General features: G+C 38.0%; 5 protein-coding genes across 12 annotated transcripts in view; 4 read left to right on the top strand and 1 right to left on the bottom strand.

Annotated features, from left to right (window-relative positions):
• Positions 1 to 9,635: 9,635 nt before the first annotated feature.
• LOC307140464 (uncharacterized protein) lies at positions 9,636 to 28,523 on the top strand (the record flags this gene model as incomplete). The annotated part of the gene is made up of 7 exons (XM_079840021.1): positions 9,636 to 9,778; positions 18,362 to 18,692; positions 18,885 to 19,025; positions 26,741 to 26,842; positions 26,929 to 27,467; positions 27,606 to 27,766; positions 28,367 to 28,523. The coding sequence occupies exons 2-7, from the start codon at positions 18,365 to 18,367 to the stop codon at positions 28,521 to 28,523; spliced, it is 1,428 nt and encodes a 475-aa protein (XP_079696147.1). The 5' UTR covers positions 9,636 to 9,778; positions 18,362 to 18,364.
• Positions 28,524 to 28,660: 137 nt separating this feature from the next.
• LOC307140435 (ephexin-1-like) lies at positions 28,661 to 37,526 on the top strand. The gene is made up of 8 exons (XM_079839988.1): positions 28,661 to 28,784; positions 28,891 to 28,965; positions 29,073 to 29,162; positions 29,277 to 29,428; positions 35,758 to 35,931; positions 36,116 to 36,189; positions 36,880 to 36,980; positions 37,081 to 37,526. Exons 1-8 carry the CDS (start codon positions 28,779 to 28,781, stop codon positions 37,144 to 37,146), a joined length of 738 nt encoding a protein of 245 aa, XP_079696114.1. The 5' UTR covers positions 28,661 to 28,778; the 3' UTR covers positions 37,147 to 37,526.
• A 425-nt stretch (positions 37,527 to 37,951) lies between these two features.
• farp2 (FERM, RhoGEF and pleckstrin domain protein 2) lies at positions 37,952 to 105,684 on the top strand (the record flags this gene model as incomplete). Of its 5 annotated transcripts, XM_079841155.1 has the most annotated exons (28): positions 37,952 to 38,050; positions 43,684 to 43,937; positions 65,802 to 65,906; positions 69,471 to 69,513; positions 69,602 to 69,680; positions 69,762 to 69,859; positions 72,316 to 72,430; positions 76,626 to 76,773; positions 77,001 to 77,096; positions 77,582 to 77,745; positions 79,082 to 79,150; positions 79,294 to 79,351; positions 79,465 to 79,675; positions 89,187 to 89,374; positions 90,692 to 90,781; positions 90,979 to 91,112; positions 91,216 to 91,297; positions 91,432 to 91,669; positions 91,758 to 91,888; positions 93,509 to 93,577; positions 93,657 to 93,746; positions 95,697 to 95,717; positions 95,973 to 96,055; positions 97,086 to 97,204; positions 99,012 to 99,151; positions 100,646 to 100,753; positions 100,880 to 101,031; positions 103,430 to 105,684. In XM_079841155.1, exons 2-28 carry the CDS (start codon positions 43,734 to 43,736, stop codon positions 103,521 to 103,523), a joined length of 3,129 nt encoding a protein of 1,042 aa, XP_079697281.1. In that variant the 5' UTR covers positions 37,952 to 38,050; positions 43,684 to 43,733. The 5 variants fall into 5 exon arrangements, 4 of the variants coding, with proteins under 4 accessions (XP_079697281.1, XP_079697282.1, XP_079697280.1 ...); XM_079841156.1 differs by lacking the exons at positions 95,697 to 95,717; positions 99,012 to 99,151 and adding an exon at positions 97,402 to 97,556; XM_079841154.1 differs by lacking the exons at positions 95,697 to 95,717; positions 99,012 to 99,151 and adding an exon at positions 97,393 to 97,556.
• Positions 105,685 to 105,886: 202 nt separating this feature from the next.
• stk25a (serine/threonine kinase 25a) lies at positions 105,887 to 117,423 on the bottom strand. Of its 2 annotated transcripts, none has more exons than XM_079841159.1 (11): positions 117,095 to 117,408; positions 114,938 to 115,168; positions 111,131 to 111,187; positions 110,921 to 111,029; positions 110,677 to 110,834; positions 110,302 to 110,487; positions 109,288 to 109,433; positions 109,088 to 109,196; positions 107,898 to 107,969; positions 107,649 to 107,785; positions 105,887 to 107,567 (listed from the first exon to the last, which is right to left on the bottom strand). In XM_079841159.1, exons 1-11 carry the CDS (start codon positions 117,122 to 117,124, stop codon positions 107,537 to 107,539), a joined length of 1,266 nt encoding a protein of 421 aa, XP_079697285.1. In that variant the 5' UTR covers positions 117,125 to 117,408; the 3' UTR covers positions 105,887 to 107,536. The 2 variants fall into 2 exon arrangements, with proteins under 2 accessions (XP_079697285.1, XP_079697284.1); XM_079841158.1 differs by having other exon boundaries at positions 105,889 to 107,448; positions 117,095 to 117,423.
• A 5,242-nt stretch (positions 117,424 to 122,665) lies between these two features.
• boka (BCL2 family apoptosis regulator BOK a) overlaps positions 122,666 to 123,270 on the top strand; it is a 14,334-nt gene continuing 13,729 nt past the window's right edge. For 2 of the 3 annotated variants that reach the window (XM_079840648.1, XM_079840647.1), the window contains exon 1: positions 122,674 to 123,270. This exon is cut by the window's right edge and continues 51 nt beyond it. In XM_079840648.1, the coding sequence (XP_079696774.1) occupies positions 123,102 to 123,270 (169 nt within the window). In that variant the 5' untranslated portion in view covers positions 122,674 to 123,101. The other variant, XM_079840649.1, reaches the window with a different exon arrangement.

Genomic DNA, 123,270 nt, shown 5'->3' with positions numbered 1-123,270 from the left:
CGTTCCAAACCCGTAAACACAAATTAAGATATTTTTAATGAAATCCGAGAGCTGACCCCTCCATACACAGCAATGTAATTAATACTTTCAAGGCCCAGAAAGGTAAGAAAGACTTTGTTAAAATAGTCCATGTGACTCCAGTGGTTCAACCTTAATTTTATAAAGCTACAAGAATACTTTTTGTGCGCAAAAAAACCGACTTTATTCAACAATGTATTCTCTGTGCTAGTCTCCTGCAGTTTACATGCAGTGCAGAATCAGATGCTGTTCACCTGAGACACATGCATGTGATGCTGGCAGGAGCTAGCCAATGGTGAGCCGCCGTTCTGCAGTAGAACTGTGTATAACCTTTTACAGTCTATATGGCATAGAACTCAGAAGCTGCATTGTATTTACAACGTAAACAGCGTGGCACAAACTAAATTATTTAAGAAATTCGTTATTTTATCGCCGCTTCTTAAAGTTAAAGTTGAACCACAGAATTTTAATCCTTTAATAAACATGGACCGAAGGCAAAACAACTCATAGGCCTAATGTTTTTTTATTAAAACGCATGTACACAAATATCAAAAATACTTTTGCTACGCAACTGAAATGAATTGGGATTTTGATTCATTATAGTATAGTAACTCAAGTCTTGAGTCACTAGCTCTGTTTCCATCCAAAGTTGCGAATATAATTTATGCGCAAAAATTGCAATATCGCATAAAACATTTGCGAATAAAGCACCGTTTCCATCCAGTGAGTCGAAGAGAACATAATCGTCACTTCCTGATAAACTACCACAAAAAATCACTAAGAAACATAGGAAAAGCCACCATATATAATAATTTTCGTATATAATAAATGATTTGTGTAAGGTGGAAAATAATCAAAGATATTTGAAATATGACAAAATCATCTGCTTTGCTGTTAGCAGCCATCGTCGTGATCAAGATATTGAAATTGACTCAACCCCCACCACCTTAACGCCATCAGAGGGGCCAGTTGGGGTTTGAAGAACAAAAGGCTGGCTGGTCAAAAGGTTTTCGCACCTGTGATACAATGGGGGAAGGTTTGGTCTGATTGGTTATTTTCAAATGTCTCACGGTTTGGTCTGATTGGTCAGTTTTACAAGAGTCAGGTTTGAATTTGGTGACATCAGGAAAGAGGATAAAAGAGAATTTCAACTGTAGCTCGCTCTCTTTGGATTCTCTGGCTTTCTCTGGAGAGAGCTGTTCTTTAGCTCTCTCTCTTCTCTCTCTCTCTCTCTCTCTCTCTCTTTCTCTCTCTCTCTTTCTTTCTCTCTCTCTCTCTCACAGGTAACATTCTAGGCAGAGGCCTACAGAGCATAATTAATGGTTTATGTTTACATCTATTTGAAACTATTTAGAGTGTAACCATAACTAGAATTTGTGTTTCCTTTTAGAAGAGATTTATGTCTATGATGTAATTGACATTTTACATTTACTTGATTGTTAATAAATTGTTACATTTTTGATCCTTTCTGAATTAATCTGTAATTATTAACTATCTCCAATGTGGAACGGTATAATTGCAACAAAGGGTTAAAACGGAACGATTAAATGTATGATTAACTATCAAATATAGATGACCAAACAACCGGTTGGGATTCTCTTCTAAATGCGACAACTAAATGAAATGGAGTCAGATAAAGAATATTATAATCAAATCCATTCTTCCAGCTGAGACACTGAACGCGTGCGGCCTTCACCGCGGTTCGCTGCCGATCCTTGGAGCGAATTCATGCGGTCTTACAATTTGCGTCTCAGAGAAACTCGTGTGTCTCAATAAACGTGTTGTCATGCTTTCAGAGGCAGATGTTCTGTTGGAAACGCAGTCGTGTAAGACCGTTCTAGGAGGGAAATATACCGAGCATCTTTGACAACAGACTTCAGATTTTTCCGCTGGTTAGTACAGTTAAGGCCTGTACACACTGGGACGAATATCGTGTGCGCTTATCGGCAGCGTTTTTCGTGACGTTTTTCGGTGCGTCTTGAGTGTTCACACCCAAGCGATTTTCACTGGCGATGCGCCGAGTGAACGTGCATATTCAGTAGATGCGCTCCCGGAACACGGAAGGTGGTGCTGCGGCACTTTACGCTTCTGACACTCGCTTTTCACACAGAAGAAGAAGAGAGACAGTATTTACGTGCTTGCCAAAACCATAGATATATTATGTCTAAGGCCAAAACCATTCACACACTTTTTGCTAACTGGCAGGCAGTTTTTTTTAAATTACGCTTTTACGCCTGCCGTTTTGCGCGTCGGTGCGATTAGCAGCTCATCATCTTCTTCTTTGTCTACTTACTACTTCTTCGTCGTATCAATGTGTGCTTAACAAGACCGTTTTGTGCTTGAGCGCCACCAAGTCGTGTTTTACTGTCACTTCAGCAGCTCCAGGCACGTGAACAAAAGCGCTGATCTCATTGGTCGGCCAGTTTTTAACGCGCCGCGTCAAAATAATAAAACGAACCCAAGGCATTTTTTTTAAATGACCCTTTTTTACGCCTGCCGTTTTGCGCGTCGGTGTGCACACTTTCATTGGCGCCCTTTGTTTAGTCATGAGGCGTTAAACGTCGCCGATAAACGTGCGCGAAAATCGTCCCGGTGTGAACAGGCCTTTATACTGTTACATTGCGAAAGTCACTTTATGCGCATCAAGGAATTTATTCGGTAAATGCGTTTCCATCGTAGTTTATGCGCATGTTTTCGTATCGGATAGAAAATGTATCCGACTCAAACAAGGGTGTAAGTTTTTAATGCGCATTTTTAGAATTTATGCGCATCTTGGCGTTCCATTCAGCATTTTTTGATGCGATATCCCAAAATGCGCATAAAAATAGGTGGATGGAAACATAGCTAGTGATTCGTTCATCAGCAGTAGGTGGCAATAAGTGAGTGCATTTTTAGGGGCCAAGCACTGAAGGTGCGGAGGCACATATTGAAATCGTTAGATTTCTTATTATTCCACCATTGGAGTCAATGGCAGCCCATAGAACCGCTTGCGGAAAAGTTGTGAAATTTGGTACACTGATAGAGGTCAGTACCAATAGTAACCACACCAAATTTGGAGTCTCTAACTCATTCCCTCTAGCGCCATCACCTGTCCAAATTTTCACTCATATTTATGCTAATAACTAGAGCTACAAACTAAATTCTATTTTTCTCTGATTCCTGAGCTCATAACGATTCGATCCCACCCATGACGTCATTAAAAATTCCCGCCATTTTGAATAAAAAAAAAACTACTTTTGCGAACTTGTCCTAGACGGTTTGTCCGATTTGCCCGAAAATTGAACCAGATCAACTTCCGGCGGTGCCAACAAAAATGTATGGAATTCAAGTTGATTCATCAAATCGTTTTCGATAAATGCGTGGACAAATTTTACGTAGCGGTTACGAAAATACACATAAGGCTATATCTCCACAACGCTTTATTGTATTGAAACCAAACTTGGTACATGTCATCACAAGCATGACCTGTGGCAACCTGCAGCGTTTCGCCGCAGCGCCATCCACTGGTCCGGAGATACGAAAAATATTTTTTTTTGCTAATAACTTCTGAACCGTTTGTCAAAAAATCATAATCATGGCTGTCGGCCATTTTTAATTTAGATAAAATGCTGTATTTTATGAACACATGAACGGATTGTTACGAAACTTGGTATGGGTCATCACCACGATGCCCTGAAGGAGCCTGATAAGTTTTGAAACAGCGGCACCTAGTTTTCCAAATGCTTATAACTTTGGGTGTGGTTGACTTATTTTCATGGGAGTAACTTTTTTTGTCTCCTGAATCCTTGCCGAGTCCAACGATACCATACTTGCCAGGTTTTGGCATATGGTTTGTGCAGCGTGGTAATTTAGTGCTTAAAAAACGTTATCTAGTATCTCCGAAACCGCTAGTCCGATCGAGACGAAACCAGCGTCAGAAGTTCGGAAACATAGGTCGATAGCCATATGTTTATGCCCAAATGTCAAAATATTGATAGTAAGGGGTAGTAAATCCAATCAAAGTCAGGTGTCAAGTCATTTTTTAAGTGTTTTTTCATATAAATGTCTATAACTCCAAAACGAAATGAGATATTTTCACCAACATTGACGCACATGAATGGGCTCACTCAGAGGACACATTAAAAAATGGTAGGATTGTGCCTCTTGGTGGCGCTATAATAGAACAAAACATGAAATTCCCATAGACTACAATGCATTTTTCAGCCTTTTTGCCTAAAATCATCTTAAAATGTGTTTAATTGTTCATTGCTGCAGTTGATCTGACACTCCCAGCCATTTTGGCATGTCTTGTCTTCTTCTTTGTTCCTTAAAAACTGATTCGTTTACGAAATAAACATCACTAAGCATGTAGTTTTCTATAGCTTATCAACACACACACAGCATGTATAAAGCATAAACAGTGATAACATATAAGCATAGGTAATGCTTAATTACCTAAAATCAAATAATATAGATAATATAATACTTTTTGTTTGTTTTTAAAATGTATTTTCTTACATACCCCTGCACCCATGAGTAAGTTAAGCCATAGAGGACCTTAGTGAGCTTCTCTTGCATGGCCAAGACAACAAATTGTCTTAAGGCTAATTACATCAATTTGTATTGGAGATATTTTTGTATTAAGACTGAGATCTTCCCTTAATGCAATCATGATATCGGACACTGCTAAGATAAAAAATAATGTGTTGGCTATGTGTTGTTGTTGTTGTTTTTTTATCTCCACTGGTCTTCTGTTATACATTCTCTCAATTTAACCTGAGTTCAGGATAAGTGATTGTCAGTTGATCACAGGTTTGTTCTGATAGACAGGAAGGAAAAAAACATAGCTAAATGCTAACAAATAACAATGCCACATTACGCTAGATGTAAATAAATAGGTTTATCAACTTTTAAAAGTGTGTACTTCACAAATATTTTGTTATTGACATCAAAGGTTGTGCGTTTAGTCAAAACTTATTTTTTGGTGCAGATATTTATCACTTGATAGAAGCTAGCCAAATCAGATACGCTTATCCTCTAAAACTATAAACTATATTTACCCATATATAAATGTTAAATGACATAACTGTATTTTTGAAAATATACAGAATGATACATTGTGTTAATATATTACAATATATTGAATAATACATAAGGAATTGCCGCTTTTCATATATTGAAAAATATGTGACAAATACTAATGTATCATAATGGATGTAATTTTATATTCAGTAATAGACTTGAACTTTAATGACATCCCATTCTTAATCCGTAGGGTTTAATATGGAGTTGGGCCACCCTTTGCAGCTATAACAGCTTCAACTCTTTTGGGAAGGCTTTCCATAAGGCTTAGGAGTGTGTTTATGGTAATTTTTGACTATTCTTCTAGAAGTGCATTTGTGAGGTCAGGCATTGATGTTGGACTGGGCCTGGCTCGCAGTCTCAGCTCTAATTCATCCTAAATGTGTTCTATCGGGTTGAGGTCAGGACTCTGTGCAGGCCAGTAAAGTCCCTCCACACCAAACTCGCTCATCCATGTCTTTGTGGACCTTGCTTTGTGCACTGGTGCACAGTCATGTTGGAACAGGAAGGGGCCATCCCCAAACAGTTCCCACAAAGTTGGGAGCATGAAATTGTCCAAAATGTCTTGTAATGCTGAAGCATTAAGATTTCCTTTCACTGGAACTAAGGAGCCAACACCAACCCCTGAAAAACAACCCCACACCAAAAATGCACCAGTGACTTAGGCCCATCAGTCCACAGCAGGATCTTAAATAGCACAATTGTGGCACTAACCACAGCAAACATACAGATTAAATATGAGGGAAGAGCAAAACACTACATTTGGTTAAGGTATTTATTTGACAAAATTATTAAATGTAAACTACAGATACAGGTTTTATTTCACCATGCAAAAAATAAGAAAGAAATGCAAAACAAAAAGCTCAAAGGATAAAGCATACATTGACTACAACGTAATCAGTTATTAATATTTTGTTGGTTCTCTCTCGTTTTTGCATGTGTGTATGACAGACAAATAAAACAATTGACTCAATGCAAATTTGTTAAAGAATATTACGTAGTTATGCTTTAAGATTTGAATAAAGGGTGAAGATGTCCATTTTCCTTGACGGGAAACTCCTTTTGACAAATACTGTATGGCAGTTCATTGACCTTGAATGCAAAGCAATTTTTAAAAATACATTTAAATATTAAAATAAATGTTTCATTATCTTAATTAGATGATTTTATTATAATTACATGAAATGATGTGGTCATGCTGCCATACCCTTCCAGGCTCACCATTGCCTGATTCAGACGTGGAGGGTGGCCATTTTTGGGTTGACATTATTGTTGTCCTTTGTGCCACCTCAGTTAGCATCTAAGAGTTCATATTTTCTTTGCATAATTTGGCATGTTTTATTGTGTTATCACAAATAAAACAATTGACTGCAAGCACATGCAATATGCTCATAAAATCGTTAACACATTTTTAAAAAATAATATTTGGATAAACGGTGAACATGTACATTTTCGTATAGGCCAGACATCACTTTTGGCCACTACTGTACAGCAGTTCATTGACATTCTAAATGATCTCCAAACCATGTGGCAGAAGCAAGACACTTTTATGAGGATAGCAAGTTTCAAGAGTTGTTGGATTGTTGAAAACCGTTAATGAAATTATGTTTGCATCATTTCTCCAACTGTAAATGAGACATATGCTATATCAATAAAAAAGGATTCCAAGTAAGACACTGATTAGTGGTTCATGTGTTTTAATTGGGGTTGGAGCTAAACTCTGCAGGACAGTGGCCCTCCAGGACCGAGTTTGGAGACCCCTGGTTTAGGGCTACTGTGAAAACATGCCGGAGCAAAATGGTGACTTCACTGTAAGGGAACCCGCAGTGTATGTAGATATAAATGGCTCATTCTAAGGTAATAAAAACATAACGGTACATTATGTAAGGTCTTTATACAACTCTGAAAATATAGTTATGTATATTATATTGCATTTCTAGATCCTCATAAATACTACACACTGCACTTTAAATGATTGGTGTCATACTGCTGTGACTTGTCACCATTGGCTGATAAAGTGTTTGAGGGCGGCCATTTTGGGTTGACATCACTGTAGTCCTTAGTTTGCAACACTTAAAGGCAGGGTAGGTGATTTGCTCCAGAAACATTTTTTGTAATGCTGGTTGAAAGTTTCTTCACATCCTGATAGCAATCACTAAGTTAAGTGGTCTAAAGTATTTATATTTATCATCTGTGGAAAGCGAAGGACCATAAAATGTTCGCCCAATCATTGCATTCGGACCGATCCTACCTGCCTGTCAACATAATGTATTTCCATTCCTCCGCGCACCTGCTCACACAGACATCACACGTCATCAGCGCATTCACGTTCAAGTTCAATTTATTTATATAGCACGTTTACAACAGCCACTAGGTTGACCAAAGTGCTTTACTGATGAACAAGATAAAGAAAAAATATAACATGCATAAAAGCAAATAAAACTAAATATAAGAACAACATAGTTGAGTTATCATAAAACAGGAAGACCACAAACATAAATCAAAACTCAGATATAAATTAATAAACCAACCGAGAGAAAAACAAATGCTAGAGTTAGACATACGTCAGTCACGAGCACCGTAACCAAAACAGCAGCCAGCTTTTACAGTTCCTCCTGAACCAAAACAACAAGCTTATGCGTTTGTGCCATAACCACTGTCATTTGAAAGAGATGGAAACCCGTGATATTATACTCATAGCGTTTTGTTACTCGAATGTATGCATTTTAATGGCAACACTATCAACAGCGAAATGCTTTCAAAGCTAGCTTGCTATTTACTCTGAAAATTGCCTACCCTATACCTTTAAGTGACATAAAGGGATAGTTCACCCAAAAATGAAAATTCTGTCATCATTTACTCACCCTCAAGTTGTTCCAAACCTGTATGAATTCTTTGTTGACTAACATAGTATTTTTTTCCCTATATGGTAGTCAATGGTTGCTCTATTTGCTTTGTTACAAAACATTTTTCTAAATATCTTAAATAGAATTTTAAATAATAAATAGAATTTTCCTTTTTGGGTGAACTATCCCTTTAAGAATCAGTCTTACACTTTGCTGAATGTTTCTTTTAGCTTCTTTATAGTCTATTACTCTCAAGCCATTTCTGAGAAGTTTTATACATACAGGCCCTGATCTTTTGTTGTATTTGTGGTATTCATTTGAGATTGTAGTCATGTTTTTGCCCATATGATTTTTTAGTTATTTAAGGTCAATATTTTGTTTCAGATTTACAATGTGAAGAAGTTCAAGTTGCAGTAGTGCAACGTTATCCACAATATTGTCCACAAGATGGAGACAGATCCTTCTCATTGAACCGATGATAAAGAAAACAAGCTACTGTTGTAATTCTTTGGGCCACAATTGGGATGATATGATGAGAACCTCTTTCTCAGAGTATCAAAAGCCAAACATCTACCATACAGTGCCAGATCATAGTGCACTACCACGGATAAGACCAACTAAAAAGACATAACAAAAACATCATTCTACCTGATAACAATTTTGTTACATCACTTACTTTGCCATACTTTATATTCAATAGTAATAACTGTATATTTATTCACGACTTACAAATCATTTATATCACATTTATACATTACCTACAATCCTGTTTTTACTGTGTTTCATGTAGTACTATTGTTTACTGTTGCCTTTTGCTCCTCGTGACTGTCTACTACTCACAGTGCCACTGTTGTTTCCTGAATTAACTGTTTAATTTTCATCCATTGACATGCAATGTTGACTTTAAAGATATAACATGTGAATGATGTATACACATAGCAAAAGGCATAGGCCTAAATATTTTGCAATAGGGCATTTAAATTTTTTTTTAAAAACAGTCCTTGCCACAAACGCCTTTGCTTGCTTATTGGGGTTTACACAAAAATAATATTAAGGCATATTTCTTTAATTAAACTACTACATGAAATATAAGATATTATTGCTGCAACATTTTTCTGTTAAACTACTAATTTAAACAATGTTGAATTTGAATTGTGAAAAGTGCTGTATAAATACATTTGAGTCGACTTAATATTTCGTTCAACAATCAAAACAAGTAGTTCATCCTGTTTTTGTTGATGTTGTGTGTAATTTTATTTGCTGCTCTCGTGGTTACAGCAATTAAGCAAAAATTGTAGTGCTACATAGTGAGACAAAATACTGTTGTGAACTTTTCTCTGCTATTCTGTATGTTTTAATGACTTCTGGGTTGTTTGCACTGTTAGAATCATAAATAAGTAATTCCAAAGCTTCATCACAAATGACATCAGCAAACTTCTCTGCAGTCTAAGCGAGTATGGGTTGATGTCACAGTTTGAGAAGAACATAATGTGTGTAATATCCTTATGTGATACTGCTCTGTTTTATTTTGTATCAAATAACAAAATGTGAATTTTGTTCCAGTAATCTATGTATAAGTTACACTAAGGATACATGTGGATGCCGCCTGTCTTCTTAACTGATTGACTTTACACATGGCATGTCAGGACCAATCCTCTTTTTTCCCCTCCCCTCTCAGTGCATTTGAAGTTGAGACTAAATTCAACAATTATAGGGAGAGAGTTGTGTGATGGATCTACTTGGCAGCCCTACTCTTGGGTAGAACCAGTTAGTGTGGGCTGAGGATATCATTCTGCTAATTGTCAAGAGGTGGACAAAATTCCAGAATTAAAAGCAGGGAATACAAAACTGAGGTGAGTGCTAGTTGTTTGCTTACTTGTCCTGTGATGTGCATTGTTTTGATTTGCTCTGACGAAACAAGTTGCATGGAATACAATCCAGGCTTTTTTTCTTACTTTCTTTTTTTTAAAATTATGTATACACAGTAAAAGCACACAAAAATTAAAATCCAGATATGTACACAGAATGTATGTAAAAGCTTCAATTTCAGCAAATAAGTTATATTTTAGTATATTATTGCTATATATTACCTTATTGCAAGTGCAAAACAAACTTAAACTTAGTGCTACTGTTCATTTTCACTGTGTCTGAACTTCCTTGTCATACAAATGTGTCTCAGACATTTTCAACAGTAAATGTCTGCACTGTAAATGGGATGTATTTGTATTGTTTATAAAAATGAAACATGTATTTGTGTTACACTCTCAGAAAAAAGGTACAGTGGAGGTACAATTTTATTCCTTGGGGAACAAAACGTATAACTGTACTTTTAAAGGAACACGATTGGTCCTTAGGGTACAATTATACCATTGTTTTCCTCTACTTAGAGGGGTAGGCAAGTTCAGTCCTAGAGAGCCGCTGTCGTGCAGAGTTTGGCTCCAACCCTGAAAGACATCTATAAAAACTCTTATTGAGAATTAATAGAGGTTTAGATGTTGAAGTTTTATTGAAAATGTTTTGTCATTATGGTGATCAGTGTTTCCTTTAATTGGGCAGTTTGACTCTTGGCTTTTTATGTGAGTTTGTGGTTTAAACACATAATCTATTCAAATCAAAAGAGGCCATAAACAAAAATTATCATGAAGAAAAATGTTTGACTAAACTCATCAATGACTTAAAAATATTAATACAAAAATACTTTCTTGCCACATATCAGACATTCTGAATTCTGATTTTAAATACATTCTAGGGGGAAAAACATACGCACACAGATATCAAGAATCGGCATATGAATCTCAACAATGGTGACATACTTAATCCTTAATGCATGCTGGGAGCCATGAGTTTTATACTATGGTGGCTTAGTATGGTTGTAGCTAAACTCTGCAGGACATCAGCTCTCTAGGACCGAACTTGCCTACCCCTGACTTAGAGGTACAAAAATGTACCCTTAAGGGTACCACCCCAGTGACGGCCACTTGTACCTTAAAAGGTACAATTTTGTACTCTTTTTTTTTTTTTGAGAATGTATAGAATCTGGCCCTTCATTCCCCATGTTCACATATTCAAGATGTATCTCTCTTATCTTCCATCTGTTGTGTCTTTAAACTGTTGAAAAAGAGTTTTGACTTGGATTGCTATGGGCTTTGGGCACACTGACTGCATTGTTTTCTCAGGATCATTTCATAGGAGAAAGTGGACTAAAGTGCTCACCTTAAGGTGCTTGTACCTCAGTTGTTATCTTAAGAATGAATGCTTTGGAATACAGATACGTAGGTCTCTTTTTTTAAAGAAGACTACTTAAACAAGTTATAGTTATAGTTTAAGTTTACCAAGCAAATGTACTAAACTAAACATTAGTTTGATTAAGATATATATAATTTGGACTCTAAAATTGCTAGAAAATCAAAGCCATATATGTCTAATCAAGTTGTGTTCCAAATTTGAAGTTGATATCACAAAAAAAAAAAAAGTGGAACATTTCAAAACGATTTTAACAGGATTAATTAAGAGTGTTTAAGCTTTCGAATGGACCTAATTTATGATGATTTCTAAAATATGTGATGGGAATAAAAGGCAATAAAATGTGTGCCAGGTGTCCCGCTTGACACTGACCGTTAGCAGGCTATCTTAATAAAACACTTAAAAAAATTTGCAGTGTTCTTGATTCAGGTGGTGCCTTAAAGAGATAGTCCACCCAAAAATGAAAATTCTGTCATCATTTACCCTCAAGTTGTTCCAAACCTGTATGAGTTTCTTTGTTCTACTGAACACAAAAGAAGATATTTTGAAGAATGTTTGTAACAAAGCAGATAGAGCAACCATTGACTACCATAGTAGGGAAAAATTACTATGGTAGTCAAAGGTTGCTCTATCTGCTTTGTTACAAACTTTCTTCAAAATATCTTCTTTTGTGTTCAGCAGAACAAAGAAACTCATACAGGCTTGGAACAAACATACAGGGAGACTCATTTTTGGGTGAACTATCCCTTTAACTTAACCCACAAGCTCATCTTCCCTTTCCATGAAAACAGTTACTATGTTTGTACTGTATACTTTTTCAGTCATTCGTAGATTTATGGAAAGTGGGAAATTTCCAAATTCCATAACAAAGGTGACTTAGTAGAAAGCCTCAGGATACATTATTACCTGCTTGACATAATTTAATAGGAATGTCTTAGATGATTTAGCTGAGTTGACAGCAAGCGGAGACGTGTGATCAGACTTACCAAGGTGGGAAATCCCGGAAACGGCTCTTTTTATGCGTGATCCAGCGGTTCCCACAAAAAGGAAATTGTCGGTGGGTTTGCATGTGTGTGTGAGCTGGGTTGTGGGTTTGCAGAAAATGTAGCCATTGAGTATAGCTAAAAGAATATTATTAGTGCACAGATAATGTTTAAATATATGAGAACTTATACTAGATGTATATTAGCACCAATGGCGTACCGTGGGGTTTCAGTCAGGGCCTTCACAAACCATCACCACACCCCACGCCGTTGCCATAACAACACCACACACACCGATACAAAATACAAGCATGCACTGTATGCATTACTGTTACGATCCCCGCTTTCAAAGTGCTCGTTGAAGGTCGCAAACAACATAAAAGGACACGCGAGAATAAAAGGCAATTTAACTATTTATTGATACCACTGCACTCGCGCGTCATCGTTTAGACAACTAGTGAAATTAATCAAAATCAACTCACTCACTGATACAAATACTCTAAAACAAACAAACAAACAAAAAACACAGACCAACAAGAGCATCAAGAAACACAGATAAACACAGCTTGTCTGCGAACGTTACCGGTTTGACATCAGGATGCACACGAAGCTCGCGCAGCCCGTCATCCGCAGCGGCCATAGCTCATTTAACATAGATCGCTCACAACCCGCAAACAGTTCAAACGGCTGATGACATCAGCGGGGGGTAGCGCTGACTCATCGCTGGGCCTCTGGGGCGTTCTATCACTACACATTAAAATTTGATTGGCTGATGACCCACGTCAGTCAAAGTTCGAAGAGCAGACGAAGTTGTTTTCATCACTTATCAGCAGAGAGAGGACGACGATCAAACACATCCTGCCCCGGCGGCCCGCTGCTGCCTCCACCCCGCCGCCGGCCGCAGCGCCTCCGGCTGCTGTCACCGAGGACGTCCACCCGCAGCCGCCTCCGCTCCCGCCAAAGCCCACCCGGGCGTCGGCGTGGAGCCGGCCGTGGGAAGGACGTCCAGCCCGCTCAGGCCGCTGCCAAGCCAGGTGGCAAGTGCCGTCGCAAGCGAGCCCGAGACAGGCCACCCAGAGATGGAGGAAACTGCTCTACAGGAGATGGCCGCAGCTCCACTCCTTCCCCCGGAGGAGGGCCGGGGAAGAATCCTGAGTTCTTGTTTAATTTCTGTTCCGCCGCTGGCCCCAATGCCAGCGATGTGTTTGATTGCCTCCGTCTGCTTCTGGGCGGCCGAGAACTGCTGGGCAAAGCTCTCAACCGTGTCGCCGAACAGCCCGGCCGTGGAGATGGGGGAGTCCAGGAACCGATATTTATCGGTCTCCCTCATGTCGACCAGGTTGAGCCAGAGATGGCGCTCCTGGACCACGAGCGTGGACATCGCCTGACCAAGGGAACGGGCGGTGACTTTCGTCGCCCATAGGGCGAGGTCCGTCGCCGTCCGGAGCTCCCGGAGGAGCTCTGGGTCAGGCCTCATGAGTGCTTGGGCTTGATGCACCTGAAGCAGTGACATGGAATGCAAGGCAGACGCGGCCTGTCCACAAGACCTGTAAGCCTTCGCGGTCAGACCGGAAGAGAACTTTCAGGCCCTGGACGGGAGACACGGGTCACCACGCCAGTTGGAAGCGGTCGCAGGACACAGTTGCATCGCGACAGCCCGCTCAACTCAGCCCCCCAAATTCTCAATAAAAGAGCAGTTTCCAATATCTCTGGGTCCCAAGAGAGCGCACTTGGCGGTGTTCGACGCTCCCATGCCTTGTCACCCTCAAGCGCCTCTCCAATCGCCAGCAGGGGATGCCGGCTGTGGGGACGCACACAAGCGGCCTTCCCACACTAGCACATCCCCTCAACGGAAGCAGGGCAGTGTTGCACGGCACACTCAGACCCCACTTCGGGTCGCTCCTATGCCGTCCGAGTCGGGTCCCTGCGTGCCGCTACGCTGCCCCGCCCCGGTTGACATGACATGGTAGACGCCCCGCTTGCGCGGTCTCTGGGGGCCTGGCTAGCGCTCCCCAGCCCGCCTCGCTGGCTCATCCGTACCATCAGACTCGGCTATGCGATTCAGTTCACCCGGCGTCCCCCTAAGTTCAGAGGCATTCACTTCACCTCCGTGGCGAAGGCGGATGCCCCTGTCCTACGGGCGGAGAAGGGTACTCAGCCGCTTCAAGGAGCCGCTCAGAGGCAATCACGTTCTGGTCCATACGGACAACACTGCGGCCGCTGCGTACATCAACAAACAGGGTGGTCAACGCTCCCGTCGCATGTCACAACTCGCCCGCCATCTCCTCTTATGGAGTCAGAAGCATCTGAGGTCGCTTCGAGCCATTCACATTCCGGGCCTGCTCAACCGTGCGGCCGACGAGCTGTCCCGATTACCAGTGCTCCCGGGAGAGTGGAGACTCCATCCCCAGGCGGTCCAGCTGATCTGGAGTCACTTCGGGGCCCCACAGGTAGACCTGTGAGTTTACCTCCGCGGGCCCCTGAACCCTAACAAGTGCTGCAACCGGTAGAGTTTCCGGGAAAACCCGCTGGCCCCTCCCATGGGCGTCCAGCGGTGACTTTCAGGGCTCACTTCTCACTGAGAAGACCCCCGGAGATGCTCGATCGGTTCAGTGCTTTCCTTCCTACAAGACGGGTTGGAGCGAAGGCTGTCTCCCTCCACCCTCAAAGTTTATGTTGCCGCTATCGCCACAAACCATGACATGGTAGATGGTAAGTCTGTTGGGAAGCACGATCTGATCGTCAGGTTCCTGAGGGGGGCGAGGAGATTAAATCCGCCTCGCCCTCCCTCTATACCCTCTTGGGACTTAACTCTGGTGCTAACCGCACTACAGAGGGCGCCCTTTGAGCCTTTGCAGTCGGCAGAGTTAAAAATCATGTCCCTAGAGACAGTACTCCTGATTGCATTGGCATCTATCAAGAGGGTAGGGGACCTGCAGGCATTTTCGGTCGATGAATCGTGCCTGGAATTCGGGCTGGGTAACTCTCATGTAATCCTGAGACCCCGGCCTGGATGTGTGCCCAAGGTTCCCACCACTCCCTTCCGGGACCAGGTGGTGAGCCTGCAAGCGCTACCTTCGGAGGAGGCAGACCCAGCCCTGGCTTTTCTCTGTCCCGTCCGCGCGCTGCGGACATACGTGGACAGAACGCAAAGCTTCAGAACCTCAGAGCAGCTCTTCGTCTGTTACGGAGGACAGCAGAAGGGAAAGGCTGTCTCCAAGCAGAGGATGGCCCACTGGATAGTGGATGCCATCGTCTTGGTGTATGAAACGCAGGACGTGCCCTGCCCACTCAGGTTAAGAGCCCACTCCACTAGGGGTGTTGCTTCTTCCTGGGCGTTGGCTCGTGGCGCCTCGCTGACAGATATTTGTAGAGCTGCGGGCTGGGCGACACCTAACACGTTCGCTAGATTCTATAGCCTGCGTGTAGAGCCGGTAGCTTCCCGTGTGCTCACTTCCCATAGTCAGTAACACTGGAGTGCCCGTTCTAGTGTCGGCTTGCTGCGCCATTCCCTTCCCCATGGAACGGATACGTGTGCTTATCTGCTCCAGTCGAGTTCCCCTAAAAGTTAGGCGAACCCTGTCGAGTCCTCCGCAACCCACGGCAGTCGGATGTGGCATCCGACGCCAGGCTTAACACTCGTATGCATTGGTGGAACTTGTGTTAGGCTGGGTTCCATGTGTTGTGACCCCCACGGCGGTCCCATATGTGTATTCTTCCACGGTATGGCTCCCTACGGCGAGCCCGTGTCTTTCCCTAGGCAGAGTTCTTCTGCCGTCCCAGTACGGTGTTGTTACCCCGCCGACTTGGCCGGGGCCACCCTTGGGACTGCCGTATGTTGTACTGCCCAAGGCCAGTCCATATGTGTATTCTCCACATGTTAACTCCCTTCGGGCAGGATGTGGCTTCCGCAGCGGCCCTTCCGGGTACGCTTTCCCAGCATTATCCAATAAAGGTCTGCTGAATGGGTCTTGCGGAACAGCAGTGTGACTCTCCCTGCATGAGTTTTCCCGCCCGGTACAGACGGGGTCTGAGGGGCTCTTCGCTGGGCGCTGGAAGTGGTAGTAACTGTGGCGTTTTCCAAATGGATCCCAATTCGTCGGTACCTCCGACGTACATCGAACGTGACCGACTGAAAGGGAACGTCTCGGTTATGTATGGTAACCCTCGTTCCCTGAAGGAGGGATCGGAGACGTACGTCCCGTCGCCACAGTTGCTGTACCATCACTGCATGGCCGAGTCACTAAGTTCGGCTCCTCAGTGAAAAACAACTGCGTGTGGCTCTCGCTTCCGCTTTATACCCGCAGTGCGGGGCGGAGCGCGAGATGCAAATCTCGAAAGCCAATGGCCATTGGCCTGTTCTCCATATCTCGAAGCTGATAGGGGCTCTCTGAAGTGATCCCAATTCGTCGGTACGTCCGACGTACGTCTCCATTCCCTCCTTCAGGGAACAAGGGTTACCATACGTAACCGAGACGTTATTTTTAATGCCCCATATGTAAATAATTACAAAAGAAAAGCCACATAAATTAGAAATCATTTCCCACAGAAATCAAGGTTTGTCAATAAGCTCTTACTAAAATATATTAAAATTGTGAAAAATTATGCATTATTTTCTGTTTGTAACCTTACAAGAAGTTGGACAGGCAATGCCTATAGCAAATAGTCGTGAAATACAGTTACCTTCCCTTGAAAATAAACATTGGCTACTTAAATAATATACTATAAAAAAATATGCTTAAGTGTGAACTGAATGTAATGTTTTCGGACACTTAATTGCATGTATTTACAATTAAATGAAAATATAGTTTAAATGTAGTTAGTTTAACTTGAGTGCTTTATTGGCCCACTTAAAGGAACACTCCACTTTTTTTGAAAATAGGCTCATTTTACAAGTCCCCTAGAGTTAAATAGTCAAGTTTTACCATTTTTTAATCCATTCAGCCGTATCTTTGTATCTGGCAGTAGCACTTTTAGCATAGCTTAGCATACATCATTGATTCTAATCAGTCCATTAGCATCTCATTCAAAAAATGACCAAAGACACTTTCAATATTTTTCCTATTTAAAACTTGACACTTCTACAGTTACATCGTGTGCTAAGACCAACTGAAAATTAAAAGTTGCGATTTTCTACACCTATATGGCTAAGAACTACTTTCTCATTCCTGCGTAATAGTCGCGGATCTTCGTGGCCGTACCATGGCTGCAGTAAATTGGGAGATTTAGTAGTGTTTAATGTTTTTTTATGCTAGTTTAGAAGAGTTTCATCATGTTGTTTTTTTTGTTTTTTTGGGGGGGTTACCATCATGGTGACAAGTGGAACAAGAGCTTAGTTTGAGATATATGTTAAATGTTTAATGTTGCTGTAATCATTCAGCAAGTGTCTTGCTATGCTAATGCTATCAAAGCATTGTGTTACCAATTAGCAAGGTAACATTTACTGAATTAGCTAGTTAAAGCTAGCCAAGATTCCACTACAAAAAAATTTTAAAATTGAGATTACATGATAATTTTAAATTAAAGGATTAGTTCACTTTTAAATAAACTTTTGCTGATAATTTACTCACCTCCATGTCATCCAAGATGTCCATGTCTTATTTTCTAAAGTCGTAAAGAAGGTTTTTGATGAAAACATTCCAGGATTTTTCTCCATATAATGGACTTCAATGGGCTCCAAACGGTTCAAGGTCCAAATGACAGTTTCAGTACAGCTTTAAAGGGCTTTAAACGATACCGGATGATGAATAAGGGTCTTATCTAGCGAAACGAGCAGTATTTATGCTATTTATCAGACGAACGTGATCATCTCTGAGCTCCGCCATAACTTCCGCTAAGTGAGGTCAAAATACGAGCGTGGTCATAGATGTATAAGATGCCTTATTAGCACCTGCGCGGATCAGTAGAATGAGGCAACTACGATCGATATATATTTACAGTACAGTATTTTTAAATGATATTTTTAAGGCTTTAAGTACACATTCAACACAATTGAGCATGCTTCTTTTTTCACAAGGATTACCACTACAGCATTTGACTAAACAGGTTTACTCCTGTAGATTCTGCCCAATGAACAATTTCAAGATTCTGTCGAGTCAATGAACAGATCTTTTATTTCCAGTTTATATAGAGACATTTTAGAGTCATCTGTCAAAATTCACACTGGCAAATAATAAGTAGTGTTCTGCTCCCATCTGCTCCTCCTTACAGGCCATGCCAGGGCCAGATGGATACAAAGAACTGCGTTCTTGCCAAAACTTTCCTGCGTCTAAAACTAAACCTCCGCTTAAGGGTGAGAAGTGGCGCAGAGCAACAGACTTTATTTTGAGGAGTGATGCCCAGGAGAAGGACCAGCACTCCACCCCAGCAGTACAAAACCCACACCAAGGAATTGCTACTCAAGGTCTCGTCACTCCTCCAAGGATAAAACCGAACCCAAAACCTTGTCTACTGAAAGCACAGTTACATGCTGACCATCCTCAGTCTGTCAATAATAGCAATGTGGATTATGTTGTATCTGCATCGGACCCAACTTGTTCAGGTACACCACACAGAATTTTTAAATCTTCCCACATTGCACATTTTTTTGTGAATGCCTAATTTCAATTTATGAACCAACTCCCAGTAGTTGAGAAGATCCAGTCCTGCAGGGACTGCATCTTATACTGTCATAATCGCAGATGTGAGTAAATCTGTGAACCACTGGCAAACATTCACCAATCTGTTTCCACAGATGGAAAGAATAATGACACCCATTTGGAAAACTGGCACATTCATCCAAAAACGACCTCACATAAATCAAAACGAGTCCCTTCGAGCATACCTGTGCCTGCCAGACCCCTTCCCAAAGAGCCCGAGCAACTGATCTTGATGTGTGAGTGTTAATTTACCTTTGCCATAATGATTTTAGTTTATTTCTCATTACCTTTGTGACTGACAGGCATATCCAGAGCTAAAAATGCAACATCTTGCAGATTCTCAGCCTTTTTTAACCCTCAAGTATCAGGTTAATGGCTTTTCATAATCTAATAAAAATTAAACAAAATTTTAAATTAACAGCACTGATGATTAGTTGTGATCGTGATTTAGTTAATACAACTTGTGTACAATACATATTTGGTTCTGACTCCCTGTCTGCAAATAAATTGTCACTTAAATTATCGATTTTGTTACACGCTCTAAGCACTGTAAAGGCTAAGGAATAATTGTTTTTCTGTGGCTATAAAAAATACCCATTTCTTAGAATTAATAAAAAATCAATACTGAGGGTTCACAGGATGAACTGATTGATTGATTGATTGATTGATTGATTGATTGATTGATTGATTGGTTGGTTGATTGATTGATTGATTGTAATGTTAATGGAGCTACATCAAGTTAATCTCATTAACTGATTCAAATATTCATAATTAATCATAATGAGTTATGAATAATTATTAATATTTCCCCTTTGAGCTAAAGCTCTACACTTAAACTCTGTTCTCTCATTCGGTTCCAATAACAAGTACAAACGGAGCGTTTTTTTGGCACTTAATTGCAAGTTACCTTCAAGGGGTGGTAAAACATTGTTTTGAAGGCTTGATTGTGTTTGTGGGGTGCACTGTAACATGTGTTCATGCTTCGTTTTAAAAAAGAATGCATTATTTTTCATATATTTGACCTTTATTCTACACTGCTCTGTCCCTCCTTGTAAAACGGTCTGATGCTTTCCGGGTTGTATGAAGCCAGTCCCTCAAAAATAAGCAATGGGCTCAGATTGGTTAGCTGGCCTAGTGTGTTGTGATTCGCTAACCGCAGTGCACGTTTGTCGGAAACGTCACGCCCCTTACCTTTACCGGTAGACTGTGCTTTGGTCAGTATTAGAAACGATGGCGTCAATAAAACCACACCAATCTGAGCCCGAATCAGACCCAGAACATTTTAGTGAAGATGATCGAGCAGAACCTGTTCATTCCTCAAGAGTAAAGACTGCGGATCTATAGTGATCGCTACTGAATGGCACTGTTACTTTTGTATTTTTAGAACGATTATAGCCAAATATCTGTCGCAAGAACTATTAACCCAAAGCACTAAACACTGGTTTTACTAGTAAGTTAGCCAAATCACACACAGAACCATGTTTAGCAAGCCTGTAGATAAATAATACATAAAAGCTCTAATCAAAGAATCATTTACACTAATGCCAAGTTCGCTGTTGAGATTTTAATGTTAGGTGTTTGTAACGATAGGTGTTCGTCGGATAACATTAAGTATGAATGAGCATTTAACAGACTGGTTTGCAGAACAGCGTTGTCATCTGTTTACTTCCTTGCTACAATGTACAACCTATTACAGGAAAACACATCGATGAAAAATAAATCAGACTTACAGGTTGTGGCCCGTAAACAGCTTCTGTTTGTAAATCCAGCTTTCAGGACAAGCCGTTGTGCATATCCTGTATTGAACTCGCGAACATTGTGGAAGTTTTCCTCCGTGAAATGTGCTGCGGGAGGGAGCCCCGCGCGCGTCGTGCATTCACACACTGGCCGCGTTTGTCTCACGCAGCTGACGTTGTGCATATCCTGTATTGAACTCGCAAACATTGTGGAAGTTTTCCTCCGTGAGATGTGCTGCGGGAGCCCCGCACGCGCCTGTTCCCTTCTGTCTCATACACACGTGCATATAACATGTTGTATGTTAAACGCTCTGCAGCGCACCCCTGTCCCTATGAAGGCTGAACAAAGCAAGTATACCCAGACCTGCAATCCGGATGAATATAACAGCGTTTCCTCGGCATCGCGGGAACAACACTCCAGCCTAACTATACCACAACAGCGCCGCGATACAAAATGGCGCCCCCGCCCCCCCCTATTTAATATTCTCGGAGGAGGGGTTTATGTAAATATTAAGCCTGGTGATGTCACCAACCCTGGAGGAATGTGTGTAGTCGCCTACTGGCCGTTTGCTATAGTTCTTAGAAATGGATTTCTTTAAAAGCAAATACCTCCCTTTGCTTTAAACTTTGAACGTTGTAACTTTGCAGATGTTGTTTATGCTCAAGCAGCAACATTACACGCTAGCTAAAGTTAGAATAGTGAAATCGTGGTTTACCACCCCTTTCAATTAAATGAAAATGTATTTTAGTTTAAAGGTCCCATGGCATGGCATTTTTCTATTATTTTATAATGTTTCCTGAGGTGTACTTGAGGTGCCCTGTGGCTGAATGCCCTTGTTTCAAGAGGCGTGTCTGCTGTGAGACTTCAGTAAAAACGCCCACTGTTGTGATTGGCTGACATCTTTGCATTTGAAATGAGCGGAGGGGGCGTGGTTTAACGAGGTCTATGAGGCACAAGCAGGCACGAGCTGCTGCCAGAGAGACGGATGGACCGGAGTAGAGCCCTGCGCGGGACTGTTTTCTTCATCCCGCTCCCGCCCGCACCCGCCGAATTTCTGACCATTACCGCCCGCTCCCGCAACGTATGTGTTACACTCCCGCCCGCTCCCGCAATATGTATGTCCACTCCCACCCGCACCCGCAAAACTCTGAGAATTTATTCCCGCACAATAATAGAGATGCATTGATTTTGTGTCTTCTCCAGTCCCGCAGGAAAAAAAAACACGTATTTGTATTGATATTATTAAAGAGATTCATGGGGTTGTTTGTTTCGTTTCCCTGAAAAAAAGACAAATACATTCAAATATAATTTCGTTTTTATCAAAAACTTTGCACATAAAAATAGACTGCTTTGCACAACAGAAAAACAGATTGAGAAACAAAAAACAGATCCCAATTCGTCGGTCAGTTCAGACGTACGTCGAACGTGACCGACTGAAAGGAAACCCGAGAAAACATGCTTCAACAGAACGTAATGTGAACACAAAATAGCAAATGGACATTTAGAAACAATCCATTTCCACTCACTAAACTTCTATGTATTGTTTGTCAAAAACACCAAACAGTCAACTTGACCTGCAGGGAGTGCTGAGCGTTTTTGGTTAGGTATGATCAAGTAGCTATGTATTTGCCAGCTGCGCAATATGTGGATACATATAACGTTATACCGCATGATTTTGCCTACCAAAACAATTGAGAAACTTCTCCAAATGTCAGGCTTTCCTTGCTTAGCTTTTGTGCTGTAAATACCTCGTTTGAGGTTCTTTTCTAAATCATCTATTGACATCTTCTCCATCATGTCGTTAGGCAACCTCCCTATCCCGCCGATTCCCGCTGTGTTTTTTTTAGCCGCCCATTCCCGCCCGCAGCAAAATTCAAACCGCCCGCTCCCGCGAGATTTGCGTTGGGTCCCGCGGGACCCGGAGGGACTCAATCCCAATGCAGCCCTCTAGACCGGAGTTCACTTCACATCAGTTCTGTCAGTCTCAGTTCAGTGAACTGTTGTACTTACAGCATATACTACAGGTTATTAGTCTATTTCTAGTCGGAGGGAATGTCACTCATGTCAGAAAGTTAGTAACTTTAGTAAATTATGGATCAGCGCTGACTGGAGACGCGAACCGTTTAGAACGATTCAGTCCGATTTGGTGAACTGATTCGGTTCACTAAAAAGAAACGGTTCAAAAGAAAGATTCGTTCGCGAACCGGACATCACGGACCAGAGACTGAGCGATTGCTAACAAAGTTATTTATAGTAACTACTGAGTGAGTTATGAGAGCGCTGTCAGTCAGTCCGAGTTTATTGTGTTTGTATCTGACGAGTTCTGAATAAACATGAGTCCCAGTCACGCCGAGTCCGTCTTCATCATTGTTACCAACTTTGTTACACATGCAAAGTTCCATTACAGCTGTCGTGATGAACGAGTTACGAGTAAGTGTTGATAATAGCATTATTTTTAGATATGTTCCTATCATATGAAAAGCGTCAGTTACGCGCATTGAGTACACAGCGCAAACAAAGACACAACAGCAGTAATCGAATGTAATCCAGTTTATTGTGGGGAAAGCTGCCTAGCCCGGATATGCTCACGCTTACCCCCCTTCTGCTTAATCTCGCGCCGCGTTTGGTGCCTCCGCTGTGGGCCAGATGCAGTACTGGGGGTCGGGGATGTTGAAGGCCGACCGGCCAGTGCAGCCCGAGCTTCGGCGTGCGTGAGGTTTATCTCTAAAGATGTTACTCTGCTGATGAGCAGAAACAACTGTATGCACATTTTAGAACAGATAGACGCGACGAGGACGTACAAAAACACTGACTCACAAGATAGAAAACACGAAAACACCGTTCTGTCTGGAGAGAGAGAAGCCGCTGCGTGTGCACGAATAATGAATAATTAGCTACACATCAAAAATCACTGATCACAGATCAGAAGGAACTGAAAAAAGACTTCTGTTTTCATTTGTACATCCAAACACTGAGAAACTGCCAGCAGTCACTCGTTCACAAGCAATGTGTTTGCATGGGTGTGCCAGATTCTCTGGGCGGAGGAAAGGGAGGTAACCGTTCCTGCTTGGACTTCAAACCAGGAGACTTCAGGATTGGCTCGTCTGGCCTGTCATTTTCTCAAAGGCAGAGAAAGACAGCCAGAACTCGGGTTTACACCGATCAACATTTCTATCCACTTGGGGACAATATTCAGGCTAGGGGAACTCATATTAATGTTGAAAAACCTCATAAAATGAAAATTTCATGCCATGGGACCTTTAAATTTATATTAAACACAAATTAGATAAAATTGAGTGCCTTTTTGACCCATTTAAGTAGAACTTAAATACATTTTTAAATGTAATTTTAACATTTCAGTCCAATGATGATGTAGAAATGCCAAAAGGATCAAATTATAAAACGTTTATTAAATAACTCAAAAGCAGGTAATCCAAAAAACGAGCAAACACAACAAAACAGTGCTAGGCACAAACAAAATGGTCAATGAACATGAGAAACAGAGGAAGGCGGCTCCTGACACCACAAAGGAAGAGAGTAAACAGTCAATTTAGGAAGGATTGACATAGTAGGTAGCTGAAGACAGTACCAGGATGGATTAAATGGTGGAAGGGGGAGGGAGGAGGTGATGGCAGGATGACGCAGGTGGAAGCCCAGAGCACAGGTGAAGGCCCACGGCGGAATCTGACTGCCAACAATAGAGCTGAGAGGTCTGGAGACCCGGGCGGTGGAGCCAGGGTACAGGAGGACTGAGGCGACTCCGGTGTGACTGAGGACCAATGCAAAGCCAGAGGGAAGGCGGAGCCAAAGGGGTTGAGGGATGAAGCACATCGAAAGGCCCAGAAGTTCGTGGTGCAGGCAAAGTAACCTCTGACCCAAGAGAAGCCAGAGGGGCGAGGGAGCCTGGTGGAGCCGTGAGGTTGATGGTCCCAGGTGGAGCCGAGGGGGTGAGAAGCCAAGGTGAAGCCGACTAGTCGATGGACCATGGTGGAGTTAACTCAGGAGCATGAGAGAACATAGCAGCATCACACATGTAAAAACAAGACTGGACACTGAACAGAACCTGTTATGATTCATATCTCGTTTTCCCCTGTCTGGTGTTTAAGGACTCTTATTTTGAAGTATAGTTTTCGTTCCTATTGTTCCTGTTTTCTCACTTCATGGTTTTATTCCTGTTTGCTTTATCTATTGTTTCCTGTGTTAGGTTTTGTGTTCCTTTTGATGTAAAGACGTGAAATCAGGATGTGACGTGTAATGTCTCTGCAGCATCTTAAGTTTGCTTATGATCTGCAATTTCTCTCTCGAGAAACCTTGCTCTTTTTTTCTGATTCGATCATAAACTAGCGCATCGTGTACCATTCCACTAAGCTGGCGAACGATTCAGCATCATCACACACCCCTTACGGCATTGGTTCTGCCTTTTGTTCACACAGGCCGCATTCTGGGACTGATCCCAGCAATGTTACTAGGTCCCCATCCCAGGACATGTTTGTGTTCACACAGAAGGCACTCTATGGCAATTTTCTGGGATCAACCCTCTGTGTGAAAGGGGTTAAAGTGTTACCCAGCATTACAGAACCAAACACAAGGCTTAAATAATTCAAGGCTAAGCAAGGGGCAGGTGAACATAATCAGTAACCAAGGGAACAAACTAGACATGGGGCAATAACGGAATAGGCAAACTAAAAATCCAAAAACTAAACTTTTAATTTTATTACAGAGAAACATGAAAAGATTTTCATATTATTAAAATAATGTTTCAATAATATAAAAAATCCAAACAGTAGAGCATGGAGCTAGCAATGTCAAGATCGTGGGTTCAATTCCTTGAAAATGCATGAATGAGTTTGAAAAAAAAACTTACTATTGAAATGTCTATTATTATTGTTACACATAAATCACTCCTGGAATCCAAACCAGTATACAGTGGCATGAAAAAGTATGTGAACTGCTTGCAGAATCTGTGAAAATAATAACTAAATAAGAGGGATCATATAAAATGCATGTTATTTTGTATTTAGTACTGTCCTGAATAAGATATTTTACATAAAAAATTTTACCTATAGTCCACAAGACAAAAAAATAGCTGAATTGATTAAAATAACCCTGATAAAAAGTTTCTGAACCATTGAGTGTGTCGTTCCCTGGATGATCCACGGCTGTTTTTTTGTTTTGTGGTGGTTGTTCACAAGTCCCTTGTTTGTCCTGAGCAGTTAAACTGCCCAATGTTCTTCAGAAAAATCCTCCATTTTCCAGCCTCTTTTTCATATTTGAACCCTCTCCAGCAATGACTGTATGATTTTAAGATCCATCTTTTCACACTGAGGACAATTGAGGGAGTCAAACACAACTACTAAAAAAGGTTCAAATATTCACTGATGCTCCAGAAGGAAACACAATGCATTAAGAGCCGGGGGGTGAAAACTTTTGAACAGGATGAAGATGTCCAAATTTTTCTAATTTTGTTTAAATATCTTTTTTTTTTCATTTAGTACTGCCCTTCAGAAGCAACAGAAGATACTTGCATGTTTCCCGGAAGACAAATTAAGTACAATTTTCCTTGATTTTCAAATTCAATAGGTTTTAATCCCCCGGCTCTTAATGCATTGTGTTTCCTTCTGGAGCATCAGTGAATGTTTGAACCTTTTTTAGTAGTTGTGTTTGAGTCCCTCAATTGTCCTCAGTGTGAAAAGATGGGTCTTAAAATCATACAGTCATTGCTGGAGAGGGTTCAAATATGAAAAAGAGGCTGGAAAACTGAAGAATGTGCAGGACCTGGAGGATTTTTCTGAAGAACATTGGGCAGTTTAACTGATCAGGACAAACAAGGGACTCGTGAACAACCATCACAAAACAAAAAAACAGCCGTGGATCATCCAGGGAACTACACACAGCACTGAGAATCAATGGTTCAGAAACATTTTATCAGGGTTATTTTAATCAATTCAGCTATTTTTTTGTCTTGTGGACTATATGTAAACATTTTTATGTACAATATCTTATTCAGGACAGTACTAAATAAAAAATAACATGCATTTTATATGATCCCTCTTATTTAGTTAAAATGATTCCCATTTTCACAGATTCTGTAGCGGTTCACATACTTTTTCATGCCACTGTATACATATGCACTTTCAAGTTTCTTACTGTATGAGAATCACTTTGTCAGCAATCTGACTGAACGGTCTTGTGTTATTCGTTTTTGTCGAAAAAGCATCTAAAAATGATATTGATGAGGATATTTATATGGATATACCCACAAAACCATTCCAATCTGACTGCTTCAGCTCACCAGTGCTGCACCACAGACAATCAGGTACTTGAAATCCACCATTATTATCACTGTGTAGTACTATTTAATCTTTGATTCTAACCTTGCAGTGACTCTCCTGTTCTCTCCAGGTTCTGACATTTGTCCAAGTGACAGACTTCATCCACATCTCTCTCTGTCAAAATCAATTCCTGCTCTCAGGATCCAAGATAAAAACAAAGTAACCCTTGAGCACAACAATGAAGTTGGATCGGTCAGCATCATTGTCAGGGAAAGTTTGGTTTCCAAGCTACACAAAATGTTCTCAGGAGCAATCAAAGAGAGACATTTTAGCACCAAAATGTCAAAGGTAGATAGACCATACGAAGATATAGCCATCTCAAGTGTTTCCAATGGAGAGAATCCAGCAGATGTTCCTTCTGTGATAAAATACCAAGAAACAGAGAATCTCTCTGAGCACTTGCTTGAAACTTCTCAGAGAACACAGACAATGCTGCCTCTTCCTGGTTTGGTGGACAAACTGATAGACAGCCCCTCTAAGAGAGACTCCAATTGCATGTGTGTTGATACTAAGAAAAAGACACTAGAGAACGTATGGCAGGATCGAAACATTGTAAGAGACAGTGGAATTCTGAACCGGCTCAGTAAAGAACAGCTAAAGCTTCAAGAGGTACCCTAAAGTTTATAAAGGCTATGGTAATGCCTGTTTTTAATTTACATGACCTCTTTTTTTATGACCTCTACTCTATGTTCTCTGATGTTCTCCCAACATTCTTTGCTCTTGCCCATCTTCACACCCCTTCACCAGCATCTGTATGAGGTTGTCACATCCGAGCAGACCTATCTTCAGAGCTTGACAGTGGTTGTGGAACATTTTCAGGAATCTTCAGTGCTGAAAGATGCTCTGGCACCAAGAGACAGGAAGTCATTGTTTTCCAGCATTGCAAAGATCAAAGAGATCAGTCAAAGGTAAGAACCAGGGCTAGTGAGTATAGTCTGTTGAACAAGAATGTACATTGAATAAACTTTAGAGGAGAAAACCTTCAGATCTGATTCTTTCCCGTGTTCATTGTCATGTTCAGGAAATAATAATGTTTGACCTGCATATAATGAAATGATTTATTACCGTTCAAACAAAGTTTGGGTCCTGTAAGATAAAAAAAAGAAGAAAAAAAAAGAAAAAAATGTATACTATTATAATGCATTAAAAAACTGGGCAAATGGGACGATAAAGACTTTTACATTGTTTAATTCCCCCAACCCCCCCGGGAACTTTCTATTTATTAAATATTTCTGAAAAAAATGTATTACAGTTTCCACAAAAGTATAAGAAAATAGAACAGTTTTATTTTAAATTGTAACAATTTTTCACAATATTACTATTTTACTGAATCAAATAAATGCAGCCTTAGTGAGCATAAAATGCTTTTTTTCAACAACAAAAAATCATTTTGAAAAATCTTACAGACCCCAAGCTTTTAAATGGTAGTGTATATTTCTCAAATATACATAAATTAAATAATTACATTTTTCCTTCTAAGAATGTATTTATTCAAACTCTTTTCTTAGCTTCATGGATGCAATGCTGTTGAGGCTGGCTTCACGTGTGTTCTGTGATGTAATCTGTGATGTTATTCAGCAATTTGCTCTTGGACCCTTTGGAGCTTATATGAATTACATCCGTAATATGCCCTATCAGGAGCAGACATTGCACAACCTTGGGTAAAAGAGGAGCACTTGATGTTTATTTATCATGGATATTAGCATAAAACCTTGCACTTTATAGTATTATAGAGATGTTCTTTAGAGACAAGGATAATATGAATGTGTCTGCTGTTTACTAACGTAATTTTTCAGTAAAGAGAGTCCTCAGATTGTGGAGATCTTGCATAAACTACAGGAAGACCCTCGATGCAACCGACTACCCCTCAAATCTTTCCTTTCACTGCCATTTCAAAGAATCACACGGCTTAAAATTCTAATGCAAGTGAGTGATGAAGAGCATTTGCAAAATCATTTTCAATTGTTTTTAAATGGTACATCATTTATCAAATGCTACATCATCATTCAATATGTCAAACATTTTGATGCAGAATATCCAGAAGAAGGCCGTTCCGGGATCAGATTGTGAGGCCACAGCACTGAGCGCTCTGACAGAGATCTCCAGAGTATGAATGCTAAGCAGCTCAGCAAATTGTCAATGAGTGCTATTGCTATTGTATAAACACAAGTTTGCTGCACTATATTGTATGATTTGTGTTGTCTTCATCTACAGCTACTAGAGGCTTGCAACTGGCAGGTGGGCAGAATGAAACAGATGGAAGAAATCGTGCAGATTGCTAACAAGATTGAGTTCGCAGGCAAGGTAGTTGCAGGTGGTTGTCACCCAATCACCTTCACATTTTGTATAGTGTAATAATTCAATATATCCTATTCCTTAATGTCTTCTCTGTTTGTTGGGTCTCTCTCGCTCTCTCAGGCCCTGGCTATTGTGTCTTCCTCCCGCTGGCTTGTGAAACAGGGAGATCTGGTTCAAATCTCTTCGAAGGAAAACATGTTTGGCCAGAGAAAACTGTGTCATGTATTTCTTTTCCTCTTTAATGATCTGCTGCTGGTGGCCACCAGGAAAGGGTAGGAGAGCCAAATCAATTAGTCAAACTGTTTACTTAGTGAGATTTTTTTAATCTGGTTTCTAGGGATGCACTGATATTTAAATGTCTCAATACTGAATATCATTTTCAATAACCAATAAATGCCCAATAGTACTATTTTATCCAAACGAATAAATTAATTGTTTTAAATCCACCTGCCCAGTCATCTAAACAGAAACTACATTTCCCAGCATCCCTCCTGTCCCTTTCCTGCACTCACTTGGCAGTCACCTGCACCTTTTTTTCATCAGCACTCAAATCTGCACCAGGATAAGAACACACACCTTCGGCCAAGTTCATACGGCACGATTGTAGCCCCGATTTTCATTCGGCGACAGGTTTTGTGAAATCGCTAACAAATGGCCGAAATCATAGGCAAATCGGTGCTCGTTCATGTGAGATCAAAGATGCGATCTGAGAGAATTGCAGATGAGTTGCAGACACCCGTGAAATATTTGACATGCTAAATATCTGGACCTGTCGGCGATTCAAAATCCTGCTGTGTGAAATGTGTTCTGACTGAAAATTACATCAGTGATGACCTACAGCCAATGAGAGAGCAAGATACAGGGCAGTGTTCGAGGAGGAGTTATAGACCACAAGATTAGTATTTAATTAGATATTTACATTTACATTTATGCTTTTGTCGAAAGTGACTTACATTGCATTCTAGGTACACATATTATATTTAGTCAGTTCTTGCTTTCCCTGGGAATCAAACCCATATGACACGCTCTATTGTTTGAGCTACAGCGATATTTAAAGATATATTTACAAAATATAAACAGAAACAGCACAAACATTTGCTTGACCAGTCGCAACAGCAGCACATTACAAAATTATTTATTTACCTCCAACTCTCTTTGCAAAACACAATCCTTGCTCCCTGTGTCTCCCAACAATTTCCTCCTCCATAATACATTTTTTCTTTTTCTTCTTTTCGCTTCAAATCATCACACAGACAATCTGGATCGCAAGCTTATTGCGGGCTATCATTTTTAAAAACAATTCCAGTTTTACGCGAGAACTCTGGTCTCACGCACACGGGAACTCGTGTTATTTTCTTGTCACTTATCATGTTTGCAGACCAGAGTTGTCTCCGTTTCTTCCTATTGTAAAGTCATGCAAAGTGAAACCTCCTGTCGCAAATCCATCGTGCAATGTGAACACAGCAGCAACTGAATGCAACCCAATATAGTCATGCAGTGTGAAAAGAACAGTGATCTGACTACTTTGAAAATTGTGCAGTGTGAACTCTGCATTACAGTCAGTCATGGTTGGGTCTCAACTACCGATAACAGACTATTTACCAACTCAAACTTACCTATTGGATCTCCTTGTGAATCTCCAGCTCTCTCCCTGTGATACTCCAGCAATCTCCTGTAAACTATTCTTTGAAATATTATATGTACCTGTCTACTCTCCACAATCCCATGAAGAGGTGTGTGCTCTCTCCATTAGTTCATATTCATCTGGTCATCGTTATTCTGACTCACCTGCTTTCGGTTTAATTCATCACTTTCAATAAATATACTTTTTGGGTTTAACATGTCAGGACTCCTGGGTGATCGTGTGTGTATGTATGTCTTACCTGTTGGTGGTGGTTCCTCACGGGTTCATTGGCTCCTCCCGCTCGTTTCAGTAATTGTTCACCTGTTGTGTCTCATCAGCTGTTCTCTTTTTATAGCACTCTGTCCTGTCTCCCGTCGCGTGCTCATTGTCTTGGTTGGTCTCAGTCTCGCTGTCCTAGTCCAGTCGGTAGTTCTTGCTGTTTCTTCAGGTTCGGTCGCAGGCATCTGGAGGCTCGTCTTAGCCCAGAGTTTACCCGCCTGTGGACATCGTGAACTTGACCTCGAGTGAACTGTGCTCTGTTTTCTGGTATTACTGGTGCGTTTTGTTTTCAGGCGAGATCCAGTATCATCCAGGTTCCTGTGAGCTGCCTTATTCTGTCGGACGTTGTTTTGCCTTCTGTCCAGTGTTCTGAGGTTATCGTCAGTCTCTTGCCGTGTGAGGATTTCTTCCCGGTCACCGACCAGAGTGGATTACTTCGTGGGACGCCGCGGGTGGTCTCTGTGCCGTGGACTGTGACTGTTGTGCTTCATCTGACCCTCTCTTTACTCCTCTAAAATAAACATTGTGAACTTGCATCTGGCTCCGAGACTTATTCTGACATAACCTAAGCTCTGTCTCAGAGTCTGGTGTTCCCGAACAGAAGACCAGACCCCAAAAGTGTATTCACTCGTCCACCCTGCTGACCTGCTCCTATCCCTCTCACAAGATGACCTCCCTCTAGAAGATTATGTGGAAGAGTTCCTCGAGCTGTTCCACCTGGTGTCCTGGAGTGATGACACTCTGAAGAGTGGTTGGATGATCATCTCTTCAAACAGATACCAGTGGGAACTGCCACCTGTACTCTGGAATGATTTGTAGAATATGCACTGTGGCTGAGTAGCTCAAAGTAGGCGAAGTGGATGAAGACATCTTCGCCCCTCAGTTGCAGCCTTCCCAGCCCACATGGTCAGTGTTTATGGACTCTCTAGTTCCCTCTTATACCCAAACAGAGTGTGCTTCTCAATAGTCAAATTTCCTCGCTCCTCCGTCCTCCAGCCTGTGACACAGAAACTGATCAAAGTTAGCCATCTTGAAGGACATCTCAATTCTCTAATTGCGGCACGAGGAGATCGAGAATGAGGAGGAGGCCTCCAGAGAAGCTACGAGGATACACAGGTGTTTATTGTCAAGGAACCTGACGCACATTCTCCTCCCCCTTCACATCTGTCACAATCATTTTAATGTATGATTTAACTTTGTAGTTAAAATAAACCATATATCACACATATTTCAACAGGGGGTCTTGTTTGATTATTATTACTTATGGATTTTAATAACTTTAATAACCAAACTTTAACAGCATAAGGGCAGATCCTCTGAGCGCAGCTGATGATGCTTTGAAGTGACGCTCAAGTGATCAAGAATATTCCAATATACAAATAAGCTTTCCATCAATTCCTCCGTCCTCATTTTCATTCTTTGCAGCCTTCCCTCGCATCTTATGGGGGATGGAGCTGAGATGCGGGGAAAGGAAACGAGGATGCACAAATTAGAAATGAAAGCACCCCAAGTCTCCTGCATCTCCATTGGTCTTGCTCAGCGTAGTCCAGAGTAGTCACATTTGCCTACAATCTTCCCAGTCAGAAACTACCATCTCTCACCTGCACTTACTCGGCCATCACCCTCACCAGATTCTCATCAGCATTCCAATCTGTTCCAGGATAAGAGTGCACAGTCACTCTTGTCACTCTTGTCACTCTTGTCACAGTCACTCTTGTTCTGGTCTCAACTACAGATAACACTACTTATTGGATCTCCTATACCCCTTTTCCACCAAGGCAGTTTTAGTGCTGGTTCGGAGCCAGAGCTGAGTTTCAAATTGGTTCTTTGTCTTTCGACACCCAAAGCACCAGCTCTGAACCAGGAAAAGTGGTTCTTATGTATCACCAAAACATTGCTGGTCTAGAAGTAAGAACCGCTTGCGTCAGGGACTGGGACCGTGACCAACAAGACGAATACAAACTTGAGACCGGCTCTGTGGTGGCTCTCTAGCCTGTGGAAAGGCAAACCGGTTCTTAGAAAGCTCGTCAGTTGAACCAACTCCGAACCGGTACTAGCACTAGCTCTGAACTAGCACCCGGTTCATGCTGGTGGAAAAGGGGTACTAGTGATTCTTCAGTGATCTCCTTGTGAATCTCCAGCTATCTCCCCGTGATACTCCAGCCATCTCCTGTAAACTACTCTTTGGAATATATGTACTGTACCCAGAGGTGGACAGTAACGAAGTACATTTACTTAAGTACTGCACTTAAGTAGACTTTTTGAGTATCTGTACTTTACTGAAGTATTATTTTTTAGGGAAACTTTTACTTTAACTTCACTACATTTGAAAGACAAATATCGTACTTTTTACTCCACTACATTTCTATCAAGGTCCTCGAAGTCAAAAGTCGTTTCTGTAGCAGCTTTGCAAGTCAGTGAAGGATTTTTTTTTTTCTTCTTTAACAGTTTTTTTTTTTTTGTTGCAAAATGTAAATGTCTGGGAGAAAGAGAAGCGCAGACATATGGATGAATCTGAAAAAGCCTGATGAAGGAGCTCAGTTTAGTCTGTTTTTTGTGCCTCTGAGATGACAGAGCACGAGAACTGAATAGAGCTTTCTTTTGTGTTTTTTCCGCACTTAAACAGACCAATACACACAAAATGTCAAAATTTTCATTTTGGAAAGTATTCACGTAAACAAAGTTGATTATGTCTTAAGTGAACGTAAACAGTTGGGGGAATATCGGATGTGTATCAGTGTGTAGGATTTGTGGATTCTGCGTTAAAGTGACAGCAGCTTTGTAAAGAGCTTTGTAACTTTTAAGTATTTAAATTAGTTCAAGGTGGTCGTATGCTAGCATGTCGGATGGAGCATCACTGAAGGGCTTAAACCACCGTGCATTTATACAACAATGCAACAATAATAAATAATGCATTGACAAAAAAAAGGAAATTTACTTCTGATACTTAAGTACTTTTAAAAGCGAGTACTTCTGTACTTTTACTTAAGTAAAAATAGTTTCTAACAACTTTCACTTGTAACGGAGTAATATTTGACCAGTAGTACTTTTACTTTCACTCGAGTAATGGAGTTGTGTACTTTGTCCACCTCTGACTGTACCTGTCTACTCACCATAATCCTATGAAGCGGTGTCTGCTGTCTCTACTATCACGCTCCAGTCATCATTGTTCCGCTGTCACCCTAAAGGAATAGAGTTCTAATTCATCTGATCATCATTATTCTGACTGAGCCATCACTCACCTGCTTTCTGTTTAATTCATCACTGTCAATAAGTACCCTGTCTTAACCTAATTTCTGTCTCTGTGTCCGGTGTTCCCTGACAATAGATCAATTTAAACATCACCCAAATAATTTGCAGTATGAAAATTGATATTTATTTTGAGATGTTAACAAGGGGTCAGGGACAGAAACATGAAGAAGATGATGAAGGTCAAGTCAAGTCAACTTTATTTATATAGCCCTTTTTACAATGCAGATTGTTTCAAAGCAGCTTCACGGTGTTAAACAGGAAAATAATGCAACAGAATTTTATTCGGCCGTACAGCCGCTGCAGAGAAAATGGTGATGTCATCTAGCTCATTTAAATTATCATACAGTGACAATGTGGGCATTAGATTAGTAATTAGATCAGTAATTTAGTTTATATGGTTAATTTAGTTTACTAATTAGTTTTATTTGGATATTTAGTTGAAAAATGTATTGTCCCCAACTGAGCAAGTCAAGCCAAAGGCGACAGTGGTAAGGAAACCAAAACCCCATCAAATAGAGGTAAATTGAATAATTGCTAACATAATGCAGACTGAACACCTGACAACTGAAACAACAGTGACAAATATACTGAAGCAAATGGGGTGAACACAGCTGAAACAAGTGACAAATAAAATGAGTGTCCATGACAACAAACAAGGAGCGGGAAACTGGGACAAAGGAACACAGGAACTATACCGAATACAAACTAAAAGACCATGAAAGTGAAACTAATGCTGCGTTCCAGGCAACCCGTAACAGTGTTTTTCCAACCTTCTTGAAAGTGCACTGGAACAGCAGTCAAACCAGTGACTTCCCACCTGTGAACTCGTACTAGATCGATGTACTTCCAGTTATACGAGCTCTGACATCACATAGCCCGCGGAACAACAATGGCAGCCCCTACAGATGCGGTGGGAATATACAAATAACGTAAAATAAAAGGTATAACAGCAACTCTTGCCTTATGCTCCTTTTTTTCTCCTTTGTTTCCATCAAATAAGCAAGGAGTAAGCACCTTTGGCGATAGAAATGATTGGAAATGAGCATAAGCCCCGGGTCCGCCATGCTTTGTTTACATCTAGCTACCACAATTCCTTGCGCTCAGGCAGTTTGTCATGACTTTGCCTGGAACTCTATAAGTCGTGAGTCGTGGTTTGAAGTCGTAACTTACGGGCTCAAAAACCTGCCTGGAACGCAGCATTAGAACGAACAGAACCAAATATCCCTTACATGAGATTTGGTAAATAGTGTTTTCAAAAAGGTACTTTAATGAGCATTATATGATGGAAAAGGTCATCTAAATGTTCAAATAGGGGATGTGTGTGCACAATAAATATCCAATATTGACAGACATCGATAAATTAAGAAACCTCTAAAATTTGGATATATATATTGACTACCATTCAAAGGTACTTTAGCTGAACAAAGAATCTGTTTGCCTGTTCAGGTTGGACCGGTTTGTAGTGCAGGACTACGTGCACCGCTCTCTGATAGAAGTGAACGAGGGGAAAGACCTCGAGGAGGAGCTGGAGGGATGTGAGTTGAACCGGATATTTCGGCTGGCCCTTTTGCATAATCACCGGAGCACAACCTCTCAACTTCTTCTGCAAACAAATTCAGAGTCAGTACCCACAATGACTGTCCATATACCACCAGTTAAACAGTGAACTGTCAATTTGAAAATGTCAAACTGTCTTTAAAGCACACAAGAAGGCTTTCATAACAAGATCAAAACATTTAACAGTATAAAATATGACGTTCCTCTTAATATAATAACAAAGATATGTCTTTGTTTGTTATCTTAGAGCTGAGAAGGACTTATGGGTGGATCTTCTGGGTGGGCGGAGAGATGGACAGGACAGAGTGTATGAAGAGTGGGGTAAGAATGCATCACTGAGTGCAATACTAGTCCAAGTGTGCTTGTTTGGGTTCAACAGAACTAAATTCTTATAATAATATTAATTTACATTTTGAGACTATCTTTGATCTTTTTGAATCATTTGAATGTTTTTGACGATTTCGCTATAATTGAACAATGTAATGGGATTTTTTTAATATTTTTTATATATTTTATTAAATAATTAATGATTTAATCCACAGAAGCCTATAAACTAGTCCCATGTGTGATATATTATAATAAGGTTTTGTAATACTTATCCTCTCTATATTTTTATATTGTTTCACTTATTATAGGTGTTATTTCAAATTGAGATGTTATTTCAAGGATTCAATGACAGTAAAATATTTTAACATTGGCAGTTCTATAATAATACATAGAAGCCTATATTATAATAGCTTTATACACCGTGTTCTGTTCACAGAAATTTTTTTTGTCCATTTTTGAGTGAACTACTCAAATCTTCCTAAAACCTGTGCAGCTACACATTGGCCACTAGGGGGCAAAAGTGTCAATGGCTTCAATATTGTTTCTCCATAAAATGGAAAACATCTGTTCTTAATCAGAGCAGACAATAAACTGCTGTACAGATGTATGTGCTTTAGAATTATAAAACATTTGTGAATAAATAAATAATGTTCAAATTGTAATCAAAAAGGAACTGTGTCTTAGACTGTCCTCAGGTGCGTTGTATTGAAGTGTACAGTGGACAGCAACGAGGGGAGCTTAGTCTGCAGCTAGGAGACATGATCAACATCATGCAGAAGACTACCGTTTTGCAACACAACCATGCTATTCCAGATTAAATTAGTCTAAAATGAATGAAAGTTTTGAGAACTTGCATGCTCATTCTCTACTCTGCTGTTTTTTTAGGATTCCTGGAGGGCCGTAGGGTACAGGATGGACAGCGGGGCTGGTTCTCTGCTGCATGTGTGGTAGAGATCACCAATGAACATGTGCAGAGACGTCACCTTCGTCAGCGGTATCATGTCCTACAGACAGCCACACGCCTGCTGAAACAACGCAGTGGAGGCCTTGAACAACGAACCACAACATGCTTTAAATGAGAGACTGCTTAGACAGTCTATATTTAGAGACTTTGAGTGCATTTTTTTCTCTTACTGACTTGAATATGAATATAAATGTGTTCCTTATATGTGTTTTTAGAAATACTGAAGCTACTTTCTACGGTTAATGACAAATGCAAATGTGGGGTTGCTGTTTTTGTTTCTTTTTTCAATGTAATGTACTGTGTAGGTTATGCTTAGCCTGTTCTGTTCTGTTCCCTCTTATTCTGTTGAAATACATTTTGTAATGATAATCTATATCTGAATGATTCCTCAATGATGCTCACTGTTTTGGTTGTCACCTTACATACAAAGCTTGAAGCTTGTTTATTTAGCATGGGATCAGCCAGTATGGCATTATTTGGCATTTCTACAATTCTTGGAAATAGGATATAATGCGCAGACACAACTAAGGTTTTTTTTCCGTTGCTGTAACTAAATTAGACATTGTTTATACAACTGAACACAAATCAGTAGTTTGACTTTTCTTGTTTAGCCTATTGAAAACTGTTCCATGTAAATGTTTTCATACTTATTATAGTAGGCCTATATCATCAACAAACGACATGGCATTTCGAAACCAATCAAATGAATCTCCAGGTACACCTCTCAGCCAATAGCTGCCGACGAGTTTAGTACGAACCTGAACCAATAGAAGGCAAGATCTCTCTGAAGTCGTCCAATCAGAACGCAGCTTTGGCCGCAGCTCGCCTACAACGACGGTCGGACGTGTAACTCATATAGATTTGAAGAAATACCAGGCGAAAAATAAAAAGGTATGTCGATTTATCACAAAATAGAGATTTAAAGCAAAGGCGAACCGGTAATATTGGCAAAAGTTTATTTAAACGTGTCTCGGTGAAGCATACGGTAGAGTTTTATGATCTCTTCGCATGTTTGTGTGGTTTGACTAAACTTTCTCAGTCTTTGTTTCATCTCTGTAATGACAAACAGCAAAATGTGTGCTTTTATTTGTCGCTACAGTTGAGGATATTTGTGTCGGTGTTTGTGAAATACTCTCAAACGCGAAGTAAAATGAGTTTGTCGTGAGAGGTGAAGATATTGCAGAGATTTTTATCTTGGGTGTATTGGGTGCATGCAGCTTTCTCATTACATTACACAACTCTATCATTTATTTCTACTTTTCATTTCAAAGTTTTTAAAAAAATTTGCATCATCAAGTGCAGCCTGCAATGAGAATTATATTCATTGCTAAAACAAAACGACAAATGGTCGCTGACCATTGTTTAACAGCGGTATGAATTGCTCAAACTCTTGGATAAAGTATTCCATTTCAGCCTCAAATATGTTCACTTCATTGCTAAGAGGGGAAATGGGCAAATTTGGCACACAGTTTGTAAGTGAGCCTGTGCTTTGAAGGGTTTCCAGTCAAATTATTAAAAACAACCTGTTGCATTAAAGAGCCAGAAACAAGCAGAATGATGTTGGATTTCATGTAGAGTGAATGTGATTCCCAGTTGTTCCTGTTGCAGAGACCAAAAGAGTGGAGCTGGTTTATTTAGGATATTTTAGTTGGTCGTGTTACAGTGATACTGTAATGACTCCATTGTTCATCAGACCTCTTTCAAAGTCACTGTGGTAAATTTGACAACACATTAGTGTTTTGTAAGGACTCATGTGAGCTTGTCTTGTGTTCATGTCACTGCTGTTGTGCTGGCCAGTTGTGACAGGAACTGTGTGAAGTGCCATGTGAAAGAAAGGGAGCTGGGTCACAATGAATTGTGTGATATTTTGAATGTGTAGGGCAGTCAGAAATGTGACAATTTGTCAATCTAGGCTGACAATAAATGCATGAACTCTGATTGGCTCATGCCTATCATTTAAAGTTGGCATTAAAGGCACAGTATGTAAGATTTGTGGATTAAAATATCCCAAATCCACTAGAACAATGTTATATATTTTGTTGACGTTTGTGCTTCCATTATCCAAAATTTTTCCAAGAATGTTTAAATCCAGAGCAATTTTCACCAGGGGCACGTTCAAGCTCAAACCGGTGTGCAGCGGGTTTGAGATACGTTTTCTCTTGTTTGGTGGGTGTCAAAAATGTCAGCCCAATCAGCAGCAGCATAAACCATGCGATTTTAAAGAGACCGCTCGCACAATGGGTCCATAAAAATACTGTACATATTTTGCTCCTGTATTGTGGAGTGACACTTTCATAAACTTTTCTATACTCCTCTGATTATATAATGGTAAATATTACAATATCATAGCACAACAGTGATCAGCAATAGCGATAAGCCTAATACTCACAATAAAAATGGATCATAAACACAGTCTCGGAGGTAGGAAGTGGATTATCCTTAACCTGAAATCTTTGTCTTTTCATCCTGAAATGCGAGGCAAATGTTGGATCACAATTATTAGGGATCACAGTTTCCACAAATCCCTTCACTCGATTGGGATGTCCTCTTTTATTCTGGACGGCAAGTGCAGGGACTGTAATATCGAGCGTATTTTGCAGTATTAAACACATATTTATACCGATTTCATCAGGCTCCGAAAATTCTTCTAAAAGAACACAAAACATTTCCTCAACTGCCATAGTTGCAACTCTTGCGTCATCAGAACAGGGTGTTCAACACACCACCGTTTCCACTTAAAAAAAAGTTTTGCAACGTTTTGTCGGGGCTGAACGCAGCCCAGGACACGGACCGTGTCCGTGCATCGCCTATCAATGACATACCCGTGTTACCCTCGTTTTCCGGTTTTATTTTGTAGAAACCATGGAAACACCAAAGACTCTTTAATATATTATGTGTTTTATTAGACAGGTGAGAAACTGTCGCATGACCGGAAAAAGCAGAAGCGGTCGTCTGCAGCATAATAAAAGTTCCGCGAAATCCAGGCATCATCAAGCTACGCCTTTGTTTTGAATAAGCGACCTCCAGCTGCGAAAAATTACATATTGGGGCTTTAAATTAAATTCTTCTGTTTTCTAAGTGCATCTTTTCAATCTTATTTTTGAACTATTCATCCATGTTATGTATCATGTTATGTCCGTAACTTTTTGCGCTCTAGCGTTTAATAAACAGAACTGCATGCGTCTTGTGGAAGAACATTGCATTATGTCTGTGGCGAGTCACGCAGGGACTGTGCTCCTCTGCAGCGGTTCCTACCAGTCCGGTCTGAAATAGTCCCAATATAAACACTTATTATAAGTGTACCATAATGATTCAGGGGAAGACAAAAACACGGTTTGGAAAATGGATTCATGTTGTACATTCTCATTATATAATTTTTTGTAAATCTTGAACACTAAAAAAGTTACAGACAGCACAGCAGCTTTAAGCTCATAATTTTTATCAAAATGCCTTAATATCTGCTGGACTTCTCCATACATTTAATCTTTTTAAAACCTGCTCCTTTCTTAAAATCAATCTCAAGCTTGCATCCAGATCTGCTTCCATCCAATCAACAGCTGATAGATAGAACTAAGTCCCTGCCATGTTTTGTTTTTTTCTTTTTCAATAATCCATTTCACTCAGATGTACGCCATAATACAGAAGAAAAGACCTGACGCTACATTGAGACTTTACATAATAACAGAATAGTGTGCTTGTTTAACACATTTAGATAGTTATACTTGTTTGTTTTATATTGAGTTTACTAGTTAGAAACCAGCCAAAACAAAGATGAATTTGCCAGGTGGAAAGTGTACAAAGTATTTTCATTTTAAAATTGTTGTTGAATGACTTCAGATGTTTAATGAATGATTTAGGTTAACATCATGTTCAGTGGTGGGAAATGGGAATAATCATTTCTTTCTTTCACTCTTTCTTTCTTACTTTACTCTCTTTCCTTTTTTCTTACTCTTTCTTTTCTTACTATTTATTTCTTTCTTACTTACTTACTTACTTTCTTTCTTTCTTTCTCTCTCTTTCTTTCTTTCTTACTCTTTCTTTCTTTCTTTCTTTCTTACTCTCTTTCTTACTCTTTCTTTCTTTTTCTTCCTTACTCTTTCTTTCTTCCTTACTCTTTCTTTCTTACTCTTTCTTTCTTTCGAATATTCCTATTTAATAATTGTTTAACCGACATGTTATCCTCGATAAACCCATCTCCGGCATGATGACTCCGATCTTTTGAATACTCCGATCTAATATGACCTCTGATCTAAAATTACCAGAATAATAATCATACACTGTTTGTTAAAGGGAAAGTTCACCCAAAAACGAAAATGTGATGTTTTCCTGCTTACCCCCAGGGCATCCAAGATGTAGATGTCTTTGTTTCTTCAGTAGAACACAAATGAAGATTTTTAATGTCGTATAATGCATGTGAATGGGGTATAATTCTATTAGAGTAAAAAAACATGCACAGACAACTTCAAATTAAACCCTGCGGCTCGTGACGACACATTGATGTCTTAAGACACGAAACAATTGGTTTCTGCGAGAAACCGAACGGTATTTATGCTATTATTTCACCTCATATCAGACGAATGTCATCAGCTCTCCAGACCGCCATAACTTCCTGCGAGTAAGGTCAAAATACCAGCGCTGTCATAGAAATAAATAAATAGATTTCTCATTCAACCGATCCGCGCAGGCACTAATTAGGCATCTATGTATTAGGGATGGGCGATATCTTATCGTTTGCGATATACCGGTAAAAATTCTCCCCACGATAAGAATTTGTCTTCCCGCGATAATAACGATAAAGCCTTGTTGATGGCGTGATCCATCCGCACAGTGCCGCCGCCTGCCGTCTCTTGATGCCCTAAGCGTTATTACTTTATGATGGCCGCGGTGGCTGCGTTCATCACTCAGTATAGCCGAACTATGAATTTTCGTGTGGTGCCCCCCGCAGCACTTGGTGTCCTACGCGCAGCGTGTGATGGGACGGCACTGAATCCGCATCTCACGTGCAGAGCGAAAACAACTATGGTGGAAGCTGCGGAAGAGTTAATAGCTAAACGAGGGGCTACCTGAGGGCAATCTGAACCATACAGATGTATTTTCACTCGCTGAGCACTTGGACTGAGCGCTTAAGATATTCGCTCTTTCTCAATCGATCGGTAAAGCATACTATTTCAGTTCATCTCAATGAATGCGCAGTGTATTTGACGCACATTAAACACTAGTGTGAGGCGCGCGACTGAGAGCGCTCAGTGTTTCACACACACACTCAAAGAGAGAGCGAGAGAGTCTTATACCACACAGAATTGACGTGCTACATGTAAACAATATCCTTTGTTGTATTTGCCTGTAAAATAATGGCGTTTATTTGGAATTATTCAGCCTTTCATGAACAGGAAGAAACGAATGCACAAACGGGAATCTCATTGGCTGGCGTGCACCTATTACTGTGTTTTGATTTCAGCAAATCAGTTTGAATGAGCGATGACAACGTGATTAATATTCATGAACCCAGAAGCTCATTATTCCTTAGTCCAGTTTATTTTTATTAGTATAATTATTCGTGGTATTATTAAGTCAAATTACTGAAGTTCTATCATTAAATCATTATTTTCAACTTTTTTGTAATCTGAAGACATTTTTGGGATAATTACTTTTGCTGTTTCTGCTATTTTTACCACTGTTTGCACCATGAGTGCATGAATAAATACAGAATCGGTTTACATTTAAAACTTGTCATTGATTTTAATTATTATTGTTTGTATTGTGTGATGATTTTCAGCACAGTTGCACTATTTAAACATTACCTGCACTTTTACAGAAGACAATTATTATATCTGCAACTTTTCCATTTCTGAAAAGGCTGGTGTGGAATTTTACTTTAAAAAAAAAAAAAAAAAAAAAAAAAAAAAAAAAAAAAATATATATATATATATATATATATATATATATATATATATATATATGTATATATATATGTGTATATAATGTATTATAGGAGCCTATTTGATGACAGGTACGTTTTACTAGATCATTGTTTGTTTTTCTGAGTCTCTCAAGAATGCATGCAGCTCTCACTTGTATCCAAAAACATGGGGAATGATACTACATTTATCGTCATTGATATCGTTATCGCAATAAATACTAGAAAATATCGGGATACATTTTTAAGTCCATATCGCCCATCCCTACTATGTATATATCTATGACCGCGCAGGTATTTTAGTATCCGGCTGTACGGCCGAATCAAATTCTGTTGCATTATTTTCCTGTTTAACACTGTGAAGCTGCTTTGAAACTATCTGCATTGTAAAAGGCGCTATATAAATAAAGTTGACATGACTTGACTTTTTGCTCATTGGTGGACTCTATCTTTGTAGATCCATTTTCATCTGTTTTGATAACAGTATCGTATTTGAATCCTGGAGTAGTCCTTTTATATCTTGCCATGATATCTATTCCTGTATAACTGGTGTGAGATTTAATTTCATTGTGTCATTTTTTTGATTTGTTCTCTTGTCTCCGGGCAGGGGTGTTTGTATGTGTGTGAGAAAGGGGGTCGGCTGCATTGGGAGCAGCTATGGGTGAGATCGAGGGCACCTACCGCTCCTTGCAGACCCCTGCAGGGACACGGCTCGGAGCTCAGTACAACACCGGCATCAGCACCCTGGAGCCCGGGCAGAGCCTTAGTTCGGCTATGGGAGCAGGAGGGAAAGGCCACAACAAGGGCCTTCAGATCCGCGTCCAGAGCCTGGATGATGCTCAGGAGTTCTATGAGCTTGAGGTGAGTCACTTCCCTTCAATTTCGTTATTTTTCTGTATCTGTTAATTTCCATATCGGCCTGGGTGAGTCTTCCTGAATTTATGTATTTGTAATATTATAATTTTTTTCACCCATATAAAATTGTTGTTTAATGCGCTTTTAATTTGACCATGGACCCTTTTCACAGACTGTGATGACGTGTTTTAACGGTCACCAATATTGTAAATCCGGCAACGTTTTTTGTATTTTCATTAAAAAAAATGTATTACATTTATAACACTAATAATTTGTATTATATTACTTTTTCATTAAATTACAAAAAAACAAGTTGCTGCTGTGAGGGTGTTCCTTATACAGCGTCAATGGGAGTGACGGCAAAATTAACATCTTCTCTCTTTTGATTGCCATCATCAATCTTACTCTATTTTTCCCCTCTTTTTGAAAGTTGTGAAAACACTATTGTGGAGTTTTTGTTTTGCTATTTGAGCAAATGGGGACACAAAAATATATTTATTGTATTCTCTCATTCACTGCTATAAAAGTTAACCCAACAATGACAACTTCCACTTCTGAGAAACCCGGAAATGTGAAAAGGGTCTATTCAAAAAGCCATTACTCCAGTTTTCAGTGTCACATGATCCTTCAGAAATCATTCAAATTTGCTGATTTGTGCTCAAACATTTCTTAACATTATTAATGTTAAAAACAGTGATTCATTTTATTTTTATGGAAACCATGATGCATATTTTCACGATTTCAGTAGAATAGCATTTATTTGTCACTTTTGGTCAATTTGATGAATCTTGGCTGAGTAGGATTAATAAAAAAAAAAGATAAAGAGCTTACTAACCCCACACTTTTGAATCAGTCAAAAAATGTTACACTTCCACATGGCATTTTTCATGTGCTGAAATGTTTTCATTCGAATATTATATATAATTGTATCGTTTACACCATGATCATACACTCATAGTTGTCTGGTTAATTGTTTGCCTGCTTGTTTTGTTTGTTTGTTTCCACTGTACAAATATTGTACGTTTGCTGTTATGTTTGCAATAGCTACCCAACGTTTATTTAAAAATAAGCGCACTGTAGCAAGCACACTGTGTTTGGTTTTGTCTATTTGCGGCTGTGCTGGAGAATGTAAACGACCGTCTCTCCGGAGACCTCTGGCAGTCTTGCTTTTGCGTGCCGGTTGTGGTGGGTGACAGCTGCCACATGGCTTTAGCTCTTAAATCCTGAGTCTTTAAGTCTGTTTTACACCCAAGGCCTGAAGTCACTTTCTAAATGCTAGCCTGGGTGTAGTTACCCATCTAACAAATGCATTTTCTCCCTTGATGTTGTGTTTATTCATCACAATGGGTGAAATGATCTGAAAAAGCAAAGGTTTTTAGTGGAAATGCATTGCTTGAATTTCCTACAATATGACCAGCTTTTGAGTGTAAAATTACATGGACGGGGCGAGAACTAAGACCTTGTTTGTGCGCTGTTGCGATTAGCAGTGTGGCTTTTAAAACACTTTTACTATTGCCAGCTGCTCAAGGACTTGAAACATTTCACTGGCTTTACTGTAGAAACACCTGAATTGATCTTAACCTCTCCTTCATATTTTGCCGGGCTGACATGGAAGATTATCTAAATGATGTTATATGTGGTGTTGTAAGACAGTCTAAGTGTTTTAGTGGAGGATGAGAACTTCCCATAATTAGATCAGATAACAGTATGCTTTGAATTCCCCTGTTACAAAGATCAAACACGGGAGAGTGGAAAATGGTCATTATCCAGCTTTATTAGGCTACAGGACTGCGGAATGCGGTGGTGCCACCAAACATGCTGTACTGAAGCAGAGAGACCCTGCTGGAGGTAAATGACTGTTCATATTATGTCTAGATAATGGAAGAACAATGGGGTCAGCTCTGGTTCAAAGATTTATTACTCTTTCTAGTGTTCCCCAGGAGTGCATTTGGACTTGTTTTCCATTACTCTTTATTTAGCTCTGCCAAGTGCGTATAAATTGCGATATTGATTGATCTGTTGTTAGATGATGTGGATGTTTTATTAGGCAGATTGTGTTTAATGATTCATAAGGCAACATGGCTTTGTGATCTGTTCCATGATGCACTAAACCGGCGGTAACGCAGTCTGGTGTTACTCATGAAAGGGTTTTGTTTATTCTCAGCAGGAGTGTGTGTGTGTGTGTGTGTGTGCGCACGTGCACTTGTGTGCTCACTGCATTGTGGGTCTGATGTCATGTTGCCACATCTGTTTCCAAGATGGGACTGTGTTCTCGTGAGCACACCCAGGTAAACGAGTGTGAGAGCTGTGGGAAAATATCCCAAATTGACCCTCAGGTTTAAACTACCAGACCAAAGAAATAAAGACAGATGTGCTCAACTACTGTTTCTGTTAGTCTAAACATAAACAAAAGTATGCATTGTCTGATGATGGTTGTAATGAGACCGTTTTTGATTTACTTTTCCAAATGTACAGTTTTGAAGCCCCAGGTTTGTTTTAGGGCTGCACAATATATATCACTTCAGCATCAACATCGCAAGATGTGCAAGGTCAAGTAAGTAGGGATCGTAGTTGATCGTGATCTGTACGGACCAGGCTCCAAGGTTCTGAATTAGTGCTGGGCGGTATGACCAAAAATTTATATCACAGTATTTTTCGGATCTGCGTAATATTCTCGCGCGTGCATCGTGGAGGCACACACGGAAGACAAGAACAAGTTGGATAAAGGCGTTATTTTGTGATGATCGTGGCGGGATCAGGAGGAACTGTGGCTGCTGTTTTGGTTGCGGTGCTTGGGGACTTACGTCTGTCTAACTCTAGCATAGCATGTGCGCTGAGGTATGAAAATGCATACGTTGATAGGTAGGCAGGACATCGTACCTTTTGCATTCGGAACAAATGCAATGATTGGATGGATATTTTATATTACTATATTACCTTCAGCATATGACTTTCAACCAGCACAACAAAAAAATGTGTCTGGAACAAATCGCCTACCCTGCCTTTAAATTAAATGTAAAGTGGCTTAAAACTCACAGCTGTTTGATTTTTAGGAACTAGCAGGTCTACACAGTCTTTAATGATTTGTCATGAGGGAATGAATGCGTGTGCATATTGGGCACCAGTCTGTTTATTCTGACTCTAACCTCATTTCCAGTTCACCCGGAAACCCACTGACCTGCTCTCCTCGTCTGTGAGCCGCTCCTCTGCATCACCAACTTGTAATTTGTGTTGCCATCTAAAAGCTGAAGGCCTGCAGCAATCCCAGCCTCAGCATGTATTTATGGATATGGGTTTTCTTTCCTCCACAGCGTCTGCCTGAGTTATAATTTTCTCCAACTTTGAAATCAAGGAATATTTATTTATGGACTTTTACCCCTTAGCCTGATTCTGTGGATGTTACCTTTAGCTTTCTTTGGTGATTTGTAGCCAATTTGTCAATATTTGGGCCTATTTGCCAGTCGTAAATGAAATGCATTCAAGACTGATTGATATTTGATCAGTGAAAATTGTCTATATTGTCTAAATTGCACTGTATTTTCTCACCAGTGCTGACACTGCTCTTGCTCGCTCTCCTATTGGGTTTTTGATCTTGTGAAGGATCCTGTGAAAGGACAAAAAGAAACAAAAGAACAAAATTGCTCCCATTGTCAATTGCACCCTACAGTAGAAGTGTCCGTTATGGCATGTGGTGATGCATCAACAGTTGTCACAACACCTTATTTCTATTTTTGACACGTTTTCCTATTTTTCTGAACTACAGTGTTTTTTTTACTGGAAATATACAGCTCTTAATCACTTTTTACATTTAATTTAAACATACCTGTGACTATAACAATCAAATACAGATTGTTTCTTGTTTTTGGTCTACTAATTTAAATCTCATTACTGTTCAAAACTTTGGTTTTGGTAACTTGGTAGGGTTTCTTTTTTCTTTTGCACACCAAGTTTGCATTTATTTGATCCAGTAAATTATTAGTATATTAAATTAGTATTATTATTACAATTTATAATAATGTGCTGTAATTTATTTCTGTTATGGCAAAGCTGAATTTTCTGTAGTCATTTCTTTCTTATGGTACTGAAGAAACATTTCTTCTTATTAATGTTGAAATCAGTTGTTCTGCTTAATATTTTTTGTAGAAACTGTGCTACTTTTTTCAGGATTGTTTAGAAAGGTTAAAAAAAAAGTTTATTTGAAATAAAGTCTTTTGTAAAATGTATAATGTTTTTAGTGTCACTTTATAACAATTTAATGCATCCTTGCTAAATAAAAGTATGACTTTTTACAAGTCTTACTGACACCAAACTTTTGAAAGGTAATGCATGTAGTTCTAGTAGTATTAAAATGATCATAGTAAATTTTTATATGATGGATTTCTGTTGAAAATAAAATACGATAGATAAGCTATGTCCAAAATTACATTGGTAGAGTATGCTAAGAAGAACTTCTTTAGGTATGGGCTGTAAATTACATTCCAGGACATACCGCATCTGCCATTTTGGCATTATCCTTTGACCTGTGTTCTTTGATCTGTGACATATTTAAAACAGCCACAAAAACTAATTTACTTGGCTGTTGTTAAAGTACAGTAACCACAAGGAACAGCTTTCTTCGTACCTATAGCGCTTGCACTTGAAAATAGTCACTAACATTCTGTTCTTTTAGTTTTTTACATTTCGAATTTCGTGGCACTTCAGCTCCCATTGCATAAGGGGATAGTAAAGTGTCCACTGGCTTCACATTTCAGAATCTCTGGTTATTGTTCGCCTACTGTATCATGAATACTGTATATTCTGAAATACTAATAATTTAACATAAGTTTTTGCATACTACATACTAGGGAAATGTGCATATTTGGAAGCAGGGGATGGTCAGTCATGCGTTTTTGCTGAAGTCTATTTTCAAGCTTAGAGCTGAGTGCTCTGTGTCGGTGCATATTCTGAGATGATTTGTTGCCTTGACATTTCCAGTATAAACCGGCACGAGACACTCTGACTGTCAGACGTCTGGCTCTCCGTGGGTTTTTGTTCACTAGGCCAATAGGAAGTGATGAGGAAGCTGCTACAACAGCCCAAACTTCCTGTTCCATCCACACCCCTGGGACGACAGGCCTCCGCTCGCTCTCCCAAATAATCCCCAAAGCTGTCAGTCAAAGTCACGGACAGACCTGTTGCCTTAATTTATGTGTGTGAGTGTGAGAGCGAGAGAGTTTTTGTGCATATTTGTTCTACACTGTTATTTTAGTCTAATTTAGATACTAGTAGTTTTTAAAAAATTGCTTCGAATTAGTTTTCATTTTAATTTTAGTTAAAAGATTTTTGTAATGTTGTTTATTTTTTATCATTATTCTTATTATTTTTTAAGTATGTCTATAGTTTAAATAATTTTTATTTTAGTACATGAAGTTAAACCAATTGAAAATAAGATATGTTGCTTTGGCAACTAGCTGAAATGTATATATTAATCACTTAAGTTAACTTTTAAGTGGATTTAGTTAACTATAAAAACTCTATTCAATACATTGCCATTTGAGTGTATACAAAACTCCCCTAAATTTGTAGTCATAACAATGACTCTGGCAAATGTGATGGTGTGGGCTCATGTGAACATCGGTTTTTATAATTTAGTTCGCCATATGTTTTCTCAGCGCTCGAAACAAAGAGAGAACATGCACGCATGCACATTTGCATGGAATTTGACCATTGCACGCTGCACGCCATTCTAGCCCTACTGTGACCTTCTGAGGAATCTACTGGAGAGCTGGGGCTCTGCGGGGGGAACAGCAGAATAGGACAACATTAAACGGAGACTGCAGAGACCTCTCGCACAACCCAGGGCCAGAGCAAGCTGCATTTTAGGAGATCCCCTGCTTTCAGTCCCGAGGAGAGTCAAAAGAGGTTGTGTGTGTGTGGTAGCATGTCTCACAAGTTCTCTTACTGAGCTGACTTTGTGCCAGGACCAGAACCCTTGCCAAATACTCTCCAATGAGGGTCTGTTCACAGCTGCTTGCTGAGAGAGAGAGAGAGAGAGAGATAGAGAGAGAGATAGAGAGAGAGAGAGAGAGAGTAGAGAGTCCCCTTTATCTGCTCAATAACACTATGCAACAGATATAAATACACCTCAGCCATGTAATAATGTCCTCTTTGTCTGGACAAATACTTTTTGTCCAACTCTACAAATTTATCGCTGGGCTGCGAGTTTTGGTGATGATGCATCAAAATGTTTCATTTATAATTGCAACAATGACTTTTGGGTCAATGACATTCTATTTTTTTTTAGAATTGTTACAGACATTGTTATTTATTATTTTATCCAAACATTACAACATTACAAATGGAATTCATGCATACACACCGCTTGAATAAACCTATTGAATGAATTAACTTTATGTTTTTAATTTAATTAAAAGTATTGATATTTTTGGGTGGGCATTAGGTCAACTGTATCACTGTCCTGATATTTTAAACAAAAAATGTTTTGTTTAGTCTGATTTAATAATTATTTCTTAGAAAAAACAGTGAAGCGGCTTTTGAAAATAGTGTGAAATAAACAAAACAGGAACTGACACCATAGAGAGGACCCGTGAAGACCCTCATAACTGTCATGGTAAAAAAATAAAATAATAATCTGTTAATTTCTCCTAATTTTAGTTCAGGTAGCAAAATATGTGGTGTAACTCTCCATAAAAATTTTTTTGTCCTTTTTAAAAACATTGATTTAAAATGTGTACAAACATGTATTCAAGGTGGAAGGACATATTTTTATTAATGAATAATAATTATGAATAAACGTTTTTAATTCAAGTTATTTAAAGCTTGATAGTAGAGCTGCACGATTAATTTTTAAAGGATTGCAATCTCGATTTAAACACCCACACAATCTTATTTCTTAATGACAATAGCCTGACGTCGTCATACTCAATTCAGTCAGAAAATGAGTCTGATACTGCTCCGTTGGGCTGTGATTATGGGGCGTGTTTCAACCGAACCAGGAAAGATCTCAATTGGATAGACCTACAACCAATCAGAGCAACGGAGCGACGCATAACGTTAGTTGTCAAATGTCAACAGAACTCAACTGCACTGTGTTGCCATGTCCGCGGGTTGAAGCGACCCCAATTATGTGATATACAGACCCAGGAATGCGAATTTTAGCAGGCATCCCTGCCAAAATAACACATATTTTACCCCTCAAATGCCTTTTTCCCCCGGAGAACCCCCCTGGAAAGCTGTTAGGCTTGTTTTTAGCTAGTTTTGCAGAATGTTAGCAATTGGGCGGGTTTTGTTGTAAAGACTTGGCAACCCTGTCTGCACGCACGCTGGAATAAGTTAGAAGAAAAAGATGAGTGTAAACGATCTTTGCCGGTGTTGTAAAATAAGGATACACAGAGTACTTACCAACACCATCATTTCTGAGAGAAATAGTAAAGGTGAGCGCATATAGGAACAAGTTCTCCGTTTAGGATTAGAACAAATTCAACCCAAGCGCCTTTGATGACGTGGATGATTACGTTACTGTTTATCATCTGTCCATCATCGTCTAAAGCCCGCCCTGACAATTTCATTGGTCCGAACAGAATCTGTTCGGGCATAATTTCTTCTCTACCGATCAAGTCCAGACCGAACTGCCCGTGTAAAAATGTTGTGGGCGGGGCTAAGTTCGGCTGGCATCCAGGCTAAAATGACAATGATTCCGCTATGTCTATTAAACTTTTGCATTAGTAGCATATGATCACAGCGGAACAATCAAATTTGTAAAAATACAAACATTTTACCAATTATATTGTTACACCAGTAGGTGGCAACAAGTGACTGTTAAAAATGTATTTGTCTTTGAATCATTCTAGAGATCTGTTTAATAAAACGCTGATTCATCCAGTAGTGAAACAGTGAAGTCTTTGAGTCATTGAATAATTCAATAGATAAATGTTTTAATTAATTAAATATTTTAAAATATTTTAAAATGGACTGCACTTAACATTTTGTCAGAACCTAATAAATTACATTTTGTTTAGTTTAGTTGTCTTTTCAGAATCGTGGGAAAATCGTGATCTCTATTTTAAACACAATTTTTTTCACTCCAAAAATGAAAATTCTGTCATTAATGACTTCCCCTCATGTCGTTGGACACCCGCCGTTCATCTTCGGAACACAAATGAAGATATTTTAGTTGATATCCACTTAGACTTAGAAAGGCCTCCATTGGCACAATGCACTGTACACTCTCAAGACCCATAAAAGGCACTAAAGACGAAGTCTTTACAAAAGTCCATCTCACTACAGTGAAGCGACGAGAATAGTTTGAATGACTGGTCATGACTGAGAATGACCGATTTAAAAAAACAGCATCATGAAGCAGCGAGTCGAATCATGACTCGGATCGCGTGTCAAACTGCTGAAATACGTTGGCATTTCTCAATGTCAAGGAAGGATCCTCGGAAGCCAGAATTCCGAGGATGCTACGTCATCGACATCCGTCGAAGGACTGTTCCAATGTCGAGGATCCTCGGAATTTCAACCAAGGTCTGAGTCTTTCGTTCGAAAAATATGCCATATACAGGAAAGGATGCATACGAGTAGCCTTCGCGCTCTTAGCGCTCTCAAATCACCCACAATCCTATACGCGCCGCTTTGCTATCTTGTTAAAAAAATACAAAATATCGGACGTTGGCGGAGTCGGAGCGTTAACGGGGCAATATGCTTTCAAGTGTAAGTATTTACGTTACCAAACATTTGTTATAACCGTAGTAAATATAAGTAAAGTTTAACGTTTAAATGCCAGTACAAATTACTACCGTATTGATATAATACAAATTACGTTATTGATGGCTAACGGACCTTTTCACTGATGTAATGACGCAATTACGTGCACTTGCTAGCCTGTTTCATTTACGTGTTCTCCGAATGCTAAAGAGGAGCCTCGCCTAGCCTCTGAAGGAAGTGACTTGGAAGGACCAGTCCTGCAGAGGAAGTACGTGACTTTGGCGATCCAAACGGCTGAATCGACTTGCTGATTCATAACGCTTCGAAGCTTTGTGATGCTGTTTTTGAAATCGGTCAACACACCGGGAAACTGCTTTGCGCGGTCTTTTGCTGTTATTTTTGTTGGCAAATGGGAATTTGCGTGCTTCATCATGGTTTCACCGATATCTATGGTTTCACCACGGGGTTTGCAGCTTTTCGATGACGTTCACGTTGGGTAATTACGTCACTTCAAAACTTTCCCATGGCAATACAATAGGGGGAAATGGCGGCTCTTGTGTGAAGTAAACGGAAATTTTTCAACTTTCTGCTAATATATATGACTTTTTTGCAACGAAAATGCGGGTATTATGAAATCATGCTAGCCCCGCATATTTTGCACGCAGAAATAGTCAATTTACGCGGCGAAAGTGCGGCGTATTTGAAAAAAATGCGGCCCCCGCATAAATATGCGGACTTTGGCTGATTATGCATTAAATCATACGATCGCATAATCGCGTTTTTCTGGAGGGACTGTTTGCTGAGTTTTGTTGGTGGCCATGATGTTGTGGCCCTCCTCCCCATGGGGTTCAGGAAAAGTTTGATTTTTCCAGCTCGCTCCGTTAGTGGTGAAGGAGTTGCTCTGGGCAGATCCAATAGTTTTAAACTTCAACAAGAGTACTCGCCATCAAGGAAGTTAACACTTGTCAATGGAGAGTGGCCAGACTCTCTGTACAAATGAAATGTACGAGAGTCTGGTAGGATTTTTGGGAAAAAAAATTGGTATAAAAGTTTTTTGAAACCAACATGAAGAATATGACACATTTTAAACTATAAAGGATTTTCATTTTCTTTATTTTGCACATTCTTTTTCATTTACACTTTTTATCGTTTGCTTTGTGAATATTCACAAGAACTTGTGTTAAACATTACTGCATGATTCATGTAAGTCATAAAACGAATCTGTCCTGACTTTACACACTTGTAATTCAATCTTGGGCTTGCTCTCCATTGATGTTCAAGTAAAAATAGACAGTAATTGCTGCATTGGATGTTTGAACTGGCTCAGGCCTTGAAAAAACAGCCCATCCTTTAAAAGCTGAGAATGTCCAGTGGCCAGAAACGTTTTTTGAACCTACACAGACCCAGAAACAATCACATTAATAAACATTTCCTGTTCGTCAATGACTTTAATGGCACAACAAAAAGGTAAAACATGCCTTTCAAGAGCTGCCTCTGTGTGCCGTATTGGCAAAATTCCTTCCTTATAATGTCTGTGTTTTCCTTTTTAATAAAACAATGTGTGTTGTGTAAGACTGTGCAGAGACCCAAAGTAGACATTCCCTCTGTGTTTATGTAGACGTTGTACCCAGATTCCTTCCTTTGTTAATGTTGGAGTCTTTTTTGAAAGTGCTTTCAGACTCAAAACAACTGCAACTGACATTGAGGGAGCAGCAGTGACTCCAGGTAAATGGGCGGCTCTGCAAAGAGGGGGTTGAATGGGATTGGTCAGTAGACTCGGGGCTCCGCCCACACCTCACAGCTCCAGGAGGCTCAAGAACACTGGGCCTTTTTATTCAACTCATAACAACAGAGGGAAAAAAGCACTGGCATTCACTCCCTGCTTTGTGTTTGAGAGACCTGCAGAGCGATGAAAATTTGTGTGTGTGTTTTTAATGAATATATATGAATGTGTTTTGTTTGTGTGAGGCACAGATGAGTCTTTGTGGAGGGGTCAGTGCAGTGAGGGGGCTGCTTCGATCATTGGGAATGCGGAACAGTGGAGACAGAGGGGCTGGCTGATGGGATTTTGGAGGAGGGAGTGGAGCAGGACTTGTCCAGCATGAGCAAACAAGCTCATAAATAGTTTGGTTGACAGGCTAAAGAGGGTGGGGGGGGGGAGTAGGCAGTTGTGTATTGGGCAGATTGTGTTGGTGTGGCATGACTAGTATTGCAGTAGATTAAGCAGTACAACCTTAGTCCAGCCTAAGTCTTTTTATTCTTTAAGGACTCTGGTTGTGAGTTTGTTTGTGTCAGATAACTTTAAATTGAGAATCATCAATAATAATAATGGCATGTTTGTACATGTTTGTACCCTTTAAGCACACCCCTGTTGCCATTTAAAGTCACAACATGTTTTTTGGGGGGAAAATTCTAGTTTATTGTAAACAACATTTTTAAAGAATAATTTTATAATGATTAACTTGAAGTGACAACCATCAGTTAATATTTAACATCTGTTTATGAAGTATTTACATAGATGTTCAATGTGGATGAGCTTAAAGGGAGCACACTGAGCTTAATTGGAACAGCTAAAAACTTTTTTATTAATAAATATTATGAAATAAAATTTAAAAGGACAATTTTGCTAAATGAATAATCTAGATCATGTATTAAGTTCATACATATTTTAACATGATCAGCTATTATTGAAAATATCGATGAAATTATACTATTTCTTATTTATGTCACATTGAAGCTGTGATTTTCATAGTAGTGCACCCTTTAAGCTCATCTTACAATAATATGAAGTCTTTAAAAATTACAGCAGTATAAAACCACAGAACATCAATAAACTGTAAAGTTATAATATAATGGATTTAAAAGTACCAGTAATGCCTGTGAAGTGATATATACGTGTAGCACACAATCTTATACAGCTAGTAAGCTAACAATGTTCTGTAGCTAGCACCTGCGCTATGTTGCTAAAACTATCTTTTGGATCGGAGTGTAATTTTTTTTCCCACATCCAGGTTCCAGGTTATAATATGCAAAAGTCTAAACATTAATTAACACTTAATTTTTTCAGTAAGAAGTTATACAATCCAAAATAAAGGCTTAAACATCTAAAAAAAAAAATGCAGTTTTCAGACAGCTTTTAAAATGTCAGCCAGACAGTGTGAACACATGAATACCCATATCTCAGTGTGCAATGGTCTGATTAGCTTGAAATTACAGGAGGTATATAGTAACAAACACATAAATAGGTTTTCGAGGTTTCAAGGGGGTTACGTTTTTGTCTGCGTTGTGCGCATGCGTTGTAGAATGAGTGGCACAGAACTAGTAAAGTGGTTATCCGTTCAGCCATGTGTGCTTCATGTTCATGCAACTAACTGAACTACTTCAACATAACAGTACTATATATCAGTGCCGTATTGGTTATATAATATTGGCTATTTCATTGTGCGTGCTTATTTACTCCTTCATCTTTACATGTAGATTACTTTTGCTATCTTCAAACACTCAATAAACTCAAGTTAAAGTCATGATTAAATGGAAGTAACCAAAGATCTTTTATCGGTTATCGAGGATGTTACTCCATGTTGTAGACCACAAATCAGTTTTATTACGGTTACAAACAAACATTTTGGAAGGAGAAGTCTAAATATAAATGGAATCGGTATGTAAAATGCCTATTATTAAAGATGAATCTAGAAACAGCGAGTGCTCTTTGCCATCGTGGCTATTTATCTGCAGTAAAAGGGCAAATGACAGTCTAACTTGGCTCACAAAATCATTCAGGCTCGGAGTACCACCCTATGTACACGGAGACATATCATAAATTATAGGACAGTTGCTGACTGCTAAAAAGAGCTTCTCCCTAATCTTGCCTCAGCACTGAAGAGCAACGGATCGTGTGTGCTCCACTGACTTCACTCCTTGTTGTCGAAAGTCACTCTTCATTTGCATAAAGTTGAACAAATCTCAGTTTTGTTGTGCCGTTGGACATGTCCCATCCGGTTGCCAACGGTCCCTGATGCTCGTGTCACCGGAAATCGCCAGCTCTCCATTGACATGAATGGGATCGTTTTGCTTTGTCGCTGCTAGTGTGAATGCAGCTTTAGTTGGGGCAAAATACTAAAGTTATTTGTTATATTAGGGCAAATTAATGTACTGTAGTATGTTAGTTAACTTAGGCCGTGTGTCCACCAAAGTGTTTTTAGCTGGCTGAAAACGCTAGGCACTCTGCTGAAATACGGTCATTCTGTTAGAGTATTGCATTATAAAATTTTTACTGGTATTTCTATTGACTACTTTTTGGTATTATGGAAAACCCTATTTGAAATCGGATACATTTTAATTAGAATGATTGAGATGTACACTGAAATTAAGCATTTACTTAGATTAAATGCTTCTGCTAATCCACTATGGGGGCTATGCCGATAATCTCAAAATACTACATTTGTTTTGATTATCACAAATTTATAGTTGCTTTATCTTGTGCAGCATAGCAACAATGACAACAGATTTCAAATAGTAGGTCACAAGATGTATGATCTACCATATCAGTACAGTCAGCACTAGGAAGCCTCGCACACACTCACTCATTTGGCCTGCTTAAATCCACCATACGATGCAATTAGTGGAACAAATTAGTGACTGCTTTGAGAGAGCTGGCCATGAAGAAAATCTTAGAGGCTAGCGTCTCTTGATTGCTCCACCACCCCCAACTCAGATGCCAACTTTTCCCATCTCTCACTCTGATATAATTTAAGGGCGTTGAAGCGTGACAGATTGAGCTTTTCATTGGTTTGGCCCTGTTGGCGGCCGTTGCCGGCTTTGACCTCAAGTCAGGGGATTTGCTCAAGCACAGATCAAGTTCACTACAGAGCCTTTCCAGAGAGACTTAATATATTAATATATTGGATTTGTTTTAACAATGGTCTAAACTGGTACTATGCAATTGAGATGGTTCAGAATCAATTCCATGTGCATTGTGTCGATGCAAACTTGCGTGTGGTCACCAGAGCATGTGCGAGGGATCTGAACACATAAAAACAAAAGGTATACTTTGTAGTTCTTGTGTTATTGTGTAATTTAAATGACAGAAAGATGCTTTGAATAGTCACAATTATCATGTAATAATGTCCAATCAGTTTTACAATGTTACTGGCCATTCACACAAAATGCTTTTTCGCGGTTAAAAACGTGAAACGTAGGAAGAAAAAGCAAGCACTAATGTGTTTTTTAAAAGTTGAACTTATTTTAAATTGAGCGCTGCATTTTTAGAACACAGTGTCATGCCCGAGATGAAAAACGCAAGCGATATGCATCAGTCTAGCACTTGTTTATATTGAAAAACAATGGAAAAGTAGCATAGTGGAATGGAAAAACGCATTCTATATGAACCGGCCCTTACTAGAACATTTTACTGAAAATCAAGGAGGGGTTTAACAATGGGCAAATAGTGCTGCCATAGCAAAAACTGTGGTAAAAAGAGAGCACGAGAATGCTTAGCTTATCAACTCCTAGCCTAGGAACTCGTCTACACATGAGATATTTGATTAGATTTGACTAAATCACGTTACATCCACAACTAGATAATGTGTTGCTTTGTGCTGTGCATATTGAATGTGTACTATTCCTGTTGAACTTCACTCCTGGAGTATGGTTCATAAGGCAGGCGTAAGTGAGATGTTTAACTGTCTGTGTGACCCAGCATATTGGAGCAGTTGGTCAGTAATGCCAGGTACATTTAAACCCTACTCTGATCCTTATTAACCCGCATTTTAAGTGCTGACAAACTCTTTATGTCCAGCTGTCCACCCGAAATGCTAGCCACAGGTGGCGGTCACGCGTCTCTTGCTAGAGCCAGTTGGTTTGATGCATAAATTTGATTCCTTATTGTATAATTTGTGTACTATTTGAATGAAATCACCCAGCTCTGTTTATTATAAGGGTCAGATTCCTGAAGCATTTAGTTGATGCCTGCAACAGCGAGTGTATTGAATGAGGGAGTGTGTTAATCTTTGCACTTCAACGAGTCCATGGTCAAGAACTCGAGAGTACAGTTAGCTACAATTACTTTTTTGTTCTTGGCATGTACGCTCTTAACCACAGTGACGAAAAGACGGGTAATGTAGCCGTCTGCAGCAAATTTCCTGAGAGCTTTACCTCTTACTTTATTGAGCTAAATATTGAACTAAATAGGTAATCTAATATATACAGTCATGTGTTGGCTGTTACATTCATAAAATCCTTTGGCTGGGGCTGCTTCATTTTTCTTTTTGATTTGAGTTGATTCATATGATCAGCATTCCACAAATTTTAAATACACACAACTTGCTTCATTTTAAGTTGGGTATCCGTGAAAGTAATGTTATTTTACAGCTTAAATTCATCATAAAAAGAAATGTCACCCTATATATATTTTTAAATGCATGTTATAGATCTTATTGTGAAAGATTCATCCATGTTTCATTTTTATTTTTTTCTCGTAATGTTTAATAAAAAAATGGCTAGGTGAAAACAGCAGACTTCTCTTTGGTGACGTATGCCAGACTTTTCTGTCACCACATTTTTATAAGAAACAATATCGAGTCTATAAAACACGAAAGCACAACAAATATATCGATGAGAATACTCATTTAAACAGCATACACCCCGAGACATTTGACTGCACATCACATTTTTCACAATGTTGATTCTTCTTGCAATCGTAATGCAATGGACTGTGGCCTACATAAAACCTTTAAATAAAAGGTTTACTGAGATGTTTACACAGTCATATACAATAAAAGAGCCTGCACAGCGACAGGAAAAAAAAAATATTGCAAAAAACCTGCCTACCTTACCAGAGCATGTGGGCAAAGCAAAGCGGAGCTTCACTCATGAACTGTTCACCGGTAAAATGACGTGCGCTCAAATCCCGCTCTGACATGATATTTCTCTGTACTGTAGCCTACTATACTTGTAGCCATTAAAACACGTAGTTAGTTTCAGTTTAAATATTATAATGTTATTTTTTAATTTCATTTACGTTGAAAAGTGAACAGGACACAAGATGCATAATATGTCAGAAGACATGGGGGTCAGAAATGATTTTGAACACTTCATTAAGTTTTGTTTTGTAGAAAGCATTTCTTTAAAGTGAATTTCGTTTTGTATAAATTGTATCTTAATTTGAATCATTGTTTTATCAACCAAATTGCCTGGATTTAATAAATAATAAGCAAATAGCCTATAACAGACAATGACATGGAGGCAGCGGCACCGCGTGAACAACGGCTTAAATGAACAACTACTAGAAAAAAGAACAAACACTTTAGTCAGGGGCAGCCCTAACTATTTATTTCAGATAGACCTATATTTGATCCAGCATGTCACAAAGGGAGTTCTGGGTTGAGCGCGTGGCACAGAGCGGAATGAGCTTTAGAAATGAACGGAATCTTCAGAAAGGCGCTCTCCAATGGAGGAAATATTACCGCTCTTTTTATGCACACACCGCAACGGTCACAATATGACCTCATGTATGTTTTAAAAACATAATTCAACATATAAATAATACTTTTTAATGGGCCACTTAAAATGTTTATTACAAATAAATGACTAAATTCTAAAAATGAATAAATGTAAATGAACATAAATTTGCATTGCATTTGCTATCCTTTGAAACCAGGGGGTGCTGCAACACCCCCACTTCCCGCGCCCCTGCGCGCCCGAGTAGTCGATGGCTTTCGACTAGTGGTTGAAGTAGTCGACTACCTGACTACCCGACTAGTCTATGCAAGCCCTAGTCCCAGCCCTACATTTTTTTTTCTTCTTTTTTTTTTTGATAACCAGTTACATTTGGATGTATGTCACAATATGAATAAAAAACTGTCGCTATTGCAAGCCAGATGTTGCTTCATTGACCACTCTCACTGATTGAACAGTTCATCAAAAGAACCATTGAGAAGATTTATTTGCTTGTCATGCCGACAGAACTGTTTGTCCTGTGTATTTGTGTATTATCTGTCATTTTATCACATTCTATTAATTCAGTATGTTTTTTTTTTTTTATGTGGGCCTGTAGAGCTGAAGATTCAGCAGCGATTCAACATTAAACGCTGTAATTCATTCATGTAACTGCCATGCATTTACTTAAAGTTAATGATTTACAACGTTTCTTATCATTTGGTGTCACGGTTTGGCTGGAATCTTTGCAACATAGCAAAAGCTGCTACCTGCTTGGTGTGTGAAAAAGAGATGCCTCCTGCTGAGATCTCAACATGCCCCAACACAGTCAGCACTCAAACGCATGATCACATGGATTCTGTACACAGAGACTAAATGAAAAAGCATATTATTGTTAGTTTGGATTCAGCAGTTGCCAATGTAGTCTGACAAGTTGGCTTGGTGAATACAAGAAAGATTCCCCAGACTGTGAACATCTGCTGCTCCGTAATCCCAGCCACTGTTGACCCATAAACCCGCCCGACTGACACTACAACTGTAACAGGGAAACTCCTACTTACTGGATAGCGTCTATGCGCTTAGAGGGTTCAGCTGGCACTGCATTGTGACGCATGGAAAATATGCTTAGGGTGGTATTTCCTTGTTGCAGTCTACACCACCGAGTTGATCCTTAGCTTAGTTTTGTTATGCTGTACTTCTAATGTGCTTTTAGTTTAGGGTGCTTGAGAAAGCTGCGGAAAAGAGACTTAATCCAATTATTGTTGAAGTATGTGAACTGACAGTCTGTAGGATTCACTCCCAAGCATAAGACACACCTCACACGTGGGAACGTCAAAGATGCGTTCAGGCCAGCAGTGCTGTTTCATTGTTTTATAGCAGTGTGAGTGATTGTACACCAAAGGCCATCAGTTGACCGTTCGCAGAGACCCGCCCCCTTTAGTTACTGTTGCTATGTCCGACAAGCCATGGTGCTCTCACACCACACACATTCTCACGTAGAGAAAATCGTGGAGCAAAGAGGACACTGGCAACACGCCGACAGACAGGACGGAGCTTTTGATTACTTTTGATATGAAACAAAGTCTCAACTTTCAAATGTAAACAACAAAAATAGCGTTTTGTTGCTCTTTAATGCGACGTGATAGCTGTAGCGCCTCAATTAAAGCTGCTCGTGAACCGATCATCTCTTCCTTCTAGTTCATTGATAAGCATCAAATTAACATGAATGAACACTAAAAGAAATGTTGTTTCAACAGAAAGACGTGAGTACACACTGTTTTTCAAGTTCAGGTCCACCAACGTTAATCTACTAACTCTCCCGACTGCTTTGTCTGACAAAACGGCAGATTCGGCGATGTGATTGATCTGATCGCCTGTCAATCAAACTCTTAGCGAAGGGTGAATTGGCAGCCGTTTTTGCTTCTTTGTGGTTTATAAATGTTTTTGCAACGCAGAAGTAAGCTACTTTTTCTGATTCATCAGCTGCTATAGGTAAATAACTCTAAGAATAATATTCTATTCGTGATCATCGATAATCGTCCCGGTGTGCACAAGCCTTTACACTACCATTCAGAAGAGTGAAATATTAACATTTATAACTTTTTTTGTATTTTAATATTTTAAAATGTAAATGTCACATGATCCTTCAGATGTAGAATAATCCTTTTTAATTATACATTTCTTATTATTTTCACAGATTTTTTCAGGATTGTTTAAATAGAGAATGTTGGAACAGATATCTTGTAACATTGTAAATGCTGTTGCATCCTTGCTTAATGCATCTACTTCAATGGGAAAAGTCACAGCTGATTGTATTTCATTAATATATATATATCAGGGCTGGGTAAAAATATAGATTTTTCGAATTAAAATCTTCCATTGAACACCCCCGATATCAATTCCACACCATGGTAGAAGAAATCATATTTTACCCAAGCTGTGAAGAAAATACAGCCTGATTCCAAAAATGAATGACCATTATGAGCCAGTTCTCTCAAAGAATAGTTTTAAAATAATAACCTTTTTTTTTTTACACTGCCCTGTAAAATTTATACAGGGAGTGCAGAATTATTAGGCACGTTGATTTTCTGATCATATTTTTTTTCCAGGCACATTTGACCAATTCCAAACCACAGTAATCCTAATAACTACTATTTATTTAGTATTTAATAATGTATAAGTGATATATAATTGTTCATGAAGGCTGGAAATGAAAATCACCTTATATTCAGGTGTGCAGAATTATTAGGCATGTTTTCTTTTACAGATAAATTGAGCCAAAAAAGAGATTTAACTCAGACTGAAAAGTCAAAAATTATTAAATGCCCATGAGAAGGATGCAATACTAATGCAATACTAGACATTGCAGTTAAGGCATGACCATTGGACAGTGAAATGCTCGTTGGGTCAGCAGGGTCAGACAAAAACAGGTGGTGAAGAAAAGACACCTATTAACTGCAAAAGAATTAAGAATTAAGGTGAAGAATTAAGGGTGAAACCATCAGGAACCCTTTAGTCTCCAGCGCCACCATTTTCCAAAGCTGCAACCTACCTGGAGTCTCCAGAAGTGCAAGGTGTCAGGATCTCAGAGACTTCAGTTAGGAAAAGAATCCTAAAGAATGACCCCCACTAGATAAGAATCATAAGCTGAAGTGTTGTAAAATACATGAAGAAGGTTTTTTTTATAGGCTTTATGGACAGATTGACAGGTTGAGAGTGACTCTTGAAGGACCAGCACCACATCCTCTAGTACCACTGTTTGAAGAATTCATCTTCCAGAATCTGGCAGTACGTTTTGGGAGTTCATTTTTAGTCCATCTCTGCAAAACGGACTTCAGGGTGGACTAAAATGAACTCCCAAAACGTACTGCCAGATTCTGGAAGATGAATTCTTCAAACAGTGGTACTAGAGGATGTGGTGCTGGTCCTTCAAGAGTCACTCTCAACCTATAAAACCTATAAAGCCTATAAAAAAGCAGGCTTCATGTATTTTACAACACTTCAGCTTGTGATTCTTATTTAGTGGGGGTCATTTTTTAGGATTCTTTACCTAACTGAAGTCTCTGAGATCCTGACACCTTGCACTTCTGGAGACTCCAGGTAGGTTGCAGCTTTGGAAAATGGTGGCGCTGGAGACTAAAGGGTTCCTGATGGTTTCACCCTTAATTCTTCACCTTAATTCTTAATTCTTTTGCGGTTAATAGGTGTCTTTTCTCCGCCACATGTTTTTGTCTGACCCTGCAGACCCAACGAGCATTTCACTGTCCAATGGTCACGCCTTAACTGCAATGTCTAGTATTGCATTAGTATTGCATCCTTCTCATGGGCATTTAATAATTTTTGACTTTTCAGTCTGAGTTAAATCTCTTTTTTGGCTCAATTTATCTGTAAAAGAAAACATGCCTAATAATTCTGCACACCTGAATATAAGGTGTTTTTCATTTCCAGCCTTCATGAACAATTAAATATCACTTATACATTATTAAATACTAAATTAATAGTAGTTATTAGGATTACTGTGGTTTGGAATTGGTCAAATGTGCCTGGAAAAAAAATATGATCAGAAAATCAACGTGCCTAATAATTCTGCACTCCCTGTAGCATTGGTAGATAGAAAATAGGTTTCTTTCATATGCATGTAAGATTATAAATTACATTTTGTAACCGAAATATACCCAAATGAAGTTGAGAATTGATCCTAAATCTGAATCAAATTGAGTGTATGAATCAGAATAAAATCTGGAAATTTGTATAATACCCAGCCCAAATGTATTTAATTAAATTCATTACATTTATAAATAACAGTGGTATTATTAATTTTGCTTCTTCAGATCAAATAAATGCTATTAAAAACTTTTTTTCAGGCCAGTCAAGCTGATATGCATTCTAACACAATGTTTCATTCAAAAAAAGCAGCTTCTTTTTTTTTTTATGAAAGGCGGTACTTCCAATCCATTCACAACTTCCATATCAGGCATTATGATTTCTTCTTAATTTCTCTTTGAGTGGTCGGTCTCCTCCTCTTTGCACTGACTCTGTTTTGCATGTTGATGCTGGTTTTGGCAGAGCTCAGAGGAAGCCATTTGGAAGGTGCTTACCTGCCCTGCTTGGCACAGAGAGTACATTCTTTACTTAAGAAACTGTATTAAAGGCAGAAAGAATCAGTCAAGTTTAGAATGTACCAAAGAACTCAAGGGTAACAATCTGGCCAGCCCAATTCAGGCTGTTTTTATGGTCTTCAAAAATACATTTCACATTACAAACAGCTGTCTGCTGTATAATTTTCCCAGAAAGTCACAGGCTCGAATGGCAAAACCCAAGCGCAATGTGTTCTGGGTACATAGTAATTAGTCCTTCATTTTGTAATGACAAACCCCGAGTCTCTTTACATGGAAAACCCTTTTCCCTTTAAGTAGGTTTAACCGCCTCTGTGCTCTGAAATGTCCTCGGATGTTCTCCTGGCCTTTCACAGCTATACATTTACATCAGACAGTCCAGCTGATCTCAGAGACTGAATGTGTTGTGGCCTTGTGTCTGGTTTAGGCCTGGCTGCATGCTGTGGAGAATTACTCAGATAGCCCACAGATATTTACCACTGACACCCATTAGCCTCAAATATCCAGCGACTTCATAGCAGACACAGCTGCTTTTCCACAGAAACATTTTACCCCTCACAACCCTATAAAAAAAAGAGAAAAGATTCTAAGTCAATTGTTTGAAATGAACTATAACATTGTACTATAAAAGTTATACTTGATGTGATTAGTGCTTGATTTTAGCCATCCAAGTTTTAGGTAGGAAGTTTTTTTTGGTGCATTTTATGTGTCCTTTCTGAAATGTTACTAATGCATAATATTCCGCTATTCAGAACAATAATAATGAATATTATTTTAACAAATTATTATAATTGGGTCAGTGTGAATGGATAACGGTGAATTTATTTATTTATTTTCAAAAATTTAGTATTTAAAATATTTTTAAATCCTACTTTTGTGCAAAATATATTAACATGGCTTTAATGGAAGTCATACATTTTAGTGTATGATTCTAAGTTTGAACAATTCTAGTGTGAATAATGTGTTTTGAGTGGGGAACTCCTTTAAATCGATTATTGTAATAATTTGTTAATCCGTAAATCTGTCATTATTGTGACATACTATAATATTTTATTATTATTAATATTAACAAAAGTATTAATTTAATTTCTTGTTTTTCCTCTTTTTCTTGTAGTCAAAAGCGGATGGGCAAACTCTTTTCTCTGAGGTGTTCAGACGGATCAATCTCATTGAGAACGATTATTTTGGTCTGGAGTTCCAGAACCTGCAGATGAACTGGGTAAGTGGCCACTTGACAAGCAGTCCCCATGCTCACACAAAGACGGGATTGTGAACGGCCTGCTCCTCTGAAAAACCGGCTAAGCTCTTAAAAGACGAGGAGTTGTATTATGTTATTTGTGCTGCCTTTCTCTGGGCCCCAGAGGTTTGCTGTTCCCTTTAAACCTGCCTGATACAGACACTCAAACTTAAAGAACACAAGCTTTATATTTTATAACATGCCTACAAATGGGCGTCATTAAGAGAATACATTTATAGAGAATTACTATACACTGGAAGACTTTACTGTTGATTAAACAGTTCTGTGTGCCGTGCCAGACAAAATGTGATATATTTAATGGATTATGTGATCCAGGCTGAGGTAGAAACAAAACGTTAAAGCATATCATTTTTCCATCTTAAAATACTTACCCTTGCTTAATAAGGAGAGAAAATAAGTAATCATCAGTAGGTTGCTTGAAATACTGGCTTAGCTAATGTTGTGAATTAAGGCCCCGATATACTTCAAGAAAAAGCAAAGAACAAACTAATGTGATAACATTTCGAACAAAATCAGTCCAAAACTAAGTTCGTTTGGAGTTTGTTTTGGGAGTTTGAAACAGTTTGCCAAAGTGAACCGGCTGGTAAACACCTTCACACTAACATTGGTCCATGGGGATCACGTAATTGGTAGATGTGTGCTGAGGCTACGCCTTCTTTTTTTCATGTGGAAATCTCATCTGGTGTTTCATTTCTTCTGTTTAATCCGTCGAGGTCAGACAGCGAGTATGGAGTCAAAATAACGCTGCATAGATTTGCAAAAGAATAAAGTATTGCAAAAGAAAAATAAAGTATTGAAAGAAGAAAACTTACAATTTTGCAAAAGAAAAAAAAAGTATTGAGAGAAAATAAGGAATTGCAAAAGAAAAAGAAAGTATTGAGAGTTTTTTTTTTTCCTTTTTCTCTCTGCTAAAAAAGTTTTTTTCACTATAAAATAACACTATAAAAGTGTGCACACTGAGACTGAGAGAAATAAACAGCAGATGCTGGCTATTTTCAGACAGTTTGCGTCAGCCAGTAGTCCACGGCTAATAATAAACACCACTTTAAAATGATCTCTAACTTAAGCAAATGCTTTTAATAGACATTTAGTCGTAACAAAACAAAACTGTGCCCGTTTTTTAATTCTAGTAAAAGTGTGAAGGGGAAACCGTATCGCAAACTCACACTTGACTGAAACGCAGAATAAAAGTTGGTTTGCAAATGAAACCACTTTATTTTCCTTTTGCAATACTTTATTTTTGTTTGCAAAACGTTTTATCTCTCAATACTTTATTTTTCTTTTGCAATACTTTATTCTTTTGCAAATCTATGCGGCGTTATTTTGACTCCATAAGAGAGTAAAAACATAAACATACTGGAGAGCCGCTTTATGGTAGAAAATAAAGTGACACTGTTTTTCATGTTTAATATGGTAAAGCTGCTTGATTTTAAGCAATCCATTATACAAAGTTCTATTAATAAATAACTGTGACGTGAATTTACTGAAGTGCTGAATTGACCGTTCGCAAAGACCCGCCCCCTTTAGTTACTGTTGCTATGTCCGACAAGCCGCGCTCTCACAATCTTAACATCATCATTGATCTTAACACATCGCTGAGCAAACAGGATACTGACAACGCACTGACAGACAGGACAGAGCAGGTAACTTTTAATATGAAATAAAGACTCAACTCTTTAAATAAATAAATACCATTTTGTGTGTGATGACAGGTCGCTGTAACGCCTCAGTTAAAGCTGCTCGTGAACCAATCATCTTTTCCGTCTAGTTCATTTATAGTATCAAATAAACATGAATGAACTTCAGAAGGAATGTTGTTTCAACCGCGGAAAGACGTCAGTACACACCGTTTTTCAAGTTCAAGTCCACCAACGTTAATCTACAAACTCTCTTGACTGCTTTGTCGGACAAAAATGGCGAATTCGGTGAATGGCGGATTACGATTGGTCAGATCGCCTGTCAATCAAACTCCCGGCGAAGGGTGAATTGCAGAGCTTGTGCAAACAATATCCACGTTGCTATGATCAGATGCTTTTCTTATGTTGGCTGTTTTCTCATTTTTGCTGTGTGCTTATTTTGTTATTGAGAGGAAAGCGTGCATATCAAATTTAAATATTCATTCTGAGCATGTCACTCAATCGGGGCGTTTAGGGATGGAACTCTCTTTTTGTTTGGTCAATGACAGATGAGAGGAGTGTCCAGGAAGCCAGTTTGAAAACTAATAATTTTTTTTATTCTGTTGCAAGCCCCGGAATGTATTACATACTGAACATATTCATAATTTGCTGGCAAATTATTTGTGGTTGTAAGTTTTACAAGGTAATTGTGAGTGATTTTATAAGTCAGTGAAAGGCTTTCTTTTAATAATGAATAAGCTTAAAGGAATTGTCCACCCAAAAATGTAATATTCTGTAATTTACTCACCTTCATGCCCTTCCAAACCTGTTAAACTTTCTTTTTTTCTGTGGAACACAAAAGAAGATATTTTGAAGAATGTTGGTAACTAAACAGGTTTGGCTCCAATTGACTTCTATTGTATGAACAATAAAATACAATGGACGTCAAAGGGAACTGAAACGTTTTAGTTACCAACATTCTTCAAAATATCTTTAGTATTCAGCAGGAGAAAGAAATGTTTGGAATCATATGAGAGAGTGAGTTTTTGGGAACACTAATCCTTTAAGTGTTTGTTTGTTTGTTTTTTTGGCTGATTTCTTTTGGAATGGTTCATTGCTTGGAACTGTTTATTAAAATAAATATTTTTTTAAATCGCTATGAAGAAAATAAATGGGTAAAAATACAGAGACTATTGTAAAAGGTCTGTTGTTGATGCTGTGTAAATCCTCTAGCATAGCAGTTTAATTATCACCATAAATCATCTTTTTCGTCTTGGTTTCTTTAATTTTTGACGCAATAAAAAAAATGTCAACAAACTTTTCATAAGTCATTTTGATATAAACAATGGAGAGAGTCTGTTGGCCATCTGTTTTTGAGTTTGCCAAGCTAGCTTATTTGGAGAGGGTCGAATCAGGTGTGGAATGTGTGTATGGGGTTGTTGTGATGATTCCACAAAAGTTGAGAGGTCAGCGGAGTAGAAGGAGCTGGAGGTGGAGTGAGAAAAGGTACATTCTTGCCACAATCAACTCCAGATGTGCTGTGAGGAGCAGGGTGTCTACAAACTCTACAGACACATACAATTAAAAACCGATCATCCACGTGTATGCAAGACCCCAAAACAGGCAAGCACAGAGGTTTGAATTAAAAGAGTGCATATCCTGGGGCATTTGAATATAAGCCGATAATAACTTTCCAAAAATCCCTGAAATATGTTTTTGGTGTGGTCACCATCATCTGTGGCCTTTATGACCATGATGTTCTTCAGTTTTAGCGCTTGCTTCAAAGACCAAAAACAGATGTAGTTTGAAAGAGTGAGAGATTATTTGTATTATTTATTGCTTATAGTTTATAAGGTGGTTAAAAGCTGAAATGCCAGTCTTATTACTTTGGACTGTTTTATTTCTTCAGGTTTGGCTGGAGCCCACCAAGCTCATAATGAAACAAGTTAGACGTAAGTACACTTTCTTTTTTGTGTTGTGTTTAGAGATCAGTGGATCTTGAGGTCTTTGAACCTGTGTGTTTGTACTTATTATCCACAGGGCCGATGAACACGCTCTTTCGGCTGTCAGTGAAGTTCTTTCCTCCAGATCCTGGTCAGCTTCAGGAGGAGTTTACTAGGTAGGATGTTTAGAAATCACCATCCATGTTTTATATACTGACATGGAGAACAATGCTTGTAATTATCTGCTTTTTCTACAGGTACTTGTTTTCTCTGCAAATCAAGAGGGATCTGATAGATGGTCGACTGAACTGTACGGAAAACACTGCCGCCCTGCTTGCCTCTCATTTGGTGCAATGTATGTGATTTGAGATCAGTTAGTTCAGTGACCCAAGTCCTCCATAGTGTTTTAAATCTGTTCTTTTACACTAATTCTGTTGTGTCTCTGCTTTGTAATGTTGGTCATTGACATGATCATTTTTTCACAGATCTGTTCATTTATTCAAAAATGCATTACAAATGTAATGAATACATTCAGTGACTTGAATATGTGTTTATGAATAGGGGTGAATAAAGTAAAAAATGACACCATTCAGAAACATACAGGGGGAAAACGTAAAACAGAAATGATGTTATAGAGATTGGGGTCAGTAGTCTGCAAGGTCTTTTGAAATGTCAAATAATTTGACATTTTTATACATTGCTTGGTTATTTTCAGGTAGTAAAATGTCTTATGGTACAACCCCCCCCCCCCACCCCCACACACACACATTTTTTTTATTTACGTTCCAAAGTTTGGGCTTTGTAAGATGTTTTTGAAAAGTCTCTTATGCTCACCAAGGCTGCATTTATTTGCTAAAAAAAATACAATAATATTGGAAAATATTAGTTTAAGGTCAGATTTATATATTTTAAAATGTTATTTAATCCTATGTAAATTATTCCAGTCTTCAGTAGCTATGTTTACATGGACATGGTTATTACATGAATGCTAAATAAGGTGATTGGGTTGATATGCGCGTTTATGTCACAAGCTTCAAATCAGAATTGATTTTTTTTTTTACATGCACACACTGCATGAATATACAGAGTTTCCCGCTGTTTGCGCATATTAACCATTCTTCTACATTTCTTCTTTTCTTTGTTTTAAAGAGCAGACTTGAGGACAGATTTCCTACCTGTTTGCGCCAACACAAACCCTATTTTGGTGTTAAACTACTGTCAGGATTTACTAAAGATACACAGTGAAAAATTTGTGCTGAAAAGGCGTGGACAGTTATTTTTGCTGCTAACCTTATTAGCATTTGTTTGAGTTTCCCTTTCAGATGCAAAATTTATGGGAGGAGAGTATTTAAATGAATCATGCAAGGTGATTTATTAAGGTTTGCGCTCGTCAATTTACTGGTATTTGAGCCATTATTTAACGTAAAAAAAGCCCGTCTTAAACCAGACACTAATTGGTAGATTGCGTTGGTCATTATGGAAATGATCCGGCTGCGTCTGTTCTTTCATTTGCGCAGAACTTTCCACTCCCATCTGCGCTTTTTTGGAATTGCGTTCTCATGCTAATTTGCCCTGTTTAGTAAATCTGGGCCTTAATATTTATCTATTTTGGGTCCTAATAAGGAGACGACGAGCACATGAACCATTGTGCCGTGCTGCTTATATTTATTAAGCAGTAAAAATGCCCATTCCCGTGCCCAAAACAAGGCGTTTGTGGATGAGAGTCCAAAACAAGGACTGTCCTGCTCCACTTCACAGAAGATCAGTGGAAGGAAAATTTTGAATGACACGGCAGTCATTTATAACACTTCATTCAGCAACATCATCTCATTCCACATAATAATAATAATTTGTTACATTTATATAGCGCTTTTCTAGGCACTCAAAGCGCTTTACATATAGACGCGGGAATCACCTCATCCACCATCAATGTGCAGCATCCATCTGGATGATGCGACGGCAGCCATATTGCGCCAGAACGCCCACCACACACCAGCCACATGTCATGTCATCGTCATTACGCCATTTCTACATCTTTGCACATGCGCAGTATTTTTCTTTTTTAGTTTTCAATCCAATCAAGTGTTGACATGTCCTCTTGATCGAATTAGAAAAGGTTTAAACCACCCCTTAAAATTTGAATGAAATTTGAATTGGGTTTAGCTAATTCATTCCGATTGACATGGTTACATGTCTTTTTATTCCGATTACAACCGGATTATTAGGGTCCATGTAAACGCAGCTACTGTCACATGAGAATTGTGATCTTTAACATTTCTTATTATTATCAATGTTGAAAACAGTTGTGCTGCTTAATATTTTTGTGGAAACAGTGATAATTTTTTCCAGGATTCTTTGATGAATAGAAAGGTCAAAAGAATGGCATTTATTTGAAATATAATTTTTTGTAACATAAATGTCTTTGCTGTCACTTTTGATTAATTAAATGCATCCTTGCGGAATATAAGTATTAATTACCTTAAAAAGAAACATACAGACTCCAAACTTTTGAAAGGTAGTGTATAATTCCATGATATTTGTACTTTGTACTTGATATTTGGACTTTTTACTTTGAAAACGTATTTAGAAATGTTTTCTTGAATGTATTACTTTTTACACCACTCAACATTTTTAGAGTCATTAAATTTAAACATTAAAAAAAAAATTCTAAACCAAAATGAAACCAACATGAATGCAAGAAGCAGTACATTTTTAAGAACTTGAACTTGTTAAAAAAAACTTTAAATGTATTTATTGGACACTCTTATGTATTTTAACCATTACTTTTCTCTCCCCCTCCCACACACACAGCTGAGATCGGTGACTACGATGACATGGCAGACAGGGAGTTTCTGAAGATGAATAAATTGCTGCCATATCAGGAACGTGTGCAAGAAAAGATCATGGAACTCCACCGCAGACACACGTAAGACATTTATTGTTTTGGCCTGAAGGTGTAGACTTGCTCATTGTTGCTCTTAAATTTATCATAGACTGTCAAGCTTTGCGTTTGTAAATTCACTGAGCTGACCACCGGGAATCAGTTGAGAGAATTTATGGCACAAAAGTACGTTTATCTTTGACATGTCCAGTTTAGTTGGAATCATTTGCGTGGAATGAGAAGCCATTTGTTTCAAGTGGAACATCTAACTGAACTTTATACATATTCCCCTGGATATCTCGAATGACAGTCTGTTTCCATTTGGTGCTGAGTTTATTTGGTGAAAAGAGATCTGATAGTGTGTTGTTGTGTGTGGCAGTTTAAGAGATTTAGAGGCAGTTAAAGGTGGACTGCAGATTCTTTCTCTGCTTGAACTTTGGAAAGACATTGTTTTAAGAGCTTACAGACACTATTAGACATAATGGCATAATGATAGAAACTTAAATGTCTTCATAATTAGAAATGCATTTGTTGCTCATGCTAAAGTAAAACCCCTATTAAAAGTTAGGTGTAACTAATTTTGCACTCTTCGTGTTACAGGCATGAAAATGCTTAACTATGCGGCATGTGCCATTACTTTTGTAAGCAATCAGAGAGATCTTAAAAGTAGGGGTGGGACAAAATATCGATAGGGCAATATATTGTTGTTCTTCTCTGTGCGATACGAGAATCGATACTAGGGCTGGGACAGTTACCGCATTACCGCAATACCGCGGTCACGTGATGCCTACCGCAGGTCTGAGATCGTCACCGCCATCACCGCAAAAAAAAAAAAAAAAAAACTTAGGCCTGCCCATGTGTGCACGTTGTGTCTAATTCCATGGATTCATTGATTCTAATGACATGGATTGTGTCTAATGACATGTGTGTCTTATATGGATTCAAGTTTTTCTAAACAAAACATAAAAGATGGAGCAAATCCGACCTTTCGCGAGTTGGGGAGCGCAATGTTCCATTATAACATTCCATTTGTACCTGTACCTGTATCTGACATTAGTCTTTTAGCCTATAATTTGAATTTAATTTTACTAAAGCATAAAATACAGGCGCATAAGCAGGACCTCAGTTTTTAATTGCACGTGCTTAACACAATTCTCTCACATGGTTGCGCAGCCGACAATAGTGGGTATGTAGATAGAAGTCATGAAAGCAGAAAAAGAACGCACTGCCCGGGCCATGGGTTTGTGTCAAACGCTGACCGATTTCTCCCATAGCTGGCAAAAAAAAAAAAAACGGCTTCAGAAAGAACAAACTGAGCTGGACCTGCCTCAGCACTCCTTAGTACTGGTAAGTTTTTACTCTTTTCCAACTCTGTTTGGGAAAGATTGACTACAAATAAGCTGGGCATGCGAAATTTCATTCAATATAATCAATAAATAATCTATTGTAGGCAATTAAATATAAGTTGGCTATGCGATTTCCAATTTCATTAAAAGGCTATCGAAAAAGATATCCGTCTGGCAGGCTTACAAGCACAGTAGTGTGCGACACTTTGTTAAATTAAATAGCCTTCGTTAAATATTTGAACCACTGAGACAAAAGCGCACACGAGATATATAAATTAATATGAATATGTAAAAATATGAAATATAAATATAAATAATAAGTAATAGGCTATACAATCACGGTAGTGTGAGCAGCGACACTTTGTAAAATTAAATAGCCTTCGTTAAATAGCACCACTGAGACAAAAGCGCACACGAGATAGGCATATAGCCTATATATAAATTAATATAAATATGTAAAAATAGGCCTAATATAATATAATATAATATAATATGTAAAAATTATTTATGTAATATAAATAACATAAATATAAATAATTATATAAATATAATAATAATAAATATATATATAATTATTTATGTAATATAAATAATATATATGTATGTGATATACAATCATTAGCCTAAATAGCCTTGTTAAATTAGCCTAAAAAGTCTTCGTTAAATAGCCTTGAACCCCTGAGACAAAAGCGCACACCACACGAGATATGTAAAATAATATAAATAATATAAATAATAAAATAATATAAATATGTAAATGTTATAAAATATAAAAAATAAATATAAATAATAAAAGTAGCATAATATACAATTAAGGTAGTGTGAGCAGCGAGTGACTACACTTTGTTAAATTAAATAGCCTTGAGCCTTCGTTATAGTCTTCATTAACCACTGAGACAAAAGCGCACACAAGGTGTAAATTGTAAATGTAAATTAATAGCCTGAATATTTTAAAATATGTAATATAAAAATATAAATACTATAAATATAAATAATATATTGGGCTATATTATATGGGCGGGTGTGCGCAAAAGTCGTTATAGTTTAAGTGATTGTTTAATGACGACGACTGTAATCTGAAAGTAAAAATATGGGAAATAAATAAACAAATAAATATATATTACTGATCAATACCGATAAATAAAAATGTTTGTTTGTCTTTGTTTTTGCTGTTCCATCATCAAATCTCTGTCGTGATCTGATCTGCTCTCTCAGGAAAAAATATGAAGGCTGGGATGTAAACCATAGTCTATATTTCGTTTTGCCAGCACTTTTTTTTTCCAGATATCATTCCATTTCTGTTCTAATTGTTCCTGTTCTAAACGTGAAAAAATAAATGTAAAATAAACATGTTCCTTATTATGTTCAATTGCCTACGCTGGGGTGTGCGTGTGCGGCTGTGCACGGAAGTCGAGAGGGAGCCATTTAAAGCGGTTTAACGCTGAACCGCGGGAATTTCTTGCTTTTCAAACGCGGTAAGAAAAAATCCATACTCTCCCAGCCCTAATCGATACGTTGGTGTTAAATATCAATATTTTAATTAATAAAATAAGGCGCTCTAAATAGATTTCCCTGCTCCCTGCGTCGCTACTTCATGGCTCCTCGAGGTGGCGCTCAACACATGAATGAGAGAAACATTAGTTAGGTTAGTTAACATAAGTTAACTAACCTAAGAAAATTTGTTTTTTAATGGGATGACAGACACCAGTGTGAGTAAAATAATAGATGCCCCAGCCATGTTCAAGTCCAAAGTCTGGAAAACCTGCACTTAAGCTTTTCACAGGCTTTTTGTTTTCATAGTTGAAGAGAGATATTGTGATGTATCATTATAGGATTGTCTAGCAATATATTGATAATCGCAGCATTCCTGTATCGTGATTATTATCGGTATTGTAAGCCATGTATCGTATCGTATCGTATCGTATCGTGAGGTATGCTGTGATTCCCACCTCTACTTAGGAGTTGAGAAGAAGGGGGATGGGCCTTTCTCACTTGGGCTAGTAAGCAACCTCGCAACATATAGCACCTAGATTTTCTTCAGAAAATGTTCAAATCTAGGTACAATACTGTTTTTACCTACTGAAAACAAAACCTGAAGTTTTTTTTTCTTCTTTCAACTTTTGTAAAATATCAGGCGTATGAGCCCTGTTTTTTTTTTTTGGCTCTTTGTAATGATTCAGTTCCGGTGGGTTTAATCTGAGGCTTTGAGTGTGAGAGAAGTATTGCAGGTCGGCCGTGTCAGTGGCTATGTGAGGCTGTGATTGTAATCCAGTGGCTCAAGGCTCTTTATTAGCCATACAGCCACAAGGGACAGGGAGGGGCTTAAGCAGATTGAACAGCTTAAAGGATGAGCAAAAAAATCTGGCACTGCTCTAACATTTGCCCACGATTAGTCAGAACACTACACAACATCACTGCAATATGTTTGCCCATCCCCCACGCTTAGAAATGGGAGGGTATGGGTTTTGTGAATTTATATAAAGTAGTGAGGTATATACATTGCCTTTTTAAAATAAAATAAAATAATTAATATTTGTTTTATTCAGCAAGGATGCATCAGTAAAACATTTTAGAAAATTCTATTTTATATAATTTATATTCTTTTTTGAATATTCTATCCATCAAAGAATCCTGAAAAAAAAATTGTATCATGGTTTCCAAGAAAATATTAGGCAGCACAACTATTTTCAACATTTATAATTATAAGATATGTTTCTTGAGCACCAAATCAGCATATTAGAATGGTTTCTGAAGGATAGTGGCCCACTAAAGACTGGAGTAATAGATGCTGAAAAATCAGCGTTGCATCGTACAGGAAGACAGTTATTTGAAATTAAAATGTTTCATAATTTTACTGTATTATACTATTTTTGTCTTTGCTTCCTTGCCTGTAGGGGGCAGACCCCAGCAGAATCCGATTTCCAGGTCCTGGAGATTGCTCGTAAACTGGAGATGTTTGGGGTACGCTTTCATCCCGCCGCTGACCGAGAAGGCACCAGGATCAACCTGGCTGTAGCACACATGGGCCTGCAGGTCTTTCAGGTACATGTACAACTTTATTGTCTTAGTAAATATGATTGCTTCCGTACAGCTCCAAAAAAGGTGTTATTTGTGCATTATTTTAGTCCAAATATTGGTACATTTTTAGTGCATTATTTAGTACATTAGTATAGAATTCAGCTGTTATGTAGTCACAGGTGTATATATATGCATGTATTTGTTATATAGTTATTTTATTGTAAATTTATCTTTTATCTTTTTTTTTTTAGGGCCATACCAAAATTAACACCTTCAACTGGTCCAAGATTCGGAAGCTGAGCTTCAAGAGGAAACGATTTCTAATTAAGTTGCACCCAGAAGTTCATGTAGGTATCCCATTTATATTTTATATTGTTATATATTATCATTTATGTACATTTGCAAACATGTAGACACTTCCTCAAAGCAAAAGGGACAAAATAAAGTCTAATATGACAACAAGGATTCAAATTCAAATGAGAGAAGATGCGAATACATGCAAACCTCCACTAGAAGACACAATTTTAGAGAAATACAAAGCAATGAAATAAGTCTGAGGACTCCTGGGATATCCAGAATCAACGGAGACTTGACACATAATAAGATGTAGAAGTAATGTTTTCAGGCGCTGGAGTTTAGTTGGATGGGGCCATCTTATACCCCATGTAAACATTTTAAATGTATTCCAAGTGACGTTTGTTATTCTGTCGGGATCACTTTCATGGGTTGCTTAGAATTAAGACCACATGTTTCCTCGTGTTGCCTTTCATCTGAGATGGAAATTCTTAAGATGATTCTTTTCTCAGTGACTGATCAACGTTTCGTTCCACAGGGTCCTCATCAGGATACGCTGGAATTTTTAATGGGCAGTCGAGATCAGTGTAAGATATTCTGGAAGAACTGTGTGGAACATCACTCATTTTTCCGTCTGTTAGACCAGCCTCAGCCCAAATCCAAAGCCATCTTCTTCAGCAGAGGATCCTCCTTCAGATACAGGTGCTCACTTGTGCTACTGGGTGTGCGATATACTTTTTTTAACATAAATTACCAAAGAAATTGTTGATTATACCAGTGTTTCCAGCACTGCTTCTTAAGTCCCCGTTCAGACCAATGAGATTACCATAATGATAACGAAACTGATACAGTTCTAAAAATCTTTCTAAATATAAGAGAATATCAGAGTCCACTACACAACTATAATGATATTGTTGGAATCACTTTCAGAATTTTTTTTTCAGCTGATGAACGATAAAATCATAGACAGCCAATCAGAATCCATCCTGCTTTAAAGAGCTCAAGCATTTAAAGCGGCAGGGGACAAAAATGCAGCACGCTTAGAATAAACGGAACGATATGTGCTGGTATACACGCTAATAGAGTTATCATTAAAGTTTTCTTAGTGTGAACAGGCCTTTAGTGCTGGTCCTTGGAAAACATGTCCTTGTGAGTTTCAAAAAATAAAAAACACAGCCCAACCAGTGTTGTCCAATTTATATGAGCAGATTTTAATGAATTGTTCTAAAAAAAACTTGCGGACTTAATAGTTAAATCAATTAGAAGAAACCTTCACTGAATGAACTCACTGAATCTGAATTACTGAAAATCTGCATCACTTACTGAGCAGGTACTGCCGGTACTTGCATAAGTCACTAAAATATTTGTTTATTATTTCATGGAAGGATATAAAAAATGTGAATTCTTTTTCTTTTTTATATAGTGTGTTTATTGATTAGGTTGTTTCTTTGCACTGTTTTGTTGACTGTTAAAAAGGTGATGGGTTTGGAAGTTGCCATATGACCTTTTTTAGTTTTGTAAGGTAGTTTTGTGTGATGTACAGTACCAAGATTTTGTGGACAGTTATACTTTTTTAAAGATTAATTATATATATAAAGATTAATTAAGATAAATTAATACTTTTAATCCGCAAGAATAAATTACATTTATTTAAAGTGACCATAAAGAAATGTAAAATGTTAAAGATTTCTATTTCAAATCAATTCTGTTCTTTTGAACTTTCTTTTCATCAACGAATCCTGAAAAAATGTATTTGTACTGCTTTCAACGTTAATAACAATAAGTAGTAATGTTCACAGGAATAAATTACATTTTGAAAAAATATATATATTTCACATTATTGCTGTTTTTACGGTATTTTCCCAATAATATTTTTCATGAACATTATCACATCTTCTCGACCCCAAACTTTTGAACTAGTGGACATCACCAATTTTTTAGGAATATTGTGAAATATGAATTATTTTACTGGCTACCTCTGCTTGTAGGTAATAGAATGTGTTTCACTTTGTTAAAACGCATTATGTATATGCAATAGTGGGAGGACGCAGAAACAGCTTGTTGAGTATGTGAGGGACAGCGGGTTGAGAAGAACTCCTTACCAGAGGTAAATATATTTTTTTTTATAAGTCTCACCTGAAACCAGTTTTATACTGTATATTGGAATTGGTACATTCTTCATAAGCCCTTTTGTAGTGTTTTTCTCTCTCTATGTTGTTCGTCTTTGCACTGATTATGCTGTTTCTACAGGAGGAACAGTAAGATTCGCATGTCGACGCGGTCTTTGGCTTCTGATGTGCTCAAACAGGTTAGTAGTGTCTAAGATCAGGGACACAAACAACCAAACTTACGACAACCAATACCAGTATTAAAAACAACTTTGTTTTCCTCCACTCTCTTTACCTTACCCATCCGTTTCAGAATTTGTCTTTTAACGACAGTCTAAGGGCTCCAGTGTGTCCTTCCTCTGTCACCGCCTCCTTCCACTCCCTGCATGCCCCCAGCTCACCCATGCGGACAGAGACCCCAAACCAGCCTCTGAATCTCCAACAGATGCAGCAGCCTCCAAGAGCCCCCAGCCCAACGCAGCAGGACTTCATCAAGAACTCCCAATCCACCTACGCCTTCCCAGGTGCCACTTATATCCAGGCAGCAGGAGACTGCGGCCCCTCGTTTGTGTGTGTAGAGAGTAGTTCCTCTAGTGCACGGCCCTCCCAAAATGGCAATGAGGATAGTGAGGGAGTAGGGGTGGGTGGCGTAAGCTTTGGGGCGAAAAAGGGCTTCCTCACACCTGAAGCGTTTGAGGCGGAGTTAATGCGCGTCCAACAGATGTCTTACCAGATCCCAATGGCCTGCACGCAGCTGCATGTTAGCGAAGAGTATATAGATGATGATCCAGCTGAAATCTCATTTTACGCTGGTGGTGCAGAAGCCTACTCTTATGGGTTTGACGAAGAAGGCCCTGAGAGATTCGAATACGGCGATAGAATCCCTGTGCAGCCCGCTACATACGCTCTCGGTCTCGAGGACCTTAACGGCAATGCTAACGCGTACTCAGAGAGTGCCTTCGGCCGATCCGAGACCAGTTCCCTGGTTAACAACCGCTCCGAGTGTAGCTCACTGGATAACCTTCCTCTAGGTTCTGCCGGCGACTCACTCTCACTCGGCTTTGGAGGACCCGACTCTTCATCCTCCTTGCGTCTGCCTGGTTCTGAGAACCTCTCTGAGGCCAGTTCGATGGTTAACTTCCCTGCCTATTCGGTACGTTCGGAAGACAGTTCGGCCATGCAGTTTAATGATCTGGTGGAGCAGCTGGAGCAGCTCAGCTATCCGCCCACAGCCACAGAGGGCTCGGCTGACGGCAGCTCCGATTCCGACTCCGACTGGGGGTCGGATGGAGGTTTGCTTCCAGATCACAACCTCTTCTTCAGCAACCCAATAGTGAGTGAGGCAGATTTAGACAGCTTCTTGCTGGAATGCCAAAATCTCAGGGCTCTAAGCATTGGGGAGCCCCCGCCAGGCCCCAACCATCTTAAAATGTAGCATGACCCCCATTAAATGGCAACAGTATTGGTGGTTTTTAATGCAGAACATGACCAAGCACTTAATTCTCCACCTCATCCTTATATAATCAGTACTTATAGTTTTGGCACTTCCTGTTAGCGCTTCAATCTACCACTTTTTCTCACGTGCCTTTCCAGTTTACTTCCTCACTCTCTCTCTCTCTCCTTGGTGTCATTTCATTTTTTTTTTATTGTTTTTGAATCATGTGCTGCAAGTTCTTGTAGGGTCGTGTGATTCATTTACACTTTTTAGATTATATAGTTCAATCATTTTTTCTGTGTTTAGCCTGACATTTAATCTTGGAAGTCTGGATGGCTATAAGCTACAAGTTGCGCTGTGACCTTTTGAAGGGGAAAATTAAATGGATATATCACAAAGAATTGTGATATCCGTACCACTTTATGCTCATAAAACGATACAAATTAATGAGCATTTTTTTTCCATATTAGGGCTGCACGACGTGGAGAAATGCCATAATAGCTGTTAGCATTACATATAAGATAATGGCACAAATAAGTTTTATCAAGTACATTTAAAGCCAGAAAGGGATGACGCGTGCAATATGCCTGGCTCGTGTTCTCCCTGGGTAAAGAACTTTCCAACTTCTCAAAGTGAACATCAAATCTTTTACTGAAGTATTATGCTGTGAACATAACTAAATCAAATGAAAATCTAAACAAAGGTTTAAGTTTAGTTTTGACTTGATTATAAGCTTATCATATGTTCATTTGCAATATTTTTGATTATTATTTTATGAAGTTCTTGTCCCTTTTAAATGTTTTGGCCTAAAGGGGGTCTAAAAAGTTAAAATATTCATTCAACCACTGAACTGAATGGTCTGAAGAGAAGAGCTGAATATGAATATTGAATATGAACAAGGAAAAAATACACATCACTAAGATAAGTTTTACAAGGTATTTTTACATTAGGATAACTGCACGAGTCTATTCCAGTAGTGAGCCACTCTACTCAGGGCTGTGATTTAATTAGCAGTGGAGCTGACAGTCATTGCTTTTAAGAGCAAATTTGAGCCTAAGTTATTTTTGTTTGTTCACTCCACTCTGCTCTCTGCTGTTTAACTTTCAGACATGTGTGCATCTCTTATCTTATTGGACTATATAGCTGCATTTACACTGACAATCACTGGCACAGATTGGACTTTGTTGCATGTGTGTAAACGTCAAAAGCACTCTTTTGGCATCCGATTCGAGCCATTTGTAAATTTCACTTTCAAAAAAAAAAAACAGTTTTTTTTACAGTTGAATCTTAAGTTCAGATCTGTGCATGTTGCTCTGCAGTGTATTAGCCTATGATGCCACATTTTTTTCTCAGATTTTTGTTGTAGACTAATGTAGCCATTAACCCACGTTCTGCATATAAAGAAATGTAGGAGCTTGCACAAGTTCAAAAGTTTGGGTCAGTAAGAATTTTTTTTAATGCTTTTGAAAGAATCCTACATCGTGTCCTAACCAGACAGTCAGATTCCAGCAACAAGCAATTTATCTGTCCACACCAGAAAGGGTGCGACTAAGACACTTAGTCAAAAATCACAGCCAGTCAGAAGAGAGTGTGGGTCAGCACTTTTGACTCTAACACCATTTTAACACAATTTAAAAATCACACTGAGTAACTGAAACGATCTTTGTTTTAGAATAGACTTGTTTGTTCACATTGAGTTCACAGTTTGAACGTTCTTGTTTCCTTTAATTTGTTTTCAAGATCTGAGGTGAATTATCCATTGTCGCTTTCTGTGCGACTATAAAGGTCATGCAAAATGACATTCAAACTCATATTAGATGCTTTAACCATTTAAATAAAGCATATAAACAGTACTTGAGATTATCATTGTGATACTTTGTATGTTGTCGTTCCAGTCATAACATTGCAGAAAAATAGAAACCGTTTCTAAAATAGAATTGTTGTGTATCGCTATCATGGCTGGTTAGGAAATAAACTCTGATTAAAGGAACACTCCACTTTTTTTGAATATAGGCTCATTTTCCAGCTCTCCTAGAATTAAACAGTTGAGTTTTTTTACCGTTTTCAAATCCATTCAGCCGATCTCTGGATCTGGCGGTAGCACTTTTAGCATAGCTTAGCATAGATCGTTGAATCTGATTAGACCATTAGCATCTCGCTCAAAAATGACCAAAGAGTTTTGATATTTTTTTCTATTTAAAACTACTTAAATCTTCAACATAACCAACGTGACAACCTGCTTGCACAGAGAACGTGCTGGCGACTATTTTCAGGTGCTGCGTAATATCATTGCGCCGCTGCACTCATGGGACGGCTCAAAGTTGGAATGAGAGTATAGTTTCTAGCCATATCAGCCTAGAAAAGCACAACTTTGGTTTGGTCTTAGTACACGATGTAACTCCAGAAGAGTCAAGTTTTAAATAGGAAAAATATCAAAACTCTTTGGTCATTTTTGAGCGAGATGCTAACGGTCCAATCAGATTCAATGATCTATGCTAAGCTATGCTAAAAGTGCAACCGCCAGAGCTGGAGATCGGCTGAATGGATTCGAAAACGGTAAAACTCAAATGTTTAACTCTAGGAGTGCTGGAAAATGAGCCTATTTTAAAAAATAGTGGAGTTTTCCTTTAACATGAAAAATATACCTTCCATCGCATGTCATGGCATCGCGTCATATTTGGTTAGGACACGGTGTTATGCTTACCATGACTGCATTTATTTGATCAAAGATACCGTAAAATCAGTAACATTTTAATACAATTTAAAATATAATTCTTTTTTATTATTATTTTAATCTGTTTTAAAGTGTAATCTATTCCTGTGATGCCAAAGCTGAATTTTCAGCAACCATTACTGATTTGGTGCTCAAGAAACATTTCTTAATATTATCAATGTTGAAAACGGTGCTGCTAAATATTTTTGTAGACCGCATAATGCATTTTTCAGGATACTTCGATGAATGGTTAATAGTTATTTGAAATAAAAATATTTTGTAACAAATTTCTTTTACTGTCACACTTGATAAATTTGATGCATCCTTGCTGAATACAATTATTCATTTATTTTTTACAAAAAAAAAAACAACAACTTACTGACCCCACACTTTTGGACAGTAGTGTTAATTTTTACTTTCATCAAAGAATGTAAGTGGTTGAGTATTGTAATGTGCTGTCAATACCACTGCTAAGAAAGTGAATGTAATCTAGAACTTCTATATTCTAACCTCATGCACAGTATGTATGCACGTAGGAGCATGTGGAACTATAAAACCAGAGTCATAGTTAGTTGGCCCTATTACAATTATGGTCTGATGATGCAAAAAGTTATTATCATAAATGGTATGAGCAGTTTGGGCACATTTCTGTGAATGTAGTGAACATTTCTTAAGTTTAAGAACTAGTTGTTTTATACAAAATTTGTGAACTTTTTCAGTTTTTTTATAAAATAGCCTCAGCAACATGATTCGGTGATTCAGGTATTATAAATCAGTGAAGTACTTTTTTTTTAATTTTATTTTTACTTTTTCATTTTTGTGTGTCTACTTCTGGCTATTTTCTCTCAATGATTTCTACTGCAGGTTTGCTTTTGGAGCACTTTGATTTGCTTTTGAGGCACTTGGACGTGTTCCTGAATCTTTTGTCTGTGCTTATTACCTTTGGGTGTTTCCTTTGATGATTTAACTTGATCTTTAATTGCCTAATAATGCCTCACCTAATGCATTTAAATAAATGGCACTCCTAATAATAAGTATTACACAGTGCCTTAATAGGTAACATCAGCTCTGTGCAGTCGTGTTTTTGTATGACATCCAGACCGCATAAATGCTTTGGGTTTCTGTTCTGGGGTCTGGAGTGAATAACACTGTCTAAGTGCCATGAGTACATTGAGTTCTGTGAGCTCAAGATGAAATGCAGGCAGTGTCTTTATACTGATGTCATTTCCTCTTCTTTTCTGGAAATCCCATTTAATATCCTGCCATATTACTCCGCTTCACTTCACTGTGTGATTCAGGCTCTTCTGTCCTTTGCATTTCTTTGGCAGTCCCATTTAATGATTCAAATGCGTTACATTTGCTTTCTCAAACCCAGTATAGATTGTTCTCCTGTCAATACCCTGACTATCCTGAATACCACCCAAAACCGAACTAAACTCCATTTCTTTTCCATTTGCTACTAAGGTGAACAATTTTGTAGTAAAGAACAACCATTTTAGTATTAACTATAAGAATTCATTCTCATTGTCATTTTGAGAGCAAGCGAAACATGGCCCGTTTAGTTTTTATTTGCATTCTATTTTTAAACCACAGGAGCCTCTCTCTACTCCCACCAGCGAGGGCAGGTCTGGGCTGATTTTTAACTCTGGGCAAGGTACTATTTGGCCATCCACCTAACAGTGCTTCCTTCACATCAGCTGAATTCTCAGATCTCCCATCATGGACACAATGACTGACTTTCTCTTTGTATTGACCATTATTATTAACTAAGTGTTGCCAAATCTACTTTATAAAGTGACCTATGAAGTAAAACTTAACATCTTCTTATTTAACAAAGTAAATAGCTCTGTAATTCAGGAATTTGGCCTGTTTAAAGATCACAAAGCCAGAATTAATGGATTCCCATAATCTTAGGATGCGTGATCTTCTCTCATATTATCCACAGTATTTGCTTTATGAGGGCTGTTATAGTTTAGATTTCAGTTTCCATAAACGCATGAATCCACTTTATGACCTCTTTTATCTTTATGAAAACACTTTTTATTTAAGTATTTAACTCAGGTTTCGTTCCTATCAAATGAGTCAGTATCTCAGATTGTGTATGTGTTCCCGTTACATGACCGTTCTGCCACTCTGTCCGTGCTCTATCAGTGTTTTAACTTCACACTGTCTCTGAAGAGCTTTTTACATATCATGGATCATGATTATTATAATGTATTGTTATTAACCATTTTGTACCCTAGCCCTTCATTTTAAAACGCATGGTTAACTCCTTTTTGATGGTAGATTCAGTCCTTAGTAAGTAAAGAAGTACACCAATTTTTTCTCTCCCCAGATAGACACACTTTAAATCTTTTTAGTGTTTCTTATAAAAGATGCATCATAATATTGGTAGGGAACATTTCTTACAATGTAGTATTGTAAAACCTTTATTGCTATCAAAGAGGTCTCAAAATAAAAAAAAATATATATTATTTTACAATTTTGTTTGTGGTATTTATAACAAACTACAAACCTTTTTTAATGTTTGGGTGCAGAGTCAGTCCTGATGTTCAAGTGACCTCTGCACAGATTCTGTCCAATTAATTAAAGAAGTTAAAGAAGCTTGATTTATTTAAGTAAATCATATTTCAAATAGTAATTATTATATTACATTATATTATATTACAAAATTAAGACATAATGAATCACAATACTGCATTTTTTTTTTTTTTTTAATATAAAAAAGGTATTCTTAGTGCTTTGGGGGATTTAATAAGAGAGAACCTGACCAGATTTGCCTTAACTTTCTTTACCTGCCTTGCTTTATGCTTTCTCAGTATACATATTTTTGTAAATTTAAATCTGACATTAAGAGCAATTAATGCAAATAAAAGGTCCTTAATGTACTAATGTGAAAATAGAGTGTACTTATATGTGTGTGTGCATTTCATATATTTGAAATTCCCCTTTGAAATAAAAAAATACTTTTGGGTAAGATTTCAGACTTTTTTTCTACCCTTTTTGCAATTATTTTAAGGGAAACCAGTGGCTTTACAAACATTAACTACATTAGCCCCTCTTGTAACCTGTGTCCATACCAAACCTTAACTATAAAATGGTGTTTCTTTAAAATCTAATAGAGCTTTCTTACACTGCTGGGATGCTTTTTTTTTAACAAGGATTAATAGTTTTTTCAGGATTTGTGGTTTGTAGTGTCATTTTGATTAGTTGGTTATTTAAGGATTCTCAATGGCATGGATCAGTGCCCATTGTCAACAACATCTTGAGCCACCTATTGATCATCAAATCTTTGAGTTTATGGTGGAACACAGAGTCTTAGAGAAAAACCAGCCGATGGGCAAGAAAGTAGGAACAAAATGTTAAAACTAGCACCATAATGGCAGAGGCTGCAGTAGACCCTGTGTCTGGCATCATTCTGATCCTTCTACCTATATGTTAGATGTTGCAAATAATCAATAAGGATCATGGGTATGACATTGAAAGCTATCTTGTGTGGGATAATACCCTGGTCTTTTATTACTAAGTAACTTAATCTGTTTTAGCTTGTACAAATCTTAAGAGAAAGTGCTTGCAAATATTGTACCAGCCACCCGGAAATAAATAAGGAAAAACGTAAACAGTGCTAATGCTGAGACCATATCAGATGTCCATTTGCCTTCCTGTGTTGATTCCTTGTTGACCCTGTGATTCACCTACAACATGTGGCATTTCAGTACAAATATACTGAAATAGTCTCCATCAGTGTTTTTAGGATTTTTATATACTATTATAGTATTTCTTAATTTTTTTAATTACCTTTTATTTTTATATTTTCTATTTTAAGTTTGTTTAATAAGCTAATGTTATTATATAATTTTTTTCCCTTCTTTAGTACTTCAACTCAAACTTCTGATTTCTATTTTAATTTGTTCATGTTATATATATATATATATATATATATATATATATATATATATATATATATATATATATATATATATATATATATATATATATATATATATATATATGCTTAACATGTAAGTTCTGATAATTTATTTCACTCTCATTGTAAACGTCTGACTTTTTAACCTTTTTAGTTACACATAATAAGTTACTAAATAGGTAAAAAGTCAGACCTTTACAGTGAGAGTGAATTAAATTCTGTCCTTTGTGTCTATATATTTACATGCAAGTTCTTTTAAATTTCTGAGCAACCGATAATACTTTTCACAAAGTGTATATCAAATACTGTTTATGATTACTTCATGCACTAGCTCAGTACGCATGTTGTTTTTTGCTACACATAGTTCTGATACATCTGTTTCTCATCTATAGTTTATAACTATAATGAACAACCATTAGGATTTGATACAAAATGGGAAAATACACACAATCTAGCATGAGTCTTTCTGTTGTTTTAGAGTTTCAGATACACTTCTTATGCTACATTCCACAGCCTCGATCTAGTGTAGAGCGCTGTTTGCTTAGGCTGGCTGCCAAACCCCGGCTCCAGACCCCCTCTCTCCCTCCCCTCTTCTCCTATGTCATCCCCGCGGGGACACTCCAGTTAAACTGTAAACCACTGCCGGCTCACCAGCCCAGCAGTATTGCTGATAATCCCTTGCAGGAATTATTTCCGGGTCGTAAAGCCACCTTTTTCTATCTGGAGTTCCTTGTTTATGCCCAGCCTCTACATTCTTGTTTTCCCCCGTGAGCTGCTCCTCTTTGAGGAAGAAACCATTTCCCCATTCTCGTATTTGTCTCTTTAAATAGGCGTAGTGCTATCGTTTTTTTGTTTTCAGGTTTCTTATCTTCATTTTGTTTTTTTATTAAATAATCTGTGGTCAAGGAAATGGAAATGATTTTTCTCTCATTGCTGTTTTATTGCATTGCAAAAATGGGTGAAAGTGTGGGATGGCCGTGTGTCCTAGTATATGATATCTTTCGCTGTTCTGTGTTGTCCAAATAGCAAAAGTAAATGGCTCTGTTGTTGACCAAATAATTCCTAAAATTGCCATGTTATGTTATAGCACATGTTGTTATGAATCGCCTGTTTGATCTGTCAGATTCAGGGCAGAATGACAGGCTTACTGAATAAGAATGAAGAATGTCCTGTGTGGTTTTAGTGCATTTGCAGTTTATTGCTTGTTTCTAGTGGTTGCTAGCATTTTAAGGGCAGGGCTATAACCACCATAGGCATTGAGGCAAGTCCCCCCCAATATTTAATATTATTAATATTATTAATGCTGCTCACCATTATACAACGCTCTGTTTGTTGTTAGGATGGCAGACAGTTTAAAAGAGTACATTTTTAGGCTGGTCTGCATCAGGGGTCTAATAGGGCTCAATGTCAAAATGATGGCCAATCAGATCAAAGAAGGTGGGGCTTAATGTTCACTGAAGATGAGTGTGAATTCTAGTGTAACGCTTTTAGTTTTTACAATAAAAGAGTGTGTTCGTGGTAAGATAAAAGTTATATAAGTAGCTAAACATTTAATATTTGACCACTGTTTTACGATGGATAGGTTTAAAGTACCACAGAAATATACAGTGATGCAAACTACTCAACTTCTTTAATGTAATTTTGTAATTTGTAATTGAAAATATTTGATCATTTAATTGATGCCATTCATAACTGAATGTGACGAGACAAGTAAGGTTTAACTTTTTTTTTTATAAAAAAAAAACAAAAACGTTACCCTCCCCCAATGTTCAAGACATGATAACTGCCTTGGTGTTTGATAGGTGTTAACTAAGTGGTTACTATTTACATCTTTATTATTATTATTATTATTAAATATTTAATGAACTCCAAAACGTATTTTATTGGCTGTTTTATTATCATTTTTATTATGCATGTGGTCTTAACAGTATGATCTCCCTCTCTTTTTCCATCCCATAGACTCACTGACAGCCATTGACAGCCCACAGCTGTCTCCCTTCAATGCCAAGGGTCCTCTGTGTCTGTCGCCCTCCTTCCAGATGTCCACCCTCAGTCTTCCAGGCCAGGCACCCTCGCCCCTACAGAGCCCCATCTTGAATGAGGTGGGCACTGCCAGACTAGAGGAAGACGAAGAGGGCAGGAGGAAGGTACACTGATTGCATGCCAACCTGTCCAGGCCTCAATAAGAGCTGAAAAAGCTCAGGGCATGCTTAGGTTTGATTAACGCGTTTGAAGAAATGAGAGAGAACCATTTGGCTTGCATCGTCTTTGATGGGACATGTTAGATTGTAGGTTATGACAACGACCCTGTGATTTGGGGGTTGATTAAGGAGCTTTTTTAGCTTTCTGCTAACCTTGGTGTGCACAGCTAACCTAAAATGCCCTGCCTTCAACTTTTATAGATTTATCAAACGTATTTAAAGTTTCAAGTAATGTTTCTATTCAAATATTACTTGAATACTAACTTGAAATATTGGCAAGTTAATTGAAGTTAAGTTGAAATGAGTTCTAGGTTCTGTGTTAATGCCTTGGTCCTAACTTCTCATTCTGTGTTTAAGGTTAACTTCTATGTTTGTTTCTGCGTTAACGTTTTGGTTCCAAGTTCTACTACACTAACTTCTATGTTCTAAATTATATCCCCCGGTTTCACAGACAAGGCTTAAGCCTAGTCCCAGACAAAAATGCATGTTTGAGCTGTTTTAACAGAAAGCAACTTGTACTGATATATCTTAAAACATGTCAGTGCCATTGTTTTGTCTCAAGATGCACACCAGTAATGTTTTTTTTCTAAGGCACGTTTATAAAAGTTACTTAAATGTCCTAATTGAACGAAGGCCTAATCCTGGTTTATTGTAAGCCCTGTTTGTGAAACCCGGCCAATAAGTTCTACATTCATTTCAAAGATACATTTTAGGTTCTATGTTCTATGCTATGTTAATTTCTAGTGTGTTTCTGGATAGCTTTAACATTAATTTCATTGATACGTTATAAATTTTGCATTAACCTTTCATTTCTGGACTGTGCTAATTTAAGTTAAATTCTAGGTTCTTCTTAGAGGTTAACTTCTGACAGCTTTCTGGGTTTATGTTCTAAGTTCTATATTATAAGTACTACATTAGTTTCAAAGATAAGTTCTTGTTTCTAGGTTTACATTTAACCTTTAAATTGTAAGCCATGCTAATTTATAAGTTAAATTCAATTTTATATGTTTGAGGTTACATTCTACATTAGTTTCTGTTAACTTCTGAGTTCTAAGTTTGAGGTCTAAATTAACTTCTAGGTTCTTAAAACTTTACTTTAAAGTTAAGTTCTTGGTTCCATGTTCTACATTACCTTTGAACAAAGTAATGTTCTAGTTCTACATTTTAAAATTATATCATAGAACTTTAACTTAATTTTCCAAGTAAAATCGAGTGTTTAGTGGTTTACTCCAAGAGGGGTTTTAAGTATGCTTTCATTTTCAGAGATATCCCACTGACAAAGCCTACTTCATTGCTAAAGAGATTCTGACAACAGAGCGGACTTACCTAAAGGATCTGGAGGTCATCACAGTGGTGAGCAGACCTGTCTATGCTTGTGACTCAGGAGTATAACTAGTTTAGTTTAGTTTGGGGCTTGTCTGGAGAAGAGTGCTGTGGAGTCTGTTCAATGTATACTGTATGTTCTGTCAATAAGGAGGGCTGTGTATCTTTTTCTTTAAAGTGTTCTGGCTTTGAACTGTCTAATCATTGATGTGCGTGTGTGTCTTCAGTGGTTCCGCAGTGCAGTGATTAAAGAAAACGCAATGCCTGAGGGTCTCATGACCCTCCTGTTCTCCAACATCGACCCCATATATGAGTTCCACAGAGGCTTTCTCAAAGAGATTGACCAAAGGCTAGCTCTCTGGTACTTGTCCTTCTCATTTTTATCACAATATATGACAATGTTAAACAAGTTTTCATTTGCTTAATGATTGTCTTAACTGTTGATGATTTTCACATGTTTGCAGGGAGGGGCGCTCTAACGCCCATGTAAAAGGAGATTACCAACGAATTGGAGATGTAATGCTGCGCAACATGTGTGCTCTGAAGGTGAGGTTATAGTTTGGTTCCACAAACAAGAACAACTTTGAGTTTAACTTTGGTATAAACTCCCAAAGATCATCCATAATTTAAGATCATATTTACTTATGATAACTTATGTTATGTTTCCTTCATATCCTCAGGAGTTCACAGGTTACCTCCAGAAGCATGATGAGGTGTTAACAGAGCTTGAGAAAGCCACAAAGCGTGTGAAGAAGTTAGAGACTGTGTATAAGGAGTTTGAGCTACAGAAGGTGTGCTACCTACCTCTCAACACGTTCCTCCTGAAGCCCATCCAGAGACTCATGCACTACAAACTCATCCTGGAGCGTCTGTGTAAGCATTACGCCCCCCAGCACAGAGACTACGATGACTGCAAAGGTGGGCCTGCTTCCAGATAAATCTAAAAAAAAAAGTTTTAAATTTATCTGAGGATGATGATAAACTCGAAAATGTTCAATGTCTGCAGAGGCCTTGAAAGAAGTTGCAGAGATTGCTGCTCAGCTGCAGAGCAGTCTCATTCGACTGGAGAACTTTCAGAAGCTGACAGAACTGCAGAGGGATCTGATTGGCATTGAGAACCTTACAGCTCCAGGAAGAGTGAGTTGTTACCTTGTACATGACTTGTTTTGTTTAGTCAAAGCGGGGTGGGTGCAGAATCCATTTCATAGGGCCTCCCGAATTAATTTTTTTCCGTAAAATTTTTTTTGGATTCCGTTTTAATGGTTAAATTAAATTTTAGTAATCAAAAAGCATTACTAATTAATTGAAAACATGAAACTTATACAATTTAACATCAATTTATTAAAAGTTTAACAAAAATGTCATGTTTTTTTTCCTCAAATTCGGTTTTATTTTTATGGTTTAATTACATTTTAATAATCAAAAGGCATGTCTAATTAATTGAATTCTAAGAAAAAACATATTTTATTAATAAAAAAATTATTTTAAAAAATCTCCAGAAATTCTATTTTAATTTAAATTTAAATTTTCTGGCAATCAAATGAAGGCATAAAACATTCATTTAATTACTTAATTTATCTTTTAATCATATGAAATTCAAAAAACTATTTGTCAAACAAAGTGCTGCACAACAGAACTTTACTGCTAAAATTAAAACATTGAAGAAAAATTGTGATTTATTCCTTAAAAAATAAAGTTTTATAATAATTTATTATTATTATTATCCTCTTCATCATCATTATTAGTGTTAGTATTATTACATTGAGACATGGCTCAATTCTACTGTACAACAGTAATATATATCTGTCACAATTTCCTCAGGTTAAACCAAACTTTTATTTTGACGGTGTGCCATGAAGACCTTTGTGTTTCTGTGTGTTGATGATATGATGATTGTTTTTCTCAAATGAAACCGTGAAATGCTGATGAAGTGACTCAAGTAGGCTCTGGAGAGGAATTTCATGCATTCATGTCCTCATATAGTGAGGTGGCAGAGGATGAAAACACTGCGTCACACATGCTTCAGTGTGTGTGTGTGTGTGGTAAATTAATCTGCGAGTCTGCGCCATTCATTCACATGGAGACACGCAGAACATGCAGGATTCGTATTTAAATAGTCTTTTTGCAATTTAATATGACACGTGTCTATATCACGATTTGATTTAAGTGTACTGACCTGCTTTTTATTTATTAATCAATCATTTGATGAATTCCATGTTATACAGCGAATTCCATTTTTATGACTGGATTCCGTCCACGTTTCCTTCATCACGGAATTTAGGTAGTTTAAAAGCTAGAAAGATAAAAAGATTAAAAAAAGAAATCTATAAGCTAGAAGATAATGTTTCAGCTCAGAATATAGAGAAAAGTATTTTAGAGGGTTAAATGACCCAAAATGCTGCATCTATGTTGCCCATCACTGCCAAAGTTATTTCCCCTCAATACAAATGCTCATTGTGCTCAGTCACTGCTTTGTCTCATTGCTCGTCCCTGAGTTTTGTGGTACACCACTGGCAGGATGCTAGTAATGTAGTGGTTAGGGCTCTGAACCAATACTGCAAACATCATAGATTCAGTCTCACATATGGGCATCTTACAAAATGAAGAGTTCCTGAGAATCAAGGAAACTGGAGAGGCAGTTTTCTGCATTATAATTCATTTGAATTCATTACAGTAATTAACTGTGTGTACACTGTTTTAATAAAATCTCAAAGTACTGTGAATGACAACTACATTTGTTTCGTGCTTTTCCTCCAGGAATTTGTCAGAGAAGGTTGTCTTTACAAGCTCACCAAGAAGGGTCTGCAGCAGAGGATGTTTTTTCTTGTAAGATTGAACTTTTAGTCTGTTTTGGTGGTTTTTAATTTCACTTTTATCTGCGCTGACCAAAACATTTGTATCCAAGTTTTCAGACATGCTGCTGTACACAAGCAAAGGGGTGACTGCAACCAATCAGTTCAAAGTTCATGGACAGCTTCCTCTGCATGGGATGATTGTGAGTATTCCCAGGAATTATATTTGGAATGGAATGCTCACAAACTGCATACTGAATAAAATAGATTATATACTGTGGAAAGTATGCACTATGCAGTGATGCACATTTCAACAGTTGTATTCAACACATTGTAACGCAATCTCATGTTATGTTCAATTCTGCAAATGACGTTCAGTTAGGGCTGGGAGTCAATCCCAAAAAGAACTGATTCAGAGGCCTTGAGAATCGAGAGTCAACTTCAAAAGTTGAATCAACTCCACTAAAAGGCCTGACATATCTGGGCATTACATGACAAAGAATGTGTCCGAAATCGGATACTGTCTGAGTAGGTAATACATTTGACTTTGCGACTGCTAAAAACGTATGTCTTGTATAGTGTGTGTGTTTTGTATGCATACCACATCCTCCATGTTGCCTTTGTGATGTTGACCTGCTGCTTCATTTGTCGCTTACCTGCCATTCATGAATGCTTTCCTGTGGCCTCATGGGATAGTAAAGTGTTCATCGAATGTGCACTTCCAGCAGAAGTAGTAGGTCACCCGGGTGCTTTTTGCATACTTTTTTTTCAAATACTGTACATCTGGTCATACTACTCTTTTGCTGTACTGTTTTTCACATGTGGAAAAGAATTATATTGAGATGCAGCAAAAAGACTCTGATTTGTTCAGTGATTCATTTGGTGAATCTTTCTGTACATTTCATTATTACACCAGTAGATGGTGACTAGTAAGTGATTTTTTTTTTATCATAAATCATTCACTCTACAGATTTTTTTTTAAAAGATCATGAAATAATGGCACTAATTATAATACACTTATTTTAAAGAGATGGAAGCTAAATCAATCATGATTACTTGACTGATCAATGTGACAGTGTTTTTTCTGTAACGGCTATTTTTATCCTCATGGCCTGCAACCAGTACACACACTTCAGCTTCGTTTTACTCACTTAATCTTTATCACATCAATAAGTCTCATCTCTCTCGTCTGAAAAGCCCTTTTGATAAATGACTTTGTCAAACAGTCTGCACAAGTGCTATGTTAAGAGGATTTACCCATCTTAAAACATGAGAAGACGTCTCTCTCAGTAACATGGTGTTTTTAAGCGAAGTTAGAATTAATGTGACCTGCTGGGTTTCTCTCTGATGAAAGTACACAGGCAGACGGTGATAAATTATGTTTACACTGGCTTTTTTCTCTATGCATCTGCACTGTCTCACGTCTTAGCTTTGTTTTCGTAGAGCAGTGATCTTTCAGGCCTTATTTGTAGTATCGACCGTTAACTAGAATTTGAATGTGGACTTTGTCCTGGCCCACACTTTATACGAGACTCATGTTCATAAAGTTACACTTACAAGGTCTGTTTACAAGTGTTAAGGACTGGCATTTGGAGGAGAAGAGAAGTATTCAGTGTTCTTTTCCACCTGATTCTCAGCAAGGATCCATTAAAATGATCAAAAGACATTTTTAATATTACAAAAAAAAAATTTACATTTCAAATAAAAGCTGTTCCGTTGAACTTTATATTCATAAAGGAATCTTTAAAAAATGTGATCACTGTTTCCACAGAAATATTAAGCAGCACAACTATTTTCTACATTGATAATAATAGGAAAGGTTTCTTGAGCACCAAATCAGCATATTAAAATGATTTCTGAAGGATCATGTGACACTGACGACTGGAATAATGGCTACTGAAATTCAGCTGTGTCACCACATGAATAGATTTCATTTAAAAATATATTAACATAGTTATTTTAAATTATAATAATATTTCCACAATATTACTGTGTGTACTGTATTTTTTTATTCAAATAAATGCAGCCTTAGTGAGCATAAGAGACTTAAAAATATAAAGTTTTACTAACCCCAAACCTTTTTAACTGTAGTATGTATTAATGAGATGCATATTGTTACAATGGCCTTGTCTGTGCTTCGCTCCTGCCCGCAGCTCATTGTGCTGGATGCTCCGGTGAGTATGAGGAAAATCCCCCAATCCCAAAAAAACACCTCAAAAGTCTGCCCACAACATTTGCACTTCCCTCTTGGCTCCTTCTGCTATCCCTTCCCGGCATCCATAGAAATGAGGATTACTAGTAGTCAGGGTGTTAACAAGTAGATTATTGACATTTATTGGTATGGATTAGTCATAGATTGCTAGTCGTACAGATCCCTTTGGTTTGACTGGGAGGCCTGTCTCTAGACTGTGTGTTTAAATGTTTTGCAGGTGGAGGAGAGTGAGAATGAGTGGTCTGTCCCTCACTGTTTCACCATATATTCTGCTCAGCGGACCATTGTGGTGGCAGCCAGGTGAGACACAGAGCATGTGAAGGAGAGTTCAGTACAGCTTTCACAATGCGTTCAACTGAGCCTTGGGAATCATGATGAATTTAATGATTTGGGATTTGATTCCTTAATTATTTTATTCACAGTTCCATTAACATTTTTTGGAAATGCACTACCCTTATCAGCCTGTTGAATTAATGAGTTCATATTTCAACAGAACAGTAATACATTAATACATAACAATAATACATAACAAACTGTAATACATAACAAATGTATTCATTTATGTATTTATACAATTCTTAGGAGGAAACCTGTTGTTATATATCCTAAATTTAAAAAAAAAAAAAAAAAAAAAATATATATATATATATAATTTACATGAACAGCTGAAAGGATGTGAGATGTGTGCTAATTATGACAACGGCAAAATTTAAGATGTTTCTAATACATATTTTGCATAATTTATGCATATTTATTATGCTGTTCCATCCGCATCACCACAAGAATGCAAATGTAAACAAAACTAAGCCTCATAAATCATTCAGGTTCAGTTTTTTGAATCAATCTTAAATATTAAGTCTAAACTTAACCGTAATATCTTATCTTTTTATGAAACGTATTATATTATATTTATTATATTATACATTGTTCTTTTGATCTTTCTAGTCGTAAAAGAATCCTAAAAAACGTATCATGGTTTCCTCAAACATACTAAGCAGCACAATCGTTTTCATCATTGATAATAATAAAAAAAAAATCTGCATATTTGATTTCTGAAGGATCATGTGACCCTGAAGACTGAAGTAATGGCTGCTGAAAATTCTGGTTTATACATGGATAAATTGTTTTTTAAATTTGAGTTATTATTTATATTGTAATAATTGTCATATAAATTAAAATTCAAATAAATGCAGCTTTGGTGAGCATAGATTTATTTCAAAAACAAAAAAAATCTAACTTTGGAACTTTATATTATATTATATGAATTATATTCCTTTATTATATCGTATGTTTATATTTCAGTTAGAGTCTCTCTTTCTCTCCTCCACAGCTCCAAAGTAGAGATGAACAAATGGATCGAAGATCTGAACATGGCTATTGAGATGTCAAAGAAATGTCAGGAGAAATCAGATCTTCTGTTGGACCCAAGCCTGTGCGATCGCTCCAACAGTAAGTCCCTCAAGCCTGCTTGAGACATACGCCTCCATGTCCACACGTGTGCAGGTCGTGATGCGTTTTTGTCCCTTAACCTCCTTATCACCGATCCTGAAGTAGATGTAAACCCCACCCCTTCCAATTGCCCCTCCCCTCTCTCCCCACTCTGCTCCTTTCCTCCTCTCCCTCCGCACAATCGTAAGGATCATCAGATGAGATGTCTCTGGAGCAGGAGTCAGAGGATGACATGAACTCCTCCCGCTGCTCTCTGGACAAGCAGAGTCACCACAGGGCCAACACCACCATGCATGTGTGCTGGCACCGCAACACCAGCGTCTCTATGTCTGACCACAGCCTAGCTGTAGAGGTAGCATTTACACACACACACACACACACACACACGCGCACACACAAAGCCTGATTATGGAGGTCTTGACTACAGTTTGCAGTGTACAAATGAAGGAACATGACTCTAGCATGTGTATGGGTCAATCTTACAAAGAAATTATATTTCACCCCAAAATAAGAAGAACCAAATATTTTGGATGAAAAGGCGGACTTTTAGGACCGTTAAGACCGAATTTGTTTGTTCGTTCGTCAGTCAGTCGTGCTATTAATTTTATTTTTGTCAGCTGAACATGAATATAACCTGAATTGTCAGTACTCTAACGCAAAAAACAACTTCATCCTCTCCAAACATCCAACCTCTTGCAATGCTGTTCAACAGATATATATTATAAGTGCCTCATGTTTAAATAGATTTATTTATCTGTTTGGTTTTATTTTATTTTATCATATTATATGAATTTATAAATGAATTCAGTACATATTTTATTATTATTATATCAGCTATGCACATTTCCACCCTGAATTGTCAATTAATTTGTCAATTCATTTCTTGCTAATTCAGGAAAACAAATACTATCATGATATTTTAAGTTAAAGTAATCATGAATAGCTTAAATAATTGTTTAAATGTTTAATAGTTATTTTAACTAATGAGATTTGTTTGATTTTGAATTCACACGTTTGGGGCTTCACAGACATGCCCATACACACACACACATACACACACATACTTGGATATATGGTTTACGGGGACTCTCCATAGACATAATGATTTGTATACTGTACAAACTGTATATTCTATCCCCCTACAGTAATCCTACCAACCTATCACAGAAAACCTTAGTGTTGTTTTGTTTTTTTCTTCAAAAAAATGGCAGTTTAGTATGTTGTTTTTTTAAAGCCATTTTAAGTGTCCTGATAAGTTTAATACCCATGTCATTGTATACATTTGTGTCCTCATAAACCATATATACAAGTACACACACACACACACACACACACACACACACACACACACACACAGACACACATATCTCTGAGCCGGGCTGTTGAGGTCTGGACTGCAACCGAAGCTTGTGGATGAGGGGCAAAGACTCTTGGATCTTTTTTTGTGTGTCTTCTCCACCTCCCCCTTCCATGTCTTTTTCCTCTTTATTTGTTCATCTCTCCTCTGTGTTAACAGTGATTGCCTTTTGAAATGAAAGTGACTGAATTAATGAACATTTTCAAGGATGCTATTTTTTTTCCCTAACATTCCCTTTCTACAGATTCCTTTCCAAGAATTTAGTCTGTCATTTTTCTCCCACTCAGGGATTGAAAGCTAACATTCTAACACACTTCCGTTCTTCTTCTCTTTTGCTCCTTGTTGCCCTTTTTGTCTTCATCACTTTCTCTCCACCACATTATCTGTCCTCCTTCCTGTTTACATCTTTTCCTGTGCCTGTGCTCTGTTTGCCTGCCTGCCTGCTCTCAGTATTCAGTTCTCCAGCCGTGTCTCCAGAGCTCCCCCCTCGGTACCTGCTCGGTCAGGGCCAGAGACCCAACACCATCACACATGTGTGCTGGTACAGAAACCAGAACCTTTCTCTCAATGACTACCTGCGCATGAACCAGGTACCAGTGCGGTTAAAACCCCTCCAGTAATAGTCATCTTAGCGATTCGAGGAACATGGTCAACCTTCACCTGAATATGAAAACTTCACAAACAATTTAAATGCAGTGATCCTCAATTATCAAAATCCATCTTGCATAATTTTTCATGCTTCATATTTTATTAATTTATTAAAATACCTCTGGAATGCTATTTTAAAGGTTCCTAATTTTGTTTTGGAGGTAAACAACCTCTATAAAACAATACAATTTCTCACAATATACATTGCACATCACCACATTTTTCAGACGACTCGTTGGGTGAATCACTTTCTCTGAATCGCTCCTTTCCATGAGCCTACTCTGCTCTGATTGGCTAGATGGCCCAGTCTGTTATGATTGGTCTGCCGCGTACATCGTGTGTTTTGGAAGCTAACGTCCATTACCATAACTGCTCTTCAGCTCGGTCTGGAGGCTTCCTAAAGCTCAGTAATTGTACACACTGTAAAGACAGTTACGATGACATTGATTTTACCATATCAATCCGAGCGTATATAAATTATATACATCAATAATTATTCATACTTGCAGGTTGTGATTCTAAGGAGCAAGCTGGTCCATATAAACTGGGTACTGGCCCATCTTTCAAGAGCAAACGTTTTGTGATTCCCACGTTGAACTGAATTTGAGAAGCAGTCATCAGTAAAATTACGTGTTTGAGGGCGGGTCGAGTTGTTGGACAACGTACAACATAGGCGGGCATTACGCAAATGTCTTTTCTAGTGACTTAGAACCACGACGCAGTGAGATTCAAAATACAAACGACTCGTTTAAGCGGTTCAGAGTCTATTCTTTCTTTTAGGAGACAACTATTTATCATTCACTTTTGACTTTACAACTTTGTAGAATGTTTACATTCACAAACAGCTATATTACACACTGCATGAAAGGTGATATTTGAAAAACCATAATAGGAGCACTTATAAAGCCATGCTGCTTGAGTTTTTTTGCCTGGAGTGGCATAAAGTTGCCCAACAACAATGTGACTGACTGAAAGCTGTGATTGGAATTCAGATTTCCTATCAGAAATGGGAAATCCTCCAAATATTGATTTCTGAACTCTTTCTAAGTTAAACCCTTAGTATTATGTTGTTTAGAAATGAATATAAACGTGTTTTCTTTGCATTATTCCAGATCTGAAAACATGGCAACATGGCTTTTTCCAGAAAAATAAAAAAAGGGATGACTTTGATTTTTCACTGCAAAGATATTGTGACCACCCCCTTTAGACAGTATTTCTCTCAAAGCCGTAATAAATCTGTGTATAGAGTACAACCTCCGCCAGTGAAATTGAGACTTTAACTACTAATTTGGTAAATGGGCACACTCTTCCTTAGCTTATTAATTCTGTGTACATTTCATTAAACACTAATGCAGCGCTAATGGCCCTTTGTGAATGAGGGGTTTGCGCTGTTTGTAGAAGTTGAATTTTTAACCTCCTGTTTCTCTCCATTGCAGAACCAGCTGTCTGGTTACCTCCTAAGGAAGTTCAAGAACAGCAACGGATGGCAGAAACTCTGGGTCGTCTTTACCAACTTCTGCCTCTTCTTTTATAAGACGCATCAGGTATTGAAATATGTATATTGATATATATTGAGTTAATTTATTTGATGTTCATTTTGAAAGCTTAAACTTCCTGTAGGAGGTCTTGAAGCCTGAGTAATTAATAATTGATTCTTGTTTTTGTCCCAGGATGACTTCCCTCTGGCTAGTCTGCCGTTGCTAGGTTACACAGTCAGCACCCCAGGGGAATCGGATAGCATCCATAAGGAGTACGTCTTCAAGCTGCAGTTCAAATCCCATGTTTACTTCTTCAGGGCAGAGAGCGAGTATACATTTGAAAGGTAATGTTACAAATACAAATATATGTTTTAACATCTTTTATAATAAATGTCATATTTTGGTTTTCATATTAATTTGTTAATTTTAGGGCTGTGTCAATTGATTTCAGTGTATTATTTGAATGATTTGATCATTTAATGAATGTACAGTATTGTTCAAAAGTTCGGGGTCGGTCAGATTTTTGTAGTGTTTTTGAAAAAGGTCTCTGCTCACCAAGGCTGCATTTATTTGATCAGTAAAACAACTGTAAATTATTATTAAAATTCAAAATAACTGATTTAACTGATCATTACTACAGTTTCCAGTGTCACATGATCCTTCAAAAATCTATTTAATAGCTGATTTGGTGCTCAAGAAACAGTTCTAACTATAATCAATTTTGGAGAAAAAAAAAATTGTGCTGCTTAATATTTTTGTGGAAACATAATACATTTATTTCCAGGATTCTTTGAGTAGAAAGATCAAAAGAACAGCAATATAAATCTTTTGCGACATTATAAATGTCTTTACTATCACTTTTGATCAATTTAATGCATCCTTGCTGAATAAAAGGATTCATTTCTTAAGAAAAAATAAACCTACTGACCCCAAACTTTTAAACAGTAGTGTATGTGATTATTAATTACAAATTATTGCTTACATTTTGGCTAAGAAAAGCAGGAAAAGTAAATTATTTACATTACAATTAAAAAATGTTGTGTGCTGTCAAACGATTAATTGCATCCAAAATAAAAGTTTGTGTGTACTGTGGATAATTATTATGTATTTATAAATACACACACATGCATTTATATTTAAGAAAAATGTGTTACATTTATATATAATATAAATTGTATAAGTGTATATATATACACAGTATATACATGCAAATATTTCTTAAAGGAACACGCCGACTTTTTGGGACTTTACCTTATTCCCCGTATCCCCCAGAGTTAGATAAGTCCATACATGCCATTCTCATCTCCATGCGTGCCATAACTCTGTCTGACGCACCCACAGCTAGCCTAGCTTAGCACAAAGACTGGAAGTAAATGACTCCAGCTAGCCTACTGCGCAATATTTGTTAAAATAACGCCAACATTTTCCTATTTTCATGTTGTGATGTGTATTGTTACATTGTGTACTAAGACCGACGGAAAATTAAAAGTTGTGATTTTCTAGACCGATATGATTAGGAACTATACTATCATTCCTGCGTAATGATCAAGGAATTTTACTGCCGTACCATGAGTGCAGCGGCGCAATGATATTATGCAGCACCTGAAAATAGGCTAACTTCCGTCAACATAACCAACGTGTAACAGACTACATTGTGATTTATCTTATAATTAGTTTTTTTGTGTACATTTTTGACATTTCTGTGCGTTTAAATAGGTTTAAGGTCTGCATTATCTGTCTTAATAAGTAGGGACTTTTATTTTGACGGATGTTGTAGTCTACGTAAAGATAGTGAGAGCTCGCTGTTCATCGGAGTGGTTAGGCAGATTTAAAGTTTGCAGTTTGTTAAGCACCCCCCAAAAAGGTATAAGGTATGTATGTTCTTGTTTACTGTCATCTGTAATGAGTATTTTTGTGTATTTCGCTGTATGTTAATGATAATGCTATGAAGAGAGAGAGAGTTTGTGTACGAGGTGTTAATGCGCACTTCTTTGCTTTATTTGTTCAGCTCTTACAGTGATTTTTTGGAGATCAAACGGTTTCAATTAACTCCATGAAACATCAGTAAAGTCTGGCCATCATTCGAACAGGGTCCGCTACACAACGTGACAATCTGCTTGCACAGAGAGCGCTGGGGACTATTATCCAGTGCTGCATAATATCATTGCGCCGCTGCACGCAAAGTATCTTGCTCATTTCACAGGAATGAGAGTATAGTTCCTAGCCATATCAGTCTAGAAAATCGCAACTTTTCATTTTCCGTTGGTCTTAGTACACGATGTAACCATACACATCACAACATGTAAATAGGAAAATTTTGGTGTTATTTTGTCACTTATTGAGCAGTAGGCTAGCTGGAGCCATTTACCTCCAGTCTTTGTGCTAAGCTAGGCTAGCAGTGAGTGTGTCAGACAGAGTTATGGCACGCACGGAGATGAGAATGGTATGTATGGACTTATCTAACTCTGGGGGATACGGTGAATAAGCTAAAGTCCCAAAAGGTTGGCGTGTTCCTTTAAATATATATACATGTATGTGTGTGTATTTAAATGTACATAATAATTATACACCGTACACACATATATTATGTAAAGTAATTTAATCATAAAATGAATCGTTTGACAGCCCTAGTTTTTTCTAATTATAAATCATGCTACATTAACAGCCTTAGTTATTTTTTCTTCTGTAATAAAAGTGAAGAATGATTTTGAACTAATGTTTGATGTGCTAAAACGTGTGCAGATGGATGGAGGTGATCAAAAGTGCAGCGAGCTCCACGGGACGCATGAGCCTGCTCGTACCCAAAGGCCCAGCAGAGATGAACGGGGCGAGCTGAGTGTGTCAGACTGATGTCCTGGAGCTGAGGGCTGGGCCCACTGTCTGCCAGGACCAATTGCTCCATCATTTGATCTTTTCTGATTTGTGGCTCTGAGAGAAGCAGCAGCATCATCATCATCGCAATAACTTGATTCTTGACTCTGGACTGTCCGCTCTCTGCATCCCGGGAGCTTGAGCAGCTTATTGAAACCTTGGTCACAAAGTTCTCCTCCAAGGTTTTCCTTTCTTTTCCTCTCATGTTCTCCTTAATGAAACATAAAGTTGGCATCTTGCTCTTCTAGAACCACATTAGACTGAATTAAGTTATGTTTGATATTGATCTTGCTATGGTTACAATTATTATTGCTGTATTCAGGTTTTTGATAAGTTGAATCTGTCATTTAGGAAGATATTTAATAGCCTTGTCAGAACGGACTCTTGTTATGCCAGTTATTCAGTAGAAATCTTGTCCACACAGGACCAGAAACATTTCAATTATTTGTCCTGGGACAACATGACTGAATACTATGGAGGGGAGTGTTGACAAACAGAGGGTTTGTATTAAGTCTAGCTGGCGCAGTAAGTGAGATGAAGGGCTAGCGCTGTAAAATGTGTCTCGCTGATGGAAAAATGTAACGTTGGTCGTAAGGTTGTATGATCGAGCGCTTCCACCCCTTTGAATGGATGGGGGGGGGGGGGGTGATGTTGGTACAGGAAGGAATCGGAGAGGACTATGTTATTTTGACGACAAGGCAGGTGTATCATTGCGTCGTTGGCTTGTCCTCTTCCAGCATAGGTCAAAGCATGTCTTGAAGGTCGTCATTGTGTGACTGTTACTATTTAGGGGATTTTAAGTTCTGATCCGTTGATTTTGATCTTGCAGCATTGATTTTGTTTAAATCTGAAAACTAATCAGATATTTATTTTAAAGTGAAGACTGACCAAAAAACATTTGCTAACCAAACTAAATGTAATGTTTTAAATGATGTATTCACAAATGTCACTAGTTTTGGTTTTTGGATACTTGATGGATAATAGGATCAGTTCTAAACTGACTAAAAGAGGGTCATTCACAGTGTAATATTGCACTTTGCTTTCGGTTTCAGCCATCTACACACAGGGAAGAGGAAATGGTTCTGGAGATGTTATAGGTCAGACTCTAAATGCTAAAATTCCCCTTTTTATTATACTGTATATGTGATTTTTCTTTTAAGTATATTAATAATTAACAAGTTCTTTCCCTATGATCCATTGATCAACAAGCAAACTTTTTTTTTTTTACTACCAATATTATTTGCGAGGCAAACTTTTTTTACTACCAATATTATTTGCGAGGCATATCTCACTATATATATATATACATCTCTGGAAAAAATAAAGAGACCATTTATCATTGATTTCTCAAGAGATTTTTCCAGAGTTGTGTATATATATATATTTGTATATTTATATATGTTACGGTCTCGTTTTGTTAGAAGGCCAGTTATTTGTTATTTTAGTAGCATGATGAAGCAGAGTTCCACAGCATGTGTGACAGTGTTACGTTTACTTATCGGCATCACTTTACGAAGAGAGATCTGTACGATATCTTATTTGGGAGACTTTTTTTTTTGCCTCTTTTTGGATTATTGATTGTATTTATAAGGCTTTTGGCTTTGTCCATTCAACATGCTGTACAGGGTCCAACCAAAGACCTTAAAAATTCTTGTGTAAGCCTGAAAAGGTTGGCCAAAGTTAGTCGGCCACACAGTAAGCAGTGTTGCTTTGTGTACTCAACAATATACTGTAAGCAGCTATCATCTCGACATGAGCTCAGCTACTCTGATGTGTGTCAAATCCCTCTTAATTCAATAATGCACTGTGTGGGCTCATGGTCTCCACCCATTTGTACATTTTATTCAAGGACTGGAATCATTTTCTTCCTCGTTTTCTGTATCTGGCAACAAGAGAGCAATCCATCGCGTATTGCTAAGCACGAGAAAAGGGAGTCAAAGTCCTCGGTTTCCTGTCTCATTCAGAGAGGCACTAAACCGAGTTTTGATGAAATCGCTTCTCTCCGACTTTACTATTTATTTTGTGTAGCATGTTGCTGAGGCGTTGCTCCTGTACACACCGCATGTAGTACGTTCCATGTTATGACATTGAGGGATATCAGATAAAACTGAACTGTGTAAACATTTCCTTCTCTTGTTTTTTTTTTGTCACATTTTAAGGGTTTGTTCACCTAAAAATATAAAAATGATTATTAATTAACCTGTATGAGATGACTTTTGTTCATTTCTTAAACACAAATGAAGATAGCTTTATGAATTATACGGTAATACGATATGAATTGAACAGTTTATTCCAAGTCTTGTGATGAGTAATGATGAGCCACTTTATATCAGTGTTATAACATTTATTATTTAGTAAAACTATTACATTTTGTTTATATGTTCGATTAAATACACCGATCAGTAACATTATATTATTGTGTTGATCCCCCTTTTGCTGCCAAAACAGCCCTGACCCGTCGAGGCATGGGCTCCACTAGACCCCTGAAGGTGTGCTGTGGTATCTGGCACCAAGATGTTAGCAGCAGATCATTTAAGTCCTGTAAGTTGCCTCCATGGATCGGATGTGTTTGTTCAGCACATCCCACAGATGCTCGATTGGATTGAGCATTGGATTTATTAATTGAACAATTTGAGCTACAGTAGCTCAGTTGTTTTATCGGGCCAACAGTTCACCACTGTTCCTTCCTTGGACCACTTTTGATCGATACTGACCACTGCAGACCGGAAACACCCCACAAGAGCTGCAGTTTTGGAGATGTTCTGACCCAGATGTCTAGCCAACACAATTTGGCCCTTGTCAATCTCACTCAAATCCTTACGCTTGCCCATTTTTCCTGTTTCGAACACATCAACTTTGAGGACAAAATGTTCACTTGCTGCCCAATATACCTCACCCACTAACAGGTATTGCGATGAAGAGATCATCAGTGTTATTCACTTCACCTGTCAGTGGTCATAATATTATGCCTGATTAGTGTATAGCTGAATTTAACAAAAAAATACTAGATAAAAAACTTTAAAGTTAGAAATGTTGCCTTGGCAATAAACTGAAATAAAATAATTTTAAGTACTTAACTTTCTAAAGCATAGCTATATAAAATAACAAACAAAGCTAAATAGAAATATATAAAAAAAAGAAACAAAATTACTATGGAAACAAATATAAAAATAAAGGCTAATCCAAAATATTAATAAATGATATAAATAATACTAAAATAACTGTTTTATATAATGAATTTTTAATTTGGTATCAAGTGGTTTAATCCAAGTCGGTTCAAGACAATCATTTTATATGATTAACAGAGGCTTTTTTTCATATTTAATCATTGATCAAATCACATACATAGTGCTCTATGCATGATCGTTGACCAATGTTTTTGTGAAAACCCTAAATTAAATCTGTTCATAATATAAAATGATGGTCTTAAACAGACTTGGATTGATTTATATGGATTAATCTTACAATATATTATTTTGGAGGGACAGTAATCTCTCAGGTTTCATTGGAGAGGGAAAAAAATGGCAGATTTAAAAATCTTGGGTGAGCTATGCCTTTTCTATGAAAACAAGCACGGTTTTCTTCTTACACTAGTTTATTTATAGTTCTATGCACGTTGTCATTTAATGGAATGCACATAAACTTGGTTTGTCATTTCATATTTTACATTTCATTTAGACATTTCAAAATTCTATAAAGGAAACCGTAAAAACATCTCATACAAGCTGTAATGGAAAGACTGGTGGTCTTCAGCAGGAGGAGCAGGTGAGCATAGAGAACCGGCTCGTGAGGCCATCAGGATAGTCTTTCCGTCGGGCGGAGGTGGAGCTGGCCAGCAGTCCGATGGACCTCATCGTTTTGAAGGCCTGCCGTTTCCGTTGAGAGTAAACCTGCAGGGTTGAGACACAGGAAGTCTCAGAGATCACTCCTGCGGAAGATTCAGTGCTGCATGCAAGTGCCACAGTGCAGTGCAAAATCTTAGAGCATAGAATCAGCATGACCTGAAAAACTGGCATAATCAGAAAATTAGATCCTGTGTGCGCAGAAACATGGATGAGAGACTGTATATTAAACGAAAGGCCTGTTTTACCTGCAGACTCTCTCCATGACGTGATTGAGTAACCGGTCAGAGATTCCAGGGCTGGACTCCTCGGCGAGGCTGAAGGCATTTTCCAGCTCCTCCAGGGCGCATACGCCATTCCCGCTAACACGCCGCTTCTCCTTCAGCTGCATACACAGCATACCAGTCTGCTAATCCACGTGTCGTGACTCGACGTTAAAGCAGGTGCCCCGGTGTTCGAGGCTCGCTGACATAAATGTACATTTTTGAATTCTTTACCTCTCTGAAGATGGGTGAGATGAACGTTGTCAGAGACGGTGACTTCGGCTGCCTCTTCATAACATCTGATGCCTGTTATAAAAATAAAGAGTTCTGTGATATCTGACATCGCTTTTTTTTTTTTTAACTCAACCTGGTTCAAAGTGTTATAGTTGTAATTCTAGTTATGTGCAATTAGTTCAATTTAACTTTATTTAAAATGATCCTATTTAAAAAGACAAGCGTGCAGTCATCTTTAGAATTTTGTGTTTGAACTTCCGTTTTGCAAAGGGGTACTCTAAAGTTTTCAGCTGGTCATGTGATCACACTATGGCAGCCCCCATTAGGCAAATATGTGACTGTACACGATTTTAAACTAAAAATGATTATATCAAGTATACATCATTTCTTTGCCTAAAATGTGTTTAACCTCTTAAACTCAGCGGACCCTGTACAGGAGACATGCATCACTTTGGCATTTGTTTTACACAGAGTACACTAAATTAGACTGGGACCATTTCCGCCGAGATTTGGCCAACCCAAATTGAAAAGTGTCCCATACCCACATACAGTGGTCTAAAATACAAAACTTTTGGTGTCATTTTACAGGAAACCCTTTGAAGTTTCCTAAAAAGTATATAAGTTTTGTAACATGTACCCCCCCCAAAAAAAGTAACTTAGGCCCTGTGTGCTCTAGCAGCCTCCTTTCAGATCCATTTTAATAACCCAAAAATCTAAAAGTGTTATTACAGCTCAGACAACATATACTTACATGTTTATCACTTTTAGCAGTGGTTTATGTAACGTCAAAGGGTTTCTTGTAAAATGACACCAAAATTGTGTATTTCGACCACTGTATGTGGGTATGGGAAGGTTTTCAATTTGGGTAGGCCAAATCCAGGCGGAAATCCCAAAAAAAGGTCCCGGAGCTTAAGTGGTTAATGAAAACTATCTGCATTTTTAAAGCAGGCTCTGTGCTGCTTCTATGGCACATATGTAATGTAACATAAAAGTCATATTTAACATTGCTAGATCTGTCCTATTTCACCCCTTGTGTCAAAAGCAGCTCTGACGCAAGTTTAGTTCAATTTATCCTTTTTCGCAATTGTGATTCCTGCCTCTGTGACACTAAAAAAGTCTGTTTAACACCCTTTATGGTGTCTATATATGCAGCTTTTGTGTTGGCTTTGCAGTGCATATGACATATTTACCTTATTGTCTAAATGATTGAGGCCTCTCTGTAACTTGTTTATGGAACTGGGCCGCACGGTGGGGAAAGACCAAGTGGGACACTGGTCCCTGTCATCCCCCTCCCCATCCCTGAGTGAAAACAAACAAGAGTAAACATACTGTTCACAAATGTCACAGCTATTGCAGATCGCTCATCCAGGAATGTGGACCGGAAACGTACATGTCAGAGTCGTCAGAGCTTGATTCGTCCCCGTGGCCCTCTGACTTCCAGCGGCGGTATCGATCAATGAGCTCTGCCAGATGTGAGGTTTTCTTGGTGTAGCGGGTGATGAACTTGTGTTTCAGCAGCTCTTTGGCTGTTGGTCTCTGTCAGATGCAAACAGCGCGTCACAAAAAAATTAAGAGCAGTTTTCCTCAGGTTTTAAAGTTACATTTTGACTATTTACACTAAAAGAGAAATGGCATCACTGCCAATATTAAAAGAATTAGCGATAATACAATACAGCCAATTAGGGCTGGGCGATATGGCTGAAAACTGTATCACGATATAAGGGTTTCATATCTGTCGATATCGATAATTATTATGTTTTATGACCTATTTAAAATAAGGACCAGGAGAAAAATATTTTACATTTAAACATTTTTGTTTAAACACTTTGTTCATGCAACCAAACTTGCTTCGCAACCTCTGGTTTCTTTCTGACTAAGAAAAAAAATTATCAAACGTTTTATCGAACGCATTTTTTATTGATATCAATTACGTGTCTATCGCAATACATATCGTTATCGTTTTATCGCCCAGCCCTACAGCCAATACAATAAGTCGATAATTATTTTTATGTTATGGCATTAACCACTAAATGGCAGGTATTACAATTCTATAACATGTTGCCCCCAAATCATTTTAAATATTACAAGTGAAAAATGTCATATTTATTTTGAGATTGCAAAAACATTTTATAGTGCTAATAAATTGTTTGTATTTTTAAAGATTAACTTTGAGCGTCTACTGATGACAACGATAATCCAATTGTAAAAATAGGGGAAATTAATATATATATTATCAAATATTTAATATCAGATACTTTTAAATTAAATCCATAAAAGCTAATAAATTTTTATCTAATAAAAAGTAATAAAAACAATATTTATAAACAATACTGGCTGATAAGCGATATGGTACCAATATATTATCCATCCCTAAATAGAATTGTTTTTATTATAAAGGTCTTACAAATCGTGGCTCTTTATTGAGACAAGATTCAACAAAGTCCTTAAAGGCTCTGCTGTAGGACCCCTCCAGCGTGGGCGGGTTACTTTTAGGGATGAGGAACAGGACTCTCATGGGGTGGAGTTCTGAGTTTGGTGGCTCTCCTTTAGCCATCTCAATGGCTGTGATACCCAATGACCAGATGTCAGCCTAAGACATCGGGGAGAAAAAAAAGACCAAAAAATGGGGGTCAGTACTGGTGCCATCTGTCTGTCTCTGAATATTTAATTGCGCTTATTTTCATTGTGCAGTCTTCACTAGTTAACAGATGTTCACGTGGAGGACTTGAACATGATACCTGTTAGCTGAATGACAAACGAGACAAGGAAGTACTTGTACCTTGAAGTCATACGCAGACTGTTTGATAACCTCTGGTGCCATCCAAAATGGAGTTCCTACAAATGTGTTTCTCTTAATTTGTGTGTCCGTTAACTGGCCGGCCACTCCAAAGTCTGCCAGTTTTACTTCTCCGTGTTCAGACAGTAACACATTGGCCGCTGTAGCCAAAAAGTAGGGGTTATCCATTTAGGGACACTTCACAGGGCTAAAATCAACCAAACCGAGGCAAGTTTTAAATACCGACCTTTGATATCTCTGTGAATCTTCCTCTCTAAGTGGAGGTAGTCAAGTCCTTTCAGTATTTCTCTGAGGATGGTGGCGATATATGCCTCTTCCAAAGGTCCCGGCTTCAGCTACTCACAAACACATTAGAGGATGTTAAATATAGTGACATTTTCTGAAGTTATTCCTCACTTTAAAGAACCCACAAACATTATAAAAAAGACCAGCTCACCAGGTCTAGAGCCGATCCACCTCCCAAATATTCCATGATGATCCATAGTTTAGAGCCCTGAGAATCGCAACAAACCAAAAAATAAACAGTTCATTAAAGCATGACCACATAGTGCGCTTTTGCCCTTTTTTGTAGTTTGAGACTGTTATTGTAGTATTATTTATATAGTATTACAGTATTTATTATTAATAAAATTCTCATTAAAATTTTAGTTTGGGTTTTGTTATGTGCAGGTTTTTTTTCATATTTATATATCGTTTCATTAATTTTTATTTCAGTTAGTACTTCAATGTGAACTTATTTCAGTTAGTATTTTATTTTATTTCAGAAAACAATTTTTTATTAGTTTTCATTTTAGTTAACAATAACAACACTGGTTTGAGACACACTGGTCACTGTCTACTTTTGTTGTATGGAAAAGAGCAGCTTTGACATTCCGCAAAATACCTTGTTTTGTGTTCCAGGGAGGAATGGGGATGACACTTTGAGTAGTGGTCAAAGGTGATGTCCGAAGAGGATGTTTTTAATTTAAAGTTCGATTAAACCATCAAAATGTGAGGAAAATATTTTACAATTTTTAAATGTTTTAAAACTAAACATGGTTAAGGAATTTAACTACAGAGCCCCTAAAGGGACATGGTGATATGAAATAAAAAAGAGATGGGAGGAACAAATATATTTCAAATCTTGTGCGTTCGTTCTCAAAACATTTTCGTTCCCTTGAGAAACTTTTGCTCACAAAACTTTTATGTTCACTCGTTTCCCCTGAGAAACTTTGCATTCGCAAGCAAAACGTTTGCGTTCCCCTGAGAATCAACATGGTTCGATCACCTGAGGCTGTTGCATGAAGCTAGCTGAACAAACTCTGAGTTTCAGAGTAGGTTTAGAGTTGATAAATCCAACCTGTTTTCAATTTCAACGGTCTCTCAAAGCTTGGTATAAAAGTTCTGGTAACACTTTAGAATAATGGTCATTAGTTAACATTCGTTAACTACATTAGTTAATATGAACTAATAATGAACTGCACTTATAAAGCATTTATTTACCTTTGTTAATGTTAATTTCAACATTTAGTAATGCATTATTAAAATTTTGTTAACATTAGTTAATGCAGTGTGAACTAACATGAACAAACCATGAACAGCTGGATTTATATTAACTAACGTTAACAAAGATGAACAAAAACAGTAACAAATGTACTGCTCATGGTTAGTTCATGTTAGTTAATACATTAACTAATGTTAACTAATGACCATTATTCTAAAGTGTTACCAACGTTCTCAGTCAACTCAGGCTTAATCCAGAGTTTGTGATTAACTCTGAAGCGCGTGCACCTGAAAGTGTGACACTTCTCTTCTGAAGATTGAGAGATCGTTTTGAAAATTATCATGAAATGAAATGCGTTCACAAAGCAGGAATAAACACTGCTGCAGTAGCGAAAGTTTGAGAAGGCAGCTGAAAGAATATCTGACTATATCAATTAGTTGTAGACCGATATATCGGCCGGCTGATATATCGGGCCGATAATTGTGATTTTTTACGTGTATCGGCCGATACAAGGCTGCTGCGTTCGCCGATATTTTTTCCCCTGCATTATTTACAGACAGGCGTCCACAGGACAGTTCTCACTGTCTTCAAACTGTCTTGCTCTCCCTCCCTCGCGCATATTAATCAAAATCATTTGAGAATTGACACAATGGTAAAAGGTCGAAAAACTGAAGTTTCACGTGGAGCATTGGGAGATTTTTTTCCTGAATTACCGCTGGTGTTGCTCTACAAGAGATTAAGTTAAGTGCACCTACACTCTAAAAAATGCTGGGTTAAAAATAACCCAAATTGGGTTGAAAATGGACTAATCCAGCAATTGGGTTGTTTTAAGCATACATTTAACCCAACCTGGGTCAAAACAACCCAATTGCTGGGTTAGTCCATATTCAACCCAACTTGGGTTATTTTTAACCCAGCATTTTTTAGAGTGTAACCATTAAATGACTAGGTTGTAAATAGTTTTAAAATGAAGTATAGTACAGTCAGTGTGCACTTTATTATGCTGCTTGCTTGTTGATAATGTGTGCAATAGTGTAATTATTTTATTTATGCTTAAATATTTATTTTCACCACTGAACTTTTTTTTCCTTCTTGTTCTACCTCACCTGTTTTTACTATTTGTTAAATATAGTTTTTTTTAGTTCAATAAATGTTCCTTTTTTAAATTGTACATTTTAAATTATCATCATGATCATTGTGTCATTTTTATGATGTAAATTGAGGGAGCAAAAGCAGTATCGGCTCCAAATATCGGCTCAAGAAAATCGGCAGCCCGTATCGGTCATCGGCTAAGGCTGATGAAAAAAAAAATCGGTATCGGTATCGGCATCGGCAATAAAAAATCCATATCGGTCGATCCCTAATATCAATGCATGATGTGAATCAAAGAAATATGTCTAATAATTAAAGGTTCACAAAGAGCTCAAATTAATACATGTTGTTTAAAAGAATTATGAATGCATGTATTATATTTATATGAATAGTTGGCTACTTGTCAATTAATATAATAATTATATGGGTATATTAGTTAACCATGAACAACACCTCTAGTTAATTAACGCATTAGTTAATCTTTGTTAACATTAGTTAATAAAAACACAGCTGTTCATGGTTTGTTCATGTTAGTTCACAGAGCATTAACTAATGTTAATAAGATTTTAATAATGCATTAGTAAATGTTGAAATTAACATTAACAAAGATAAATAAATGCTTTATAAGTGTAGTTCATTATTAGTTCATCCTTATTGTAAAGTGCTACCATTATATGAATATATGAATTAAAAGTAATTATAATTTATATGATATAAATATAATAAATTATTAGCACCAAAAGATGAGCATTTTTGTCTCTAAAGTTTTTGGTACGAGAGATACAGGGGGCGTGACTTTATTGCATCTTTACTTGCAGCTGATTGGTCCAGTTTGGGTTTGCGATCTCTAACCCAGAATAAAACCTGCTCCAGAGCAGGTTACCGGTGTAGTGTAAGTTACCATAGTAAACACTGCTAAAAACCAATCCACCTTCTTGAGCCTGAAAAAAAACAAGAGTTTGCTCAAACTAATCTCGAACTTACCTGGGTAGCAACTGAAACCAGCTTTGTGCAAAAGGCCACATGTCCCTTTTGGGGCTCCATATTTATCTGACAAAATTATTTGGCAAAAAACGAATGCATAGAAAAACAAAAACCTCACCGGAAAAAAACATACATTGACTAAAACATCATGTCATTCATATTTTGTCGTTTCGCTCGTCTTTGCATGTGTTCATAACTTATTTGGCCGCACAATTTAGAATATTTTATTGCATCATCACAAATAAAACAATTGACAGCAATATGCTTACAAAATCTTAATAATATTTGAATAAAGGGTGAAGATCTTCCTAGGAGATTTCCCTAGGCCGGACATCACATTTGGCCACTACTGTACCTACAATAAGTTATCATGAACCAATAATGAACACTGTTTATTCATAAAACAGGAACTAATCTTAATTTATTTAACTTAAATTGTTTTAAATGTATTATTTAGTATTAAAGAAATTAACATGTATAGCATTTACTAATCTATCTTAATGTATTGTTTATTGTTAGTTCATGCTACCTAATGCATGAACTAAAGTAATACCATTGTAAAGAGTTGCCAGGAAGTAATGTTTTTAAAAGAGTAGCATTTTTGGTGAACTATTCCATTAAAAATACGGAAATATGATGTGATATTTTAAAAGCTGTGTCAGAAAGAAGGACATATCCACAAACCGTCAGATAGGAGCCGTAGTATTTGGTGACATAAGGGCTGTCACACTGGCTGAGTACTGTGATCTCCTGCTGGATGTCTTCAATCTCATCCTCTGCCTCTTCCAAGTCAATAATCTTAATGGCCACCACCTCTTTTGTGCGGTTGTTTATGCCCTTGTAGACCTCTCCAAAAGAGCCTTTACCAATTCGCTCCAATTTGGTGAAGTATTCCTCAGGATTTAAACGCGGACTCTGAAGAAAGAAAAATCAACAACATTTAAACAAGAATGATTTTAAAATTCTTACCGGCTATCTAAGATCCAACATTGTGTATTTTCTGTACACTCTAGAAGTTGTCCTTTTATCAAGCAACAGATCAACAAATGCAGGAAGATCTACCCAGTCATCGCTCCACTGCTGAAGCTCCGGAGATGATGAGAATCTATAGAGGGAACCGCTAGAAATCACATGTAGTTTTTGAAGCACTTTTTTCATTTTCTGCAGTTAATCCACTATGGAAACACTCTGAGCCTCTGCTTCCTTGTTCAGTACGGGATAAAGATGACTGACAATCAATCTGGAAGTGGCATAGTTGTATCAAAACACAAAAATCACTTTTGAGGACAAGTCTCAAAGTTCAGGAGATAAGTACTCCTCTCTGTATCAGCTCAACATCCGATTTCCGCATTCATCACACTCTTATTGCACTTTTTTAAAACACAGAGCAATCAAAACATGAACCTTTACTATTCCTGGCCCCATAAAATGAGATCAACAGGATATGCTTTCTAAAGTAATCCAGAAACATGAGTTAATTATTCTGCCAACAACACCTGCGTGATCTGTGGGTGTGCCACACTTACGTCTCTAACCCAAATCAAAACACATGATACACTGCAATTATCATATTGACCTACAAACCATGCGCATTGACAACAAAACATGGATACACCTGTTAACTACATCACTAATTGATGCCATCCATTATCATCTGAATCTGTACCAAATACCCACATTTTCTAATATGTAATATAACATTTTTACACCCCCCCCCTATTCATCTGTATTATAGTGGTGTCAGAAAGTGTGATGTGAAGATTCTCAATACAATATATTAGATGATTAGTGATTAAGGATGTACAGTACAGATAAATCTTGACCATCAGACAAAATGTTGTGTTCATTTTCCTTGGACTTTGCAATTTTAGCAGCCCTCCCTGTCACCAACACATGAATGAAAGACACCTAAACAGCTTTGATTTTGCAATTTTTTTGCAATTAATATTAACATCAAAATTAAATGGACATTATAATAATAAGGGGTAATAAGGTTGCAAATTTTAGCCCAAATTATGTTTTTTTCAGTAGCTCCCAGCTATTTTAGGATAACATTTTGGTTTGTAGTTAGTGATAAACCTATATTTGACATAACTTAAAAAAAAAAATTATATTTTTTTCTTGCAATAACTAGAGTAACGAAGGTGAAAGGCTTGATCAGTGCAGTTCACACTACAATTTATGTAAAAATGTTTTCTGTGTGGGTCCACCTGATCTTATTTCATGTGGTAACAAGGTTGTGTGCAAAATATGGGGGACAGTTAAATATTAGCCATTATAAACTACTATTAATATTTAAATATTAAATTTTGGTGATTAGTTAATAATTAAAAAAATACGAGAATAGTTTTAATTAGATTAACCAGCTATATGGTCTACTTTTCATAATTCATAGTATAGTAGTATGCCAATGCCATCATATTGATTTTCGACCATGGCTATACGTTATATATATTATGTTATAATGGACACATTTTTCATTTGTATGTTAAAAAACTACTAGAAATAGAGACTAAATAAAGAATAGATTTTCTTTATTTAATTATCTTCCAAGAAGAACATCGTAAGCATTACATACACTTTAGTTCACATTAGGTATGGTTTACATTACAGTAATGTATTTACATAAATGCTGAGTAAAACTAACCAAATACGTGTACTCATTATATTATTTAGTGGAATAGTTTTTAATTACAAAGCTTCCTAGTATGGTATAGTACAGTAATACACTGCAATGTAAAGTTTAATCATCATCAAAAAAGAACAGCAAGTAATTGTTATTTCTCAACATGACAAAATGCATGGAGGTATTTAGGTGTCATCTTCATCTCTCTGGATTACCTGGTTCCGAATGTTATGAAGGTGTGCCATGTCCAACTGGATACAACTCCAGTTCGGGGTTCACAGATTTTTCCTCTTTCTCTCCTTCTTGAACAGTCAGTCACCCATCAAAGGAACAGCTTGTTCCCAATACACGACTCTCTAAATCATCCCAGTGTATCAGACTGGCCCGCTGTACGGTTTCTAATGATTATAATCTGTATTCTCGTCCATCCATAAACGCAGACACTGCGTCTTTCATGCGAATGTTTAAGGTTTTTGCTCTGCTGCACAGGAGAGACTCCCCATGCAACCCCACTACTTTGACTAAGAGAGAGGAATTGTGTCCTGCGCATGCGTGACAATCTCCTTCAAAGCGCAAAGACGGCTGGGAATCGTAGTTTGTGACTCACCCTGCTTGATATTGCAAACATGGCTGTGTGTAGCCTACACATTATGAAACAAATAACCTAAATGTAGGTATGTGGCTATCATTTGTAAATCTTCTATGTCTTTAGTTTAAGCAGTAGTTCTACAACATTTGCACATTAATAAGGCACTTCTTTCTTGACTTTTTCTTATTCAATGTTTTTTTATTAAATGACAAACATGTTGGTATATTCGTATATTGAATATTCATTTTGTGTTTTTTATTTTTTCTTCTATTGAAAATCTGTATGATGACCTGCCAAGTTGGGAAAGGACATGGCCTTAAGTTTTTTTTAGTTTTTGGTTCATTTTGTGTTCTGTCAGAACATGACCTGCCTTGCTTTGGAGGTCAGTTTGAATTGGCCTGCCAAGATGTTCCCTCAAGTCTGTATGGATTTTCTTTCTGGTCAAAGTGGTTAAATATTCTGCCAAATTTTCTTCTCCAATAAAGTGTTTCGCCTAGACATCCATAGACCTTTTTTTTATTTGATCATATTCTTTTTAGGATGCCGATTTTTTAAACATTTTCAATATACAAAATATCCTTCATGCTATGTGTCAGTATCCTGTTCGTAAGGCAGTTATAGATGTTTTTAAGAGCCAATTTTTTTGGCCACATCTAAATTGATAATTCATTATTTTTGTCTGACAGAAGTTTTAAAGGAGGTGCTTTGGAACAGAAGGCTTTTCACCTCACAGCAATGGAATAATTTTCTCTGACTCTCCGAGTCTGTTTTCCTGCTCATTTATTGTTAGTCCGTTTTTAGTGAGACATTTCACCAGGGGCCCGTTCTTCGTACCTCGCTAACTCAGTTAGCTGGATTTGATTGTTGACGATTTGGCATGATCTTGGATTGTTTGGTTCTTCGAAGCTCATCCTGGACTTGCTGTCATAGTAACAGGTCCGTAAGCTTAAACCTGCTCGCGAGCAGGCTTATTTCATGTAAACAGGATTAGATTGCATCTTGAGGTGATACTTAAAATCTGTCCCAGCCACTGCTACTTTATTACAAGAGTGCATTACTGAACCAGGGGCAATAATAATAATTTTAAATAATAATATAAAAATGTTATATTGTATATGTATATGAGAATGTATAATGTTGGTATAATACTATAGACACAGCCACTTGATTGAGAGATTTATTTGTGATGGAATAATTACTTTATATAATTTTATTTTTATTGGTTTACACACATGTTGTACAGTTAATCTGAGCCGTGCATTAAGTGATCACGGATATTATGGGAGTGGCTTGATGCAGCGCAAGAGAGGATAATTTGATCTTGACCCATAAGAAATGTAAATACGGTCACGTTACAAATCTGCTTCAAATTAAATTAAAAATTAAATTACAACATTGAAATAAAAATGTAAAGTGTGTACAAATACTGTATAACATCGTGAATATAAATAATTGGTAATCATGTAAAAAACAAAAAAAAAAAAAAAACATTTATCATTTATCTTCTTATCACTATTATAAATTTTATGTTGGTTTGGCTGTTTCCTTATAAAGGTCCAGAAATTCGTGGGGTTTTTATTGTATAATTTGTAAGTTTTTTGCCAGGTGGCTTTTTTAATTATATGATGTCATTACGTTGCTGTCTTGACGCCAGCCTATCGCTGCATTGCTGATCGTGGTTTCGAGGATCGATGCATCTGCCCTCTTCAGGGAACACAAGAACGCGCTGTGATCTTAGATCATTTAATCCAGATATTTTAATCCAATCCGCAAATTCGTTTGAAGAACCAAATTAGCCAGAGATCAGTTATCACGATTAAAAGATCTGGGATCTGTCAAATCATCTTAGATGTATTAAGCGAGGTACGAAGAACGGGCCCCCGATCACAAGTTATGTTCTTGTTTGAAATATTCTGTTAGCTGTCAATTTGACACCTGCATTATTGTAAAATGTGTAATGTGTAGTTTCCTTTTTTCCCCTGTAGGGAGCAGTATTTTACAAAAATATTGTCCCAAGCCAAAATAAATATATTTATTTAGGGATCAGAGTAATTATTGATTTGCAAACTTTTAACAACTATTTTAACTATTAAAAAGATTCTGTTTATATCTATGAAGATCAATAATCCTATCTGTATTTTGATTATAAAAGAAGAAACACGTTGAAAGTTCATGTGACAGGCATGCAGGGGCATGTAGGGTTCCGCGGAAAACGTAGGTCTAGCATTATTCCTCCGAGGTGTGGTGTTCAAACGTACTGAAGATTAGTCTCCACAGTGTTTTTCACAGGAAATTAAACGTAAACTGCATATTGTGACGTGATTTGTTTCAAGTGTTACATAAATGTGAGCGGTGGCCAACATCTGTCTGTATTCGGTTGTTTTAATCCGATAAACTGTCACACGCTATTTAAAATATAGTTGCGAAGATTAGTTTTTAAATTGGGATACAGGAAACCTCAAATGTGGTCAGAAAAAAGGAACTGTATCTGCCAGTGAGATAAACTCAACTTTCTATTCATTGGCTTTGTTCCTGTGTTGAACAGAACTGCCTGGTTGATCTCGTTTTACTTTTTGTTCTTTTCTGTCCCTGTTTTTTGAGGAAGTTCACTGTATAGTGCTTCAGTAAGCTTTTTATTGTACTCCTTTATTAAATCACATATTCAACATTTGAAGGAAAATTGATATGTTTTGCATATTCCTTCTTAGAAGGAATTTGTAGACATGTCAAAACAGATCTTGAGGTTAAATGTGTGTGCATGTTTCTTTGGGAAAACCGTTGATTCAGCTGGGTGGGTGGCTCTAATGAATCGGAACAGACAAGCTTGGAACTTAGGCCAAAAACAGTTAAGACTTGTAAAACAACTCTATCCAACGATGGTGGGAGGGACTAGAGTAACTTGACCCTTTTTTGTTCAACAACTGTGCACATTAAAATAATTGTAATAACATTATATGCACAAAACTTGTTAGATTAAAAGGGAGTACAGTGAGATTGTGGCTGACAAAAAGAACATGTGACTGATAAATAAACATAAGCATCAATACATTCCATACTTAAAATGACACTGACATTAATCATACTAAAGGTTTAGTATGGAAGAAATTGTTATGTTAATGAGATTCTGAAATAGGCCAACTGGGTCCCCATATAAGTTCCAAACAGAATGACACAAAACAATATAAGTTGTTTTGCTGGTCTTAGCTCACGTGGACAAGCTGGTATTCAGTTGTTCTAGCTGGATGGGCAGTTGAAAAATGTTCAAAACCCCTAAAAATTCAGCCAACAGACCAGTTCGACCAGGCTGGGGAGACAAGCTAATACCAGCAAATCAGCGGCAGGTTTTTTTTAGTTTAGTTTTTTTTTAACAAGGATTGTATATGTATTGAGAGACTACAGAACAGTTTACATTTGTCACAATGCAGGATCATTTGAAATGAATTAGTAAAGACAAAAGATGCATGGACTTAATTCAATGATTAAAAATTGTGATCCCTATACATTTGTATTCATAACCAAAAATTTCACAAAAAAATCCATGACCAAGTTTTGCTTCAACTACCCAAAGACGGATGGACAGATTGACAGACAGTTAGAGATGGACGGACAGAAAGACAGAGATGGATGTATGGATAGACAGACAGAGGGATTGACTGATGGACAGACAGACAGATAAAATGAATAGATAGATAGATAGATAGATAGATAGATAGATAGATAGATAGATAGATAGATAGATAGATAGATAAATAGATAGATAGATAGATAGATAGATAGATAGATAGATAGATAGATAGATAGATAGATAGATAGATAGATAGATAGATAGATAGATAGATAGATAGATAGATAGATAGATAGATAGATAGATAGAGAGCGTCGGTGCACAGCCATTTTCAGATCTCTCCAGAACATCCCCCCCACAGCATGATGCTGCCACCACCATGCTTCACTGGATGGTATTGGCCAGGTGATGAGCGGTGACTGGTTTCTCCAGACATGACACTTGCCATTCAGGCCAAAGAATTTTTTGTTTTTCATCAGACCATATTATTTTATTTCTTGTGGTCTGAGTCCTTCAGGTGCCTTTTGGCAAAATCCAGACGGGCTGTCATGTGCCTTTTACTGAGGAGTGGCTTCCGTCTGGCCACTCTACCATACAGGCCTGATTGCTGGAGTGCTGCAGAGATGGTTGTTCTTCTGGAAGGTTCTCCTCGCTCCACAGAGAAACGCTGGAGCTCTGTCAAAGTGACCATCGGGTTCTTGGTCACCTCCCTGACTAAGGCCCTTCTCCCCCGATCGCTCAGTTTGGCCGGGTGGCCAGCTCTAGGAAGAGTCCTGGTGGTTCCAAACTTCTTCCATTTATGGATAATGGAGGCCACTGTGCTCATTGGGACCTTCAATGCTGCAGAAATGTTTCTGTACCCTTCCCCAAATCTCTGCCTCGATACAATCCTGTCTCAGAGGTCTACAGACAATTCCTTGGACTTCATGGCTTGGTTTGTGCTCTGACATGCACTGTTAACTGTGGGACCTTATATCGACAGGTGTGTGCCTTTCCAAATCATGTCCAATCAACTGAATTTATCACAGGTGGAGAAACATCTCAGGCCCTGTCCCAAATGGCACACTTCATGTGCACTTTCGGTATTGTGGCAGTCAAAGCGCCATTACGTAGCGGACATTACAAAGTGCGGACTCAGAGGAATACCGTGAGGGTTTAGGGTGCCATTTGGGACAGGGCCTCAAGGATGCTCGGTGGAAACAGGATGCACCTGAGCTCAATTTTGAGTGTTATGGCAAAGGCTGTGAATACTTATATATTCAAGCAAACTTCTTTCACGTTGTTATTATGGGTTATTGTTTGTAGAATTTTGAGGAAAATAATGAATTTAATCCATTTTGGAATAAGGCTGTAACATAACAAAATGTGGAAAAAGTGAAGCGCTGAATATTTTTCAGCTTTACGGATGATAGATGTACGGACGGACAGACATATAGATAAAATAGATAAATAATTTAAAAGCATTTTAGCATAAGGCTGCATCAAAATAAAATGTGAAACAATGACAAGGTCTAAAAACTTTGTGAATAGAACATTTACTGATTATCTTGTTCAAATCTTTAGCTCTCAGTCTAAACACTAGCTTATCTAGAGGGGCGGACTATCAAAACTATAACAGTGCCGGTTATCTCCGCCTTAACGGAGTGCTTTTCCATAGAAGGAGACTTCATGTGTACCCATCCAAACAGACCGAAGACAGTACTGCCTCACTGCCGCTGACAGCATTTTAATCTTTCCCTCCCGGACTGCTGTTTATCAATCTGCGGAGAGAACGAGCTTTTATTAAAAAATGCTAATATTTGAGACTCTTTGAGGATTTATTGATTTACAAGAAACAGCGAGGGTAATCCATCTCTGATTATCTGCTCTTTTAGACGCTTTCTCAGGTTCATGTCCATTCCAAGAGAAGGTGAGAGCGAGTCCATTTTAATCTAGAAAAACGCGAGTTTTCAGCTTTATCCAGATCGTGTAAGGAGCCATCAGACTTTGGAAAGAGAGGAGGGGTGGAGAAGAAACGCTTCCATACACGGTGATAAAGGTGGAGGTTGTCAGTAATTGATCTCCACTCATGAAGGGTATGGAGATGTTGCGCCGCTCCTCAGTGTTCGCAGCTGAAGTCATGGAGGTGTTTGATCGCTCTCCCACGGATAAGGAGCTAGTGTCGCAGTCTAAAGTGTTGTGCAGGGATTACATTCACTCCAGGCTCCACCGGGCTGGAATCGGATGGTCTAAACCAG

This window comes from Gobio gobio (genome assembly GCF_949357685.1).
Source record: "Gobio gobio genome assembly, chromosome: 17".
In the NCBI taxonomy this organism is placed as follows: Eukaryota; Metazoa; Chordata; class Actinopteri; order Cypriniformes; family Gobionidae; genus Gobio; species Gobio gobio.
The sequence above is the reverse complement of the archived record's forward strand: the minus strand, read 5'-3'. Positions and strand labels throughout refer to the sequence as shown.

Coding starts and splice junctions, on each gene's coding strand:
- LOC307140435 (XM_079839988.1), top strand. Junction 35,932..36,115: donor CTTCTGCAAACAAATTCAGA/GTCAGTACCCAC, acceptor TTGTTATCTTAG/AGCTGAGAAGGACTTATGGG. Junction 36,981..37,080: donor ACATCATGCAGAAGACTACC/GTTTTGCAACAC, acceptor CTGTTTTTTTAG/GATTCCTGGAGGGCCGTAGG.
- stk25a (XM_079841158.1), bottom strand. CDS start 117,124: ATGGCACACCTTCATAACATTCGGAACCAG. Junction 115,169..117,094: donor TTCATAACATTCGGAACCAG/GTAATCCAGAGA, acceptor TTCTTTCTTCAG/AGTCCGCGTTTAAATCCTGA. Junction 110,835..110,920: donor GATTCACAGAGATATCAAAG/GTCGGTATTTAA, acceptor TTTTGGCTACAG/CGGCCAATGTGTTACTGTCT.